This window comes from Hyla sarda, chromosome 3 (genome assembly GCF_029499605.1).
Source record: "Hyla sarda isolate aHylSar1 chromosome 3, aHylSar1.hap1, whole genome shotgun sequence".
In the NCBI taxonomy this organism is placed as follows: domain Eukaryota; kingdom Metazoa; phylum Chordata; class Amphibia; order Anura; family Hylidae; genus Hyla; species Hyla sarda.
The window spans coordinates 14,225,833-14,352,098 of record NC_079191.1 but is presented as its reverse complement, the minus strand read 5'-3'; the positions used below and the strand labels follow the sequence as shown (position 1 = coordinate 14,352,098).

At 46.4% G+C, this 126,266-nt stretch overlaps 1 protein-coding gene across 2 annotated transcripts; it reads right to left on the bottom strand.

Annotated features, from left to right (window-relative positions):
• Window positions 1–19,116: 19,116 nt before the first annotated feature.
• Window positions 19,117–64,396, bottom strand: DNAJC27 (DnaJ heat shock protein family (Hsp40) member C27). 2 transcript variants are annotated; one of them, XM_056563786.1, is made up of 8 exons: window positions 64,307–64,396; window positions 58,149–58,326; window positions 37,821–37,903; window positions 35,741–35,810; window positions 24,770–24,934; window positions 24,533–24,655; window positions 21,277–21,437; window positions 19,117–19,772 (listed from the first exon to the last, which is right to left on the bottom strand). In XM_056563786.1, the coding sequence occupies exons 2-8, from the start codon at window positions 58,233–58,235 to the stop codon at window positions 19,640–19,642; spliced, it is 822 nt and encodes a 273-aa protein (XP_056419761.1). In that variant the 5' UTR covers window positions 58,236–58,326; window positions 64,307–64,396; the 3' UTR covers window positions 19,117–19,639. The 2 variants fall into 2 exon arrangements, with proteins under 2 accessions (XP_056419761.1, XP_056419760.1); XM_056563785.1 differs by having other exon boundaries at window positions 19,118–19,772; window positions 64,103–64,380.
• Window positions 64,397–126,266: the final 61,870 nt, after the last annotated feature.

The window sequence follows — 126,266 nt, the reverse complement described above, 5'->3', positions numbered from 1 at the left end:
ACCGGGTGCGCTGCGGTCCCGCCTCCAGCCGGGATGCGATTCGCGATGCGGGTGGCGCCCGCTCGCGATGCGCACCCCGGTCCCCGTACCTGACTCGCTCTCCGTCGGTCCTGTCCCGGCGCGCGCGGCTCCGCTCCCTAGGGCGCGCGCGCGCCGGGTCTCTGCGATTTAAAGGGCCAGTGCACCAATGTTGGTGCCTGGCCCAATCTTCCCAATTACCAATTAGTGTGATCACCTGTGCACTTCCCTATATTACCTCACTTCCCCTGCACTCCCTTGCCGGATCTTGTTGCCTTAGTGCCTAGTGAAAGCGTTCCCTTGTCTGTTCCTAGCCCGTGTTCCTGACCTCCTGCCGTTGCCCCTGACTACGATCCTTGCTGCCTGCCTCGACCTTCTGCTACGTCCGACCTTGCTTCTGCCTACTCCCTTGTACCTCGCCTATCTTCAGCATCTTCAGCAGCCAGAGAGGTGAGCCGTTGCTAGTGGATACGACCTGGTCACTACCGCCGCAGCAAGACCATCCCGCTTTGCGGCGGGCTCTGGTGAAAACCTGTAGTGGCTTAGAACCGGTCCACTAGCGCGGTCCTCGCCAATCCCTCTCTGGCACAGAGGATCCACTACCTGCCAGCCGGCATCGTGACACAGCTGTTGCTAAACTCCCAGCATGCCTGGACAATCAGTGGCTGTCCGACAATACTAGGAGTTGTTGTTTTCCAACAGCTGGAGGCTCCGTTCTGGAAACAGTGCCGTACAAGACGTTTTATTTTTTATTTTTTTATTGTGGTGTAGTGTAGTGTTTTTAGGGTACATTCACACGGTTGGGTTTACAGTGAGTCTCTCGCTGGGAGCTGGAAAATTTGCCGCATCTCAAAATTGCAGCAGAAAACTTGCTGTAAACCCGCCCCCATGTACCCAGGGGGAGGGGGCAAAACTACAACAGCGGCAGGGACCGGAATTACCGGAATAACCCCTTGGTCCTTAAGGGGTTAAAGAAAGAATAACGGGTATGTGGGAGCTGGAATTCTTACCGGTTGGTAGGTGATCAAATACTTCATGTCATGCAATAAAATGCAAATTAATTTCTAAAAATCATACAATGTGATTTTCTGGATTTTTGTTTTAGATTCCGTTCCTCACAGTTGTAGAGAATCTACGATAAAAATGACAGAACTCTACATCATGCATTGTAAGTAGGAAAACCTACACAATCAGCAGTGTATCAAATACTTGTTCTCCCCTCTGTATATCATTATCTATCGATTTCATATCTATCTGTTTACTTTTTTAAATGTCTATGTATATCTCTTATATCTACCTATCTACCTATCTACAGTCATGGCCGTAAATGTTGGCGCCCCTGAAGTATTTCTCACAGGAAAGGATTGCAGTAACACATGTCTTGCTATACACACGTTTATTCCCTTTGGGGGGTATTTATCAAAGGATTTATGTGGGGGGTTTTTTTCACGTAACTTTGGCGCAGTGTCTTTTTGCGCCAAAGTTTGGCGCATCTTCTCCACTGTCATTTTTACAACTTTCTCAAAATCACACGGTCCTGTGTGAGATTTCAACTTTAGTCAGTAATTCATCATTTGCGCCAATTGATCTCTGGCGCAATTTTGGCGCAAATCCCGTTTTTTTTTTTTTTTTTGCCGCAAATCCCCGCCAAGAAATTTTGCACATGGAAAACACACTTACCAATGTCAGAAAATGTAAAGGCGTCAAAATACATAAAAAATGTTTTTTAGGTGAAAGCAGCGACGCCTCCGGGGCTGCGCAATACTATCCTGCGACATAGTTGTCTCTGAGGAACCTTCACCCTCCGTTGAGCCAGCATTGGACATGGCCGCACAGGTTCAGGAAAGGTAAGCACTAAAGCAGTGGTCTCCAACCTGCGGACCTCCAGATGTTGCAAAACTACAACTCCCAGCATGCCCGGACAGCCGTTGGCTGTCCGGGCATGCTGGGAATTGTAGTTTTGCAACATCTGGAGGTCCGCAGGTTGAAGACCACTGCACTAAAGTAACAAAAAAAAAAAAAAAACTACCCAAGTTGAAAATAAAATCCATTTCACATGGTCGCTATAAACCCCACAAAAGAAAATAACTCACGTCGCTTCCTGATATACTGTAGGAGGGGCTCCGAAATGGCTGCACAAGTGGTAAAATACACTGTCCTCTGTGGCGGTAAGTTCTGTGTAAAAGGCGCTGTGAACCAATGATTTCAACATTTGAGCCAAAATTACTAACAACTTGCACCAAATTATAAATTTGGTGCATGTCCACGAAAACCAAAGTGAAAAAAAAAAGGGTAAAAAAAAACTGTCAACATGCAAAATTGATAAATACCCCCCTTTGTGTGTATTGGAACTAAACCGAAAATGGGAAGAAAAAAAGCAAATTGGACATAATGGCCCTCATTTACTATTGCAACCCGACATGTTTTGTCAGGTTGTGCGCCAAAAATTCTGTCTGCGCCAGATTTCGCGCCAGAATTTGTGCCAGAATTGGAAAAAAACAGACTAACTCTCCATTTTGCTAAGAAAACCCGAAAAAGGGACGTGGTCTCCGAAAAGGGGCGTGTTCCCGACGTTTTCACAAAAACTCAACATATTTACTAAGGTTTCCACAGAAAAATGTGGTGGATTTGATCTGAGGAAAACCCGACAGATCAGAGAAGGTGTTAAAAAAAAAAAGCAAAATGTAGGGAAACCTTAGTAAATACCGTGGAAAATATATTGTAGGGAATTAAAACCCACAAAGAAACCTACACTCCAATGTCACCAAACTCCAAAAATAATCTGGACAAAATTATTGGCCCCTTAACTTAATATTTGGTTGCACACCCTTTGGAGAAAATAACTGAAATCAGTGTCTTCCTATAACCATCAATAAGCTTCTTACACCTCTCAGCCGGAATGTTGGACCACTCTTCCTATAACCATCAATAAGCTTCTTACACCTCTCAGCCGGAATGTTGGACCACTCTTCCTTTACAAACTGCTCCAGGTCTCTTATTGGAAGGCGCCTTTTCCCAACAGTAATTATAAGATCTCTCCACAGGTGATCAATGGGATTTAGATCTGGACTCATTGCTGACACTTCAGAACTCTCCAGCGCTTTGTTGTCATCCATTTCTGGGGCTTTTTGCCGTATGTTTGGGGTCATTGTCCTGCTGGAAGACCCAAGATCTCGGACACAAACCCAGCTTTCTGACACTGGGCTGTACAGTGCGACCCAAAATCCATTGGTAATCCTCAGATTTCATGATGTCTTGTACACATTCAAGGCCCCCAGTGCCAGAGGCAGCAAAACAACCCAAAACATCACTGACCTCCCCCATATTTCACTGTAGGTACGGTGTTCTTTTCTTTGTAGGCCTCATTCCGTTTTCGGTAAACCGTAGAATGATGGGCTTTACCAAAAAGCTCTATCTTGGCCTCATCTGTCCACAAGACGTTTTCCCAGAAGGATTTTGGTTACTCAAGTTCATTTTGGCAAAATGTAGTCTTCCTTTTTTATGTCTCTGTGTCAGCAGTGGGGTCCTCCTGGGTCTCCTCCTTAGTGGGGTCCTCCTGGGTCTCCTCCACAGTGGGGTCCTCCTGGGTCTCCTCCACAGTGGGGTCCTCCTGGGTCTCCTCCACAGTGGGGTCCTCCTGGTCTCCTCCACAGTGGGGTCCTCCTGGGTCTCCTCCACAGTGGGGTCCTCCTGGGTCTCCTCGACAGTGGGGTCCTCCTGGGTCTCCTCCACAGTGGGGTCCTCCTGGGTCTCCTCCACAGTGGGGTCCTCCTGGGTCTCCTCCACAGTGGGGTCCTCCTGGGTCTCCTCCACAGTGGGGTCCTCCTGGGTCTCCTCCACAGTGGGGTCCTCCTGGGTCTCCTCCATAGTGGGGTCCTCCTGGGTCTCCTCCATAGTGGGGTCCTCCTGGGTCTCCTCCATAGTGGGGTCCTCCTGGGTCTCCTCCATAGTGGGGTCCTCCTGGGTCTCCTCCATAGTGGGGTCCTCCTGGGTCTCCTCCATAGCGTTTCATTTCATTTAAATGTCGACGGATAGTTCACGCTGACACTGATGCTTCCTTTCAAACAGCTCCCCCAGCCAGTCAAGAGGCAGTATATGAATGATGCCACTATACAAGCATATACACATAGCTTTAGCAGACATTTTTAGAGATAGTAGGTGTTAGGTGAAGATATCTGTGAGGGACAGTGAGCAGTAATCAACAGAGATAGGAGCCACAAATATATTAATTGTTGAAAAGCAGCAAAAAGCATTTTGCATCTGTTCTGCCAGTGTATAATGTTTAATTGGAAGTTAAGTAAGACAGTTTTTTTTTTTTTGCACTAATTGTGAAAAAGGCACATAAAAGGGTTTTGTATCCCCCAAATATTAATCATTTTTTTATCACTCCGGGCATAATGGAAGTTGTAATTTTACAACAGCTGGAGGCACAGCTGGAGGTGTGTTTTTTTTTTTTCTACACCTTCCACTAGGGCAGTGGTCTTCAAACTGTGGCCCTCCAGATGTTGCAAAACTACAACTCCCAGCATGCCCGGACAGCCTTTGGCTGTCCGGGCATGCTGGGAATTGTAGTTTTGCAACATCTGGAGGGCCACAGTTTGAAGACCACTGCACTAGGGGGTCTTTAACTGTTAAAGGGGTATTCCAGGCCAAAACTTTTTTTTATTATTTATATATATATCAACTGGCTCCGGAAAGTTAAACAGATTTGTAAATTACTTCTATTAAAAAATCTTAATCCTTCCAATAGTTATTAGCTTCTGAAGTTGAGTTGCTGTTTTCTGTCTAACTGCTCTCTGATGACTCACGTCCCGGGAGCTGTGCAGTTCCTATGGGGATATTCTCCCATCATGCACAGCTCCCGGGACGTGACATCATCATTGAGCAGTTAGACAGAAAACTTCTGAAGCTAATAACTATTGGAAGGATTAAGATTTTTTAATAGAAGTAATTAACAAATCTGTTTCACTTTCCGGAGCCAGTTGATATATATATATATATATATATATATATATATATATATATATATAAAAAGGTTTTGCCTGGAATACCCCTTTAAGCCCTTGATAGCCAGCCTATTTTGGGCCTAGACGATCCAAAAAATGTTTTTAAGAGCCATAACTTTTTCTTTCCTAATAAAGGCATCATTATGGCTACACATCGCATATTATTTTCATGACTTTTTTTTATTTTTTACATCTTTTTGTGCATGACGGGTTAGTGTTTTGGCAAATCAAATATATTATATATATATATATTTTTTTTTTTATGATTTTTTTTTTTTTTGGGTGTAAAAAATGTAAAAATGTTCTTAAAATACATATTTTCTTCATGCAGCATAAATAACATGGTAAATTTTTATCCCGGGACAATCCATTTAGGGTCATACTAACTTTTAGAGATGAGCGAACTTACAGTAAATTCGATTCGTCACGAACTTCTCGGCTCGGCAGTTGATGACTTTTCCTGCGTAAATTAGTTCAGCTTTCCGGTGCTCCGGTGGGCTGGAAAAGGTGGATACAGTCCTAGGAAAGAGTCTCCTAGGAATGTATCCACCTTTTCCAGCCCACCGGAGCACCAGAAAGCTGAACTAATTTACGCAGTAAAAGTCATCAACTGCTGAGCCGAGAAGTTTGTGACGAATCGAATTTACTGTAAGTTCGCTCATCTCTACTAACTTTATATAGTTTTTTTCTTCTTCTTCTTTAATGTTTGCTAGTTTTGTATAGTAAAAAAAAAAAAAAAAATAATTATTTCCTAAACTCATGTGACAAAAAACATTATAGCCTCTTTGTATGAAATTGTGAAGACACCTGTTAGGGTGCACCTCAGGTATTGTTTCTACTTGTGGAGAGACCCAAATGACAGAGGGAATCTTACTGGCAGTGCACCCTGGGGGAAAAAAAAAAGTTATGCAAATGAGCTCTCCTGCAAAAGGAAAAAAAGCCGCCTCTCTACTGCCACCTATAGGTAGCTACCATGTAAGTCAATGTGCAATCGATAAAAGATCGTTAAAGGGGTGTTCCGGTGGAAAACTTTTTTTTATTTATTTATTTTTTTTTTTATCAACTGGTGCCAGAAGGTTAAACAGATTTGTTAATTACTTCTATTAAAAAATCTTAATCCTTCCAGTACTTATTAGCTGCTGAAGACTACAGAGGAAATGATTTTCTTTTTGGAACACAGTGCTCTCTGCCGACATCTCTGTCCATTTTAAGAACTGTCCAGAGTAGGAGAAAGTCCCCATAGCAAACATACGCTGCTCTGGACAGTTCCTAAAATGGACAGAGATGTCAGCAGAGAGCACTGTGGTCATGATGTCAGCAGAGAGCTCTGTGTTCCAAAAAGAAAAATAATTTCCTCTGCAGTATTCAGCAGCTAAGAAGTACTGGAAGGATTAAGATTTTTTTTTTAATTGAAGTAATTTACAAATCTGTTTAACTTTCTGGCACCAGTTGATTAAAAAAATAAAATAAAATAAAAAAATAAGTTTTCCACGGGAGTACCCCTTTAACCAATAAATATGTGCATTCAAAAAATGTTGTCCTTGATATTTCTATGTTTACATAGGGCAGTGCTTCCATACCAGGGTGCTTCCAGCTGTTGCAAAACTACCACTCCCAGCATGCCCGGACAGCCAAAGGCTGTCCGGGCATGCTGGGAGTGGTAGTTTTGCAACAGCTGGAGGCACCCTCTTTGCGAAACACTGCCTCATAGCCAACAGTCACAGGTTGGACCCCATTGTTCTTTGACATCAAGGTTACAGTTTCTTACCCCCCATGACAGTGAGGAAGGTTAATGACGCAGATGACTGACTCCAAGTGACTATTAATGAGTCTCCAGGGGAAGGGCAGATCCTGCGCGCTCCGTCTTCCTGCGGTTACATTATTAATGGCTGCACCCACAGGGATAGGAGGCGTGGAGTCACCCTGAGACGTACAAATGTAACTTAGTAGTAAGTTGCGGCCTAGTTTCATGGCGAGACCGCTCTTAGGCCATGTTCACCCATCCGGAATGTCCGTGCGGAATTTTGCATAGGAATTCCGCCAGAGATTCCGGAGCAGCAGAGTCCGGTTGAATTCAACGGGATTCCGCCGCGCTGTGCACGCAGCGGAATTTCCGTGTCAGGTGTTTCTGGCACGGAGATTCCGTTTTCCGTGTCCGCAGAACGAATGAACCATTTCATTCTTCCTGCAGACTCTGCATGGAACGCGTCTTCCCGTGCTTCCCAAAATGTCCGCACGTGTGAACATAACCTTACAGTAGAGAATCCCCGCTTTTCCAGCTGTGGCTCATGCTGCACTATATGGAGAGAAGTTATCGGGCCCCAACTCTAAGGTCTCGTTCACACAGGTGGATCCACAGCGTATTTTATGCTGCGGATCCGCCGACGATGGACCCCTACAATGTGACTCAGATGTGCCTCCTCGGAGAGGCAATCCGCCGCTACATGCAGACACACTGCGATGTGCGAGTCGCCGCGTGCATGTGCAGTAGCAGGGGGCGAGTACACCGCGCATGCACCAGACGACTTGCACATCCCAGCAGTGTGTTTGTTTGTAGCGGCGGATTGCTGCTCTGAGGAGGCACACCTTAGGGGTCAATCATCGGCGCATCCGCAGCGTAAAATACGCTGTGGATCCGCCCGTATGAACGTACCCTAAATCAATTAATTCAGGAGTTTCCTTCAGGTGCATAATATTCGGCCCCGACCAACGCAGTCACGTTTACAGACATTTGTGACATAATGGCCCTCATTTACTATTGCAAACCCGACGCGTTTTGTCAGGCTGTGCGCCAGAAATTCTGTCTGTGCCAGAATTGAGAAAAACCCAACTAAGGCTGGGTTCACACCACGTTTTACAAATACGGTTACCGTATACGGTTTTCCGCTAAAAAACGTATGGCAAAAACCGTATGCAACCGTATGACTCCAAATTAAAATGTATACGGTTTTTCCCCGTATACGGTTCCAAAACGTACGTACGGTTCTATCCGTTTGCATCAGTTTTTGCCAACGGTTTTGCTATTTTGTTGGACTTAGTTTTCCAGCAATTTAATAAAGTTACTATTGTTCTATTAAAATTCCAATCTGCGCATGTGTCAACTCCAAAAACGGATTAGAAAAACCGTGTGCAACCGTATTCTGAAATTCTGTGTACGGTTCTCATAGACAACAATGTTAAAAGAACCGCATACGGTTCGCATACGGTTTTCCAACCGGAGGCAAAAACGTGGTCGACAGCGTTTTTTGCCTACGGTTGAAAAATCGGCAAAACCGTAACCGAGGCAAAACGGATGCAACCGTACACAACATTTGGAATACGGTTTACAATGCATTCTCTAGGCATACGGTTTCGGATACGGTCATACACGTTTTTTTGCGGAAAACCGTAGACGGTTACTGTATTTGAAAAACGTGGTGTGAACCCAGCCTAACTCTCCATTCTACTGAGAAAACCCAAAAAAGCCGTAGCCGTCTGGGGAAGGGGGCGTGGCCACCAAAAAAGGGGCGTGTTCCCGACATTTTCACAAAAAAAACAACATATTTACTAAGGTTTCCACAGAAAATGTAGTGTCTTTGAGCCCAGGAAACCCCTACAGATCAGAACATGTGTAAAAAAAAAAAAAGCAAAATGTAGGGAAACCTTAGTAAATATTGTGGAAAAAAATTGTAGGGAATTAAAACCCACAAAGAAGCCTACACAACACTCTTAGTAAATCAGGGCCTATGTGTTACATAGAATGTGTCGGCAGATAAGAATCATTTGGCCCATCTAGTCTGCCCAATAATTTGAATCCTATAAATAGTCTTAGAATTTGCAGCGACCACTTCTGCAGGAAGGCTATTCCATGCATCCACTACTCTCTCAGTAAAGTAATACTTCCTGATATTACTGCAGAAACCTTTGCCCCTCGAATTTAAAACTATGTCCTCTTGTGGTAGTTTTTCTTCTTTTAAAGGGGTTCTCCACTGCCCCGTCTTCCGGAGCTCTGCTCACAGCGTCCGGATGTTTATTACTCCGGACGCTGTGTGCGGGCTTCCATGTTCGAGGCCGCCCCCTCGTGACGTCACGCCCGCCCCCTCAACGAAAGTCTATGGGAAGGGGGCGCGACCGCTGTCGCGCCCCCTTCCCATAGACTTTCGTTGAGGGGGGCAGGCATGACGTCACGAGGGGGCGGCCTCGAAAGAGTTTAAGAACCACAGCGCCACAAAGTGAAGACCACATAAAGTTAGAGTGGGGATCACCAGGTGTGATCAACTCTCTGATCACTCCATTGACCAAACCTCATCTGATATCAAGATCAGCACACAACCTGTGCCCACCAGGAGCTTCATGGCAGCTGTATGCCAGCCTTACATCACCAGGCACAATGCCAAGTGTCAGATGGAGGAGTGTAAAGTCACCTCCATTGGACTCTAGAACAGAGGAAACTTGTTCTGTGGAGTAACGGATCACACCTCTCTATCTGGTGCCTGATGGACCAGTCTGGGTTTGGTGAACGCTAGAACTTTACCTGCCTGCCTGTATTGTGCCAGCTTTAGTTTGGTGGAGGAGGGATAACTCTATTTGGGGGGGGGGGGGGGGGGGGAGTTGCTCCTCTTAGTTCCAGAAAAAGGTAATCTCAAATAATGATTTAGCACCAAGACACTGCGGACAATTGTACCTTCCAGCTTTGTAGTAACAGTTTGGGTTCAGACCTTTTCTACTTTTCCACCATGACTGCGCCCTAGTACACACAGCAAGGTCCATGAAGACATGGAGGGGGAGGTCTGGACTAAAAAGACATGGAGGGAGAAGTCCAGTCTACAAAGACATGGAGGGGGAAGTCCGGTCTATAAAGACATGGAGGGAGAAGTCCGGTCTATAAAGACATGGAGGGGGAAGTCTGGTCTATAAAGACATGGAGGGGGAAGTCTGGTCTATAAAGACATGGAGGTGGAAGTCCGGTCTATAAAGACAAGGAGGGGGAAGTCCGGTCTATAATGACATGGAGGGGGAAGTCCGGTCTATAAAGACATGGAGGAGGAAGTCTGGTCTATAAAGACATGGAGGGGGAAGTCTGGTCTATAAAAGACATGGAGGGGGAAGTCTGATCTATAAAAGACATGGAGGAGGAAGTCTGGTCTATAAAGACATGGAGGAGGAAGTCTGGTCTATAAAGACATGGAGGGGGAAGTCTGGTCTATAAAAGACATGGAGGGGAAGTCTGGTCTATAAAGACATGGAGGAGGAAGTCTGGTCTATAAAGACATGGAGGGGGAAGTCTGGTCTATAAAAGACATGGAGGGGAAGTCTGGTCTATAAAATACATGGAGGAGGAAGTCTGATCTATAAAAGACACGGAGGGGGAAGTCCGGTCTATAAAAGACATGGAGGAGGAAGTCTGGTCTATAAAGACATGGAGGAGGAAGTCTGGTCTATAAAGACATGGAGGAGGAAGTCTGGTCTATAAAGACATGGAGGAGGAAGTCTGATCTATAAAAGACACGGAAGGGGAAGTCTGATCTATAAAGACACGGAGGGGGAAGTCCGGTCTATAAAGACATGGAGGGAGAAGTCCGGTCTATAAAGACATGGAGGGGGAGGTCTGGACTAAAAAGACATGTAGGGGGAAGTCTGGTCTATAAAGACATGGAGGTGGAAGTCTGGTTTATAAAGACATGGAGGGGGAAGTCTGGTTTATAAAGACATGGAGGAGGAAGTCTAATCTATAAAGACATGGAGGAGGAAGTCTGATCTATAAAGACATGGAGGAGGAAGTCTGATCTATAAAAGACACGGAAGGGGAAGTCTGATCTATAAAGACATGGAGGGGGAAGTCTGGTCCATACAGACATGGAGGGGGAAGTCTGGTCCATACAGACATGGAGGGGGAAGTCTGGTCTATAAAGACATGGAGGGGGAAGTCTGGTCCATACAGACATGGAGGGGGAAGTCTGGTCTATAAAGACATGGAGGGGGAAGTCCAGTCTATAAAGACATGGAGGGAGAAGTCCGGTCTATAAAGACATGGAGGGGGAAGTCCGGTCTATAAAAGACATGGAGGAGGAAGTCTGGTCTATAAAAGACATGGAGGAGGAAGTCTGATCTATAAAAGACATGGAGGAGGAAGTCTGATCTATAAAGACACGGAGGGGGAAGTCTGATCTATAAAAGACACGGAAGGGGAAGTCTGATCTATAAAGACACGGAGGGGGAAGTCTGGTCCATACAGACACGGAGGGGGAAGTCTGATCTATAAAGACATTGATGGGGAAGTCTGATCTAGAAAGACATGGAGGGGGAAGTCTGATCTATAAAGACATGGAGGGGGAAGTCTGATCTATAAAGACATGGAGGGGGAAGTCTGGTCCATACAGACATGGAAGGTGAAATCTGGTCCATAAAGACATGGAGGGGGAAGTCTGGTCTATAAAGACATGGAGGGGGAAGTCCGGTCTATAAAGACATGGAGGGGGAAGTCTGGTCCATAAATCCAGCGGATCTCTCGCTACCCGTGGCCCATCTCAGGAATTGCTGTCACGATTCGCGGTTGTAAAACTCCCCCTTAGTGTTTCTGGAACTGGGTATGGGCCATCCCTCTGTATTGGTAACAACTGCTTCTCTTGGAGAGGTCGAGTACGCAGAACTGCCTGGTGACACATTCAGCTCTGCTACATCATGATTAGAAAAACATGGCTGCTTTCTTTCAAAAACTGCGCTACCTGTCCAAAAGTGATATGCGGTATTCCAGCTCAGTCTCAGAAATTTTAATGGAGCTGAAGCGCAGTACCAGACACAACCTGAAGACAGGTGTGGCGATGTAATGTTTTTCTAATACTGGACAACTCCCTTAAATTCAGACCCTAGTATCAAGGCTTCACTTACCTGTACAGGCTGCCAAAGGAGGGCAAACAGCTGCTGTGAGTACTGTGCTTGGTGTAACCACATTTACAATACATGCCAGCCGCCATTGCTACAAAAACAAAACATTAACTGGAGCTGCAGATCTGGTACCATACACGGGGTCATCCTGTGATGGGGGTCATCATGGGGTGATGTTATATAGACAACGCCTAAAAGTGCGTGATGAAGTGAGCTTGGACAACCCGAAACGCGTCAAGCTCAGTTTTAAAGGAGAACTCCAGAATATAAAAATTGTCCCCCCATACTGCCGGCAGTAAAAAAATAAAGATGTACATACCTTCCTCGGCTCCCCCAGGGCCTCCGGTAAACGGCTCCGGTCTCCGCCGCGATCCTCTTCCTGGTTGCCGGTGGTCGGCGAGTCATACTGCGCTCAGCCAACCAGCGGCCGCAGTGAATTCAATAGTCTTAAAGGCGTATTCCGGCCATAGACATCTTATACCCTATCCAAAGGATAAGGGATAAGGTGTCCGATCGCAGGGGACCTGCCGCCGGGACCCCCCCCCGATCTCCGTGCAGCACCCACATCCTATGCTGGGCTGCTGCTCCGGTCCCGGAAACCTCTGTGTTTCCGGGCCTGGAGATGTGACGTCACGCCACGCCCCCTCCATTCATGTCTATGGGAGAGGGCGTGACGGCAGTCACGCCCTCTCCCATAGACATGAATGGAGGGGGCATGGCGAGACGTCACGAGACCTGAATTGAGGGGGCGTGCGTGGCGTCACGTCTCTAGTCCCAGAAACACCGCGGTTTCCGAGACTGGAGCAGCAGCCCGGCATAGAACACGGATGCAGCACGAAGATTGCGGCGGTTTCCGCGGCACGCCCCCCCCCGTGACCAGACATCTTACCCCCCTATCCTTTGGATAGGGGATAAGATATCTATGGCCGGAATACCCCTTTAAGAAAGACATAAGACGACTAAATGTAAAACCCGAGTATTTAATGGAAGGTAAAAACACAACACAAGATAATACAAATGTAATAATAAAAAAACAAACATCCAGCACTCGGGGAGAGAATAAAAAGAAACGTCTATACGAAAAGGAAACAAAGACTCTCCGAAAAAAAGCTCCTCAGTCGGTGTCAGTGATCAGTGAATGGGAATCCCGAATTCTATTCTGTCTGTCACTGGCTCCAGATTCTCTCTGGTCATTTATCTTTATTGCCTTTTATTTCAAGTTCGTTCATAAAAGAAATATATTCTGTGGAAACTCTCAGCATGTAGGTCTGGAAGGTATTGGGGCGGAAATCGAACATTTCTGCTAAAAAAATTTAAAGGGATACTCCGGTGGAAAACTTTTTTTTTTTTTTTAGATCAACTGGTGCCAGAAAGTTAAAACAGATTTGTAAATGACTTCTATTAAAAAAAATCTTAATCCTTCCAGTACTTTTTAGGGGCTCTATACTACAGAGGAAATGCTTTTCTTTTTGGCTTTCTCTTATGTCACGACCACAGTGCTGACCTCTGCTGTCCATTTTAGGAACTGTCCAGAGCAGGACAAAAAATCCCCATAGAAAACATGTGCTGCTCTGGACAGTTCCTAAAATGGACAGAGATGTCAGCAGAGAGCACTGTGGTCGAGACAAAAGAGAAATCCAAAAAGAAAAGTATTTCCTCTGTAGTATACAGCCCCTAAAAAGTACTGGAAGGATTAAGATTATTTTTTTTTTTAATAGAAGTAATTTACAAATCTGTTTAAAGGGGTTATCCAGGAAATTTATAATAATCTCAACTGGCTCCAGAAAGTTAAACAGATTTGTAAATTACTTCTATTAAAAAATCTTAATCCTCTCAGTACTTATGTGCTTCTGAAGTTGAGTTGTTCTTTTCTGTCTAAGTGCTCTCTGCTGACATCTCTGCTTGTCTCGGGAACCGTCCAGTTTAGAAGAGGTTTGCTATGGGGATTTGCCTCTAAACTGGGCGGTTCCCGAGACACGTGTCATCAGGGAGCACTTAGACAGAAAAGAACAACCTTAACTTCAGAAGCTCATAAGTACTGAAAGGATTAAGATTTTTTAATAGAAGTAATTTACATATCTGTTTAACTTTCTGGAGCCGGTTGATATCTATATATAAAAAGTTTTTTCCTGGATAACCCCTTTAACTTTCTGGCACCAGTTGATTTAAAAAAAATAAAAGTTTTCTACAGGAGTGCCCCTTTAATAATCTCAGCCGCTCCGACATAATATAATGGTAAAAAAGTTATAAGATCCGTCAACAGCCGGTATCATGCTTCACGATGGTTTCCACATCGCAACAAACCATACAAAGTAAATGCTCATTATATTTCATTGTCAATAAATATAATAAGGGAAGTGGGTGTGATCAATATGATATATTGTATAATTATAACTTTACATCTAAAATGTGCTATATATATATATATACACACACACACACACACACATATACATATATCCAAAATAACATAACAAACATTATGGCCTATGATTTGCTATTGTAAACCAGACCCACAAATTGTGTCTGCACCAGAATATGTGTGAAAAAAAACCCGACCAACTCTTCATTTTACTCAGAAAACCCCAAAAAGGGGCATGGTCACCGGGGAAATGGGGCGTGGCTGACAAAAGGGGGCGTGTACCTGACATTTCCCAAAAAATTCCAACATATTTACTAAAGTTTTCACAGAAAATTTGGGGGATTTGAATGCGGGGAAAAGTGCAAATTGTAGAGAAACATTAGTAAATACTGTCGAAAAATATCTGTTGGGAGAAAAAAAAAAAACAAAGAAAAATACCCAACACTCTTAAAGGGGTACACTTCGGCCCTAAGACATATTATCCCCTAGCCAGAAGGATAGGGGATAAGAGGTTTGATGGCACTGGAGGCTCCAAGTGTGAAGCGTTACGACCACGGAGTATCCTGACGTCACGACTCCGCCCCTGTGTGATGTCACGCCCCGCCCTCTCAATGCAAGTCTATGGGAGGGGGCGTGCCCCCTCCCATAGACTTGCATTGAGGGGGCGGGGCGTAACATCACACGGGGGCGGAGTCGTGACGTCAGGATACTCCGTGGTCGTAACGCTTCACACTTGGAGCCTCCAACGTTGCGGAGAGCTCACAAAGGTGGGTGCGGAATGAGAGATTGTGGGGGGTCCCCAACGTCTATCAGACATCTTATCCCCTATCCTTTGGATAGGGGATAAGATGTCTTAGGGCCAGAGTACCCCTTTAAGTAAATCAGGGCCTATATATATATATATAACATAAACCTCCACTATAACAGAACATAAATATTATATATATCATAAATCTCCATTATTATAGAAAATAAATATATATAAAACTTTAAACTCCATTATAATAGAACATAAACTATATATATATATATATATATATATATATATATATATATATATATATATATATATACACACACACACACATATATATATACACACACACACACATATATATACACACACACACACACATATATATATTTGCTAAATAAACATAAACCTCCATTATAATAGATATAATAACAAATAAAGCTACATGCACACCACGTTTTCCCTACGTTTTGAACCGTATACGGCTGGGGAGAGGGGGCGGAGAGTCGGGGGCGGGGCAACCGCATGCAGTCCCCTATCTAACGTATTTCAATGAGCGACCGGAATGAAACGCTGCCTCCGGTCGGCTCCGTTTTGCCCCGTATACGGCTGTCGACAGCGTTTGTAGGTCTGGTCGGGAAACCGTATACGGGGCAAAACGGAGCCGACCGGAGGCAGCGTTTCACTCCGGTCGCTCATTGAAATACATTAGATAGGGGACCGCATACGGCAGCGTGCAGTTGCCCCGCCCCCGAGTCTCCGCCCCCCCCCTCTCCCCAGCCGTATACGGTTCAAAAAGTAGGGAAAACGTGGTGTGCATGTAGCCTAATAACAAAATGCTTACATGACCTCCTCCAAGGCCAAACCTATGACTGACATTTTCCATAGGACTAATTTACATATTAATAGAAAAGTGGGTGTGGTTTGGCATCCTAATTTCCATACACCATCTGCTAGAATTTAGAGACCCCCCCCCCTTCCCCACATATACTGCCGGTCAGGAACATTGTAATTAATATTGACCTTAGGTTATCACTTGTAATGATGTTGAGTATTATAATCCAGAGCTGAATTCACAGACCTCAGGGCTGAAATCTCCCAGAACCCCCTGCTTCATCAGGGACTGCACAGAGCTGGTCCTAGAGATCTGCATTCTTGGAAGTCAAGGGACTGACCTCTGTATTATAAAAGTGCGGCTGCTAGTGGGTGTCTGACCATAAGTGAGTGCAGAATAGTGAGTGCAGCTCTGGAGTATAATACAGGATATAACTCAGGATCAGTACAGGATAAGTAATGTAATGTATGTACACAGTGACCTCACCAGCAGAATAGTGAGTACAGCTCTGGAGTATAATACAGGATATAACTCAGGATCAGTACAGGATAAGTAATGTAATGTATGTACACAGTGACCTCACCAGCAGAATAGTGAGTACAGCTCTGGAGTATAATACAGGATATAACTCAGGATCAGTACAGGATAAGTAATGTAATGTATGTACACAGTGACCTCACCAGCAGAATAGTGAGTACAGCTCTGGAGTATAATACAGGATATAACTCAGGATCAGTACAGGATAAGTAATGTAATGTATGTACACAGTGACCTCACCAGCAGAATAGTGAGTGCAGCTCTGGAGTATAATACAGGATATAACTCAGGATCAGTACAGGATAAGTAATGTAATATATGTACACAGTGACTCCACCAGCAGAATAGTGAGTACAGGTCTGGAGTATAATACAGGATATAACTCAGGATCAGTACAGGATAAGTAATGTAATGTATGTACACAGTGACCTCACCAGCAGAATAGTGAGTGCAGCTCTGGAGTATAATACAGGATATAACTCAGGATCAGTACAGGATAAGTAATGTAATGTATGTACACAGTGACCTCACCAGCAGAATAGTGAGTACAGCTCTGGAGTATAATACAGGATATAACTCAGGATCAGTACAGGATAAGTAATGTAATGTATGTACACAGTGACCTCACCAGCAGAATAGTGAGTGCAGCTCTGGAGTATAATACAGGATATAACTCAGGATCAGTACAGGATAAGTAATGTAATATATGTACACAGTGACTCCACCAGCAGAATAGTGAGTACAGGTCTGGAGTATAATACAGGATATAACTCAGGATCAGTACAGGATAAGTAATGTAATGTATGTACACAGTGATCTCACCAGCAGAATAGTGAGTACAGCTCTGGAGTATAATACAGGATATAACTCAGGATCAGTACAGGATAAGTAATGTAATGTATGTACACAGTGACCTCACCAGCAGAATAGTGAGTACAGCTCTGGGGTATAATACAGGATATAACTCAGGATCAGTACAGGATAAGTAATGTAATGTATGTACACAGTGACCTCACCAGCAGAATAGTGAGTACAGCTCTGGAGTATAATACAGGATATAACTCAGGATCAGTACAGGATAAGTAATGTAATGTATGTACACAGTGACCTCACCAGCAGAATAGTGAGTACAGCTCTGGAGTATAATACAGGATATAACTCAGGATCAGTACAGGATAAGTAATGTAATGTATGTACACAGTGACCTCACCAGCAGAATAGTGAGTACAGCTCTGGAGTATAATACAGGATATAACTCAGGGATCAGTAAATCATAAGTAATGTAATGTATGTGCACAGTGACCTCACCAGCAGAATAGTGAGTGCAGCTCTGGAGTATAATACAGGATATAACTCAGGATCAGTACAGGATAAGTAATGTAATGTATGTACACCGTGACCTCACCAGCAGAATAGTGAGTACAGCTCTGGGGTATAATACAGGATATAACTCAGGATCAGTGCAGGATAAGTAATGTAATGTATGTACATAGTGACCCCACCAGCAGAATAGTGAGTACAGCTCTGGAGTATAATACAGGATATAACTCAGGATCAGTACAGGATAAGTAATGTAATGTATGTACACAGTGATCTCACCAGCAGAATAGTGAGTACAGCTCTGGAGTATAATACAGGATATAACTCAGGATCAGTATAGGATAAGTAATGTAATGTATGTACACAGTGACCTCACCAGCAGAATAGTGAGTACAGCTCAGGGGTATAATACAGAATATAACTCAGGATCAGTACAGGATAAGTAATGTATATACACAGTGACCTCACCAGCAGAATAATGAGTACAGCTCTGGTGTATAATACAGGATATAACTCAGGATCAGTACAGGATAAGTAATGTAATGTATGTGCACAGTGACCTCACCAGCAGAATAGTGAGTACAGCTCTGGAGTATAATACAGGATATAACTCAGGATCAGTACAGGATAAGTAATGTAATGTATGTACACAGTGACCTCACCAGCAGAATAGTGAGTACAGCTCTGCCAACCAGCCCCACAGCTTGTTCTAAACAGAGACACATATGGATAATATAATGACAGACCCAGCAGCTTGTTAATGGGCTCCGGTTACACCATAGCTGCCAATTTTAATGTTATAATTTAATATAATATTTCGGACAATCCATATTTCCAGATTCGGACACAGACTTGGCCCCATGTTCTTTGCATAGCGAGAAATAAATTTTTTGTAATGTGCTTTCAGATCTAGTTAAATGGTATTCAAAGACTTGGTCACATTTCATGGTAACATGGAAGCTAGGTGGCAGTGTTCTGCAACCTCTACAGCAGTGTTTCCCAACCAGGGTGCCTCCAGCTGTTGCAAAACTACAACTTCCAGCATGCCCGGACAGCCAAAGGCTGTCCGGGCATGCTGGGAGTTGTAGTTTTGCAACAGCTGGAGGCAAACTGGTAGGGAAACACTGCTCTACAGACCAGGTATGATACACTGCCCCCTATAGGTCAAGTCATATGACACATCTGAAACTATTCACCCCCTTGTGTAGCAGAAACCCAACACTCAACACTTAAAGGGGTTATCCAGGAAAAAACTTATATATATATATATATATATATATATATATATATATATATATATATATATATATATATATATATATATATATCTCAACTGGCTCCAGAAAGCTAAACAGATTTGTAAATTACTTCTATAAAAAAAATCTTAATCCTTTCAGTACTTATGAGCTTCTGAAGTTGAGTTGTTCTTTTCTGTCCAAGTTCTCTCTGATGACACCTGTCTCGGGAACCGCCCAGTTTAGAAGCAAATCCCCATAGCAAACCTCTTCTACTCTGTGTAGTTCCCGAGACAAGCAGAGATGTCAGCAGAGAGCACTTAGACAGAAAACAACAACTCAACTTCAGCAGCTGATAATTATTGAAAGGAGCCAGTTGATTTCTGGAGCCAGTTGATTTATATATAAAAAAACAAAAGTTTTTTTCCTGGATAACCCCTTTAACACCAACAACTAATACAACAGGGGCTGATAACAGAAAGAACCGGAACCACGCAACGCGGTTGTGCTTATACGGCTAGACCCGCCCCCGAGGAGCTAAGCCGGGCTCTGCCTGTGCATAGATACCAATGGAAAGTGTCCACATTGCGTCCGCATGCAGTGGGGTGACAGAGTCCCCGGTACAATCTTTTGGTGCTGGGCGCGTGGGGAAGGGGGTGGGGGGGGATTGGGTGTGGCCAGGGTGACCATAAGCCGTATCTACACTCGCTATTTTATGTTCTTCAGTAACGCCGTCCGGGCATTTACAACAGCCTTAAAGGCGTCTTCACTACCTGGGGCCACACACTTGTCCGGGTGAAGGAGCACGGCGAGTTTTCGATAGGCTTTGTTTACTTCTTCCCTACAAGGAGAAAAATAAATAAAACAATAAATAATAATTAAAAAAAATATATATATTTAATAAAAATAATAATAATAATTTACAGAATATAGTTAATCCACAATAAGGCATTGAGTGTACAAATAATACTGTCATAATACACCAAGATAGTACCGCCACATAGTGTCCGTATAACACTGGCGAATGCAGTGCGGAGGGGGCGTGACAGCACCCGGCAGTTTGTGAGCTGGCAGCGCGGCATGCAGCTCAAAGAGGTGGGTGCTGAATGCAAGATTGCGGGGGTCCCCAGCGGCGGGACCCCCGCGGTCAGACATCTTATCCCCTATGGATAGGGGATAAGATGTCTTAGGGACGGAGTACCCCTTTAAGTCCCTGGTGGTCTAAAGAAGTTAATGGTTTTATGGTTAGATCCCTGATGGCTTAGGGCAATAAATGGTTTTATAGTAATATCCCTGGTGGTCTAGAGTAGTAAATGGTTTTATAGTTAGATCCCTGGTGGTCTAGAGTAGTAAATGGTTTTATAGTTAGATCCCTGGTGGTCTAGAGTAGTAAATGGTTTTATAGTAATATCCCTGGTGGTCTAGAGTAGTAAATGGTTTTATAGTAATATCCCTGGTGGTCTAGAGCAGTAAATGGTTTTATAGTAATATCCCTGGTGGTCTAGAGCAGTAAATGGTTTTATAGTAATATCCCTGGTGGTCTAGAGTAGTAAATGGTTTTATAGTAATATCCCTGGTGGTCTAGAGTAGTAAATGGTTTTATAGTAATATCCCTGGTGGTCTAGAGCAGTAAATGGTTTTATAGTAATATCCCTGGTGGTCTAGAGTAGTAAATGGTTTTATAGTAATATCCCTGGTGGTCTAGAGCAGTAAATGGTTTTATAGTAATATCCCTGGTGGTCTAGAGTAGTAAATGGTTTTATTGTTAGATCCCTGGTGGTCTAGAGCAGTAAATGGTTTTATAGTAATATCCCTGGTGGTCTAGAGTAGTAAATGGTTTTATAGTAATATCCCTGGTGGTCTAGAGTAGTAAACGGTTTTATAGTAATATCCCTGGTGGTCTAGAGCAGTAAATGGTTTTATAGTAATATCCCTGGTGGTCTAGAGTAGTAAATGGTTTTATAGTAATATCCCTGGTGGTCTAGAGTAGTAAATGGTTTTCTTGTTAGGTCCCTGGTGGTCTAGAGCAGTAAATGGTTTTATAGTAATATCCCTGGTGGTCTAGAGCAGTAAATGGTTTTATAGTAATATCCCTGGTGGTCTAGAGTAGTAAATGGTTTTATAGTAATATCCCTGGTGGTCTAGAGTAGTAAATGGTTTTCTTGTTAGGTCCCTGGTGGTCTAGAGCAGTAAATGGTTTTATAGTTAGGTCATATCTTATAACCTACCTATACTCCCTGATGACATCACACTGTTTATCAGTGGTTTATTAGCTTATAACAGGACAGGAGTCCTTACATGTATTACTCTCACCCTGATCACCCTCAGGACAATCCGGTGTTTACCTGGTGGCCCCGGGCTTCACCCCTAACATGTCCCAGCTGTCCTTGCTGTTCCGAATCCGACGAATAGAATCTGCCTGCTCTTTGGTGAAGCCGATAGTAATGGAGGACATGGGCTTCTTCCCACCATTGTCACATAAGTCCACGATGGACGAGTAAAAAGCCTGAAGACATTACAGAGAACTGATCACATACAGGGGAAAGCTGGGTTATTACTGGACAGAAGCTTTAGCATATTTTATATAGTCAAGAGAAGGCAAATGGGTTTCCAGCAGTCCTATGTAACACCACAGATAACACAGTGATAACTCTCTGAGTACAGATAATGTATAGATGTGACCTGCAGTCCTATGTAACACCACAGATAACACAGTGATAACTCTCTGAGTACAGATAATGTATAGATGTGACCTGCAGTCCTATGTAACACCACAGATAACAGTGATAACTCTCTGAGTACAGATAATGTATAGATGTGACCTGCAGTCCTATGTAACACCACAGATAACAGTGATAACTCTCTGAGTACATATAATGTATAGATGTGACCTGCAGTCCTATGTAACACCACAGATAACAGTGATAACTCTCTGAGTACAGATAATGTATAGATGTGACCTGCAGTCCTATGTAACACCACAGATAACAGTGATAACTCTCTGAGTACAGATAATGTAGTAGATGTGACCTGCAGTCCTATGTAACACCACAGATAACAGTGATAACTCTCTGAGTACATATAATGTATAGATGTGACCTGCAGTCCTATGTAACACCACAGATAACAGTGATAACTCTCTGAGTACAGATAATGTATAGATGTGACCTGCAGTCCTATGTAACACCACAGATAACAGTGATAACTCTCTGAGCACAGATAATGTATAGATGTGACCTGCAGTCCTATGTAACACCACAGATAACACAGTGATAACTCTCTGAGTACAGATGATGTAGTAGATGTGACCTGCAGTCCTATGTAACACCACAGATAACACAGTGATAACTCTCTGAGTACAGATAATGTAGTAGATGTGACCTGCAGTCCTATGTAACACCACAGATAACAGTGATAACTTTCTGAGTACAGATAATGTATAGATGTGACCTGCAGTCCTATGTAACACCACAGATAACAGTGATAACTCTCTGAGTACAGATAATGTATAGATGTGACCTGCAGTCCTATGTAACACCACAGATAACACAGTGATAACTCTCTGAGTATAGATAATGTAGTAGATGTGACCTGCAGTCCTATGTAACACCACAGATAACACAATGATAACTCTCTGAGTACAGATAATGTATAGATGTGACCTGCAGTCCTATGTAACACCACAGATAACAGTGATAACTCTCTGAGTACAGATAATGTATAGATGTGACCTGCAGTCCTATGTAACACCACAGATAACACAGTGATAACTCTCTGAGTACAGATAATGTATAGATGTGACCTGCAGTCCTATGTAACACCACAGATAACAGTGATAACTCTCTGAGTACAGATAATGTATAGATGTGACCTGCAGTCCTATGTAACACCACATATAACACAGTGATAACTCTCTGAGTACAGATAATGTATAGATGTGACCTGCAGTCCTATGTAACACCACAGATAACAGTGATAACTCTCTGAGTACAGATAATGTATAGATGTGACCTGCAGTCCTATGTAACACCACAGATAACACAGTGATAACTCTCTGAGTACAGATAATGTATAGATGTGACCTGCAGTCCTATGTAACACCACAGATAACACAGTGATAACTCTGAGTACAGATAATGTATAGATGTGACCTGCAGTCCTATGTAACACCACAGATAACAGTGATAACTCTCTGAGTACAGATAATGTATAGATGTGACCTGCAGTCCTATGTAACACCACAGATAACAGTGATAAGTCTCTGAGTACAGATAATGTATAGATGTGACCTGCAGTCCTATGTAACACCACAGATAACAGTGATAAGTCTCTGAGTACAGATAATGTATAGATGTGACCTGCAGTCCTATGTAACACCACAGATAACACAGTGATAACTCTCTGAGTACAGATAATGTATAGATGTGACCTGCAGTCCTATGTAACACCACAGATAACACAGTGATAACTCTCTGAGTACAGATAATGTATAGATGTGACCTGCAGTCCTATGTAACACCACAGATAACACAGTGATAACTCTCTGAGTACAGATAATGTATAGATGTGACCTGCAGTCCTATGTAACACCACAGATAACAATGATAACTCTCTGAGTACAGATAATGTATAGATGTGACCTGCAGTCCTATGTAACACCACAGATAACAGTGATAACTCTCTGAGTACAGATAATGTATAGATGTGACCTGCAGTCCTATGTAACACCACAGATAACAGTGATAACTCTCTGAGTACAGATAATGTATAGATGTGACCTGCAGTCCTATGTAACACCACAGATAACAGCGATAACTCTCTGAGTACAGATAATGTATAGATGTGACCTGCAGTCCTATGTAACACCACAGATAACACAGTGATAACTCTCTGAGTACAGATAATGTATAGATGTGACCTGCAGTCCTATGTAACACCACAGATAACACAGTGATAACTCTGAGTACAGATAATGTATATATGTGACCTGCAGTCCTATGTAACACCACAGATAACACAGTGATAACTCTCTGAGTACAGATAATGTATAGATGTGACCTGCAGTCCTATGTAACACCACAGATAACAGTGATAACTCTCTGAGTACAGATAATGTATAGATGTGACCTGCAGTCCTATGTAACACCACAGATAACACAGTGATAACTCTCTGAGTACAGATAATGTATAGATGTGACCTGCAGTCCTATGTAACACCACAGATAACACAGTGATAACTCTCTGAGTACAGATAATGTATAGATGTGACCTGCAGTCCTATGTAACACCACAGATAACAGTGATAACTCTCTGAGTACAGATAATGTATAGATGTGACCTGCAGTCCTATGTAACACCACAGATAACAGTGATAACTCTCTGAGTACAGATAATGTATAGATGTGACCTGCAGTCCTATGTAACACTACAGATAACAGTGATAACTCTCTGAGTACAGATAATGTATAGATGTGACCTGCAGTCCTATGTAACACCACAGATAACAGTGATATCTCTCTGAGTACAGATGTTACCTGCAGTCCTATGTAACGCACTCAGTTCTGCAGCTCAGGACCTTTTACTATCTTAGTCGGTCGTTACCTGGAACATCTCGTTGATTCCTTCCCCGCTCTGCGCAGACGTCTCGTAGTACAGGAAGCCCCGGCTCTCGGCCCACAGTCGCCCCTCGCTCTCGTCCACGCAGCGATGCTTGGTGCAGTCAATCTGTAAGAGATGTTTAGTGACCACCAGGGGGCGCTGTATATAAGAGATACAATGATTACGGAATAATCCTTTTCCTGTGCTCCCCTAAGATCCGGGACGGTTCCGGGCGCTCACCTTGTTGGCGCAGACGGCGAAGACGATATTCTCGATGCTCCCCTGCGGGCCCAGCTCCTGCTTCATCTCCGATAACCAGGCGTCCAGGCTGTCGAACGATTCCTTCTGACAGACGTCATACACCAGGATCACCCCCTGCGTGTCCTTGTAGAACTCGTTCCGTACCTTGGAGGGGGGGGGGAGAAGAAACGCAGGAGGGGGTGTGAGGGTACAAAACATCCAAAAAGAGTTATGATGGCTTCAAGCCACAGATGCTGCAGAATCTCTTTGATCTTGCAACAATCCAAAACAAAAAAGAAAAGAGCAGCTTTGTAAATTGTCTTCTTTAAAGGGGTACTCCGGTGGAAAACTTTTTTTTTTTTTTTAAATCAACTGGTGCCAGAAAGTTAAACAGATTTGTAAATTACTTCTATTAAAAAAAAAAATCTCAATCCTTCCAGTACTTATTAGCTGCTGAATACTACAGAGGAAATTCTTTTCTTTTTAGATTTCTCTGATGTCATGACCACAGTGCTCTCTGCTGACCATTTTAGGAACTGTCTAGAGCAGCGTATGTTTGCTATGGGGATTTTCTCCTGCTCTGGACAGTTCCTAAAATGGACAGAGATGTCAGCAGAGAGCACTGTGCTCGTGACATCAGAGAAATCTAAAAAGTAAAGAATTTCCTCTGTAGTATTCAGCAGCTAATAAGTACTGGAAGGATTAAGAATTTTTAATAGATGTCATTTACAAATCTGTTTAACTTTCTGGCACCAGTTGATTTAAAAAAAAAAAAAAAAAAAAAAAAAAAAAAGGGGTACTCCGCCGGAAAACATCTTATCCCTTATACAAAGGATAGGGGAAAAGATGTCTGATCGTGGGGGTCCCACTGCGATCTCCGCTGCGGCACCCCGGTCATCAGGTGCACAGAGTGAACTCCGCTCCATGTCGGATGACTGGCGACTACAGCTGCCACGCCCCCTCCCATAGACATGAATGGAGGGGGCGTGGCATGATGTCACAAACACGGAAGCTCCAAACTTCCGTGTTCTGGACAACGCCACAGCGGAACCCCTCAATGATCAGACATCTTATCCCCTATCCTTTGGATAGGGGATGAGAAGTTTTCCAGTGGAGTACCCCTTTAAAAGGGATTGTCCAGGATCAGAAACACCCTGCCTCTCTCTTGCAAAAACAGCATCACTCTTGTCCGCAGGTTGTGTCTGGTATTGCAGCTCCTCTCCATTAAAGTGAATGGGACTGAGCTGCAGTACTACATACAACCTGTGGACAGAAGTGGTGCTGTTTTTGCAAAAAAAAAAAGAAGAAGCGGTGACAACCCCTTTAACCCCTTAAGGACTCAGCCCATTTTGGCCTTAAGGACTCAGACAATTTAATTTTTACGTTTTCATTTTTTCCTCCTCGCCTTCTAAAAATCATAACTCTTTTATATTTTCATCCACAGACTAGTATGAGGGCTTGTTTTTTGCGCGACCAGTTGTCCTTTGTAATGACATCACTCATTATATCATAAAATGTATGGCGCAACCAAAAAACACTATTTTTGTGGGGAAATTAAAACGAAAAACGCAATTTTGCTAATTTTGGAAGGTTTTGTTTTCACGCCGTACAATTTCTGGTAAAAATGACGTGCGTTCTTTATTCTGAGGGTCAATACGATTAAAATGATACCCATTATTATATACTTTTATATTATTGTTGCGCTTAAAAAAAATGACAAACTTTTTAACCAAATTAGTACGTTTATAATCCCTTTATTTTGATGACCTATAACTTTTTTATTTTTCCGTATAAGCGGCGGTATGGGGGCTCATTTTTTGCGCCATGATCTGTACTTTTTTTTGATACCACATTTGCCTATAAAAAACTTTTAATACATTTTTTATAATTTTTTTTTTAATAAAATGTATTAAAAAAGTAGGAATTTTGGACTTTTTAAATTTTTTTTCGTTCACGCCGTTCACCGTACGGGATCATTAACATTTTATTTTAATAGTTCGGACATTTACGCACGCGGCGATACCAAATATGTCTATAAAAAATGTTTTTTACGCTTTTTGGGGGTAAAATAGGAAAAAACGGACGTTTTACTTTTTTATTGGGGGAGGGGATTTTTCACTTTTTTTTTTACTTTTACTTTTACATTTTTTTTTACACTTGAATAGTCCCCATAGGGGACTATTCATAGCAATACCATGATTGCTAATACTGATCTGTTCTATGTATAGGACATAGAACAGATCAGTATTATCGGTCATCTCCTGCTCTGGTCTGCTCGATCACAGACCAGAGCAGGAGACGCCGGGAGCCGCACGGAGGCAGGAGAGGGGACCTCCGTGCGGCGTTATGAATGATCGGATCCCCGCAGCAGCGCTGCGGGCGATCCGATCGTTCATTTTAATCGCGAACTGCCGCAGATGCCGGGATCTGTATTGATCCCGGCACCTGAGGGGTTAATGGCGGACGCCCGCGAGATCGCGGGCGTCGGCCATTGCCGGCGGGTCCCTGGCTGCGATCAGCAGCCGGGATCAGCCGCGCATGACACAGGCATCGCTCCGATGCCCGCGGTTATGCTTAGGACGTAAATGTACGTCCTGGTGCGTTAAGTACCACCTCACCAGGACGTACATTTACGTCCTGCGTCCTTAAGGGGTTAAAGGAGTTATCCAGGAATTTTTTTATCAACTGGCTCCAGAAAGTTAAACAGATTTGTAAATGACTTCTATTAAAAAATCTTAATCTTTTCAGTACTTATGAGCTTCTGAAGTTAAGGTTGTTCTTTTCTGTCTAAGTCCTCTCTGATGACACCTGTCTCGGGAACCGCCCAGTTTAGAAGAGGTTTGCTATGGGGATTTGCTTCTAAACTGGGCGTTTCCCGAGACACGTGTCATCAGAGAGGATTTAGACAGAAAAGCACAACCTTAACTTCAGAATCTCGTAAGTACTGAAAGGATTAAGATTTTTTAATAGAAGTAATTTACAAATCTGTTTAACTTTCTGGAGCCAGTTGATATATGTATAAAAAAAAAAGTTTTTTCCTGGATAACCCCTTTAAAGAAGTACTCCACCACATTAAAACTTATTCCCTATTCAGTCTAGGACCCACCGTGATCTCCAAAAAGGGGCTCCTCTCCGTCTCTCTCTGCGCTGTGTGGGTACTCCGGTGGAAAACTATATATATATATATATATTTTTTTTTTTAATCAACTGGTGCCAGAACATTAAACAGATTTGTAAATTACTTCCATATAAAAATCTTAATCCTCCCAGTACTTATCAGCTGCTGTATGCTCCAGAGGAAGTTGTGTAGTTCTTTCCAATCTGACCACAGTGCTCTCTGCTGACACCTCTGTTCGTGTCAGGAACTGTGCAGAGCAGGAGAGGTTTGCTATAGGGATTTGCTCCTGCTCTGGACAGTTCCTGACATGGACAGAGGTGTCAGCAGAGAGCACTGTGGTCAGGCAGAAATGAAATTCAAAAACAAAAGAATTCATGTGGATCATAACAGCAGCTGATAAGTACTGGAAGGATTAAGATTTTTAAATATAAATCATTTACAAATCTGTTTAACTTTCTGGCACAATTTGTTTAAAAAAAAAAAAAAAAGTTTTCACTGGAGTACCCCTTTAACCTCCCTGGTGGTATGATTATGTGTGGAAATTTGTACCAAAAGCGGTACAATTTTTTGCATTGAAATTTCACATCTCCCCCCTTCACATTCCCCCCCCCTTGTCACATTCTCCTCCCCCTTGTCACATTCTCCCCCCCCCCTTGTCACATTCTCCTCCCCCTTGTCACATTCTCCCCCCCCTTGTCACATTCTCCCCCCCCTTGTCACACTCTCCCCCCCCCCCCCTTGTCACATTCTCCCCCCCTTGTCACATTCTCCTCCCCCTTGTCACATTCTCCCCCCCCCCTTGTCACATTCTCCTCCCCCTTGTCACATTCTCCTCCCCCTTGTCACATTCTCCCCCCCCTTGTCACATTCTCCCCCCCCTTGTCACACTCTCCCCCCCCCCTTGTCACATTCTCCTCCCCCTTGTCACATTCTCCCCCCCCCCCCTTGTCACATTCTCCCCCCGTCACATCCCCCCCCTTGTCACATTCCCCCCCTTGTCACATTCTCCTCCCCCCTTGTCACATTCTTCTCCCCCCTTGTCACATTCTCCTCCCCCCTTGTCACATTCTCCTCCCCCCTTGTCACATTCTCCTCCCCCCTTGTCACATTCTCCTCCCCCCTTGTCACATTCTCCTCCCCCCTTGTCACATTCTCCTCCCCCCTTGTCACATTCTCCTCCCCCCTTGTCACATTCTCCTCCCCCCTTGTCACATTCTCCCCCCTGTCACATTCCCCCCCCCTTGTCACATTCTCCCCCCTGTCACATTCTCCCCCCCCCTTGTCACATTCTCCCCCCCTTGTCACACTCTCCCCCCCCTTGTCACACTCTCCTCCCCCTTGTCACACTCTCCTCCCCCTTGTCACACTCTCCTCCCCCCTTGTCACACTCTCCTCCCCCTTGTCACATTCTCCTCCCCCCTTGTCACATTCTCCTCCCCCTTGTCACATTCTCCCCCCTGTCACATTCCCCCCCCCTTGTCACATTCTCCCCCCCCTTGTCACATTCTCCCCCCCTTGTCACATTCTCCTCCCCCATGTCACATTCTCCCCCCCCTTGTCACATTCTCCTCCCCCCTTGTCACACTCTCCTCCCCCTTGTCACATTCTCCTCCCCCCTTGTCACATTCTCCTCCCCCTTGTCACATTCTCCCCCCTGTCACATTCCCCCCCCCTTGTCACATTCCCCCCCCCTTGTCACATTCTCCCCCCCCTTGTCACATTCTCCCCCCCTTGTCACATTCTCCTCCCCCATGTCACATTCTCCCCCCCCTTGTCACATTCTCCTCCCCCTTGTCACATTCTCCTCCCCCCTTGTCACATTCTCCTCCCCCTTGTCACATTCTCCTCCCCCCTTGTCACATTCTCCTCCCCCCTTGTCACATTCTCCCCCCCGTCACATTCTCCTCCCCCCCTGTCACATTCTCCTCCCCCCCTTGTCACATTCTCCTCCCCCCCTTGTCACATTCTCCTCCCCCCCTTGTCACATTCTCCTCCCCCCCTTGTCACATTCTCCTCCCCCTTGTCACATTCTCCTCCCCCTTGTCACATTCTCCTCCCCCCTTGTCACATTCTCCTCCCCCTTGTCACATTCTCCCCCCCCTTGTCACATTCTCCCCCCCCTTGTCACATTCTCCCCCCCCTTGTCACATTCTCCTCCCCCTTGTCACATTCTCCTCCCCCTTGTCACATTCTCCTCCCCCTTGTCACATTCTCCTCCCCCTTGTCACTAGAAGATGAATAGTGAAGAGAGCAGGGACAGGAGCGCACTGAGGGGAGCGGCATCTGCAGGGACCGGGAGTAGGTGAGCAGAAGTTTTTTTTTCTTTTTCCTTTTACACTTAGCTCAGTGTTTTTCTACCAGGGTGCCTCCAGCTGTTGTGAAACTACTACTCCCAGCATGTCCAGACAGCCTTTGGGTGTTCGGGCATGCTGAGAGTTGTAGTTTTGCAACATCTGGAGGCCCCCTGGTTGAGAAACACTGACTTTTAGTATTTGTCTTTACCTGCTCTGGCCGGTCCCCCCCCAACCCCCCCCCCCCCCCCACCACGGAGCCGACCCGAGCAGATACTCGCATGTTTTCTCGGGGGCTAAATCGCAAAAAGCAGAAATCACAATTCCATTGCTTTTGCGATATATCGTGCAGCCCGGCCGGCAACTCTGCAATTCTACCCCGAGCGTGACTCAGCGTTACCGATCCTGGCAGGGAAAATTAACCCCGAATCACGCTCGGGATTACCGCTAAGGAGGTTAATGGAGACAATTTACAAAGTTGTTTCCCCCCCCCCCCCCCGTTGCATAGGACTGCCTGTTAGAACGGAAGTAAAACCGAAATGAGACCCATCACCCGCAGCAGCCGACCTGCTTGTTGATGGTTTCCAACATATTTTTCTATAAAAACAACGTCATGAAAATATTTGATAAAGATGCTGAATTATTTTATTTACAGACCGCAGAGCGATTCACACTAATGGGGGACAATAGGCCATGTAAGGCCTTGTTCACACAGTGGAATTCCCCTGCAGCAGAGTCCCATTGTTTTTTATGGGATTCTGCTGCTCTGTGCACACAACAGAATTTCTGAGTCGGAAAAATCTGGTGCTGAATTTCAAATTCCATCCTCCGCAGAAAGAAAAGGCTTGACAATACTTTTGGCGCAATCTGCTCAAACATGCATTTCCGAGTGGTCGTAGTGCTGGCATGTTCTGCTGGTGCCCGCTTTTTGCAAAATGTCCACCCATGTTTTCCGGGCCGACATTCCGCAAATATTCTGCTGTGTGAACTTGGGCCTAATACACTGCACAGCTGCTGAAAAAGCTCTCTTTTTTAAATTTTTTTAACCCATTAGGAAACATCCCCTTTTGGCCTTAAAGGGGTACTCCGCTGGAAAACATTTTTTTTTTAAATCAACTGGTGCCAGAAGTAATTTGCAAATCTGTATAACTTTCTATTAAAAAAAATCGTAACCCTTCCAGTACTTATCAGCTGCTGTATGCTCCACAAGAAGTTCTTTTCTTTTTGAATTTCCTTTCTGTCTGACCACAGTGCTCTCTGCTGACACCTCTGTCCATGTCAGGAACTGTCCGGAGTAGGAGCAAATCCCCCGTAGCAAACCTCTCCTGCTCTGGACAGTTCCTGATATGGACAGAGGTGTCAGCAGAGAGCACTGTGGTCAGACAGAAAATACATTAAAAAAAGAAAAGAACTTCCTGTGGAGAATAAAGCAGCTGATAAGTACTGGAAGGATTAAGATTTTTAAATAGAAGTCATTTACAAATCTGTTTAACTTTCTGGCACCAGTTGATTTAAAAAACATTGTTTTCCAGTGGAGTACCCCTTAAAGGGGTACTCCGCCCCTAGACATCTCATCCCTATTGAAAGGCCCCCCCCCCCCCCATAGACTTGCATTGAGAGGCGGGGCGTGACGTCACACGGGGGCGGAGTGGTGACGTCACGATCTCACGTCACCGTTTCCGGAAGCCGCAACAGGTGGGTCCCGCAACCGAGATCCCGGGGGTCCCCAGCGGCCGAACCCCCCGCGATCTGACATCTTATCCCCTATCTTTCGATAGGGGATAAGAAGTCTAGGGGCGGAGTACCCCTTTAAAGGGTAGTCCAATTTTTTTATTTTTTCTATTTTTTTCCTCTTCGCCTTCTAAAAATCATAACTCTTTTATATTTCCATCCACAGACCCATGTGAGGGCTTGTTTTTTGTGTGACCAATTGTATTTCGTAATGACAGGACTCATTTTACCATAAAATGTACGGCAACCCTAGAAAAATTATTATTTATGTGAGGAAATTGAAAAGAAAACAGAAATTTTGCATACTTTTGAGGGTTTCATTTAGAGAGGAGCGAACTTACAGTAAATTCGATTCGTCACGAACTTCTCGGCTCGGCAGTTGATGACTTATCCTGCGTAAATTAGTTCAGCCTTCAGGTGCTCCGGTGGGCTGGAAAAGGTGGATACAGTCCTAGGAAAGAGTCTCCTAGGACTGTATCCACCTTTTCCAGCCCACCGGAGCACCCGAAAACTGAACTAATTCATGCAGGAAACGTCATCAACTGCCGAGCCGAGAAGTTCGTGACGAATCGAATTTACTGTAAGTTCGCTCATCTCTAGTTTCTTTTTCACGCTGTACACTTTACAGTAAAAATGATTTTTTTTTTATTCTTTGCGCAATTCGATTAAAATGACATCCATAATTAAATATTATTGTGCTGCTTTTAAAAAAAAACCTCAAACTTCTTTTCACAAAATCAGTACGTTTAAAATTGCCCTATTTTGACCACCTACAGCAGTGGTCTCCAACCTGCGGACCTCCAGATGTTGCAAAGCTACAACTCCCAGCATGCCCGGACAGCCAACGGCTGTCCGGGCATGCTGGGAGTTGTAGTTTTGCAACATCTGGAGGTCGGCAGGTTGGAGACCACTGACCTACAGTATAACATTCTAATCTGTAATCTGTATTTTTTTTTGTGCCACTTTTGCGTATATGTGGGTAATTGATAGCATTTTATAATTTTTTGGGGAATGTGAGGTGACCAAAACATAGGAATTTTGGCCTTTTTTTTTTTTTTTTTGTAACGTTTACACCAGATCATTGACATTATATTTTGATAGTTCGGACATATATGCACGCAGTGATACCAAATAGGCTAACTCATTAATTCTTTTTAATGTTTTTTGGGAGTAAAATGGGAAAAAGGGGTGATTTTTCACTTTTTTTTTTTTTTACACTTTTTATTTATAGCAATCATTAGATTGCAGATATTACTCAATGCTATGCATAGGCATAGCATTGATCAGTATTATCGCAGATCTTCTTCTCTGGTCTGCTCGATGTCAGACCAGAGAAGGAGACCCCGGGAGAGCGGTGGAGGCAGGCGAGGGGAACTCTGGCCGCCGTGTTGGATGATCTGATCCCCATGGTCGATCATCTGTTTAAAGTGCCGCATATGCCGCGATCTGTATTGATCAGGGCTGCGGAGTCGGTAGATAAATGTTCCGACTCAGACTCTGCAGTTTTTTGTGCTTCCGAACTTCAACTCCCCGACTCCTCTGTATTAATATGTGAATGTATTTTATACATTCCTTGAAGGAAAGAAAGGCAACATACATGTCATTACCACAGGACTACTGGCTGGGAAGCCAACAGTCTACTGCAGGGGTCCTCAAACTTTTTAAACGGGGGGCCAGTTCACAGTCCCTCAGACCGTTGGAGGGCCGGACTATAGATATCAAAACATGAACAAATTCCTATGCACACATATATCTTATTAGTGGACTACCACTTTAAGTACGCAGCACAGTTCCCCCACATTAGGTTGTAGTTCCCACACATTAGGGTTGGCAGTACAGTTCCCCCACATTAGGTGCAGTACAATTCCCCCACATTAGGGTTGGCAGTACAGTTCCCCCAAATTAGGTGCAGTACAGATCCACAAATTAGGTGCAGTATAGATCCCCCAAATTAGGTGCAGTATGTTCCCCCACAGACATACAACCTCCAGCCATACAGTGATTGGCTGGAGGCTGTATGCCTGTGTTCTGCCCCCACTTCAGTGCTCCGACCACCGCTCCTCCCGTCCAGACATAGCAGTAAGTCCCGTGACCGAAGGAGTAGTGGTCGCAGCACCGAAGCTGAGGTGCCGCTGGTAACACTTACCTAGCTGGCCAGCGCACGTACTCATCGCTGCCCCGCTCCATTGCTATGGGCGCACGCACGGCGTCAATGAGGTCCCTGCATGCGCCACCTTCCCGGCGGCCCATGTTTTTAAAGTAAACGTGGGGTCTCCGAGAGCGCATCCCTTTCGGGACACAGGGATGTCCCAGGCAGCAGCGGGCCGGATAAATGTCTTCGGCGGGCCGCATGTGGCCCACGGGCCGTAGTTTGAGGACCCCTGGTCTACTGTATTGAACAGTTGAAGCCAACCAAGTTCTTCTAGGCTCTTCTAGCAGAAAGAGGTAGTTGGGCAGAAGCTGCTGCCTTCTCCTTTTTGTGTGCTGATCTGCTGCTGAAGATAGGGCAGTGGGAGGATCCAGGAAGGGGCATTTATTATAAAACATGATTTCCCTAGTAGAATCCCATAGTCATGTTTAAAGTTTAAGCTAACAATCGGAGTTTACAAGTTTTTATAGCCTTAGCTGAATGACAGCAGTTTTTCCAATGGTTTACAGCTTCAGTCTTGAACTATTGACCCTCCATTCCCTTCACTTATACAAGTGTCTCTAGTCCTGCAAGAAACATATTTCCTTAACCCCTTATTAGTGAGAGGCTAGGTTACCCATGGGTTCCCTGTAACAGCAGAACACAACACTATGGAAAGTATAAGTATTGCCGCTCCTAATTGTGCGTTGCGTGCCATATAGTGAAGCACATGAAAAGCTTCTTCACGGTCACTTAACGTGTTCCTTTTGCGGTTACGTGAGGCACTGCATGCATTGGTCTTTATTCTTACAGTAGAGAAGTCATTAATTATAACTTTTTGTGAATTGGGACCATCCAATCTAAATTTAGTAGGAGTCGGAGCATTGTTTGCCGACTCCGACTCCAGGTACCCAAAATTTCGTCCGACTCCACAGCCCTGGTATTGATCACGGCATCTGAGGGGTGAATGACGGACATCAGCGCGATCGATAATACATCCGCAAATACTGGCGGGTTCCTGGCTTCTGATAGCAGCCGGGACCTGCAGTGCATGATGCGGGCACTGTTCTGGTGCACGCGTCATGTACAGGACGTAAATGTACGTCCTGGTGCGCTGAGTCCCTGCTGATCAGGACGTACATTTACGCCCGGTGTCCTTACGGGGTTAAAGGAAGGGAGATCATCGTGGATTGTTGTTGGCTTGATGCCAACAGAACTCTTTTTGGATAATTGGTATATGATACCCTATACATTTTTTGTTCTTTTATTCTGTTTATTGCAAATAAAAATTTTTTATTTATTTATTTATTTTTTACGTAACAAAGCCCGGGGTGTTGGTCTTAACAAGTGTGTACAAAACAACACAAAATCAGGGGGATAAGTTTTAAAGTAGTGGAGTTCCCCTTTAAAGAACTTTCAATAGTTTGCATCTACAGCTCCTATACAGACCTGTGCGTTTCCATGGTAACAGACTACAAACAAACCTCTGTGTAGTCTGGTTTACATCCGTCTATTACTTTTTCCAAAACATGCAATTTTTTAAGTCGGTGACAGACAGAGGAAAGTATCAAGGTTTGTAGTCTGTTACCATGACGACACATAGGATTGTATTGGAGCTGTATACACAAAAAAACATACATACATTTTAAATTTAAATAATTTTTTATTTTTTTTTAAGTGCCTCACGCATTGTTATACTGCACCTCATAGAAGAAGGGGTGGCCGGCCATGTCGAATATATTAACCTTGATTTCTCTTTCTCGGATTTGCACCCTGGAAGAGAAAAAGCGAGACACAGATCAAGTTAAGGGTCGGAGGGGAGTTAGTTCAGGGGGATACAATACTATACAAAATGGCCGCTGCTCCGAAACGACTCTCTTGCACGTCTGAATTTGGATAGGGTTATCTAAAATATTGTAGTTATATAAGAGGCTGTGATTAGGTCATCGTTTTGCTTTTCCTTTAACTCCATAAGGACCAAGCGTTTTTCAGTTTTTTGCACTTTCGTTTTTTCCTCCTTACCTTTTAAAAAAATCATAACCCTTTCAATTTTGTACCTAAAAAAACCATATGATGGCTAATTTTTTTTTTACACCTTTGTAATGAAGTCAGTCATTTTACCCAAAAATCTACGTCGAAACAGAAAAAAAAATCATTGTACGACTAAATTTAAGAAAAAAAAAACACGATTTTGTAAATTTTGGGGGCTTCCGTTTCTACGCAGTAAATTTTCGGTAAAAATGACACCTTATCATTATTCTGTAGGTTCGGGTTAAAATGATCCCCTACTTATATAGGTTGGATTTTGTCGCACTTCAGGAAAAAAAAATCATAACTACATGCATGAAAATTTATACATTTAGAACTGTCATCTTCTGACCCCTATAACTTTTTTTTTTTTTTTTTGTGTAGGGGCGGTGTGAGGGCTCATTTTTTGCGCCATGATCTGAAGTTTTTATTGGTACCATTTTTATTTTGATTGGACTTTTTGATCGCTTTTTATTTATTTATTTTTTTATGGTATAAAGTGACCAAAAATGTACTATTTTGGACTTTGGATTTTTTTTGTGCGTACGCCATTGACCGTGCGGTTTAATTAATGATATATTTTTATAGTTCGGCCTTTTACGCACGCAGCGATACTACATATGTTTATTTTGTTTATATATTTTTTATATGGAATTTGGAAAATGGGGGTGATTTAAACTTTTAATAAGGAAGGGGTTAATGCGCGTGTTTTTAAACCTTTATTTTTTTTTACACTTTTAGTCCCTTAGGGGACTTTTAGGAGGACTTTTAGATTCCTCATACAGATCAATGTGGTTCCATAGAACCACTGGACCATCAGGGACAGGATAAAGAAACCTTTAGACGCCGCTGTTAACTTTGATCTAAAGGGTTAATTGCCGGCCGCATGTCAGCTATTAACCCCGGCCCCCAGCTCTAGGAATCAGCCCGCGCCATTCTTCGTTAAAGGGGTGATCCAGGAAAAAAAAAAATTTTTTATACATCAACTGGCTCCAGAAAGTTAAACAGATTTGTAAATTACTTCTATTAAATTTTTTTTAATCCTTTCAGTACTTATGAGCTTCTGAAGTGGAGTGGTTCTTTTCTGTCTAAGTGCTCTCTAATGACACATGTCTCGGGGACCGCCCAGTTTAGAAGAGGTTTGCTATGGGGATTTTCTTCTAAACTGGGCGGTTCCCAGAGAGCACTTAGACAGAAAAAAACAACTCAACTTCGGAAGCTCATAAGTACTGAAAGGATTAAGATTTTTTTAATAGAAGTAATTTACAAATCTTTCTTTCTTTTAACTTTCTGGAGCCAGTTGATATATAAAAAACTTTTTTTTCCTGGATAACCCCTTTAACGGCACATGGACGAGTACAGACAGGTTAAAGGAGATATAATTAATATTGCCAGCAGGTGGCAGCATCACACAAGAATATACAATAGAATCAGGAGATGAGGAGATTGGAGAGTTACTAGACGTCACTGTATATATGGGGCACTGGGATGTGGCACTTATGGGGGCAGGTAACTTTATATAGGCAGGATATGGCGGCACTCTGGGGCAAATGTGGCTTGCACTGTGTTTTGTGGTTGTTACTGTAAAGTAGTGTTTCCCAATTAATGTGCCTCCAGCTGTTGCAATACTACAACTCCCAGCATGCCCGGACAGCCTTCGGCTGTCCGGGCATGCTGGGAGTTGCAGTTTTGCAACAGCTGGAGGCACATTAATTGGGAAACATTGTAAAAGATCACTGAGGATTCGGTACTTACTTAGTGACACCATAATCAATCCCGATGGTCGTCTGATATTTGGGGACAAATCTCTTTTCACAGTAACGCTTTATAATGCAGCTCTAAGGAAAGAAAGCAAAATGCATTAATGTATGTACACAGTGACCTCACCAGCAGAATAGTGAGTGTAATAGAGATATGGAGTATAATACAGGATATAAATCGAGATTTTCCTAGCTTGTGACGGAAAATATTAGTTATATGAAGACAGGAGGCTCATATCTTATGCATTAATCTTTCTTTATTAATGTCCATAGCAGAACCTTTATAACTTCTTTTAATAAAGTTCAAACAAAGAATTTCAATCAAAAAACTACAACTCCCAGCAGTCCTAGTAATCCTGTAAGCCACACCCAGGCTGGTGGCCCCTATATAATGGACTGCCCCAGGATGATCCTCCTCTTTCTTGATGCGACAACCTCAGCAACACTGGAAGCACGATAGCCATCCGGAGAACCGCACCGCCACACGAGTCTTCGGCCAGCCGGCCCGCATACTCCGACTTCAGATCTGGAACATCACCAACGGATCCATCCCAACGGGGATGGTATCGGAGGAACGTCATCCCAACAGGGGATGAAGACAAACGTCAACTGCTCGACCAGGTCAATCACCAACACGGACACGTCTCCGTTTTTCAGTAACCTGGGAAGAGATAAAGACATCCATCACAGGGTTGGGTCGGGAGGGAAGATACTCGCCTCCTGTCTTCATATAACTAATATTTTCCGTCACAAGCTAGGAAAATCTAGATTTATATATCAGACAGGAGGCTCATATCTTATGCAAGTTCAAAGCTAACAGTTCATAATGATACATCAATACATAAGATACGTAAACTGTCATAAGACCGACATGGAAATATGTTCCTCCGGCCTGAAGTAGAAATGGCGAAAAGTGGTCTCAGAAGACCAATCTGCCGACATCAAAAGGTCGGAAAGGGAGCCCCCTGAAGAGACTACCTTAGTAGCCATTGCTCCCCTGGTGGAATGAGCACCAAATAGGGAAACGTCTATGCCTGCCAGTTTCATGGCGGAACGCACCCAACGTGCCAGCGTGGCTGACGAAACCGGGAGATGCGGTTTAACGTAAGAGACAAGAAGTTGGGGAGAATTCAAGGAACGCAAGGCGGCAGTCTGCGATTCGTAGGCCTGTAGGCAACGGACAACACAAAGCCGCGGATGATCCGGAAAAAACGGGTAGAAGACCGAATGAATACCGGTCTTGGTCCTACGGACCACCGAAAAACTAACTCCCTGAGGCGAAAATTGTCGCCTAGAAATGTCTAGGGCCTTCACGTCCGACACCCTTTTGACGGACACCAAGCACAAGAGCACCGTTAGTTTAAAGGACAACAATTTTAGGGAAAGATCGATGTTGTCTTCCCAGGTGGAAAACATGTCAAGAACCTTGGAAACATCCCAGGTGGTTTGGTACCTGGGCCGCGGAGGTCGTTGAAACTTTACGCCTCTCAAAAGTCTACACACCAGCGGGTGTTTACCAACCGGCAAGGAATCTACCGGGCAGTGGTAGGCTGAGATAGCCGACCGATAGACGTTAATGGAGCTATAGGACTTGCCGGATTCAAACGAATCAGCCAAGTAATTCACCACTACTGATACAGGTGCCTGTACGGGATCAACCTGTCGTTGATCACACCAACGCACCCAGAGTCTCCAGGCTGATCGATATGCCGATCTAGTCCCGGGGGCCCAGGCCAAGGCGAGGAGATCCCTAGCTGACTTTGAAACGTCGCTATCTGCATCTGGGATCCCGAAACCAACCACGCCAGGAGAGGCAGGTTGCCCTCCAGAACTAGGGGGTGAAGACCCTTGGTCGGATTGGTGAGTAGCTGTGGAAAGTGGGGAATCAATCTGGGATAATCCACCGACATCCCCAGAAGGAGGGGAAACCACGGTTGTGTCGGCCACCAGGGGGTGATCAGCACCACCGTCGTATTCGAGTTCGCTATTTGTAAGAGGACCCTGGAAATCAACCGGAAGGGGGGAAACGCATAATGCGTGCCTTTCGGCCAGATTTGGCGGAACGCGTCCACCGCGTACGCCTCCGGGTCCGGCCTCCAGCTGAAAAAGTGGGGTAGCTGGCGATTGAGGCGCGAGGCGAATAGATCCAAGTGGAACGGACCCCAAAGTAGCCTCAGCTGAAGAAAAATGGAACGATCCAGTCGCCAATCGCTGGAATCGAGCAGATAGCGGGAATTCCAGTCGGCAACCATATTGGAGACCCCGGGGATATACTCCGTGATCGGGATTATTTCGCGGGCTAGGCAGAAATGCCAGAAGTCCTTCGCGACGTTCGCCAGGACTCTCGATCTGGTGCCCCCTAAGCGGTTAACGTATTGCACCGCTGCCACATTGTCCATGCGCAGTAATACACAGCAATTGGACGCGTGTGGTATGAGACTCCTGACGGCGAAAAACGCCGCTAAGAGTTCCAATGCATTGATGTGAAGAGTGGCTTCGGATGCGGACCATGTCCCTCCTGTGGAGGAGCTTCCGTACCGGGCACCCCAACCCCGTCGACTCGCGTCCGACTCTATGATAACGTCCGGTATGGAATTGAAAATGGTCTTGCCGTTCCACTCTACGGCATGACGAAGCCACCATCGTAATTCTTCGGTGGTCTCCGGGCAGAGGGGAACCTCGTCCGCATATCTGAGACCCTGTCTCAGATGCATGATCTTGAGCCTCTGTAGGGCCCTGTAGTGAAGCGGGGCCGGGAAGATGGCCTGGATAGAAGCCGCTAGGAGACCCACCAGACGCGCTAGCGCACGTAAGGATAAACAACCCTTTCGTAGGACTGCCCTGATCTCTTTGCGGATTAGGGTAAGTTTTGACTTGGGAAGGCGGAGGACGGCCTGATTGGTGTCCACCAGAAATCCCAAGAACTCCATCTCTTGGGCTGGGAGTAGAATAGATTTCTCTAGGTTGATTATGAATCCCAGCCCTTGTAACAATGACATCGTCCATGTCATGTGGAGATATGCTTGAGGTTTGGAATAAGCCATGATGAGGAGATCGTCTAGATAAATGATCAGACGAACACCTCGGCTCCTTAAAGACGCCACCACGGGTTTCATGAGTTTTGTGAAACACCACGGGGCGGAGGATAGACCGAATGGAAGGCAAGTAAACTGCCACATTCGGTCCCTCCAGAGGAATCGAAGTAGGTGTTGTGATTCCCTGTGAATCGGAACGGTGAGGTAGGCGTCCTTCAAGTCTATTTTCACAAGCCAGTCTCCCGGCTGAAGAAGATCCCGAAGGAAGTGAATGCCCTCCATTTTGAAATGTCGATACTTGACATGTTGGTTCAAGTCCCGGAGGTTGATCACAGGACGATAACCACCCCCTTTCTTTTTTACTAAAAAGAGGTTGCTTACGAAGCCCGGAGAGGAGGGTTCCACCTCCATGACCGCCTGCTTGGCTAGGAGGTCTCGCAACTCCTTGTCTATGAGGGTAACGTTTTGGTTTGCAAATCGAATAGGGGGGGGGATAACATTTAGAACCGGTAGTGACTGGAGGTCTATGAGAAATCCCGCTACTGTCTGTAGAATCCACGCGTCTGCCGTAATCGCAGACCAAGCGTGGATAAAATACCTCAGGCGCCCCCCCACAGGAATATGAGCAAGAGGAGTGAAAGGAGTACTCACCGGTAGGAGGTCTGGATCGAGGGTAACCACGTCCGCCGCAGCCGCGCCAGGGTCTGCCCCGGGGTGGAAAGAAGGGCGCTGGTTGCGCCACAGGCATGGGATAGGATGGAGCCTGCGCGTATTGGAACTGAGAAGGGGCTCTGCCCTGTGGCCTATAGGATGGGGTGCGGCCGGCAGATCGGCCTCTACCTCTGCCGGCCTTAGGGAAAACCTTATTGGTCCCCGATTTTTTTAATGACGTCTGGGCTTTGTCTAAGCTTGTAAAAAGCCCTACAAATTTGTTAATGTCCTTAATTAAGGAATCCCCAAACAACATGCCTTCTGCTGAGGGGCCAGGCTCAGATTCTGCCAGGTGGGACAATTGAGGATCCAGGCGCATCAATATTGATCGGCGCCTCTCTATGGAGCAAGTAGTATTAGCGCTGCCAGCTAGGCAGACCGCTCTCTGTGCCCACCCTCGCAATTGTTGGAGGCCCACAGGCTGATCAGTTGCAGCTGCTTGCTCCGATAGGTTCAAAATCTTCGTGAGGGGACCCATTAGGTCTAGAATGCGGTCCTGTATTGACTTAAAGGACCTCTCAATCCCTTTCTTAGGGAATTTCCCAGATTTTAATAAATATTTAGTTAGAATTGGGTCTACCTCTGGGGTAGCTACTGCCTTTCTAGGAATGAAGGGCCTAGGGCACTCTGCTCTCAGTTTATTTCGGCTAGTCCTATCCAGGGACTTACGTGCCCATGATTCTACGTATTTAGATACGTGAGGCAAGGGGGTCCATTCACCAGAACGGGGATGAGAGATGCCGTCTGGGTGGAAGAATGGTTCGCCTAGAGCATCTAGGAGGACCTCGCCCTGCGTCGCAGGGTTGGCGTCTGTGGTGATCGCCGTGTCCCCAGCATCATCATGAAAAGATTCAGACTCGGAGTGGTCCGACTCGTTGGAATTATCCGACGAGTCCTCATCTGAGGTGTCGACAAATGAGTCGGGTTTAGCCCGTCTAGCGGATTTATGCCCCTTCACATGTATCTCCCTGGGGCCCAGGGGTCGAGTGGTGTCTGAGGGATGCTGGGGTTGGTAGCTCGTGGTTGGAGCTGCCTGGAGCATATTGTTGTCTTCCCCTGCCGGGGAGTCATGTGCCGCCATGGAATGTTTGCGTTTATGGGACGCTTTCCCTTTCTTAATTGGCGGTTCGCTACCCTGCGAAGGTAGCGGTAGAAAAGTCACTGGTTGTTGGGCTTTAGTGGTCACAGTGACTGAGGCCAGAGCTGCCTGGACCGACTGATTAATGAGGGCCTGAATCTGGCTTGCACTCATAAACTGTGCTGAGTCTGTAGAGAAGACCTCCCCTCTGAGGGGGGCATCTGTAGGTTCCTCAGCCATGAAGGGGTTAACTTAATATGAGTATATATAAATATACAGTATTTCTGAGGTAAATAGTTGAGACTCTTACAAGTAGGTATAAATATATCTATATATAACTATAAGGATATATAACTACAAAGGCTAACACTATTAGGAGAGTGGAATAAATTCCCTCTCTCCACTGCTTACAGGCTCCTTCCTCTACGCCGTCCGCGCTGTAACTGGCGCTGCGGTGTGAGGAGAAACCGATAAGTTCCAGTTCCCAGGGATGAAGTCTCGCGAGACTACCTCCCTGGAGCTGACAGGACGTCGCAGAAACGCCCGCTGCCTACGTCAGCAGGAGCGAAGACGTGCGAAGAAAGGAAGAAGGAGGACCCGCCCCCCCCTGCCCGCGCGCGCGAGAAGAGCGCGGGAAGAAGGAGGAGGAAGGAAGAAAAAAGGGCGCAGAGGTAAAATGGCGCCGAGCGGGTGAAGGGATGGGGGGGGGGGGGGGGTTGACAGGGAAAGAAGAGAAATATTCGGCGATATTAGAACCGGAGGGACGGCTTCGGTGCCTACATAACCCCAACACAGGAAGGGGAAAGAAACTATAGAGTAAGAAATAATGGAAAGTGAACCATATATATATATATATAAATATATCTATTACAATATATATATGTGTATAGGACAGAAGATACCTTAGGGTATCTGTACAAAATATCAAGTATACAACGTTACACAGTATATTATATGAGACTTATCTGTATGTATGCTGCCATGAGCAGAAAGAAAGAGGAGGATCATCCTGGGGCAGTCCATTATATAGGGGCCACCAGCCTGGGCGTGGCTTACAGGATTACTAGGACTGCTGGGAGTTGTAGTTTTTTGATTGAAATTCTTTGTTTGAACTTTATTAAAAGAAGTTATAAAGGTTCTGCTATGGGCATTAATAAAGAAAGATTAATGCATAAGATATGAGCCTCCTGTCTGATATATAACTCAGGATCAGTACAGGATAAGTAATGTAATGTATGTACACAGTGACCTCACCAGCAGAATAGTGAGTACAGCTCTGGAGTATAATACAGGATATAACTCCGGATCAGTACAGGATATGTAATGTAATGTATATACACACAGTGACCTCACCAGCAGAATAGTGAGTGTAATAGTGATATGGAGTATAATACAGGATATAACTCAGGATCAGTACAGGATAAGTAATGTAATGTATGTACACAGTGATCTCACCAGCAGAATAGTGAGTACAGCTCTGGGGTATAATACAGGATATAACTCAGGATCAGTACAGGATAAGAGATGTAATGTATGTACACAGTGACCTCACCAGCAGAATAGTGAGTACAGCTCTGGAGTATAATACAGGATATAACTCAGGATCAGTACAGGATAAGTAATGTAATGTATGTACACAGTGACCTCACCAGCAGAATAGTGAGTACAGCTCTGGAGTATAATACAGGATATAACTCAGGATCAGTACAGGATAAGAGATGTAATGTATGTACACAGTGACCTCACCAGCAGAATAGTGAGTACAGCTCTGGAGTATAATACAGGATATAACTCAGGATCAGTACAGGATAAGTAATGTAATGTGTGTACACAGTGACCTCACCAGCAGAATAGTGAGTACAGCTCTGGAGTATAATACAGGATATAACTCAGGATCAGTACAGGATAAGTAATGTAATGTATGTACACAGTGACCTCACCAGCAGAATAGTGAGTACAGCTCTGGAGAGAGGTTGGGTGTGTCTGAGCTCCTGTTACTTCCAGACTCTTCCAGTGAAGCAGTGATTTCCATCCGCCCCTCCCCAGGTGTGTGGCAGATACCTGGGTAGAGGGTTTTCCTGCTATGGAGCCCCAGGAGGCTTCATCTTGCACTCCCCGTACCCGGCCGGCGGGGGGTGCAAAGGAAAATGCGACGGCCAGCAGCCAGGATGGGGTGAGACGATCCACCAGGGCCCATCGCCATGTGGGGCCCCCTCCCCCATCCCCAGCTGGGAGCTGCAAGGCTTCCAGCAAAAGTTCCTCTGGGAAAAGAAGCGCATCCAGGCAGAGGAGTGGAGTGAAGGCTTCTACCTCAGGCTCCTCAGAACCCCAGCAATGGGGGGTAAAGGAGCCAAGGGAATCCCTGGAGACTTTCGGATCTAGAATCCAGGCAAAGATGGCCCAATATGAGCAGCTTGGGAAACAGCTTCGAAGTCTAAGAGAAGACATAAAGTTTGCAACTTACCAGGCGGATACAGCAGCCAAGGGCAAGAGAGCAGCGTTCACTGCAAAGGTGAGAGCACTAAAGAAAGAGGTGGAGGAGATTGTGCAGCTGAGAGCAGACATTGTGGCTGGAGCCGGCTTCTTCAGTGAGAAGATTCTTAATGAAGAGAGGTTCCCCAAAAAGGGGGTCTCCAGAGGTTCAGAAAAAGATTGTCACCAAGATGACTGCCAGAGCGAGGAGGAGGAGATGGAGGGAGGTGAGGAGGGGGATGTGAGTGAGGGGGATATGGACACGGGTTCTGTTTGTACCACCACCACTGTTACCCCAGACCCCCCACTTACCCTCAGTGAGGACTATGTAAACCCGGCTCAGGTGGCCTTACCTCCCTCCAGTGAGGACGATGAGGATGGCAGTGACTGTAGTGATTGCAGCGGCTCGGCAGATGGGGGTCTCCTGCGTGCGATTGTTATGCAGGAGTCCCCCACCCGTCTGGAGAACTTCACTTTTGGTGATGATTTGGGCCCAGAAGAGAAGGGGAAGAGGAAGAAAGTGAAGGGCAAGAAGAGGAAGAAGGCACAAGGAGTGAAATTTGTATTTTCTTCTTTCCAGCAGCCTGGGTTGGCTGAGAAGTCAGCTCAGGGTGCTGGGTCCCCCAATCTGCCAGACCCCGTTTCTGTAGTGGAGCGGGGCCAGCATGGGGGATACAGTAGTGCACCCAAAATGGCCGCGGGTGCTATAGAAAAAAAAGGGCACCCTCCTGTGAGGGGGGAGGGTGTCCAGGCACCAGAAAATGGCGGCAGTTTCTCCCGTTCAGGGGGCGGTCCCCGGGTTGAAGTGAGCGGTACAAGTCCTGGCGCTGCAGGGCACTCCCCTGTGAGGGGGGGGAGTGTCCGGGCACCAGACCTTGGTGGTTCAGGGGGCGGTCCCCTATGTGCGGTTGGTACCGTTTCTGGCGCTGCGGGGCACTCACCTGTAAAGGGGGAGGTTCCCTGCACGTCAGCTGCAGTAGGCGGGGCAGGAGTGCGTCCGGAGGGACAGCTCCTACCAAAATCCATGACTTCGTGTGAGGGGGCGGTGCCATCCATATCAGAGGCGGAGCCTGTGTCTGCACCCCAGAAGACTGGAAATGCAACCTTAGTCCTGAAACCGGCGACCCTTATACATAATGCAAAAGACCCAGCCAGCCCAGCCTGTAATATACAGAGTGTAAGCAAGAGTGAAAGTGAGAGCAAAAATGTGTGGAAAAATGGTAATGTCCAGAGTGTGAGTTATGGAAGTGCGCATGGGAGGAGTTGTAGTAGCAGTGTGGATGAGGGGTGTGCAAGTGGGGTGCAAGAGAGAGGTGCAAGGGGAGTGCAAGAGAGGGGTGCAAGGGGAGTGCAAGAGAGGGGTGCAAGTGGAGTGCAAGAGAGGGGTGCAAGTGGAGTGCAAGAGAGGGGTGCAAGTGGAGTGCAAGAGAGGGGTGCAAGTGGAGTGCAAGAGAGGGGTACAAGTGGAGTGCAAGAGAGGGGTACAAGTGGAGTGCAAGAGAGGGGTACAAGTGGAGTGCAAGAGAGGGGTGTAAGTGGAGTGCAAGAGAGGGGTGCAAGTGGAATGCAGGTGAGGAGTGGTAGTGGAATGCCAGAGAGAGGTTTGACTGACACCTCAGCTAAGAACAAGGGTCCTGGTTTGGGATCAGGGTCAGGTCCTGGTTCGACTGCCCCCCCGGTAGTGGCTGCTTCTCCCAGAAGCTATGCCAGAGTCACTGCCGGGGGATCAGGGGGATCCCCATCTCCATCTGGCTCTGGGGGTCACTTGCAACAGCGCCTCCTGGAGGCTCTACGTAGGGGAGACAGGTCAATCCATGTAGAGGGGAGGGGTGAGGTTGACCTGTCTTTTTGGATAGAAAGACACGGCTTAGGCGCCTTCCGAGAACAAAACGGGGAGGTGGTCTGGTCCCTCCCGACATCCGGGCAGGAAAGTGGCCGTAGGAATGTGGTCCGTTTAGTGTGGAGGGGCGAAGATGCGTGTCCGCCCCGGGGTAAGGTGGTTGAGCTCCTCCTCCGGATGGAATTCAGGGCAAGTGACATCTTTGCCCTGATCCACCCCTACGGTACTTCCGAATTTGACATCAGCTTCGTTCGGCCGGAGGGTTTGGAACTCTTCTGGTCGAACTATGAGGTGGTGAAGAGTGAGCCCGGCTGGCGGGATTTCGCCGTAAAGGCGATATCCCGTCAGAATCTGGCCAAGAAAGTGACCGTATTGACACGTAACGAGTCACTATCTTGCTATGACATCATGACCTGGCTCAGCCGATATGGGGATGTGACGGACATGCCAAAAAAGAACTATGACGAACATGGGATCTGGTCTGGGGCCTGGACGTTTTCCGTCAAACTGAAGCGTTCGGGGAGCACTGTTGCCCACATCCCATCAGCTGCTTTTCTTGGGAGAGACAGAATCCAAGTTTTCTACCAGGGGCAGCCCAAGGTCTGTCACAGATGTGGCAGCCCCACCCACTTTAGCGCAGCTTGTACCGTGCAGGTCTGTGCACTGTGCGGTGGGGTAGGTCATCTTGCCGCATCCTGTAGGCAGATCCGGTGTCATCTGTGTGGTGTCTTAGGACACCCTTTCAGCCGTTGTCCTAGCGCTTTTGCCCGGGCAACTGTCACCTTGGCTGGGGAGAGCAGTAATGTTGCCTCAGCTGGGGAGGGCACGAGTGCGGGTGAAGGTGCAACAGGGTCAGTGAAGAGGAAAAGTCCCGCCAAGCTGAGGCGGGAGGCTAATCGCAGAAGGAGCAGGGAACTGGAGAGTTCCCATGTGGCAGGGGTAGCTTCTGACCCTGCTCCAGAGGTTAGTCCTGAAACTGCTGAGGCCCTGGAGGAAAATGTGCTGGAGGAGGAAGCGAGGAGAATCTGTGGAGAAGAGGGCAGCAAGGCCGATCTTTCCGATTCCTCCCACTTTGAAAGTGTGGATGAGGAGGGTGAAGAGCGGCCAAAAAAGAAGGGCAATAAAAGGGGAAAGAAGAGGTCGGAGCCCTCTAGTCCCCGTGCTACGGACCAGGTCCCAAGCGGAAGCCTACCTGCCCCCCCTCTGATTGATCTGTCTAACCGGTTCTCTGTCCTTGATGACATCTCCTCCCCCTCTTTGGAGGGGGTGGTCGAGGATGGGGTACCTGAAGTGGGGGAGCCTCCGGGGGGAACTGGGCCCTGTCCTGATGGGGCAATTTCCTCAGGGGATGGGGCCAAACCAGAGCCAGACGGAGATGGGGATTCAAAAATGGACCAATCAGAGTCTAAAAAAAGGCTAAAAGAGAAAGAAGCCTCCTCGTCTGGGGATGAGGGGGTAAAGAAAAGACAGAAGTGAGGGGGTTAGGGCCGTCTAACTCAATCACCCATGATGGCGGCACTCACCCCATTGACGCTGGCATCTATTAACTGTGCCAGTATAAAGTCTGATACGGCTAGATTCGCAGCCTTTGATTTTCTCGGCCGTGTTGATGCCGACATTTTCTTTTTACAGGAGACCAGGTTGTTAGATCTAGCCTCCCTGGTAAAAGCCAGGAGAGAGTGGAGGCGCGGCCCCTCCCACTGGTCTCTTGCGGCTGAGCCGTATAGTGGGGTGGCGGTCCTTTTTACCGCTCCTGTTGAATGCAGACGGGTTATTGAGTTAGAAATGGGGAGGTGCCTGATCTTAGATGTCCTCATGAAGGGGCAAGAGCTTCGGCTTATTAACATCTACGCCCCACAAACCAAGTGGGGACGAAAAGATCTCTTTATGAGGATTAAGCCCTTTCTTTTTACAAGCCGACAGGTGATCTTTGGAGGGGATTTCAATACTGTCACGAGATCCCAAGATAGGAGAGGCTCCAATGATCGGTTGGCTTATGATAGCATAGCCCTCAATAGTATAGTTAGGGAAGCTCGCCTAGAGGATGCCCACATCCGGAGCCCCTCAGGCCACGCGGGTTTCACCTATCATCGAGGTAGCTGCAGGTCTAGAATAGACAGGTTTTATTTAAAGGAGGAAGCCGTCTCTTCCGCAGTGTCCGTGGTTGAGGTGGAGTTCTCCGATCACTGTATGATTTCTTTTTCCTTGAATGTTTCAGAGACCCCCCGGATGGGTAAAGGTTATTGGAAGCTGAATTCGTCCCTCCTGGAGGAAGCGGAGATAAGACAGTCCTTTGAGGATTTTCTTCAGAGTCAGGTACCTTTACTGGACCTATGTAGTAGTAAGTCAGAGTGGTGGGAGATATTCAAGAAGCGGGTTGCGGGGTTCTTCCGCCAGCTCTCGAGCCTCAGGTCCCTGAACAGGTATCGCCTGTATCAGGGTCTGAGGAGGAAACTCGAGCTCCTTGTCTCGACTGGAGGTAGCCGTGAGGATATCTCCAGAGTGAAGTCCTTGCTGATGAGGTGTCAGTACGATAGGCACGCATCTTTGGTTTTTGAGAGGGATTTCGGGAAGTACCGCTCGCCCGACCCTTACAGAAACTGTAAGATGTCAGTGAGTAGTAAAGTGGTCTCAGGACTGATTGATAGTATGGGATCTCTGAATCGGTCCAGATCAGGGATTTTGGAGGTCGTCAGATCCTTCTACTCACACCTCTTGGGAAGGAAGGATCTAGATCGAGACAGGATGTCGGCTTTCCTGGCTGAAACCATTCCTGAGCCAGGGGTAGACCCCTCTCTTGATGTTTTGGCAGAAGAAATCAGGGAAGAGGAAGTGAGACTGGCGATCGAGGGGCTCACCCCTAAGAAGTCGCCAGGTCCGGATGGCTTAACATCCGAGTGGTACAGGACCTTTAAGGAGTCTTTAGCTCCCCTCTTGACTGAGGTATTCAATGAGTGTCTCTCCTCGGGCACTCTGCCGAAGTCAATGAGGAGGTCAGCCCTGATTCTTCTCTCAAAGGGTAAAGATCCCAGCCGTATTGAGAATTGGAGACCCATAGCTCTTCTCAATGCGGACAGGAAACTTCTGGCCAAGATACTGTTTAATCGGCTGGTGAAGTTTGCACCCCGGCTCCTTTCGGGGGCCCAGCACTGCTCTGTTCCAGGCCGAAGCACCTTAAGTGCTGTCCTTAGTGTCAGGGAGGCAGTGGAGCGGAGTAGTGCAGGTCTCTGGAAGGGGTACTTGCTGTCCCTGGATCAGGCCAAAGCATTTGATCGGGTGAACCACGAGTACCTCTGGTCCGTCCTCCTGAGATATGGCTTACCGAGTACTTTCGTTAATTGGCTTAAGATCTTGTATGCAGGGGCAGAGAGTTTCCCACTGGTGAACGGTTGGTCTGGCCGCTCTTTTGAGGTGGGGTCCGGAGTCCGTCAGGGTTGTCCCTTGAGCCCGCTTTTATACGTGTTCGCAATCGATCCCTTCATCCGGAGGGTAGATTGTGGGCCGTTGGCGGGAGTCGGGATGAGTCTGGCGGAGCTGGATGTCGCCCAGAGAGTGGTGGCGTACGCTGATGATGTCACCATCTTCGTGTCCTCGAGAGAGGAGGTCGATGTGGTGATGTCGGAAGTGGACCGCTACTCGGAGGCATCCGGGTCTAAGATCAACCAGGATAAGTGTGAAAGTCTCTGGCTGGGAGGGGGAGATCCCACGTTTGATCTCCCGGACACCCTTCCAGGGCCCCAAGAGTCAGCAAAACTTCTGGGCATCACATTCGGCCAGGATGATTATCCCACCAAAAACTGGGATGGTAAGCTCCAGGATGCCACTCAGAAGGTGAACCAGTGGAAGGGTTGGTCTATGACCCTCAGGGAAAGGGTACACCTGATCAAATCGTACCTGCTCCCCTTGTTTATCTATCTGGGCAGTGTATGTATCTTACCAGAGGCTTACTATACTAGGATCTACAGCCTGTTTTTCCAACTGTTATGGGGGAACAGGATGAACCTAGTCAAGAGGGAGGTTACGTACCGCACGAGGAGACTAGGGGGTTTATCTATGGTAAACCCTGTGGTGTTCTTAACGAACACCTTCTTGAAAGCTAACATCTCGAACCTCTGGTCAGAGACGGCTCCTCCATGGGTACTCTCCTGCAGGGAGTGGTTTCGGCCTTTCTTCCAGGAATGGGAGACAGGAGGGCAAGTGAAGGACCTCCGTACGCCCCATGGATATCTTCCGGCTTACGCTACCCCGACTCTGAAGGCGATACGTCGGTGGGGTCTGGGAGTGTGGGAGATCAGGACCCAGTCAAGGCAGTTCCTTGACAAACGGGTTCTGTTGACCCACTTCCAGAAGCCTCTGGCGCTCAGGGACTGCCCAGGTCGGGATCTGAGGGTGGGGTTGTATCTTTTAAACATGAAAAGGATCCCCCAGAAGTTTTGGGACTTGGCCTGGCGCTGCTTTCAGGGGAAGCTATATGTGAGGGACAATTTGAAGTGTAGGAGATCTGATGACCGGGGGTGTCCCCGAGAAGAGTGCAGGGACATGCTGGAAAGCATGGACCATTTCCTGCTTCATTGTCCCTTTAATATAGGGGTCTACAACCGGGTGGGCGCTTCCATCGGCTGGAGTCAACTTGCCGGCCTTACCTATCCGGAATGGGCTTATGGGGCATTCAGGACCCTGGGTGGCCGTGATCGGGGCACTTTATTCTTAGTCAGTTTAGTGGTTAGGTACTACACGTGGAATGCACGGTGTTTAGTGTCTACACAGCGGAAAGTCCTCTCCGAGGTGGAGGTCTGTAGGAACATCACCGGTGACCTCGGGAAGATCAGGTCTTTGGAGTATGGCAGTCTTGGTACCAGTAGGGCTTCTCTCCTATGGAGAGGGTTTTGTTTTGAATGTGCCCTAGGTACTAGACCTTTTGGGTAGAGTACCCTTGATTTGGTTAGGGACAGTGATGTAGGGACAGGGTTAGGGTGATAGTAGGGTCAGTTTATTTTTAGGGATAATGGTAGGGTGAGAGGTAGGGTGCAGTTAGGGAAAGAATGTAAATATTTTGTATGTATCAGGATTGCCATCCTTCTTCCTGGTGGTGGGCTAATGCATGTGCACCATAGCTTTTTGTTTTGTTTTCAGACGCTAAAGTTATGTAGGGCTTACAGGCACCGAACTTGGGCCTAAAGTGGGTTGTATTGTTTGTTTTTGTATATTATAAAGCTGGTTATGGTAAAGTTGGTTGGGAGGAGTTCTAGGTTGGGAGGGTGTTTTTGTGGGTGGTGGTGGTTGTTTGTTTTGGTGGACCTGGCATGGGTCAGTTATGGACTGGACATTGAGGACTATGGACTCTATGGACTCTGACCCATGTACAGGAGGGTGGGTGGTGCGGGTGAAGGGACAGTTTAGAGTAGGTTGTTTTCTGTATATTTATAGGTGTATAAAGGTTATATGTATATAGTATGTATATAGTATATATAGTAAATATTATAATTTTGTTTGTTTTATATTTTGGTTTGTGTATTATATAGTGTTTATAGTAGTGATAGATGGCAGTCGAACCATTTTTTTTTTTTTTTTTTTTTTTTTTTTTTTTTGTTAAAGCTAAATATGCAATTTTATTTCTGGTTTTTGCACATTAGGTATGCATGCATGTGAGTGTGTTTGGTTATGTTTGGTGTAGTATTAGTTTTTTTTTTTTTTTTTTTTTTTTTAGGAAAAGCTGGGCTGGCCGTTTAGGCAGGATTTTTGTTCTTGAAAAGTATGGGTTTATGTTATTTCATTTTGTTGTTTTCCATTATGGCAAAGTTGTGCTGGTTCTGTGTTTGTTATGATTTATATTTTTCTAATAAAAGATTTACAGGATATAACTCAGGATCAGTACAGGATAAGTAATGTAATGTATGTACACAGTGACCTCACCAGCAGAAAAGTAAGTACAGCCCTGGCCACACCTGCTTACAATTTAAAGGGCCAGTACACCTAACGTTATAAAGGCAACGGCCGTAGTCATTCTCATATCTGATTGAACAATTTGTGACATATAATAGTGGTGAGGGGGGGGGGGGGGTTACTGGATCAGCTGATATGCGGCAGTCAGACATTACTTACTAAGGCTATATTCACACGGCAGATGCTACAGGTACGGAAATTCCTAATTTCCGTGTCCGCAGAAAGAATGAACCTGTTCATTCTTTCCGCGGACTCCGCAAGGAACGCTTTGCCGTCTATGAGATGGTGCGTTCCCATGCAGTCCTAACGGCGGCATATTGTGCCGATGCCCGCAGTCTCCAAAATGTCTGAACGGAGATTTTCCTCGCAGACATTCCGAGTTGTTAATGTAGCCTAAATTGTATACACAGATTATATGCAGAGCAACACCATGAAGGAGACTAAGGGGGAGATTTATCAAAATCCCATAGCAACCAATCAGATCACTTCTTTCATTTCTCACAGGTCTCTTTAAAAATGAAAGAAGCAATCTGATTGGTTGCTATGGGCAACTGCACCACTCTTCCTCTCCACAGGTTTTGATAAATCTCCCTCCATGTTCATAGGAGACTAAGGGGGAGATTTATCAAAACCTGTGGAGAGGAAAAGTTGTCCAGTTGCTCATAGCAACCAATCAGATCGCTTCTTTAATTTTTCAGAGGCCTTTTCAAAAATGAAAGTGAAACCGATCTGATTGGTTGCTATGGGCAACTGGACAACTTTTCCTCTGCACAGGTTTTGATAAATCTCCCCCTTAAAAAACGTATCCTAGGAGTCTAGTGATGGTGCGGGGAGGGGAATAAAGATTAAAGTATCACTCCGGAAAAATGTTTTCTTTTGCCTATATATTGCTGCATAGTCTATTATTAGAGAATAATGTAGAGCAGTGTTTCCCAACCAAGGTGCCTCCAGCTGTTGCAAAACTACAACCCCCAGCATGCCCGGACAGCCTTCGGCTGTCCGGGCATGCTGGGAGTTGTAGTTTTGCAACAGCTGGAGGTACCCTGGTTGGGAAACACTGATGTAGAGGTTCTTGTGTATGCCTTAAAGGGGCACTCCGGTGGAAAATATATATATATATTTTTTTAAATCAACTGGTGCCAGAAAGTTAAACAGATTTGTAAATGACTTCTATTAAAAAAAACTTTATCCTCCCAGTACTTTTTAGCAGCTGTATGCTACAGAGGAAATTCTTTTCCTTTTGAATTTTTCTTTTTTTTTTGTCTTGTCCACAGTGCTCTCTGCTGACACCTGATGCCCGTATCAGGAACTGTCCAGAGCAGGAGAAAATCCCTATAGCAAACCTTATGCTGCTCTGGACAGTTCCTGACACGGACAGAGGTGTCAGCAGAGAGCACTGTGGATAAGACTAAAAAGAAATTCAAAAAGAAAACAACTTCCTCTGTAGCATGCAACTGTTAAAAAGTACTGGAAGGGTAAAGATTTTTTTTTAATAGAAGTCATTTACAAGTCTGCTAAACTTTCTGGCACCATTTGATTCAAAAAAAAAATAATAATAATTTCCATCGGAGTACCCCTTTAAATCATTGATATGATTTCCTAATGTTGCCTACATTTCCCATGAATCCTCTTGCTTCTCAGAGAGAGGGTGTGGTGTCTGATCACCTGGTCATCTAATTAGGCTGCTGGTGCTGGAGGTTATATAAAACTCATATATATATAAAAATATTCTGATCCCATACAGAAAGCAGCAGCAGTATACAGATAGAGCTGGAGTGGAGGTGTATAACTACTATTCATCCAGATCCCATAGATATAGCAGCAGTATACAGATAGAGCTAGAGGGGAGGTGTATAATTACCATATATCCTGATCCCATAGAGACAGCAGCAGCAGTATACAGATAGAGCTGGATGGGAGGGGTTTGGAAGCCTCTATAAGGGTTATGCTGGTGATGATGTCATCCTGTAGTTCACAGGAAATCAGCTGATCAAGGGCAGACCACACCCTCTGATACATTAACCCTGTGATTTTTTTTGTGTGTTCAGGCTGGTGATTACATGACCCAGTTACAGTAATGAAACACATGCATGCGGCTGTGCTGGAATAACACAGATGGCGCTGTAGGACTAGTGATGGTCAGTGTGCATGATATGGGCAAAACAAAAACCCTGACGTGCTTCTTTAAAGGGGTTATCTGTCTGGGCTGCTGGTGGAATAGGTCTCCAGTTCAACAGCAATATGGGGCTGCGGGGGTCGCGACCATGCCCCCACAATGCAAGTCTATGGGAGGGGGCGTGGCAGCCGCCACGCCCCCTCCCATAGACTTGCATTGAGAGTCCATGACGCAACGTCACGACCCCTGCAGCCCGCACCCAGCGTTCGGAACAAAATGCTCCGAACGCTGGGACAGTGGAGTACCCCTTTAAGGTTTATTATTTTTATTCTGGATGCGCGGGCATGAAGGGAAAATATGAAAAGCTTTGTTGAATAACCCCTTTAAGTGCAGAGCAGAAAGTGTCACCCGTAATGGGGTCAGGTATCCGGGAATTTGCAGAACATTCCAGGGCCGGTCAGGACTCGTCACTGTCACCGCTAAAGTCATACGACTGAGCAGAAAACACTGCGCGAGTATAAAAGGGACCTCCGCCACTGATCATACAGATCTCTGGGTCCAGGGGGCACACGGTCATACCGGGGACCCCCTGAGTCTCCATTACAGCTAATGGTTAGAGCTGATTCCATCTCTCTGGAGGACCATGGGGCCCCCACTAGAGCGAACTGTAGGGGAAACTCTACTAACTGGGGAGTGCCCCCATAACAGTGCACATACACAATGTCCCCCATAACAGTGCACACACGCAATGTCCCCCATAACAGTGCACACACGCAATGTCCCCCATAACAGTGCACACACGCAATGTCCCCCATAACAGTGCACACACACAATGTCCCCATAACAGTGCATATACACAATGTCCTCCATAACAGTGCACATACACAATGTCCTCCATAACAGTGCACATACACAATGTCCCCCATAACAGTGCACATACACAATGTCCCCCATAACAGTGCACATACGCAATGTCCCCCATAACAGTGCACATACGCAATGTCCCCCATAACAGTGCACATACGCAATGTCCCCCATAACAGTGCACATACGCAATGTCCCCCATAACAGTGCGCATACGCAATGTCCCCCATAACAGTGCGCATACGCAATGTCCCCCATAACAGTGCGCATACACAATGTCCCCCATAACAGTGCGCATACACAATGTCCCCCATAACAGTGCGCATACACAATGTCCTCCATAACAGTGCGCATACACAATGTCCTCCATAACAGTGCACATACACAATGTCCTCCATAACAGTGCACATACACAATGTCCTCCATAACAGTGCACATACACAATGTCCTCCATAACAGTGCACATACACAATGTCCTCCATAACAGTGCACATACACAATGTCCTCCATAACAGTGCACATACACAATGTCCTCCATAACAGTGCACATACACAATGTCCCCCATAACAGTGCACATACACAATGTCCCCCATAACAGTGCATATACACAATGTCCCCCATAACAGTGCACATACACAATGTCCCCCATAACAGTGCACATACACAATGTCCCCCATAACAGTGCACATACACAATGTCCTCCATAACAGTGCACATACACAATGTCCTCCATAACAGTGCACATACACAATGTCCCCCATAACAGTGCACACACACAATGTCCCCCATAACAGTGCACACACACAATGTCCCCCATAACAGTGCACACACACAATGTCCCCCATAACAGTGCACATACACAATGTCCTCCATAACAGTGCACATACACAATGTCCTCCATAACAGTGCACATATACAATGTCCTCCATAACAGTGCACATACGCAATGTCCCCCATAACAGTGCACATACGCAATGTCCCCCATAACAGTGCACATACGCAATGTCCCCCATAACAGTGCGCATACGCAATGTCCCCCATAACAGTGCGCATACGCAATGTCCCCCATAACAGTGCGCATACGCAATGTCCCCCATAACAGTGCGCATACGCAATGTCCCCCATAACAGTGCGCATACGCAATGTCCCCCATAACAGTGCGCATACACAATGTCCCCCATAACAGTGCGCATACACAATGTCCCCCATAACAGTGCGCATACACAATGTCCTCCATAACAGTGCACATACACAATGCCCTCCATAACAGTGCACATACACAATGTCCTCCATAACAGTGCACATACACAATGTCCTCCATAACAGTGCACATACACAATGTTCTCCATAACAGTGCACATACACAATGTCCTCCATAACAGTGCACATACACAATGTCCTCCATAACAGTGCACATACACAATGTCCTCCATAACAGTGCACATACACAATGTCCCCCATAACAGTGCACATACACAATGTCCCCCATAACAGTGCATATACACAATGTCCCCCATAACAGTGCATATACACAATGTCCCCCATAACAGTGCACATACACAATGTCCCCCATAACAGTGCACATACACAATGTCCTCCATAACAGTGCACATACACAATGTCCTCCATAACAGTGCACATACACAATGTCCCCCATAACAGTGCACATACACAATGTCCCCCATAACAGTGCACACACACAATGTCCCCCATAACAGTGCACACACACAATGTCCCCCATAACAGTGCACATACACAATGTCCTCCATAACAGTGCACATACACAATGTCCTCCATAACAGTGCACATACACAATGTCCCCCATAACAGTGCATATACACAATGTCCCCATAACAGTGCATATACACAATGTCCCCCATAACAGTGCACATACACAATGTCCTCCATAACAGTGCACATACACAATGTCCCCCATAACAGTGCACATACACAATGTCCTCCATAAAAGTGCACATACGCAATGTCCCCCATAACAGTGCACATACGCAATGTCCCCCATAACAGTGCACATACACAATGTCCCCCATAACAGTGCACATACACAATGTCCTCCATAACAGTGCACATACACAATGTCCTCCATAACAGTGCACATACACAATGTCCTCCATAACAGTGCACATACACAATGTCCCCCATAACAGTGCACATACACAATGTCCCCCATAACAGTGCACATACGCAATGTCCCCCATAACAGTGCACATACACAATGTCCTCCATAACAGTGCACATATATTACCTTGCCCACTTCGGCATTGCCCATACTGATGACTTTGATGCGCAGCGCCTTGCGGTTCTCTTTCCTCTTCTGTATGTTGGTTTCCATAGCTGCACAATACACAGGACACTTATATACAGTGGGAGAAGATGGGAGCGGCGGTAAGTGGGTCTGCGGTATAGATCACATAGACACCAACCTGAAGAGACAGAAAACGGATGGAACTTATGTCAAATTATACTGAGCAATATATATCCTGTATATATAGAGGTGAGTCCTGTATATTACACTGTATATATAGAGGTGAGCGCTGTATATCCTGTATATTACACTGTATATATAGAGGTGAGTGCTGTATATCCTGTATATTACACTGTATATATAGAGGTGAGCGCTGTATATCCTGTATGTTACGCTGAATGCTGTATAACCTGTATATTACACTGAATGCTGTATAACCTGTATATTACGCTGAGCGCTGTATAACCTGTATATTACGCTGAGCGCTGTATAACCTGTATATTACGCTGAGCGCTGTATAACCTGTATATTACGCTGAGCGCTGTATAACCTGTATATTACGCTGAGCGCTGTATAACCTGTATATTACGCTGAGCGCTGTATAACCTGTATATTACGCTGAGCGCTGTATAACCTGTATATTACGCTGAGCGCTGTATAACCTGTATATTACGCTGAGCGCTCTATAACCTGTATATTACGCTGAGCGCTGCATGACCTGTATATTACGCTGAGCGCTGTATGACCTGTATATTACGCTGAATGCTGTATAACCTGTATATTACGCTGAGCGCTGTATAACCTGTATATTGCGCTGAATGCTGTATAACCTGTATATTACTCTGAGCGCTCTATAACCTGTATATTACGCTGAGCGCATGTATAACCTGTATATTACACTGAGCGCTCTATAACCTGTATATTACGCTGAGTGCTCTATAACCTGTATATTACGCTGAGTGCTCTATAACCTGTATATTACGCTGAATGCTGTATAACCTGTATATTACGCTGAATGCTGTATAACCTGTATATTACGCTGAATGCTGTATAACCTGTATATTACGCTGAATGCTGTATAACCTGTATATTACGCTGAGCGCTGTATAACCTGTATATTACGCTGAGCGCTGTATAACCTGTATATTACGCTGAGTGCTCTATAACCTGTATATTACGCTGAGCGCTGTATAACCTGTATATTACGCTGAGCGCTGAATGACCTGTATATTGCGCTGAGCGCTGTATAACCTGTATATTACGCTGAATGCTGTATGACCTGTATATTACGCTGAATGCTCTATAACCTGTATATTACTCTGAGCGCTCTATAACCTGTATATTACGCTGAGCGCTGTATAACCTGTATATTACACTGAGCGCTCTATAACCTGTATATTACGCTGAGCGCTCTATAACCTGTATATTACGCTGAGCGCTCTATAACCTGTATATTACGCTGAGCGCTCTATAACCTGTATATTACGCTGAGCGCTCTATAACCTGTATATTACGCTGAGCGCTGTATAACCTGTATATTACGCTGAGCGCTGTATAACCTGTATATTACGCTGAGCGCTCTATAACCTGTATATTACACTGAGCGCTGTATAACCTGTATATTACTCTGAGCGCTCTATAACCTGTATATTACGCTGAGCGCTGTATAACCTGTATATTACACTGAGCGCTCTATAACCTGTATATTACGCTGAGCGCTCTATAACCTGTATATTACGCTGAGCGCTCTATAACCTGTATATTACGCTGAGCGCTCTATAACCTGTATATTACGCTGAGCGCTGTATAACCTGTATATTACGCTGAGCGCTGTATAACCTGTATATTACGCTGAGCGCTCTATAACCTGTATATTACGCTGAGCGCTGTATAACCTGTATATTACACTGTATATATAGAGGTGAGCGCTGTATATCCTGTATATTACACTGTATATATAGAGGTGAGCGCTGTATATCCTGTATATTACACTGTATATATAGAGGTGAGTGCTGTATATCCTGTATATTACACTGTATATATAGAGGTGAGTGCTGTATATCCTGTATATTACACTGTATATATAGAGGTGAGCGCTGTATATCCTGTATATTACACTGTATATATAGAGGTGAGCGCTGTATATCCTGTATATTACACTGTATATATAGAGGTGAGTCCTGTATATTACACTGTATATATAGAGGTGAGCGCTGTATATCCTGTATATTACACTGTATATATAGAGGTGAGCGCTGTATATCCTGTATATTACACTGTATATATAGAGGTGAGCGCTCTATAACCTGTATATTACGCTGAGCGCTCTATAACCTGTATATTACGCTGAGCGCTGTATAACCTGTATATTACGCTGAGTGCTCTATAACCTGTATATTACGCTGAGCGCTGTATAACCTGTATATTACGCTGAGCGCTGAATGACCTGTATATTGCGCTGAGCGCTGTATAACCTGTATATTACGCTGAATGCTGTATGACCTGTATATTAAGCTGAATGCTGTATAACCTGTATATTACGCTGAGCGCTGTATAACCTGTATATTACGCTGAGCGCTGTATGACCTGTATATTACGCTGAATGCTGTATAACCTGTATATTACGCTGAGCGCTGTATAACCTGTATATTACGCTGAGCGCTCTATAACCTGCATATTACGCTGAGCGCTGTATAACCTGTATATTACGCTGAGCGCTGTATAACCTGTATATTACGCTGAGCGCTGTATAACCTGTATATTACGCTGAGCGCTGTATAACCTGTATATTACGCTGAGCGCTGTATAACCTGTATATTACGCTGAGCGCTCTATAACCTGTATATTACGCTGAATGCTGTATAACCTGTATATTACGCTGAGCGCTCTATAACCTGTATATTACACTGAGCGCTGTATAACCTGTATATTACACTGAGCGCTGTATAACCTGTATATTACGCTGAGCGCTCTATAACCTGTATATTACGCTGAGCGCTCTATAACCTGTATATTACACTGAGCGCTCTATAACCTGTATATTACACTGAGCGCTCTATAACCTGTATATTACGCTGAGCGCTCTATAACCTGTATATTACGCTGAGCGCTCTATAACCTGTATATTACGCTGAGCGCTCTATAACCTGTATATTACGCTGAGCGCTCTATAACCTGTATATTACGCTGAGCGCTCTATAACCTTTATATTACACTGAGCGCTCTATAACCTGTATATTACGCTGAGCGCTGTATAACCTGTATATTACACTGAGCGCTCTATAACCTGTATATTACGCTGAGCGCTGTATAACCTGTATATTACACTGAGCGCTGTATAACCTGTATATTACGCTGAGTGCTCTATAACCTGTATATTACGCTGAGCGCTGTATAACCTGTATATTACGCTGAGCGCTCTATAACCTGTATATTACGCTGAGTGCTCTATAACCTGTATATTACGCTGAGCGCTGTATAACCTGTATATTACACTGAGCGCTCTATAACCTGTATATTACGCTGAGCGCTGTATAACCTGTATATTACGCTGAGCGCTCTATAACCTGTATATTACGCTGAGCGCTCTATAACCTGTATATTACGCTGAGCGCTGTATAACCTGTATATTACGCTGAGCGCTGTATAACCTGTATATTACACTGAGCGCTGTATAACCTGTATATTACGCTGAGCGCTGTATAACCTGTATATTACGCTGAATGCTGTATAACCTGTATATTCCACTGAATGCTGTATAACCTGTATATTGCGCTGAATGCTGTATAACCTGTATATTACGCTGAATGCTGTATAACCTGTATATTACGCTGAATGCTGTATAACCTGTATATTACGCTGAGCGCTGTATAACCTGTATATTACGCTGAGCGCTGTATAACCTGTATATTACGCTGAGCGCTGTATAACCTGTATATTACGCTGAATGCTGTATAACCTGTATATTACGCTGAGCGCTCTATAACCTGTATATTACGCTGAGAGCTGTATAACCTGTATATTACGCTGAATGCTGTATAACCTGTATATTACGCTGAGCGCTGTATAACCTGTATATTACACTGAGCGCTCTATAACCTGTATATTACGCTGAGCGCTGTATAACCTGTATATTACACTGAGCACTGTATAACCTGTATATTACGCTGAGCGCTGAATGACCTGTATATTACGCTGAGCGCTGTATAACCTGTATATTACACTGAATGCTGTATAACCTGTATATTACGCTGAGCGCTGTATAACCTGTATATTACGCTGAGCGCTGTATAACCTGTATATTACGCTGAGCGCTGTATAACCTGTATATTACGCTGAGCGCTGTATAACCTGTATATTACACTGAGCGCTCTAACCTGTATATTACTCTGAGCGCTGTATAACCTGTATATTACGCTGAGCGCTGTATAACCTGTATATTACGCTGAATGCTGTATAACCTGTATATTACACTGAATGCTGTATAACCTGTATATTGCGCTGAGCGCTCTATAACCTGTATATTACGCTGAGCGCTGTATAACCTGTATATTACGCTGAGCGCTCTATAACCTGTATATTACGCTGAATGCTGTATAACCTGTATATTACGCTGAGCGCTGTATAACCTGTATATTACGCTGAGCGCTCTATAACCTGTATATTACGATGAATGCTGTATAACCTGTATATTACGCTGAGCGCTGTATAACCTGTATATTACGCTGAGCGCTCTATAACCTGTATATTACTCTGAGCGCTGTATAACCTGTATATTACGCTGAGCGCTCTATAACCTGTATATTACGCTGAGCGCTGTATAACCTGTATATTACGCTGAGTGCTCTATAACCTGTATATTACGCTGAGCGCTGTATAACCTGTATATTACGCTGAGTGCTCTATAACCTGTATATTACACTGAGCGCTCTATAACCTGTATATTACACTGAGCGCTCTATAACCTGTATATTACGCTGAGTGCTCTATAACCTGTATATTACACTGAGCGCTGTATAACCTGTATATTACACTGAGCGCTGTATAACCTGTATATTACGCTGAGCGCTGTATAACCTGTATATTACGCTGAATGCTGTATAACCTGTATATTACGCTGAGCGCTGTATAACCTGTATATTACACTGAGCGCTCTATAACCTGTATATTACGCTGAGCGCTGTATAACCTGTATATTACACTGAGCACTGTATAACCTGTATATTACGCTGAGCGCTGTATAACCTGTATATTACACTGAGCGCTCTATAACCTGTATATTACGCTGAGCGCTCTATAACCTGTATATTACACTGAGCGCTCTATAACCTGTATATTACACTGAGCGCTCTATAACCTGTATATTACACTGAGCGCTCTATAACCTGTATATTACACTGAGCGCTCTATAACCTGTATATTACGCTGAATGCTGTATAACCTGTATATTACGCTGAGCGCTGTATAACCTGTATATTACACTGAGCGCTGTATAACATGTATATTACGCTGAGCGCTCTATAACCTGTATATTAAACTGAGCGCTCTATAACCTGTATATTACACTGAGCGCTCTATAACCTGTATATTACGCTGAGCGCTGTATAACCTGTATATTACGCTGAATGCTGTATAACCTGTATATTACACTGAGCGCTCTATAACCTGTATATTACGCTGAGCGCTGTATAACCTGTATATTACACTGAGCGCTGTATAACCTGTATATTACGCTGAGCGCTGTATAACCTGTATATTACGCTGAGCGCTGTATAACCTGTATATTACGCTGAGCGCTCTATAACCTGTATATTACGCTGAGCGCTCTATAACCTGTATATTACGCTGAGCGCTCTATAACCTGTATATTACGCTGAGCGCTCTATAACCTGTATATTACGCTGAGCGCTCTATAACCTATACATGACATACACGATATAACGCAGAGTTCTCACCTCTCCAGCAGAGGGCAGCAGGTGTGTTCGGGTCACAGCATTTGCTCCCCTTTTCTGCGGGGGAGGGGGGGGGCGGCTCAGCCCCGGGTCACCCCCTGGTCTCCGTCACGTGACTGGAGCCCCTGCAGCAGCAGCAACACGAACGGGTAGAGTGGGCGGGGAGACATGACGTCACACCCTTAGCAGCAAAAAACAATACTGTACTGGTAACGATCAGGAGGCGGTTCCCTATTTGGCTTTTCCCCGCCCACCAGTAGGCCGCGCATGCCAGATACGCCCCTCGCGTCTTAGTCGGGACTACATTACCCGGCATGCTTCTGCGTCGGACGTCTGAACGTCCGTTGGTTACCTAGCAACGGAGCAGAAATGATGGGGGAAAGTGTGAGGAGACCGAGATAATGGACTCTGAGCTCATCTATGTATACAGCAGCTCCTGAGAGACAGCAGTGTATATATGGTAACCATTAACCCATTGTTTTTCCAAGCAGGGTGCCTCCAGCTGTTGCAAAACTACAACTCCCAGCATGCCCGGACAGCCAACTGCTGTCCGGGCATGCTGGGAGTTGTAGTTTTGCAACAGCTGGAGGCGCTCTGCTTGGGAAATGCTGCCTTAAGCCGTAAATGACTCTTCCTTCTTCGTCGCCTTCTAATTGCCATAATATTTTATTAATAATAATAATAATAATAATAATTTTATTAATTTATTATTTTCAATTTTCCAACTACAGACCCATACGAGATTATGTCTTTTTGCTGCCAATTATAAATTGTAATGACATCACTTATTTTCCCACAAAATCGAAGCAAAAAAAAATTAAAATTATTTGGGGCAAAATAAAAAATAAATAAAAAAAATGCTACTTAGGGGGGCTTCCGTTTCTATTCAGTGCACTTTACGGTAAAAATGTCCTTTCCCTCTATTCTGTGGGTCCATACGATTACAATGATACCCAGTTTACATAGGTACGTCATGGGTCCTTAAGGGGTTAATAGAAGTCATTTACAAATCTCTTTAACTTTCTGGCACCAGTTGAATAAAAAAAAAAATCAACTTTAACCCTTTTCCTAATAAAAGTTTGAATCACCTCCCATTCCTATTAAAAAATAAATATATATATATATATATATATATATATATATATATATGTAAACAAAATAAACATATGTGGTACCGCCCGCCGTATGTGTAAATGTCCACAAACTATAAAAAATATATAATGTTAATTAAACCGCACGGTAAATGGCGTATTTGTAAAAAAAATTACAAATTCCAAAATTGTGTATTTTTGGTCACTTTGTATACCCTAAAACAATTTAAGAAAAGTCCCATCAAAGCAAAAATGGTACCGATAAAAACTTCAGATCACGGCGCAAAAAATGAGCCCTCATAGCGCCCCGTAAGGAAAAATAAAAAAAAGTTATAGGGGTCAGAAGATGACAATTATACACATACACATTTTTGTGCATGTACCGTATTTTTCGGCACGTAAGACGCACCCAATTTTAAAGGAGGAGGAGGAAAATCGAGAAAAAAAAGATTCTGAACCAAATACAATGTAAAGTATAGGACAGTGATCTTCAACCTGCGGACCTCCAGATGTTGCAAAACTACAACTCCCAGCATGCCCGGACAGCCGTTGGCTGTCCGGGCATGCCGGGAGTTGTAGTTTTGCAACATCTGGAGGTCCACAGGTTGAAGACCACTGGTATAGGAGGTAATACTCACGTGTCCCCGCCACTCCGGATCCATCACCACTGCCCTGGATTTCGGTCTCCATCGCTGTCCCCGTCGCTCCGGAACGTCTCTGCTGCCCGGTATCCTCGTTCTCCGTCGCCGCCATCACATCGCTACGCACGCCGCTCCTATTGGATGACGGGACGACGTGATGACGACGGAGAGCGCCAGCCATGCAGGGGATCCCGGCACGGAGCAGACACCGAGGAGGCAGGTAAAGTCCCTCCCGGTGTCCTGTAAGCTGTTCTGGACGCAGCGATTTCACCGCGGTGGTCCCGAACAGCCCGGGTTAGTGTCACTTTCCCTTCAGAAGCGGCGGTCAGCTTTGATCGCCGCCTCTGAAGGGTTAATACAGGGGATCACCACGATCGGTGATGTCCTGTATTAGCCGTGGGTCCCGGCCGTTGATGGCCGCAGGGACCGCCGCGATAGGACAGGTTTTAATGTGTATTTGCCGTATAAGACGCACCAACTTTCCCTTCCCCCCCCCCCCCCCCCCCCAGTTTTGGAAAAGAAAAAGTGCGTCTTACACGGCGAAAAATACGGTAGCTAAAAGTTTTTTAAAAGTAGTAAAATAAAATAAAACCTATATTAAAGGGGTATTTCAGGAAAAAACTTTTTTATATATATCAACTGGCTCCAGAAAGTTAAACAGATTTGTAAATTACTTCTATTTAAAAATCTTAATCCTTTCAGTACTTATGAGCTTCTGAAGTTAAGATTGTTCTTTTCTGTCTAAGTAATCTCTGATGACACCTGTCTCGGGAAACGCCCAGTTTAGAAGCAAATCCCCATAGCAAACCTCTTCTAAACTGGGCGTTTCCCGAGACAGGTGTCATCAGAGAGCACTTAGACAGAAAAGAACAACCTTAACTTCAGAAGCTCATAAGTACTGAAAGGATTAAGATTTTTTAATAGAAGTAATTTACAAATCTGTTTAACTTTCTGGAGCCAGTTGATATATGAAAAAAAGTTTTTTCCTGGAATACCCCTTTAAGTATTCTTGTGACCGTATGGACCTACAGAATAAAGATATGGTGTCTTTGTTTTTACCAAAAAGTGCACTGCGAAGAATCGGAAGCCCCCAAAAGTTACAAAATGACCTTTTTTTTATTATTATTATTTTTTTTCAATTTTGCCCACAAATATCCTTTTTTCTGGTTTCGTCGTAGATTTTGTGGTGAAATGATTGATGGTATTACAAATTAAAATTGGTGGCGCAAAAAGCAAGCCCTCATATGGGTCTGTAGGTGGAACATTGAAAGTGTGGAGGAAAAAAACTAAAGTGCAAAAATGAGAAATCCTGTGGTCCTGAAGGGGTTAAAATCTTCCTCGTCCGCCCCCCTATAACTTTTAATATTTTCCGTATACGCGGCTATATATTACACCGTGGTCTGTAGTTTTTATCTGTACAATTTTTGTTTTTATGGGACTTTTTAACCCCTTAAGGACGCAGGGTTTTTCCGTTTTTTGCATTTTCATTTTTTCCTCATCACCTTCTAAAAATCATAACGCTTTCAATTTTGCACCTAAAATTCCATATTATGGCTTATTTTTTGCGTCACCAATTCTACTTTGCAGTGACATTAGTCATTTTACCCAAAAATCCACAGCGAAACGGAAAAAAAATTCATTGTGCGACAAAATTGAAGAAAAAATTTCATTTTATAACTTTTTGGGGGATTCCGATTCTATGCAGTAAATTTTTCGATAAAAATGACACCTTATCTTTATTCTGTAGGTCCATACGATTAAAATGATCCCCTACTTATATAGGTTTGATTTTGTCGTACTTCGGATAAAAAATCATAACTACATGCAGGAAAATGTATACGTTAAAAATACTCATCTTCTAACTTTTTTTATTTTTCCACGTACAGGGCGGTATGAGGACTCATTTTTTGCGCCGTTATCTGAAGTTTTTATCGGTACCATTTTTGTATTGATCTGACTTTTTGATCGCTTTTTATTCATTTTTTCATGATATAGAAAGTGACCAAAAATACGCTATTTTGGACTTTGGAATTCTTTTTGCGCGTACGCCATTGACCGTGCGATTTAATTAACAAAATATTTTTATAGTTCGGACATTTCCGCACACGGCGATGCCACATATGTTTTTTTTTACATATAGTTTTTTGTTTTTTTATGGGAAAAGGGGGGTGATTCATACTTTTATTAGGGAAGGGGTTAAATGACCTTTGTTAACTTTTTATTTCACTTTTTTTTTTTTTTGCAGTGTTATAGCTCCCACAGGAGACTATACACTGCACACACTGATTTCTTATACTGATCATTGTTATCCCATAGGGGGCTATAACACTGCACACACTGATCTCTTATACTGATCATTGTTATCCCATAGGGGGCTATAACACTGCACACACTGATCTCTTATACTGATCATTATTATCCCATAGGGACCTATAACACTGCACACACTAATCTCTTATACTGATCATTGTTATCCCATAGGGGGCTATAACACTGCACACACTGATCTCTTATACTGATCATTATTATCCCATAGGGACCTATAACACTGCACACACTAATCTCTTATACTGATCATTGTTATCCCATAGGGGGCTATAACACTGCACACACTGATCTCCTATACTGATCCCTGCAGAGCCATAGCTTGGCACGGATCAGTCAGATAGGGTCTTGATTGCTCAAGCCTGTAGCTCAGGCTTGGAGCAATCAATCGACGATCGGACGCCACGGAGACAGGTAAGGAGACCTCTTCCTGCGTCCCAGCTGATCGGAACATCGTGATCAGCCCGACTGAGCTGCCGGGAAGCGTTTACTTTCGCTTTCAGACGCGGCGGTCAACTTTGATCGCCGCGTCTGAAAGGTTAACAGCGCGCGGCACAACGATCGATGCCACGCGCTGTTAGCCCAGGGTCCCGGCTATGAATAGCAGCCGGGACTGACCCGATGTGATGCGGGGTCACGGCGTGACCCCGTTTTAAACACCGGGCGTAGGGCGTACAGGTACGCCCTACGTCCTTAAGAGTTTAATCACTTTTTATACATTTTTTTGGTATATGAAGTGACCAAAAATGCGCAATTTTTTTTTTTTTACTTGTACGCCATTGACCGCACTGTTTGACTCCTGCCCTTAAAAAAGTTTTCTGTGCTTTAAAAAGCTCTGTATCATACCTCTCTCCTTGCTCACATTATGTGAGCTCCTGGCAGGAGAAAGTGGGCGTTCCCCAGCACGTCACTGGATCCTGTGGGAGCTATGCCCCGCACGCACTTCCTGAGTTTGATCTCCTGCCTGGCTGGGAGGAGACTAAACTAATTGTTTGACTTGCGCAAGGATCAGAAGAGAGCCACCTAGTGGCCGTTTTTTCAAGCACATTAAAAACATATAAAGGTTTAGAATTTTAAAGAGGTACTCCACCCCTAGACATCTTATCCCGTATCCAAAGGATAGGGGATAAGATGTCTGATCACTGGGGACCCCCGCAATATAGCACGCAGCACCCACCTGCTACTGCTCCGGAAGCGCTGGAGGGTCTGGCTCCTGACCACGGGGACGGAAGATCGTGACGTCCTGACTCCGCCCTGTGTGACATCACGCCCCGCCCCCTCAATGCAAGTCTATGTGAGGGGGCATGACTTGCATTGAGGGGGCGGGGTGTGACATCGCACGGGGCGGGGTCGTGACATCACGATCTTCTGTCTCTGTGGTCAGGAGCCAGACCCTCCAGCGCTTCCGGAGCAGTAACAGGTGGGTGCTGCGTGCTATATTGCGGGGGTCCCCAGCGATCACACATCTTATCCCCTATTCTTTGGATAGAGGATAAGATGTCTAGGGGTGGAGTACCCCTTTAACATCTAGTAAATAGCAAAGTGTCTTATAATTACGTAAGGAACAATATATTCAAAGTTTAGTTTGGTGTAAGGTACTATTGAAAGCTCTTAGAGATAGTACCTCCCATACCATTATGTTACTCCCCATGCAATCTCATCACCCCCTTGTGCCATATCATCGCCCCCTTGTAGAATTTCATTACCCCCTGTACCATTTCATTACCCCCTGTACCATTTCATTACCCCCTGTACCATTTCATTACCCCCTGTATCATTTCATTACCCCCTGTACCATTTCATTACCCCCTGTGCCATTTCATTACCCCTTTGTGCTGTTTTATTACCCCCTGTACCATTTTATCACCCCCTGTACCATTTTATTACCCCTTTGTGCTATTTTATTACCCCCTGTACCATTTTATTACCCCTTGTGCCATTTTATTACCCCCTGTACCATTTTATCACCCCCTGTACCATTTTATCACCCCCTGTACCATTTTATCACCCCCTGTACCATTTCATTACCCCCTGTACCATTTTATCATCACCCCTTTGTGCCATTTCATCTCCCCTTTGTAGAATTTCATTACCCCCTGTACCATTTCATTACCCCCCTGTACCATTTCATTACCCCCCTGTACCATTTCATTACCCCCCTGTACCATTTCATTACCCCCTGTACCATTTCATTACCCCCTGTACCATTTAATTACCCCCCTGTACCAATTCATTACCCCCCTGTACCATTTCATTATCCCCTGTACCATTTCATTACCCCCTGTACCATTTCATTACCCCCTGTACCATTTAATTACCCCCCTGTACCAATTCATTACCCCCCTGTACCATTTCATTACCCCCTGTACCATTTCATTACCCCCTGTACCATTTCATTACCCCCCGTACCATTTCATTATCCCCTGTATCATTTCATTACCCCCTGTACCATTTCATTACCCCCTGTACCATTTCATTACCCCCTGTACCATTTCATTACCCCTGTACCATTTCATCTCCCCCTGGTGCTATTTCAGAGGTTTGGGGGCTGTGCAGGATTTATGGGAGCCGCTGTATGTTCTGTGACCGGCCGCCTCATTACAGCCCGCAAGTTTTTTTTATTGACTCGCGCGGGATCCCGATGCTGGGCTCTAACCTAAGGTGCAAACCCCATGGCATTATCCTTAAACCAATCTTTATATTTGGCACAATACAGTCCGGCAAAGTAAAGTTCTGGCAATGGCCAAACCCAGACTCGTCCATCATCCAACTGACACTTTTACCAACGGTGTTTATGTCTGTTCATTCTGCCAAATAGTGATCCTAACCTCCTTTTACAGTAGTGTTTCCCAACCAATGTGCCTCCAGCTTTTGGAAAACTACAGCTCCCAGCCAACGGCTATCCGGGAATGCTGGAAGTTGTAGTTTTGCAACTGCTGGAGGCACTCTGGGAAACACTGCTTTACAGTAGCAACCATTCACATTGCAAGCCATATTTGCTCCAGAGTGCTGCTATATCCTGCCTATATGAAGTTAAGTAACCTGTCCCCATGAGTGCCAACTCCGGGCATGCTGGGAGTTGTAGTTTTGGAACAAGTTAATAAAACTTAAGTTATTGTACTTAACTGGGAGCTGGAGTGTCCATTGGTTTCGTGTTCCATGTGCTGTGTTGCACAAAGATTGTCATTTTCTTTCTTCTGTGCTCCCAAACCTGATGTGGGTTTCGTCCTTGGACTGCAGTTTATTGTCTTTATGGTGGTGGACTGAAATCTCCTCTAGAGTAATTATAGCCTGGCTCCAGCCATTGCTAGGCCTAATCCTTCTAGGCTACATGTACCCTCAGTTGCTGTTCCTAATACCAACTCTGGTCGCCCTGTGAGAATACGTTTTACATTGTCTTAGCCTCCAAGAGGGAGAGTATTTTCAAGAAAGGACAAGTTGTACAAGAACCTTTCTGTCTTTTACTTATCTATGGTCGGGTCAGTGCCAACCTGTCTGCCAAGTCTGTACTTTCTAAGTGTCATGTCACAGGCCTCCTGCTCCGTGCCACCATCAATGGCCGCCATACTTCTGCTTCCTCCTGCAGTTCCTACATCTGCCTTTAGGGTGCACCTGCTGAATCCTGTTTTGATTTAAAGGGTAAGTGCTTAGCAGCATTTGTTTATGCCTGCTCTGCCCTGCCTGAGAGTTGTTGGGGTTCCTAGTGTCCAGATTCCCTGTGTTTTGACCCTTACCCTGGTTTCAATCTCAGTGTCCAGCTACCATTGCCCCCCTTATATGATCGTGATCCTAAGTCTTGCCGAGGCTTTCTAAACCAATGCCTGGTCCACTTTGAGTTGCATGGGCACAAGTTGCCGATCGAACAGTCAATAGTGGCATTTATTGTGTAGCCTTACCTTGGACAACCTCAATGAGAACGTGCCAGTCCAGAGAGAGAACTTACGGACCTTTCTGGCCACATTCTAAAGGGTCTTGTAGCAAAAAGGCCATAAATCTTCTACTGCCTCAGTTGTGCTTACCACAAGGCTCATACAGCAGCGCTAACCTGGAATGATGAGGTACAACTGGATCATATTCAACTATCCACCCTGGACACTCCTATTACCCTGACCACCAGAAACATTGTGTGTTTCAGGGAAAACTGCTCTGCCCTCTACTTGGTGGCTGATCCATTGTTGTGGTTCCCTGTGTCCATTAGCAATGTTGTTTTGTTCCTGATCCAGCTTCCCTGTATATTGACCTGATCCATCTCCTGGTTTTATGTCTCGGTTATTGACTCAGTCTGCTGACTATGCTTCCATGCCTGATCTCCCAGTGCCATGCATCGGTACCGTGCCAGCCACTACCCACACCAGGACCGCGCTTGTGGAGCAACCTGGTACCCTCTAGCAGCTGAAGTCCCTGGAGCAGGATAAAGGCTGAAGACCTAGGAGGTACTTAGATTCCACTCCCTGACATGACCCAAAGCCATATCGGTTTGGTAGCACAGCGTGCCCACTAGGGGTGTGAATCGCCAAGAATTTGGCGATTCGATTCGAATTGCGATACCAGAGTGGCGATTCGATATATCCCGATATATCGCGATACCGTCTAGGTGACGATACATCGCGATATATCCCGATTCTGTTTAAAAAACAATGTCTTTTACGCTTTTATTAAAACTTTATTTTTATTTTATTTATTTTTTTGTACACTTTATTAGTCTTTTAGGAATCATTAGATTCCTCAGACAGATGAATAGAGTTCTATTGAACTCCATTCATCTGCGATCCATTGATAGAGCCTGGTCCAGCCAGGATCTATCAATGACAGAGCCACGGAGAGCATACACATCTCCCTTTAGGCGCCGCTGTCAGCTTTGACAGCGGCAATCTAAAGGGTTAATAGCCAGCCGCGGCGATCGCCGCATGCTGGCTATTAGCGGCCGCCCCCGGCTACTGAGAACAGCCGGGGGCTGCAGAGTATGGAGCGGGCACGAGTCGGGAGCCCGCTCCATACATCCAGAGCACCGCCGCCGTGTCAGATCCGGCTGACAAAATGTGGAACTTGTATCTCCTGATGCCCGGGACATGCTTTCTGTGCATCAGGAGATACAAATTCCACATCACTAAAGCGATTTTTCACTTGCCGATACTGAATCGATTCAAAATATTTTTGAATCGATTCAGTATCGGCAAGTGAAAAATCGCGATAATCGCGGGAATCGATTTTTTCTTACATCCCTAGCGTCCACACCCATTGCCCATTAAAAAATTACCTATCCTAAATATATAAAGGTTTCGGAAAACCTCTTTTATGACCCCAGAAATCTATACTCTTTCAGACTCTAAATGAAACTCCTAAAATGACTATGACCCCAGGAAAACACTCCTAAAATTAATTCAGACCAGACATCTTTTGGGTCCTTTTCCCTTTTAGGCATTGTTGTATTCAGATGCTGTATGCATCACCGCTCACATTTTACATTTTTGAGCCATGTGCTCTGTAATGCATACAATGTATGCCTGGCTGCGCAGTTTGTACACGAACAGAGGTCCCTGTACATAGCCAATCGTTGATGCATAGCTTTTCCACATACAATGCATGCGGAAGGTGTTCAAACCCTTTCACTTCTGCTAAAGTTAAAAAATGTCCCCAACAATCTGCCCCAACACTCCGTTTCAACAATATATAAACAGAATTTTAGATTTTTGGGAGAATTTATTAAAAAAAGGAAAAACTGAAATTTCACATGGGCATAAGTATTCAGACCCTTTGCTGTGACACTTGGTAATAGGGCCTACTGTTTGTCTCGATCATCTCTAAAATGTTTCTTCACCTTGATCTGAGTCAACTGTGGTAAATTCAGCTGCTTTGACATGACACAGTCCTGTCCATATAAGGTCTCACAGCTGACAATGTATATCAGAGCAAAAGCCAAGCTATGAGGGGAAAGGAACTGCCTGTAGAGCTCAAAGACAGGATTGTGTGGAGCTCAGTAACCTCCATAATACTTACATGGGAGAAGGAACAACTAGGACCCTTCCTATAGGTGCCCCCCCCCCACCACCACCACCACCAGCAGCATCATGTCTGGAGGAAACCAGGCACTGCCAATCACCTGCCCAATACCATCCCTACAGTGATCATGGTGGGGGCAGCATCATGTCTGGAGGAAGCCAGGTACTGCCCATCACCTGCCCAATACCATCCCTACAGTGAATATGGTGGGGGCAACATCATGTCTGGGGGAAACCAGGCACTGCCCATCACCTGCCCAATACCATCCCTACAGTGATCATGGTGGGGACAGCATCATGTATGGAGGAGACCAGGCACTGCCCATCACCTGCCCAATACCATCCCTACAGTGATCATGGTGAGGGCAGCATCATGTCTGGGGGAAACCAGGCACTGCCCATCACCTGCCCAATACCATCCCTACAGTGATCATGGTGGGGGCAGCATCATGTCTGGGGGAAACCAGGCACTGCCCATTACCTGCCCAATACCATCCCTACAGTGATCATGGTGGGGGCAGCATCATGTCTGGGGGAAACCAGGCACTGCCCATTACCTGCCCAATACCATCCCTACAGTGATCATGGTGGGGGCAGCATCATGTCTGGGGGAAACCAGGTACTGCCCATTACCTGCCCAATACCATCCCTACAGTGATCATGGTGGGGGCAGCATCATATCTGCGGGAAACCAGGCACTGCCCATCACCTGCCCAATACCATCCCTACAGTGATCATGGTGGGGGCAGCATCATGTCTGGAGGAAACCAGCCACTGCCCATCACCTGCCCAATATCATCCCTACAGTGAGCATGGTGGGGGCAGCATCATGTCTGAAGGAAACCAGGTACTGCCCATCACCTGCCCAATACTATCCCTACAGTGATCATGGTGGGGGCAACATCATGTCTGGAGGAAACCAGGCACTGCCCATCACCTGCCCAATACCATCCCTACAGTGATCATGGTGGGGGCAGCATCATGTCTGGAGGAAACCAGGCACTGCCCATCACCTGCCCAATACCATCCCTACAGTGATCATGGTGGGGGCAGCATCATGTCTGCGGGAAACCAGGCACTGCCCATCACCTGCCCAATACCATCCCTACAGTGATCATGGTGGGGGCAGCATCATGTCTGGGGGAAACCAGGCACTGCCCATCACCTGCCCAATACCATCCCTACAGTGATCATGGTGGGGGCAGCATCATGTCTGGAGGAAACCAGGCACTGCCCATCACCTGCCCAATACCATCCCTACAGTGATCATGGTGGGGGCAGCATCATGTCTGGAGGAAACCAGGCACTGCCCATCACCTGCCCAGTACCATCCCTACAGTGATCATGGTGGGGGCAGCATCATGTCTGGGGGAAACCAGGCACTGCCCATCACCCTCCCAATACCATCCCTACAGTGATCATGGTGGGGGCAGCATCATGTCTGGGGGAGACCAGGTACTGTCCATCACCTGCCCAATACCATCCCTACAGTGATCATGGTGGGGGCAGCATCATGTCTGGAGGAAACCAGGCACTGCCCATCACCTGCCCAATACCATCCCTACAGTGATCATGGTGGGGGCAGCATTATGTCTGGGGGAAACCAGGCACTGCCCATCACCTGCCCAATACCATCCCTACAGTGATCATGGTGGGGGCAGCATCATGTCTGGAGGAAACCAGGCACTGCCCATCACCTGCCCAATACCATCCCTACAGTGATCATGGTGGGGGCAGCATCATGTATGGAGGAAACCAGGCACTGCCCATCACCTGCCCAATACCATCCCTACAGTGATCATGGTGGGGGCAGCATCATGTCTGGAGGAAACCTGGTACTGCCCATCACCTGCCCAATACCATCCCTACAGTGATCATGGTGGGGGCAGCATCATGTCTGGAGGAAACCAGGCACCCATCACCTGCCCAATACCATCCCTACAGTGATCATGGTGGGGGCAGCATCATGTCTGGAGGAAACCAGGCACTGCCCATCACCTGCCCAATACCATCCCTACAGTGATCATGGTGGGGGCAGCATCATGTCTGGAGGAAACCAGCCACTGCCCATCACCTGCCCAATATCATCCCTACAGTGAGCATGGTGGGGGCAGCATCATGTCTGGAGGAAACCAGGTACTGCCCATCACCTGCCCAATACTATCCCTACAGTGATCATGGTGGGGGCAGCATCATATCTGCGGGAAACCAGGCACTGCCCATCACCTGCCCAATACCATCCCTACAGTGATCATGGTGGGGGCAGCATCATGTCTGGAGGAAACCAGCCACTGCCCATCACCTGCCCAATACCATCCCTACAGTGATCATGGTGGGGGCAGCATCATGTCTGGGGGAAACCAGGCACTGCCCATCACCTGCCCAATACCATCCCAACAGTGATCATGGTGGGGGCAGCATCATGTCTGGAGGAAACCAGGTACTGCCCATCACCTGCCCAATACTATCCCTACAGTGATCATGGTGGGGGCAGCATCATGTCTGGAGGAAACCAGGCACTGCCCATCACCTGCCCAATACCATCCCTACAGTGATCATGGTGGGGGCAGCATCATGTCTGGAGGAAACCAGGCACTGCCCATCACCCGCCCAATACCATCCCTACAGTGATCATGGTGGGGACAGCATCATGTATGGAGGAGACCAGGCACTGCCCATCACCTGCCCAATACCATCCCTACAGTGATCATGGTGGGGGCAGCATCATGTCTGGAGGAAACCAGGCACTGCCCATCACCTGCCCAATACCATCCCTACAGTGATCATGGTGGGGGCAGCATCATGTCTGCGGGAAACCAGGTACTGCCCATCACCTGCCCAATATCATCCCTACAGTGTTCATGGTGGGGGGCAGCATCATGTCTGGGGGAAACCAGGCACTGCCCATCACCTGCCCAATACCATCCCTACAGTGATCATGGTGGGGGCAGCATCATGTCTGGAGGAAACCAGGCACTGCCCATCACCTGCCCAATACCATCCCTACAGTGATCATGGTGGGGGCAGCATCATGTCTGGAGGAAACCAGGCACTGCCCATCACCTGCCCAATACCATCCCTACAGTGATCATGGTGGGGGCAGCATCATGATGTGCTGAATCATCTAAATTGGATGTCAATCAGAGGGCCAATTTGTAGCAAATCCTCCCAAAACAAATTTTGGGAGGTTCTCTCATCACTAGACAGGTGTGTTAGGCCTGATAGTAATTGTGCTAGGTATAGAATAGTGTGAAGACAAAATAAGAAGACATTTGGTGCCTCCTATGTCATTCAGTCATCAGCGCACTGTAGCGGGCTCCTGAAATAGAGGCTTAAATCCGACATAAAACCCTCAATAAAGATGTTATGTCTCGAGTGCATGAACATGTCCTCAGCTTCTTGGGCTGTAAATAATTCACTGGATTGCTCATAGTTCTGCACTTGGTTATTGTATTATTTATTGCCGCTCTTAGTGGGCACATCTCCAGCTCCGCTCTTCCTTCCGCTGCACTTTAATCATCGCAATAAGTGAACTCCACAGAGTCTATTAAGATGGAAAAAATTCCTGACTGCACCCGACAGGACGAGCTGGAACCTTTGTATGAGAAGATTAGAAACTCCCAGGAAGATTCCTACTAAAAATAGATGTAGCAGAGCTGAACAGTTTCTGCATTTCATCATTGTTGTAGGTATTATATAAAGTCCTATTTAAATCCACAGATTATTCTTGTATTGTGCTCAATGATAATAGTTGAATTGGGCCGGGCAGTGTCCTCTCTCCTGTAGAGTGTAAGCTCTTATGGACAGGGTCCTCTCTCCTGTAGAGTGTAAGCTCTTATGGGCCGGGTCCTCTCTCCTGTACAGTGTAAGCTCTTATGGGCAGGGTCCTCTCTCCTGTATAGTGTAATCTATTATGGGCAGGGTCCTCTCTCCTGTAGAGTGTAAGCTCTTATGGTCAGGGTCCTCTCTCCTGTACAGTGTAAGCTCTTATGGGCAGGGTCCTCTCTCCTGTAGAGTGTAAGCTCTTATGGGCAGGGTCCTCTCTCCTCTAGAGTGTAAGCTCTTATGGGTAGGGACCTCTCTCCTGTAGAGTGTAAGCTCTTATGTACAGAGTCCTCTCTCCTGTATAGTGTAAGCTCTTATGGGCAGGGTCCTCTCTCCTGTATAGTGTAAGCTCTTATGGGCAGGGTCCTCTCTCCTGTAGAGTGTAAGCTCTTATGTACAGAGTCCTCTCTCCTGTAGAGTGTAAGCTCTTATGGGCAGGGTCCTCTCTCCTGTAGAGTGTAAGCTCTTATGTACAGGGTCCTCTCTCCTGTAGAGTGTAAGCTCTTATGGGCAGGGTCCTCTCTCCTGTAGAGTGTAAGCTCTTATGTACAGGGTCCTCTCTCCTGTAGAGTGTAAGCTCTTATGGGCAGGGTCCTCTCTCCTGTATAGTGTAAGCTCTTATGGGCAGGGTCCTCTCTCCTGTAGAGTGTAAGCTCTTATGGGCAGGGTCCTCTCTCCTGTAGAGTGTAAGCTCTTATGGGCAGGGTCCTCTCTCCTGTAGAGTGTAAGCTCTTATGGGCAGGGTCTTCTCTCCTGTAGAGTGTAATCTCTTATGGGCAGTGTCCTCTCTCCTGTACAGTGCAAGTTCTTATGTACAGGGTCTTATCTCCTGTAGAGTGTAAGCTCTTATGTACAGGGTCCTCTCTCCTGTAGAGTGTAAGCTCTTATGGTCAGGGTCCTCTCTCCTGTAGAGTGTAAGCTCTTATGGACAGGGTCCTCTCTCCTGTACAGTGCAAGTTCTTATGTACAGGGTCCTCTCTCCTGTAGAGTGTAAGCTCTTTTGTACAGGGTCCTCTCTCCTGTAGAGTGTAAGCTCTTATGGTCAGGGTCCTCTCTCCTGTAGAGTGTAAGCTCTTATGGACAGGGTCCTCTCTCCTGTAGAGTGTAAGTTCTTATGTACAGGGTCCTCTCTCCTGTACAGTGTAATCTCTTATGGGCAGGGTCCTCTCTCCTGTAGAGTGTAAGCTCTTATGTACAGGGCCCTCTCTCCTGTAGAGTGTAAGCTCTTATGTACTGGGTCCTCTCTCCTGTAGAGTGTAAGCTCTTATGTACAGGGTCCTCTCTCCTGTAGAGTGTAAGCTCTTATGGACAGGGTCCTCTCTCCTGTAGAGTGTAAGCTCTTATGGACAGGGTCTTCTCTCCTGTAGAGTGTAAGCTCTTATGGGCAGGGTCCTCTCTCCTGTAGAGTGTAAGCTCTTATGGGCAGGGTCCTCTCTCCTGTAGAGTGTAAGCTCTTACGGGCAGTGTCCTCTCTCCTGTGGAGTGTAAGCTGTTACGGGCAGGGTCCTCTCTCCTGTAGAGTGTAAGCTCTTATGGGCAGGGTCCTCTCTCCTGTAGAGTGTAAGCTCTTATGTACAGGGTCCTCTCTCCTGTAGAGTGTAAGCTCTTATGGTCAGGGTCCTCTCTCCTGTAGAGTGTAAGCTCTTATGGGCAGGGTCCTCTCTCCTGTAGAGTGTAAGCTCTTATGGGCAGGGTCCTCTCTCCTCTAGAGTGTAAGCTCTTATGGGTAGGGACCTCTCTCCTGTAGAGTGTAAGCTCTTATGTACAGAGTCCTCTCTCCTGTATAGTGTAAGCTCTTATGGGCAGGGTCCTCTCTCCTGTATAGTGTAAGCTCTTATGGGCAGGGTCCTCTCTCCTGTAGAGTGTAAGCTCTTATGTACAGAGTCCTCTCTCCTGTAGAGTGTAAGCTCTTATGGGCAGGGTCCTCTCTCCTGTAGAGTGTAAGCTCTTATGGGCAGGGTCCTCTCTCCTGTATAGTGTAAGCTCTTATGGGCAGGGTCCTCTCTCCTGTAGAGTGTAAGCTCTTATGGGCAGGGTCCTCTCTCCTGTAGAGTGTAAGCTCTTATGGGCAGGGTCCTCTCTCCTGTAGAGTGTAAGCTCTTATGGGCAGGGTCTTCTCTCCTGTAGAGTGTAATCTCTTATGGGCAGTGTCCTCTTTCCTGTACAGTGCAAGTTCTTATGTACAGGGTCTTATCTCCTGTAGAGTGTAAGCTCTTATGTACAGGGTCCTCTCTCCTGTAGAGTGTAAGCTCTTATGGTCAGGGTCCTCTCTCCTGTAGAGTGTAAGCTCTTATGGACAGGGTCCTCTCTCCTGTACAGTGCAAGTTCTTATGTACAGGGTCCTCTCTCCTGTAGAGTGTAAGCTCTTTTGTACAGGGTCCTCTCTCCTGTAGAGTGTAAGCTCTTATGGTCAGGGTCCTCTCTCCTGTAGAGTGTAAGCTCTTATGGACAGGGTCCTCTCTCCTGTAGAGTGTAAGTTCTTATGTACAGGGTCCTCTCTCCTGTACAGTGAAATCTCTTATGGGCAGGGTCCTCTCTCCTGTAGAGTGTAAGCTCTTATGTACAGGGCCCTCTCTCCTGTAGAGTGTAAGCTCTTATGTACTGGGTCCTCTCTCCTGTAGAGTGTAAGCTCTTATGCACAGGGTCCTCTCTCCTGTAGAGTGTAAGCTCTTATGGACAGGGTCCTCTCTCCTGTAGAGTGTAAGCTCTTATGGACAGGGTCTTCTCTCCTGTAGAGTGTAAGCTCTTATGGGCAGGGTCCTCTCTCCTGTAGAGTGTAAGCTCTTATGGGCAGGGTCCTCTCTCCTGTAGAGTGTAAGCTCTTACGGGCAGTGTCCTCTCTCCTGTGGAGTGTAAGCTGTTACGGGCAGGGTCCTCTCTCCTGTAGAGTGTAAGCTCTTATGGGCAGGGTCCTCTCTCCTGTAGAGTGTAAGCTCTTATGTACAGGGTCCTCTCTCCTGTAGAGTGTAAGCTCTTATGGTCAGGGTCCTCTCTCCTGTAGAGTGTAAGCTCTTATGGGCAGGGTCCTCTCTCCTGTAGAGTGTAAGCTCTTGAGTACAGGGTCCTCTCTCCTGTAGAGTGTAAGCTCTTATGTACAGGGTCCTCTCCCCTGTAGAGTGTAATCTCTTATGTACAGGGTCCTCTCTTCTGTAGAGTGTAAGCTCTTATTGGCAGGGTCCTCTCTCCTGTAGAGTGTAAGCTCTTATGGGCAGGGTCCTCTCTCCTGTAGAGTGTAAGCTCTTATGTACAGGGTCCTCTCTCCTGTAGAGTGTAAGCTCTTATGGACAGGGTCCTCTCTCCTGTAGATTGTAATCTCTTATGGGCCGGGTCCTCTCTCCTGTAGAGTGTAAGCTCTTATGTACAGGGTCTTCTCTCCTGTAGAGTGTAAGCTCTTATGGGCAGGGTCTTCTCTCCTGTAGAGTGTAAGCTCTTATGGGCAGGGTCCTATCTCCTGTAGAGTGTAATCTCTTATGTACAGGGTCTTCTCTCCTGTAGAGTGTAAGCTCTTATGGGCAGGGTCCTCTCTCCTGTAGAGTGTAAGCTCTTATGGGCAGGGTCCTCTCTCCTGTAGAGTGTAAGCTCTTGAGTACAGGGTCCTCTCTCCTGTAGAGTGTAAGCTCTTATGTACAGGGTCCTCTCCCCTGTAGAGTGTAATCTCTTATGTACAGGGTCCTCTCTTCTGTAGAGTGTAAGCTCTTATGGGCAGGGTCCTCTCTCCTGTAGAGTGTAAGCTCTTATGGGCAGGGTCCTCTCTCCTGTAGAGTGTAAGCTCTTATGTACAGGGTCCTCTCTCCTGTAGAGTGTAAGCTCTTATGGTCAGGGTCCTCTCTCCTGTAGAGTGTAAGCTCTTATGGGCAGGGTCCTCTCTCCTATATAGTGTGAGCTCTTATGGGCAGGGTCCTCTCTCCTGTAGAGTGTAAGCTCTTACGGGCAGTGTCCTCTCTCCTGTGGAGTGTAAGCTGTTACGGGCAGGGTCCTCTCTCCCGTAGAGTGTAATCTCTTATGTACAGGGTCCTCTCTCCTGTAGAGTGTAAGCTCTTATGGTCAGGGTCCTCTCTCCTGTAGAGTGTAAGCTCTTATGGGCAGGGTCCTCTCTCCTGTAGAGTGTAAGCTCTTGAGTACAGGGTCCTCTCTCCTGTAGAATGTAAGCTCTTATGTACAGGGTCCTCTCCCCTGTAGAGTGTAATCTCTTATGTACAGGGTCCTCTCTTCTGTAGAGTGTAAGCTCTTATGGGCAGGGTCCTCTCTCCTGTAGAGTGTAAGCTCTTATGGGCAGGGTCCTCTCTCCTGTAGAGTGTAAGCTCTTATGGACAGGGTCCTCTCTCCTGTAGAGTGTAAGCTCTTATGTACAGGGTCCTCTCTCCTGTAGAGTGTAAGCTCTTATGTACAGGGTCCTCTCTCCTGTAGAGTGTAAGCTCTTATGGACAGGGTCCTCTCTCCTGTAGATTGTAATCTCTTATGGGCCGGGTCCTCTCTCCTGTAGAGTGTAAGCTCTTATGTACAGGGTCTTCTCTCCTGTAGAGTGTAAGCTCTTATGGGCAGGGTCTTCTCTCCTGTAGAGTGTAAGCTCTTATGGGCAGGGTCCTATCTCCTGTAGAGTGTAATCTCTTATGTACAGGGTCCTCTCTCCTGTAGAGTGTAATCTCTTATGGACAGGGTCCTCTCTCCTGTAGAGTGTAAGATCTTATGGGCAGGGTTCTCTCTCCTGTAGATTGTAAGCTCTTATGTACAGAGTCCTCTCTCCTGTAGAGTGTAAGGTCTTATCGACAGTGTCCTCTCTCCTGTATAGTGTAAGCTCTTATGGGCAGGGTCCTCTCTCCTATATAGTGTGAGCTCTTATGGGCAGGGTCCTCTCTCCTGTAGAGTGTAAGCTCTTATGGTCAGGGTCCTCTCTCCTGTAGAGTGTAAGATCTTATGGGCAGGGTTCTCTCTCCTGTAGATTGTAATCTCTTTTGGGCAGGGTCCTCTCTCCTGTAGAGTGTAAGCTCTTATGGACAGGGTCCTCTCTCCTGTAGAGTGTAATCTCTTATGTACAGGGTCTTCTCTCCTGTAGAGTGTAAGCTCTTATGGGCAGGGTCCTCTCTCCTGTAGAGTGAATCTCTTATGTACAGGGACCTCTCTCCTGTAGAGTGTAAGCTCTTATGTACAGGGTCCTCTCTCCTGTAGAGTGTAAGCTCTTATGTACAGGGTCCTCTCTCCTGTAGAGTGTAAGCTCTTATGGGCAGGGTCCTCTCTCCTGTAGAGTGTAAGCTCTTATGGGCAGGGTCCTCACTCCTGTAGAGTTTAAGCTCTTATGGGCAGGGTCCTCTCTCCTGTAGAGTGTAAGCTCTTATGTACAGGGTCCTCTCTCCTGTAGAGTGTAAGCCCTTATGGGCAGGGCCTTCTCTCCTGTAGAGTGTAAGCTCTTATGTACAGGGTCCTCTCTCCTGTAGAGTGTAAGCTCTTATAGGCAGGGTCCTCTCTCCTGTAGAGTGTAAGCTCTTATGTACAGAGTCCTCTCTCCTGTAGAGTGTAAGCTCTTATGGGCAGGGTCTTCTCTCCTCTAGAGTGTAAGCTCTTATGGGCAGGGTCCTTTCTCCTGTATAGTGTAATCTCTTATGGGCAGGGTCCTCTCTCCTGTAGAGTGTAAGCTCTTATGTACAGGGTCCTCTCTCCTGTAGAGTGTAAGCTCTTATGTACAGGGTCCTCTCTCCTGTAGAGTGTGAGCTCTTATGTACAGGGTCCTCTCTCCTGTAGAGTGTGAGCTCTTATGGGCAGGGTCCTCTCTCCTGTAGAGTGTGAGCTCTTAAGGGCAGGGTCATCTCTCCTGTCGAGTGTAAGCTCTTATGGGCTGTGTCCTCTCTCCTGTAGAGTGTAAGCTCTTATGGGCAGGGTCCTCTCTCCTGTAGAGTGTAAGCTCTTATGTACAGGGTCCTCTCTCCTGTAGAGTGTGAGCTCTTATGTACAGGGTCCTCTCTCCTGTAGAGTGTGAGCTCTTATGGGCAGGGTCCTCTCTCCTGTAGAGTGTAAGCTCTTATGTACAGGGTCCTCTCTCCTGTAGAGTGTGAGCTCTTATGGGCAGGGTCCTCTCTCCTGTAGAGTGTAAGCTCTTAAGGGCAGGGTCATCTCTCCTCTAGAGTGTAAGCTCTTAAGGGCAGGGTCCTCTCTCCTGTATAGTGTAATCTCTTATGGACAGGGTCCTCTCTCCTGTAGAGTGTGAGCTCTTATGTACAGGGTCCTCTCTCCTGTAGAGTGTGAGCTCTTATGGGCAGGGTCCTCTCTCCTGTAGAGTGTGAGCTCTTAAGGGCAGGGTCCTCTCTCCTCTAGAGTGTAAGCTCTTATGGGCAGGGTCCTCTCTCCTGTATAGTGTAATCTCTTATGGACAGGGTCCTCTCTCCTGTAGAGTGTAAGCTCTTATGTACAGGGTCCTCTCTCCTGTAGAGTGTAAGCTCTTATGTACAGAGTCCTCTCTCCTGTAGAATGTAAGCTCTTATGGGCAGGGTCCTCTCTCCTGTAACGTGTAAGGTGTTATGTACAGGGTCCTCTCTCCTGTAGAGTGTAAGCTCTTATGGACAGGGTCCTCTCTCCTGTAGAGTGTAAGCTCTTATGGACAGGGTCCTCTCTCCTGTAGAGTGTAAGCTCTTATGTACAGGGTCCTCTCTCCTGTAGAGTGTAAGCTCTTATGGGCAGGGTCCTCTCTCCTGTAGAGTGTAAGCTCTTATGGGCAGGGTCCTCTCTCCAGTAGAGTGTAAGCTCTTATGGGCAGGGCCCTCTCTCCTGTAGAGTGTAAGCTCTTATGTACAGGGTCCTCTCTCCTGTAGAGTGTAAGCTTCTATGGGCAGGGTCCTCTCTCCTGTAGAGTGTAAGCTCTTATGGGCAGGGTCCTCTCTGCTGTAGAGTGTAAGCTCTTATGTACAGGGTCCTCTCTCCTGTAGAGTGTAAGCTCTTATGGGCAGGGTCCTCTCTCCTGTAGAGTGTAAGCTCTTATGGGCAGGGTCCTCTCTGCTGTAGAGTGTAAGCTCTTATGGGCAGGGTCCTCTCTGCTGTAGAGTGTAAGCTTCTATGGGCAGTGTCCTCTCTCCTGTAGAAAGTAAGCTCTTATGGGCAGGGTCCTCTCTCCTGTAGAGTGTAAGGTGTTATGTACAGGGCCCTCTCTCCTGTAGAGTGTAAGCTTCTATGGGCAGGGTCCTCTCTCCTGTAGAGTGTAATCTCTTATGGGCAGTGTCCTCTCTCCTGTAGAGTGTAATCTCTTATGGGCAGGGTCCTCTCTCCTGTAGAGTGTAAGCTCTTATGTACAGGGTCCTCTCTCCTGTAGAGTGTAAGCTCTTATGGGCAGGGTCCTCTCTCCTGTAGAGTGTAATCTCTTATGGGCAGATTCCTCTCTCCTGTAGAGTGTAAGCTCTTATGGGCAGGGTCCTCTCTCCTGTAGAGCGTAAGCTCTTATGGACAGGGTCTTCTCTCCTGTAGAGTGCAAGCTCTTATGTACAGGGTCCTCTCTCCTGTAGAGTGTAAGCTCTTATGTACAGGGTCCTCTCTCCTGTAGAGTGTAAGCTCTTATGTACAGGGTCCTTTCTCCTGTAGAGTGTAAGCTCTTATGAGCAGGGCCCTCTCTCCTGTAGAGTGTAAGCTCTTATGGGCAGTGTCCTCTCTCCTGTAGAGTGTAAGCTCTTATGGGCAGGGTCCTCTCTCCTGTAGAGTGTAAGCTCTTATGGGCAGGGTCCTCTCTCCTGTAGAGTGTAAGCTCTTATGGGCAGGGTCCTCTCTTCTGTAGACTGTAAGCTCTTATGGGCAGGGTCCTCTCTCCTGTAGAGTGTAAGCTCTTATGTACAGGGTCCTCTCTCCTGTAGAGCGTAAGCTCTTATGGACAGGGTCTTCTCTCCTGTAGAGTGCAAGCTCTTATGTACAGGGTCCTCTCTCCTGTAGAGTGTAAGCTCTTATGTACAGGGTCCTCTCTCCTGTAGAGTGTAAGCTCTTATGTACAGGGTCCTTTCTCCTGTAGAGTGTAAGCTCTTATGAGCAGGGCCCTCTCTCCTGTAGAGTGTAAGCTCTTATGGGCAGTGTCCTCTCTCCTGTAGAGTGTAAGCTCTTATGGGCAGGGTCCTCTCTCCTGTAGAGTGTAAGCTCTTATGGGCAGGGTCCTCTCTCCTGTAGAGTGTAAGCTCTTATGGGCAGGGTCCTCTCTTCTGTAGACTGTAAGCTCTTATGGGCAGGGTCCTCTCTCCTGTAGAGTGTAAGCTCTTATGTACAGGGTCCTCTCTCCTGTAGAGTGTGAGCTCTTATGGGCAGGGTCCTCTCTTCTGTAGACTGTAAGCTCTTATGGGCAGGGTCCTCTCTCCTGTAGAGTGTAAGCTCTTATGTACAGGGTCCTCTCTCCTGTAGAGTGTAAGCCCTTATGGGCAGGGCCCTCTCTCCTGTAGAGTGTAAGCTCTTATGTACAGGGTCCTCTCTCCTGTAGAGTGTAAGCTCTTATGGGCAGGGTCCTCTCTCCTGTAGAGTGTAAGATCTTATGTACAGGGTCCTCTATCCTGTAGAGTGTAAGCTCTTATGGGCAGGGTCCTCTCTCCTGTAGAGTGTAATCTCTTATGTACAGGGTCCTTTCTCCTGTAGAGTGTAATATCTTATGTACAGGGTCTTCTCTCCTGTAGAGTGTAAGCTCTTTTGGGCAGGGTCCTCTCTCCTCTAGAGTGTAAGCTCTTATAGAAAGGGTCCTCTCTCCTGTAGAGTGTAAGCTCTTATGTACAGGGTCCTCTCTTCTGTAGAGTGTAAGCTCTTTTGGGCAGGGTCCTCTCTCCTGTATAGTGTAATCTCTTATGGGCAGGGTCCTCTCTCCTCTAGAGTGTAAGCTCTTATAGAAAGGGTCCTCTCTCCTGTAGAGTGTAAGCTCTTATGTACAGGGTCCTCTCTCCTGTAGAGTGTGAGCTCTTATGTACAGGGTCCTCTCTCCTGTAGAGTGTGAGCTCTTATGGGCAGGGTCCTCTCTCCTGTATAGTGTAATCTCTTATGGACAGGGTCCTCTCTCCTGTAGAGTGTGAGCTCTTATGTACAGGGTCCTCTCTCCTGTAGAGTGTAAGCTCTTATGGGCAGGGTCCTCTCTCCTGTAGAGTGTGAGCTCTTAAGGGCAGGGTCCTCTCTCCTCTAGAGTGTAAGCTCTTATGGGCAGGGTCCTCTCTCCTGTATAGTGTAATCTCTTATGGACAGGGTCCTCTCTCCTGTAGAGTGTAAGCTCTTATGTACTGGGTCCTCTCTCCTGTAGAGTGTAATCTCTTATGGGCAGGGTCCTCTCTCCTGTAGAGTGTAATCTCTTATGGACAGGGTCCTCTCTCCTGTAGAGTGTAAGCTCTTATGTACAGGGTCCTCTCTCCTGTAGAGTGTAAGCTTCTATGGGCAGGGTCCTCTCTCCTGTAGAGTGTAAGCTCTTATGGGCAGGGTCCTCTCTGCTGTAGAGTGTAAGCTCTTATGGGCAGGGTCCTCTCTCCTGTAGAGTGTAAGCTTCTATGGGCAGGGTCCTCTCTCCTGTAGAGTGTAAGCTCTTATGGGCAGGGTCCTCTCTCCTGTAGAGTGTAAGCTCTTATGGGCAGGGTCCTCTCTCCTGTACAGTGTAAGCTCTTATGGGCAGGGTCCTCTCTCCTGTAAAGTGTAAGGTGTTATGTACAGGGTCCTCTCTCCTGTAGAGTGTAAGCTCTTATGGGCAGTGTCCTCTCTCCTGTAGAGTGTAAGCTCTTATGTACAGGGTCCTCTCTCCTGTAGAGTGTAAGCTCTTATGGGCAGGGTCCTCTCTCCTGTAGGGTGTAAGCTCTTATGGGCAGTGTCCTCTCTCCTGTAGAGTGTAATCTCTTTTGGACAGGGTCCTCTCTCCTGTAGAGTGTAAGCTCTTATGTACAGGGTCCTCTCTCCTGTAGAGTGTAAGCTCTTATGGGCAGGGTCCTCTCTCCAGTAGAGTGTAAGCTCTTATGGGCAGGGTCCTATCTCCAGTAGAGTGTAAGCTCTTATGGGCAGGGCCCTCTCTCCTGTAGAGTGTAAGCTCTTATGTACAGGGTCTTCTCTCCTGTAGAGTGTAAGCTCTTATGTACAGGGTCCTCTCTCCTGTAGAGTGTAAGCTTCTATGGGCAGGGTCCTCTCTCCTGTAGAGTGTAAGCTCTTATGGGCAGGGTCCTCTCTCCTGTAGAGTGTAAGCTCTTATGGGCAGGGTCCTCTCTGCTGTAGAATGTAATCTCTTATGGGAAGGGTCCTCTCTCCTGTAGAGTGTAAGCTCTTATGGGCAGGGTCCTCTCTCCTGTAGAATGTAAGCTCTTATGGGCAGGGTCCTCTCTCCTGTAGAGTGTAAGGTGTTATGTACAGGGTCCTCTCTCCTGTAGAGTGTAATCTCTTATGGGCAGTGTCCTCTCTCTTGTAGAGTGTAATCTCTTATGGGCAGGGTCCTCTCTCCTGTAGAGTGTAATCTCTTATGGGCAGGTTCCTCTCTCCTGTAGAGTGTAAGCTCTTATGGACAGGGTCTTCTCTCCTGTAGAGTGCAAGCTCTTATGTACAGGGTCCTCTCTCCTGTAGAGTGTAATCTCTTATGGGCAGGGTCCTCTCTCCTGTAGAGTGTAATCTCTTATGGGCAGGTTCCTCTCTCCTGTAGAGTGTAAGCTCTTATGGATAGGGTCATCTCTCCTGTAGAGTGTAAGCTCTTATGTACAGGGTCCTCTCTCCTGTAGAGTGTAAGCTCTTATGGATAGGGTCCTCTCTCCTGTAGAGTGTAAGCTCTTATGGGCTGTGTCCTCTCTCCTGTAGAATGTAAGTTCTTATGGGCAAGGTCTTCTCTCCTGTAGAGTGTAAGCTCTTATGGGCAGGGTCCTCTCTCCTGTAGAGTGTAAGCTCTTATGTACAGGGTCCTCTCTCCTGTAGAGTGTGAGCTCTTATGGGCAGGGTCCTCTCTCCTGTAGAGTGTAAGCTCTTATGTACAGGGTCCTCTCTCCTGTAGAGTGTAAGCTCTTATGTACAGGGTCCTCTCTCCCTGTAGAGTGTAAGCTCTTATGTACAGGGTCCTCTCTCCTGTAGAGTGTAAGCTCTTATGTACAGGGTCCTCTCTCCTGTAGAGTGTAAGCTTCTATGGGCAGGGTCCTCTCTCCTGTAGAGTGTAAGCTTCTATGGGCAGGGTCCTCTTTCCTGGGTGTAATAAAGTACAGTTATTCGTATTATTATGATCTCTTCTTAATACTTCTCTTGTTTAGCCCTGTTACCTGGAGCTGGAGATTTCTGAACTGTTGATGTCCTTGTATAAGTTGCTCTTTTCCACCAGAGGGAGCTAATGCACTTTTTACCAGCTGCCATATGCGAAATATCCAGTGTATTCTTCCATGTAGGTGAGGCAGAGCTGAATTTGTAAATTACTTGTTTCTATTATGCATAAATTATGGATACAATTTTATTTGCATACATTCGGACATACCTGCTCCATCCCACTTTACCTTTCATCCTTTGCACCAGAATGTTCTAGCATTAAAGGGTATTTCTAATGTCCTGTCATTTTTTTAATTTCAACATTTATTTTAGATTTGGCACCAGAATGAGTTGCTGTTCTCCCCGCTACCCACCCAGCATAACGCTATTTCACAGTGATGGGTATAGTTCAAACCCCACGAGTGGTGTATAGGTGGGGGTAGGCTTTGCTAGACAGTACAGTAGCAGGACAGGTAACCCAACTTGGTTGGACTTTTGGCAGTGGTATGGTCAATGAGCCCAAATGTTGTGCCACAAGAAAAACAATTAAACCAAATCTGCCTAATTTAGATATAAGCCCCCCTTATATTGATATGCTGGAGCTGTGAAGCCCCACCCCCTGCTTCCTGACCCAACTACTCTTCCTATGTAATGTCACTTTTTTGCTGCTGTCTTAAAAAGACAGACCCTAGACCAGACCCCTAAAACTGAATAGATCCCTGACTAGATTCCTAGAATTAATCAACCCCCAAACAGGACCCCCTAAAACAAATCAGATCCCCCGGACCAGACCCCTTAAATTAATTAAACCCCAGACCAGACCTATAAAATTATTCAGGCCACTTGAATTACCCAGACCAGACCCCTAAAACTAATTAGACCACATACCAGACCGCTTAGGCATATCAGACCTAATACCAGACCCATTTACTTCAGACCCTAAACCAGAAACCTACATTTTATGAGACCCTTAACCAGACATCTAAAATGTATCAGAACAAGAAACTTAATGAATGAGTTCCATAACCAGACTCCTAAAATTAATCCAACCTTAGCCCCTTAAGATACTGTAGACCTCAGACCATACGCCCCCTAAAAAAAATCAGACCCCCAAACCATATGTATAGAAAAAAATAATCAAAGACCCGTAAAATAATTACCCCCCCCCCTTAAAATTAAAATATTTCAGACCATACTCTAAACTAGTCAAACTCCCAAACCAGACACCTAAAATTTATCAGACCAGACACTTTAACATTAATCAGACCAAACACCCTTAAAATTAATTAGAACCCTAAAATTTATCAGACCCCAGACCCTTATAATTAATCAGACTCCAGAACCTTAAAATTGATCAGACCCCTAAAATTTATCAGACCCCAGACCAGGCAACTAAAAGTGATTGTTGTCATTTCCGGGAGCTCCCGCTCACAACAATGTATGCGACTATGTATGAGAAGTATTACTACCTCTTTAGCTCTTGGCTGCAGCCTCAGTTTTTGGCAATAAACGTTAATCTTCCTGCTGAAAGATGAACTTTTTGCAAACTGCATCAGCCTTTCCTGATCGGTTACCCTGTAACTGAAGAGAAGCCTCCCCCCAACATTATGATGCTCCCACCACCATGTGTCACTAAGGATGCTGTGCTCAGGGTGATGGGCAGTGCTGGGGCGATGGTGTGCTCAGGGTGATGGGCAGTGCTGGGGCGATGGTGTGCTCAGGGTGATGGGCAGTGCTGGGGCGATGCTGTGCTCAGGGTGATGGGCAGTGCTGGGGCGATGGTGTGCTCAGGGTGATGGGCAGTGCTGGGGCGATGGTGTGCTCAGGGTGATGGGCCGGTTGGGTTTTCACCACATATAGCATTCTAGTCTAAGACAAAAAGTAAACTTTTAGGGGGATATTTATCAAAGTTGTCTATGTCCCGCATCAATATAGACCAAACTACAGAGGGTTAGTTCAGTCTATTGTGCCCTAATTTATTAAGTCGCACGGCTCATGATAAATTCTGTGCACAGACTTCGGGATCTATGCTTTAGTCTATATTTAAACCTGCTCCAGCACGGTCTGACATTCCGGAGTACTTTCGACCGATGCGACTTGTCGCTGAAAAGTCGTTTTTGATAAATGCAGCACCAACGCATTTTTCAATGCATTTCAGTCTAAAATAGACTAGAATGCATCACGTTCTAAAAATCCTCTAGAACTAAAGTCGCAGAAAAGTCGCACGTATTTAGACTGTGACTTTCTGTGCGACAAATTTAGACGGAAAAACCAGTCTAAATCCTTTGATAAATCTCCCCTTAGTCTCCACGACCAGATCACCTTCTTCCACATGTTTACTGTCTCTTTGCTTGTGGCAGACTCCAAATAGTTTCTTGTGGCTCACTTCACTTCCAACAATAACTTTCTACTAGCCACTCTTCTTTTTATAAAGGCCAGATTTGTGGAGTACATGACTAAGGGGGAGATTTATCAAAGGATTTAGACTGGTTTTTCCTGTAGAGACTTTTGCTCTAGAGGATTTTTAGAACATGATGCATTCTAGTCTATTTTAGACTGAAATGCATTGAAAAAATGCATTGGCGCTGAATTTATCAAAAGCGACTTTTCAGCGACAAGTCGCATCGGCCGAAAGTACGCCGAAATGTCAGACCATGTTGGAGCAGGTTTAAATACAGTCTAAAGCATAGAACATGAAGTCTGTGCACAGAATTCATCAAGAGCCGTGCGACTTATGATAAATTAGGCCACAATAGACCGGACTAACCCTCTGTAGTTTGGTCTATATTGACGCGGGACATAGACAGCTCCGATAAATCTCCCCCTAATAGTTGTCTTGTGGACACATTCTCCCACCTCAGCTGTTGATCTTTGCAGTTCCTTCAGAGTTACCTTTGGTTGATTCTCTGATTCATTTTATCCTTGCCGGTGCAGTGCCGTAGATTGTGATTTACCATAGATTGTGATGGAGTGACTCAGCAGTTTTTCCTGCTCGAGCGCTTCGCCTCCATCACATTCTATAGGCTGACACTCGCACACTACCCCCCAACCATTGGTTACTGCGGGGGCTGGGGGGGGGGGGTGTGTGCGAGTGTCACGTGACATATTTAATACTCGCGCATCGCAGCTCACAGCAGTCTCACTTGGGCTATCACAGGGAGAGGATTAATAGTGAAAGGGGGTTAGGCACCACAACTCCCAGCATGGGAGTTGTAGTTTAGGACAACAACTCCCAGCATGCCCAGACAGCTAAAGGCTGCCCAGGCATGCTGGGAGTTGTAGTTTAGGACTACAACTCCCAGCATGCCCAGATAGCTAAAGGCTGCCCAGGCATGCTGGGAGTTGTAGTTTAGCTTACATTAGACAGCAAAGGGACCACAACTCCCAGCATGCCCAGACAGCAGAAGGCTTCCCGGGCATGCTGGGAGTTGTAGTGCAGTGAAGGGACCAGAACTCCCAGCATGCCCAGACAGCTGAAGGCTGCCCGGGCATGCTAGGAGTTGTAGTGCAGTGAAGTCACCACAACTCCCAGCATGCCTAGACAACTAAAGGCTGCCCAGGCATGCTGGGAGTTGTAGTTTTATACAGGTATAAAGTAGTTAGCGTAGCGTTAGCTCACTACACTACAGCTACACTACACCCGTGTACAACTACGCCAACTATGCTAGAACTGGACTAACACTACGCTGCGCTCACTACTCTAAGACTATGCTAACAATACACTACGCTAAATACGCTAAAACTGTGCTAACACAAAGCTACGCTAAATACATTAAAACTGCACTAAAACTAAGCTACGCTAAATACTCTAAAACTGCGTTTACACTACGCTAAATACGCTAAAACTGCGCTAACACTACACTACACTAAATACATTAAAACTGTGCTAAAACTAAGCTACGCTAAATACACTAAAACTGTGCTAACACTACACTACACTAAAAGTGCACTAACACTACACTACGCTAAATACGCTAAAAGTACGCTAGCACTAAGCTACGCTACAAGTGCGCTAACACTACGCTATGCTAAATAAGCTACAACTGCGCTAACACTATGCTACGCTAAAAACTGTAAAACTGCGCTAACACTAAACTAAAGCTACGCAAAAATTGAGCTAACACTGCGCTAACTACGCTAAAATCACGCTAACACTACGCTAACTACTTTATACCTGTGTAAAACTACAACTCCCAGCATGCCTGGGCAGCCTTTAGCTGTCTAGGCATGCTGGGAGTTGTGGTGACTTCACTGCACTACAACTCCTAGCATGCCCGGGCAGCCTTCAGCTGTCTGGGCATGCTGGGAGTTCTGGTCCCTTCACTGCACTACAACTCCCAGCATGCCCGGGCAGCCTTCAGCTGTCTGGGCATGCTGGGAGTTGTGGTCCCTTTGCTGTCTAATCTAAGCTAAACTACAACTCCCAGCATGTCTGGGCAGCCTTTAGCTGTCTGGGCATGCTGGGAGTTGTGGTCCCTTTGCTGTCTAATCTAAGCTAAACTACAACTCCCAGCATGCATGGGCAGCCTTTAGTTGTCTGGGCATGCTGGGAGTTGTAGTCCTAAACTACAACTCCCAGCATGTCTGGGCAGCCTTTAGCTGTCTGGGCATGCTGGGAGTTGTGGTCCCTTTGCTGTCTAATCTAAGCTAAACTACAACTCCCAGCATGCCTGGGCAGCCTTTAGCTGTCTGGGCATGCTGGGAGTTGTGGTCCCTTTGCTGTCTAATCTAAGCTAAACTACAACTCCCAGCATGCCTGGGCAGCCTTTAGCTGTCTGGGCATGCCGGGAGTTGTAGTCCTAAACTACAACTCCCAGCATGCCTGGGCAGCCTTTAGTTGTCTGGGCATGCTGGGAGTTGTAGTCCTAAACTACAACTCCCATGCTGGGAGTTGTGGTGCCTAACCCCCTTGCACTATTAATACTAAACTATGCTAAATTACAACCTACACTAATGTACGGCTATGCTACCTACCTACGCTATTTGCGTAGTGCTGCGCATGCGCAGTACTACTTTAGCGGCTCCCGCTGCTCTACTTTCTGTTCCCTGTTTCCTGAGAGTTAACGGGACGGGGAGTAGAGCAGCGGGCGGGGAGGCAAGCGGTTGACTGTGCATAGGTATCCCGATAGCGGTGGCGAACGAGCGCGCTGGCGGGTGACAATAAAACAGTAAAAGTATTAGCTTCTGATGCCCAATACCGCTCTCGGAATCGGGCCACAGACGCCATGAGAGCTCCGTGCAGCTTCGGGCTATCACAGGGAGAGATCCTCTCCCTGTGATAGCCCAAGTGAGACTGCTGTGAGCTGCGATGCCTGAGTATTAAATATGTCACGTGACACTCGCACACCCCCCCCCCAGCCCCCGCAGTAACCAATGGTTGGGGGGTGGTGTGCGAGTGTCAGCCTATAGATTGTGATGGAGGCGAAGCGCTCGAGCAGGGAAAACTGCTGAGTCACTCCATCACAATCTATGGCAAATCACAATCTACGGCACTGCACCGGCTAATCAGTTTGGGTTGACAGCCTTGTCTCGGTAGGTTTGCGGTTGTGCCATATTCTTTCCATTTTCTGATGATGGATTTTATGGTGCTCAGTGGGATGTTCAAAATTTGGGTTATTTTTTTTTTTATAACCTAAAGTGGTATGCCTCGGGGGGTGTAGGGTAGTTGGGGTGTTGCTGTAGTATATGAGGGGTTAATTTAACCCTTGTCACTTGTGATGCCAGGGTGAGGGTTAAAACTCTGAGGTAATGTTGGGCCTACCGCCACCCTTCCCAAGAGCGATAGGTGAGTGTAGAATAATGGATTGTCCACAACCGGTGCTGAAAAACTTGCAGGAACTTTACTGAAGATTTTCTGTACATGCAGTAACGGTAACAGTCCAGATAACAGGGTCTATATACAGCACAGCAATTACTGACAATTGGTCGGGACCGGTAAGTTCTCTTTGGAGTAGGAGAATTGGATTGCATAGATCCGCTGGATTTAGAGGTTGGTTTAGGTCCAGTGATCTTGCGAAGATTTCGGGGAATTGTAATAACTCACAATTTGGATTATGGCCGAGACCGCAGGGCTTTGGCCTAGTGGTTGCCGATGACAACTGCGCAGATCCTACCTCATCAGCAGCCCACGAGGAAAGAGAGAGAGTAATGGCCGCAGCTCCCTTATATGGGCAGGGGCTGAATCATTTTAGATTGGTCCATGTCAGCTGTCACTCACCGTTACATAGGATTGTGGGTGATCACCTGACTAGAACCACCAAAAGTCCTTTAGCAAACCATAGAGTTCTGTGAACCAAGTCACATGACCTGCAGGTCCTGCGACGCTAACAAGGTAGGCATCTTAACTATACATATTTACACTTTTATTTACACAAATTTTAGCTAACTGAGGGGTGACGAGGGGTTAACTAAAGAAGAGAACCCCCACTGTTTCTAGGGACTCTGACTTTGGGGACCTCACCACAAGGTACGGTATGAAATACGGTACCGGGACACCACACTAATATTGCTTTGTACTTCTCCACAACTTCCCTGACCTGTTTGGTTAGCTTCTTTCTCTTTATGCTGCTGTTTGTTCACTAATGCTCTCTAACAAACTCTGAGGCCTTCACAGAACAGGTATATTTGTGCTGAGATTAAATTGCAGAGAGGTGGAGCCTATTTACTAATCATGTGACTTGTGAAGACAGTTGGTGCTACCAGTCCTCTTGGGAACTTTCAGTGCAACAGAAATGTTTTTCCCCTTCTGCAGATCTGTGGCTTCACACAATCCTGTCTCTGAGCTCTACTGGCAGGTCTTTTCCTCCTCATGACTTGGTGTTTGCTATGAAATGCATCCTCATTTATCTATATTAGTATGTGAATAAATTGAAGATTCTTGCTGAGGGATGAGACTAGATGCTCTGAGCAGATGGAGGTGGTCGGCTCTGGTTGCCCACACTCTTTTGCTGTATACGCCACCTGTTCCCTCACTGTTCGGCTCCGATATGTATTTCCGTCTGTCCACTTTCTCAGCAATGACTGTACAAATATTGATTTTCTATCCCACGTTGCATAAGTGTTCTGCTCCATCTGCTAGGAGACGGCTATGCTGAGGATTTTTCTGAGATATCTTATACATGACTGCAGGCCCCCGGATTATGTCCAGTTATCAGTACATAAGTGTATTGGTGGATCCAGCCTGATTCTCACCAAACTCACACACCACTTTAAAGGGGTACTCCGGTGGGGAAAAAAAAATTCTTATCAACTGGTCCCAGAAAGTTATAAATATTTGTAAATAACTTCTATTAAAAAAAATCTTAACCCTTCCAGTATTTATCAGCTGCTGTGTGCTCCACAGGAAGTTGTGTAGTTGTTTTCAGTCTGACCACAGTAGCAAATACCCATAGCAAACCTATACTGCTCTGGACAGTTCCTGACATGGACAGAGGTGTCAGCAGAGAGCACAAATTTGTTTAACTTTCTGGAGCCAGTTGATTTGAAAAAAATTGTTCTCCATCGAAGTACCCCTTTAACGGGGTTGTCCCACTTTGTTACTCCTTCTTGGTTTTCTGGCCAGATCCTGCCTGTTTGCAGCGGCCGGAGTTGGTCGGAAAAGCCGAAAGCACCCAAAGAAGAAAAGTTACAAAATTTGCATAACACCCATTGACTTTAATGGAAGTGACGTTAACAGCATAGCCCTGCAAGCTACACCGAGTTACGTAAGCAGAGTAGCTCACAGACCTAATTAAACTTCAATTAATGTCAATGGGAGTTATGCGCCTCTGGCTGCTGCAAACAGGTAGGAGCTGGCTGGAAAAACTGGAAGTAGTAGGATGGGAAAACCCCTTGAAAAACAACCCCTGGCAACCTGGGTAACTAGTCACTGGGGCAGGTCTCGGAGGCTGCTCTCTGCCCCCCAGTTCAAACAGGGGGAGCCACTTCACTCAGCCAGTGGAGCGGGAAGCATCTATGGGGACCACTTACCACTATCACTGGGTCTTTAAACTTCACCCACGCGTTTCAGACAAAATCATAATGTGTTGGGATTGCCTTTCCTGCACCTGTTCCCTGGCACTGGGCCTAGCAGTATGACCACTGACTAGATATACACACTTCTCTGGTCCCTGGGCCAGACTAAACCTGGTAAGCGGTACACTGCTGGGTTGTTGTCAATAAAATAATAATTCTTTATTTATATAGCGCAGACAGATTCCACAACACTGTACACTCAAATCAGACTCTGTCCCCATTGGGGTTAGCCTATCAGTATGTTTTGAAGCGTGGTAGGAAACCCGAGCACCGAGGGAAACCCAAGAAAACACAGGGAGAACATACAAACTCATTGCAGATGTAATACTTGGTGGGATATGAACCTAGGACCCCAGTGCTGCAAGGCAACAATGCTACTTACTGAGCCACTGTGGTGCCAATAGGGTCTCTCGCTAGAATACCCTTTGATCTTTCAGAGTCCTGCTCCTGTAGGTGGGCAGCTCAAGTCCCTTAAAGGAGTACCCTGGTATATAAAATCATATCCCCCTATCCTAAGGATAGGGAATAAGTTCCAGATGGCAGAGGGTCTGACGTCCCGTGCGTGCGCCCGTAAAGCAGAGCGGAGCATCGGGGAGGACCGAGGATGATGCGCGCCTGGTAAGTGACCAGCGGGACATCATCTTCAGTGTTCCGACACAGACATACAGCCTCCAGCCATACACTGTATATGGCTGGAGGCTGTATGTCTGTGGTGGAACACTGCCTGTCTAATGTGGGGTAACACTGCCTGTCTTATGTGGGGTAACACTGCCTACCTAATGTAGGGGAACTCTGTCTGCCTAATGTGGGGTAACACTGCCTGTCTAATGTGGGGGAACTCTGTCTGCCTAATGTGGGGTAACACTGCCTACCTAATGTGGGGTAACACTGCCTACCTAATGTGGGGGAACACTGCCTGCCTAATGTGGGGGAACTCTGTCTGCCTAATGTGGGGGAACACTGCCTGCCTAATGTGGGGGAACACTGCCTGCCTAATGTGGGGGGAACACTGCCTGCCTAATGTGGGGGAACACTGCCTGTCTAATGTGGGGTGCCAACCTTGTTGGGGGAACTATACTGCCAACCTTGTGGGGGGAACTATACTGCCAACCTTGTGGGGGGGGGACTATACTGCCAACCCTAATGTGAGGGGGAACTATACTGCCAACCCTAATGTGGGGGGGAACTATACTGCCAACCCTAATGTGGGGGGAACTATACTGCCAACCCTAATGTGGGGTGAACTATACTGCCAACCCTAATGTGGGGGAACTATATTGCCAACCCTAATGTGGGGGGGAACTATACTGCCAACCCTAATGTGGGGGAACTATACTGCCAACCCTAATGTGTATTCTGATTTAATTGCTGTGCTGGCACTTTGAGGGAAAAAAAGTTGGCGTGCATTACGGTTCGAGCACTCGGGCTCAAAAAGGTTCGCCCTCACTGGCCTAGGTGTTCTTGTTCCTAGTAGTAACGGGTGAGGAGATGCTGCTGTGGCAAAAGCCAGGCCTAGACTGTCTTGTCTAGTCTGCCCAGCAGGAACATAGCTGAGATACAGGTGGCACTAGCAAGAGCCAGCCATTAACTGGGACTAGGCCCAACCCTTCTGAGAGAGGACTAGCATTAGGTTGGACTAGGGACAACCATCGGTTAGGAGGATCATGCGACCAAGGCATCATTCATCTGTTATACAGTAATTCCCAAATGTTAACCCATTAAATAATGTGCAGTGCACATAAATACCTTCACACATTTACCAACATTCATGAATGAATATTAACGAAACAGACGCGGATATGTAAAGGCATCCCTAATGCGAGGACCGGACCGAAATGAGGGTTCACAAAACGCACGAGGCTGCATCCAACCTATGCTGCGTCTGGAAATCATTTCACACTCACTAAGCAGATTAGCATCTTCATGTTACGTGAACAAACTACATTTCGTGGTGCGATCAGAACGCCGACCCTTCCCCCTTCTCAACCCAACGCGCTTTCGACAACTACCTCTGCTTGTGCAGCATGTAAGTCCTTATGTCATCTCTGGGAACCCCCTTCTGATTTCTACAATCCTACTAAACTCTTTATATAGTACATATAAGCCCTTATGGTGTCCTGGCTGATATAAAATAGTTTTGGTTGTTTCTAGTATGTCCGTTATTATAGCCCTACAGTAGTACACAAGGGGCTCGATGATTGTAGTGATGGTGGGGCACCCGCCTTGTTCAGACATGATAGATAAAGGGGAACAGATGCTTCTATGGTGACTCCAGATGTAGATGTTTCCTCTGACCGCGCGCTCCTTTGTGCGCTTTATCCTGATGTTCTGCCTTGGTCATTCAGGCGTAAGGATGGATGCCCTCAGGAGATGGGGCTGTGAATCACGGAAGAGACATAACTGCCTGAGCATATAACTAATGGCAGAGCTATCAAACCCTCTGCTGCTCTACACCACCCGAAAATACACAAAGCCAATTCAACTGGATACAAAATAATACACATGTAGCAGAGCTGAGGTTGTCATGTGACACTGGTCATCACAATTCCAGAATTATAAGAATCCAATTAACATGAATGGGCCTGGTAAAAAGTGTAATAAAGGACATAGAAGACAAAAGGAGAGGGGGGGGGGGAGGAGAGTGAGGTACTGTATTATAAGTATGCTGCCCTCACTCTCATACTGGAAAATTCCGGATATATCTCTGCCCTTCTACACAGTCTATATCTCTTCAAATATTTTGTCTTCCAAGTTTCAGCCTCTTATCTCACTTCTTCAGGCCTCGTTCCAAGGTCTTCATCTTCTTGGTCAGCAAGTTAGCAAGCTGGAATGTCTCATAAGGAAAATAATGTTTTTTTGCAGCATATTAGCATATATCTATTTTTAATATATATATCAGTAATCAAAATCATAATGGTCATCCTTATCAACATGAGCCCCCCAACCAGTGGTTGCAGGAGAAGTCCTTAGTTCAACCTCCCTATCCCAGGACAAGGGGTGAACACAAACCTGTTAGAGCCAATCTAGGCCAGGCCTTTGCCAGAGAAACATCTTTGCTATTGCTAGGCATGGCTACACCTAGGCCACATTTCAATTCTGTCTACAATTAAAGAGGTACTCTGCCCCTAGACATCTTATCCCCTATCCAAAGGATAGGGGATAAGATGTCTGATCACTGGGTCTCACCGCTGGGGCCCTGCAATCTCCGTGCAGCACCCAGCATTCTAAACAGTATGTTTAGAATGCTGTGTTCCCGCAGTGAGAGATATGACAGCATTCCCCCTCCTGACTTTACGCCACACCACCTCGTGACTTTACGCCACTCCCCCTCGTGACTTTACGCCACACCCCCTCGTGACTTTACGCCACACCCCCTCGTGACTTTACGCCACTCCCCCTCGTGACTTTACGCCACACCCCCTCGTGACTTTACGCCACACCCCCTCGTGACTTTACGCCACACCCCCTCGTGACTTTACGCCACACCCCCTCGTGACTTTACGCCACACCCCCTCGTGACTTTACGCCACACCCCCTCGTGACTTTACGCCACACCACCTCGTGACTTTACGCCACACCACCTCGTGACTTTACGCCACACCACCTCGTGACTTTACGCCACACCACCTCGTGACTTTACGTCACACCACCTCGTGACTTTACGCCACACCACCTCGTGACTTTACGCCGTTCCCCCTCGTGACTTTACGCCACACCACCTCGTGACTTTACGCCACACCACCTCGTGACTTTACGCCGTTCCCCCTCGTGACTTTACGTCACACCACCTCGTGACTTTACGCCACACCACCTCGTGACTTTACGCCACACCACCTCGTGACTTTACGCCACACCACCTCGTGACTTTACGCCACACCACCTCGTGACTTTACGCCACACCACCTCGTGACTTTACGCCACACCACCTCGTGACTTTACGCCACACCACCTCGTGACTTTACGCCACACCACCTCGTGACTTTACGCCGTTCCCCCTCGTGACTTTACGCCACACCACCTCGTGACTTTACGCCGTTCCCCCTCGTGACTTTACGCCACACCACCTCCTGACTTTACGCCACACCACCTCGTGACTTTACGCCGTTCCCCCTCGTGACTTTACGCCACACCACCTCGTGACTTTACTCCACACCACCTCGTGACTTAATACCATTCCCCCTCGTGACGGGTGCAGCAGGGAGATTTTGGGGGTCTCAGTGGCGGGACCCGATCAGACATCTTATCCCCTATCCTTTGGATAGGGGATAAGATGTCTACGGGCGGAGTACCCCTTTAAGTCACTGTTCCTGCTCCTGTTCCCATTCACACTGTGAGGATAAAAGTCCTACACGTTTTTTCCTCTCTGAGAAGGAAAATACCGTCTGCATGACCTAGTGAGTAACATATAGACGCTTTAAAAATCTGCATCAGAACAAGTGCCCCAGACAGATGCTGTTTGATGGAAATCCTTTGGATAGGGGATAGGATTTCTAGTGGCAGAGTGCCCCTTTAAATGGCCCAGTCACAGCCCAGACCTGCATCCAATGGAGAATCTATGGTATTGATGCTGAGATGTCTCCATTCAATCTGACTAAGAAGGGAGGGGGGGGGGGGGTGAATACTTGAATTGTTACAGAAGCAACATGGGCAAAACATCCAAGGGTGTGAATACTTATGAATAACATCCATGATGAGCTTTTCCCCAGGATTTCCTAGGAAGTGAGCAGGCGCTGTGACACTTTATTATGCTTTAATTGAGAAAATATTGCCGTGCAGCCTACAAAGATCCGCAGTGCCTTGTGGGGGAGTCCAGATGGGCGCTGGGCCTCAGGGGGGCACTCCGCATTAATAACACAGATGATCCAGTGCCAGCGACGGGTACGGGGGGGATTAGATCGGTGGCTTGAAAAACAATATTCATCTGTTCACTTGTTGCTTCCAGGCCTCCTAATGGAAATCAGCAATCCTTCCTGGGGATATGGATACACAACTTCCTGCCAAGATTATTAATGGGTGAGGAGAAGCAGAGTTATAGAGACCCCAACAACACGATATATGATTAATAATTCACTAAATATGTTCAAGCTAAATTACCACATTGTCAGTCAGTATATCCCTATAACCAGTGTCAGCCAGCATTCCTTATAAATAGTGCCAGACAGCATCCCCCTTTATATATATATTGTCAGTCAGTATATCCCTATAACCAGTGTCAGCCAGCATTCCATATAAATAGTGCCAGACAGCATCCCCCTTTATATATTGTCAGATAGCATCCCCCTTTATATATTGTCAGACAGCATCCCCCTTTATATATTGTCAGTCAGCATCCCCCTTTATATATTGTCAGTCAGCATCCCCCTTTATATATTGTCAGACAGCATCCCCCTTTATATATTGTCAGACAGCATCCCCCTTTATATATTGTCAGACAGCATCCCCCTTTATATATTGTTAGTCAGCATCCCCCTTTATATATTGTCAGTCAGCATCCCCCTATAAACATTGTCAGTCAGCATCCCCCTTTATATATTGTCAGTCAGCATCCCCCTATAAACATTGTCAGTCAGCACCGCCCTATACACAGTCTTATCCACCATTTCCTTATAAACAGTGTCATTCAGCATTCTCCTATAAACAGTGTCAGTCAGCATTCACCTATAAACGCTCAGTCAGTGTTCCCCTATAAACAGTGTCAGTCAGCATCCCCCTATACACAGTCTTATCCACCATTTCCTTATAAACAGTGTCAGTCAGCATTCTCCTATAAACAGTGTCAGTCAGCATTCACCTATAAACGCTCAGTCAGTGTTCCCCTATAAACAGTGTCAGTCAGCATCCCCCTATACACAGTCTTATCCACCATTTCCTTATAAACAGTGTCAGTCAGCATTCTCCTATACACAGTGTCAGTCAGCATTCTCCTATAAACGCTGTCAGTCAGTGTTCCAATATAAACAGTGTCAGTCAGCATCCCCCTATACACAGTCTTATCCACCATTTCCTTATAAACAGTGTCAGTCAGCATTCTCCTATAGACAGTGTCGGTCACCATTCCCCTATAAACAGTATCAGTCGGCATTCCCCTATAAACAGTGTCAGTCGGCATTCCCCTATAAACAGTGTCAGTCGGCATTCCCCTATAAACAGTGTCGGTCACCATTCCCCTATAAACAGTGTCGGTCACCATTCCCCTATAAACAGTATCAGTCGGCATTCCCCTATAAACAGTGTCAGTCGGCATTCCCCTATAAACAGTGTCAGTCGGCATTCCCCTATACACAGTGTCGGTCACCATTCCCCTATAAACAGTGTCGGTCACCATTCCCCTATACACAGTGTCGGTCAGCATTCCCCTATACACAGTGTCGGTCAGCATTCCCCTATACACAGTGTCAGTCAGCATTCCCCTATACACAGTGTCAGTCAGCATTCCCCTATACACAGTGTCAGTCGGCATTCCCCTATAAACATTGTCAGTCAGCATTCTCCTATAAACAGTGTCAGTCAGCATTCCTCTAGAAACAGTGTCAGTCAGCATTCCCCTATACACAGTGTCAGTCAACATTCCCCTATAAACAGTGTAAGTCAGCATTCCCCTATAAACAGTATCAGTCGGCATTCCCCTATAAACAGTGTCAGTCAGCATTCCCCTATAAACAGTGTCAGTCAGCATTCCCCTATAAACAGTGTCAGTCGGCATTCCCCTATACACAGTGTCAGTCATCATTCCCCTATACACAGTGTCAGTCAGCATTCCCCTATAAACAGTGTCAGTCAGAATTCCCCTATAAACAGTGTCAGTCAGCATTCCCCTATAAACAGTGTCAGTCAGAATTCTCCTATAAACAGTGTCAGTCGGCATTCCCCTATACACAGTGTCAGTCAGAATTCCCCTATAAACAGTGTCAGTCAGAATTCCCTTATAAACAGTGTCAGTCAGCATTCCCCTATAAACAGTGTCAGTCAGCATTCCCCTATACACAGTGTCAGCCAGCATTCCCCTATAAACAGTGTCAGTCATCATTCCCCTATAAACAGTGTCAGTCAGCATTCTCCTATAAACAGTGTCAGTCAGCATTCCCCTATACACAGTGTCAGTCAGCATTCCCCTATAAACAGTGTCAGTCAGCATTCCCCTATAAACAGTGTCAGTCAGCATTCCCCTATACACAGTGTTAGTCAGCATTCCCCTATACGCAGTGTCAGTCAGCATTCCCCTATAAACAGTGTCAGTCAGCATTCCCCTATAAACAGTGTCAGTCAGCATTCCCCTATAAACAGTGTCAGTCAGCATTCCCCTATACACAGTGTCAGTCAGCATTCCCCTATACACAGTGTCAGTCAGCATTCCCCTATAAACAGTGTCAGTCAGCATTCCCCTATAAACAGTGTCAGTCATCATTCCCCTATACACAGTGTCAGTCAGCATTCTCCTATAAACAGTGTCAGTCAGCATTCCCCTATACACAGTGTCAGCCAGCATTCCCCTATACACAGTGTCAGTCGGCATTCCCCTATAAACAGTGTCGGTCACCATTCCCCTATAAACAGTATCAGTCGGCATTCCCCTATATACCGTGTCAGTCGGCATTCCCCTATAAACAGTGTCAGTCAGCATTCCCCTATACACAGTGTCAGTCAGCATTCCCCTATAAACAGTGTCAGTCAGCATTCCCCTATAAACAGTGTCAGTCATCATTCCCCTATACACAGTGTCAGTCAGCATTCTCCTATAAACAGTGTCAGTCAGCATTCCCCTATACACAGTGTCAGCCAGCATTCCCCTATACACAGTGTCAGTCGGCATTCCCCTATAAACAGTGTCGGTCACCATTCCCCTATAAACAGTATCAGTCGGCATTCCCCTATATACCGTGTCAGTCGGCATTCCCCTATAAACAGTGTCGGTCTTAAAAGAGATGTTTTAATGAGACACTTTTTTGACAAGGTCACATTTGGGGCCTCTTCCTTTCTGCCCGGCGTAGATTCTTTCATATAGATGCGATACTGAGACACATTCTATGATTTCCTTTATATTTGGTTGATCTGATAAGTGATCGGCACAATAAACGCAAAGTAAAGGGTCTTACAAATAATAAAGATATTAATATTAGGTTCTATTGTTGTATCACTTATGTATTACTGTAATTGATGTCTTCATTATTCCGCGACACAGATGTGTATATATATATATATATATATATATATATATATATACACACAACTCCCTAACACACGGGTGTGCAGCGCTCGCGGTGGGAGACCGGAGAAGGGAGGAGACTAGGGGTCCGAGGAAGCACATCAAGAGGTCTGGATAAAAAAGGTAAACGGTAAATTTGTGTTATTCTTTACTTATATTCTACAATCTGTGCCACAGAATCTATCATAGAAGATTAATAGTAAAACCATAATGTACACACAGCGGTAGCACTGGGATTCTATGCAGTACGCTCAATTCCCACAAGCTTTCTGAGCTTTTCTTTAAACAGTTTTACTAATGTTTTATGTCACTCAATACTTGTTTGCCACATACTACACCTTTATACTGTATGTACTTAATGTTACTATGTTTAAAACCCAATAAAAAAAAAATTTGAACTATAAATAATGTCAGTCAAAACCCCCCTATAAACAGTGTCAGTCAGTATTCCCCTATAAACAGTGTCAGTCAGAATTCCCCTATAAACAGTGTCAGTCAGAATTCCCCTATAAACCGTGTCAGTCAGAATTCCCCTATAAACAGTGTCAGTCAGCATTCCCCTATAAACAGTGTCAGTCAGAATTCCCCTATAAAGAGTGTCAGTCAGAATTCCCCTATAAACAGTGTCAGTCAGTATTCCCCTATACACAGTGTCAGTCAGCATTCTACTATGAGGAGTTTCAGTCAGCATTCCCCTATATATATTTTGTCAGTCAGCATCCCCCCCGTAAAGTGTCATTAAGCACCCCCCCCCTTAAACAGTGTCAGTCAGCAAGGGGTACAGGACACCAGTGACATTGTCCTGTATGGGTACAGGACACCAGTGACATTGTCATGTATGGGTACAGGGCATCAGTGACATTGTCATGTATGGGTACAAGGCACCAGTGACATTGTCCTGTATGGGTACAGGGCACCAGTGACATTGTCCTGTATGGGTACAGGACACCAGTGACATTGTCCTGTATGGGTACAGGGCACCAGTGACATTGTCCTGTATGGGTACAGGGCACCAGTGACATTGTCCTGTATGGGTACAGGGCACCAGTGACATTGTCCTGTATGGGTACAGGGCACCAGTGACATTGTCCTGTATGGGTACAGGGCACCAGTGACATTGTCCTGTATGGGTACAGGGCACCAGTGACATTGTCATGTATAGGTACAGGGCACCAGTGACATTGTCCTGTATGGGTACAGGACACCAGTGACATTGTCCTGTATGGGTACAGGGCACCAGTGACATTGTCATGTATGGGTACAGGACACCAGTGACATTGTCATGTATGGGTACAGGGCATCAGTGACATTGTCATGTATGGGTACAAGGCACCAGTGACATTGTCCTGTATGGGTACAGGGCACCAGTGACATTGTCCTGTATGGGTACAGGGCACCAGTGACATTGTCATGTATAGGTACAGGGCACCAGTGACATTGTCCTGTATGGGTACAGGACACCAGTGACATTGTCCTGTATGGGTACAGGGCACCAGTGACATTGTCCTGTATGGGTACAGGGCACCAGTGACATTGTCCTGTATGGGTACAATCACCAGTGACATTGTCCTGTATGGGTACAGGGCACCAGTGACATTGTCCTGTATGGGTACAGGACACCAGTGACATTGTCCTGTATGGGTACAGGGCACCAGTGACATTGTCCTGTATGGGTACAGGGCACCAGTGACATTGTCCTGTATGGGTACAGGGCACCAGTGACATTGTCCTGTATGGGTACAGGGCACCAGTGACATTGTCCTGTATGGGTACAGGGCACCAGTGACATTGTCCTGTATGGGTACAGGGCACAAGTGACATTGCCATGTATGGATACAGGGCACCAGTGACATTGTCCTGTATGGGTACAAGGCACCAGTGACATTGTCATGTATGGGTACAAGGCACCAGTGACATTGTCATGTATGGGTACAGGGCACCAGTGACATTGCCATGTATGGGTACAAGGCACCAGTGACATTGTCATGTATGGGTACAGGGCACCAGTGACATTGCCATGTATGGATACAGGGCACCAGTGACATTGTCATGTATGGGTACAAGGCACCAGTGACATTGTCATGTATGGGTACAGGGCACCAGTGACATTGCCATGTATGGATACAGGGCACCAGTGACATTGCCGCATAACACTGTAATAATGTGTAACTCTGTCCTGGAGAGCCATGGGGCAGCTTGTGGCCATGAGTGATGTACTGTCTGCTAATGTCCCCTGACACATGGTGGCTGCTGTCACTGCCCGACATGGCACAGTCTGGTGCCTGGCACACAGAGCGCTGCCCGCAGCAAGGATCTTACAGCTTCCTTCAGAGTTACTACAGTCTCTGGAATATTCCACTCATGCACACAACGCCTCTACTTGGAGTGTCTAGACTGCATATAGCCTGACAATAATATTAACCCCCGCACAACTCTGCCCAAATTCTCTACTATGTAGCCAAACAATGTTTAATTTCCCTGCAATATATATTTGCCAATTGTCTGGACAGCAATAGCTTTTATTGCTAAATGGTAATATGGAAACTCTATCTGACCATTTATATAGGGGAATGCTGACTGACACTGTTTATAGGGGAATGCTGACTAACACTGTGTATAGGGGAATGCTGACTGACCCTATTTATAGGTGAATGCTGACTGACACTGTTTATAGGGGAATGCTGACTAACACTGTGTATAGGGGAATGCTGACTGACCCTATTTATAGACGAATGCTGACTGACACTGTTTATAGGGGAATGCTGACTGACCCTATTTATAGGTGAATGCTGACTGACACTGTTTATAGGGGAATGCTGACTAACACTGTTTATAGGTTAATGCTGACTAACGCTGTTTATAGGGGAATGCTGACTGACCCTATTTATAGGTGAATGCTGACTAACGCTGTTTATAGGTTAATGCTGACTGACACTGTTTATAGGGGAATGCTGACTGACACTGTTCATAGAGGAATGCTGACTGACACTATAGGTGAATGCTGACTCACACTATAGGTGAATGCTGACTAACCCTGTTTATAGGTGAATGCTGACTGACACTGTTTATAGGGGAATGCTGACTGAAACTGTGTATAGAGGAATGCTGACTGACACTGTGTATAGAGGAATGCTGACTGACACTGTTTATAGAGGAATGCTGACTGACACTGTGTATAGAGGAATGCTGACTGACACTGTGTATAGGGGAATGCTGACTAACACTGTGTATAGGGGAATGCTGACTGACACTGTGTATAGGGGAATGCTGACTAACACTGTGTATAGGTGAATGCTGACTAACACTGTGTATAGGGGAATGCTGACTGACACTGTGTATAGAGGAATGCTGACTGACACTGTGTATAGGGGAATGCTGACTAACATTGTTTATAGGTGAATGCTCACTGACTCTGTGTATAGAAGAATGCTGACTGACACTATTTGTAGGGGAATGCTGACTGACACTGTGTATAGGAGAATGCTAACTGACACTATTTATAGGGGAATGTGGACTGACAATGTTTATAGGAGAATTCTCACCGACACTGTTTATAGGAGAATGCTGTCTGACACTGTTTATAAAGGAATGCTGACTGACACTGTTTATAGGAGAATGCTTTTGGGGCATACCCTGTAATGGATAATTGAAAAAAAGGGTAGGTTGGGAGGGGACTGCAAAACGTCACGTATACCCCACTTGTAGGAGCAGGGGGCGTTTATATACCCCCGCCCCTACCCAAAACTTCCTAACACCCCACCTAGAAGTGCTGGGGGGTGGGGAGATACTTCCGCCCCTCACACAAATACAGCCATAAAAGGCTTAACACTTGTGTTCAGGGCTTCACACTCGTGCTCGTAATTACAACGGTACATACCTAGCTGTCATGGAAGACATTTAGACTGAAAGGGGTACTCCGGTGCTTACACATCTTATCCCCTATCCAAAGGATAGGGGATAAGATGCCTGATCCCGGGAGTCCCGCAGCTGGGGACGCCCTGGATCATGCACGGGGCACCCCGTTTGTAATCAGTCCCCGGAGCGTGTTCTCTCCGGGACTGATTACCGGCGACCGCAGTGCCGGCAGCGTGTGACGTCATGCCTCCGCCCCCGTGTGACTTCACGCTCCGCCCCTCAATGCAAGCCTATGGGAGGGGGCGTGATCGCTCCGGGGACTGATTACAAACGGGGTGCCCCGTGCATGATCCCGGGCGTCCCCAGCTGCGGGACACCCGCGATCAGGCATCTTATCCCCTATCCTTTGGATAGGGGATAAGATGTGTAAGCACCGGAGTACCCCTTTAACAAAGCGATCAGATTTGTGCCCATAACTGTGACGCCTTTAGTGGGCAAAAAGTCAAACCGGTAGGAAATAATAGAATATATAACCATGAACCAGTACCCCAACCCTAACACAAACCCAAGTTAGACTCTATCTTGAGACAGAAATGGAAACTGTCTGTCTGACCTAGAAATTGATGCCAAGGATTGAAGATCTGTGGTGGTCAATCCCACTCTATCATAAATGGGCCGGCACTTCAACATAATCAGGCTGATGTACTAGCTGACAGGTGCATCGTTAGCACACCTGCCTATGACATCATGGCAAGAGCGGAAACAATAGAAACCCGTCAGGCATTATAAGAAGCTAACCAAGTCTCTGCTATTAAGTGGCAAAATTAAACTGTTAGCAAAATGACACACAACAACCACTACCCGAGAGACCTCTCTTACGGACATGGCAGGCATAACAGATAAACAACCCCTATGTATTGTAAGTTTAGCTCAGGAGACGTGTCAGTGGCAATAACCTGCATGGTGCTTCCCCCTGCAGATGTGGCAGGCATAACGGGTAAACAACCACCTGTGTGTCGTAATGTTATTGCTCTGAAGACATGTCAGTAACAATAACCTGCGTGGTGCCTTCTCTTGCAGATGTGGCAGGCATAATAGGTAAACAAGCACCTATGCATAATAAAGTTATTACTCCGAAGACGTGACAGTAATAATAACCTGCGTGGTGCCTCCCCCTGCAGACGTGGCAGGCATAACAGATAAACAACCACCTATGTGTCGTAATGTTATTGCTCTGAAGACGTGTCAGTACCAAAAACCTGCGTGGTGCCTCCCCTTGCAGACATGACAAGCATAATAGGTAAACAAGCACCTATGTATAATAATGTTATTGCTCTGAAGACGTGACAGTAACAATAACCTGCGTTGTGCCTGCCCCTGCAGACGTGGCAAGCATAACGGGTAAACAACCACCTATGTGTCGTAATGTTATTGCTCTGAAGATGTGTCAGTAACAATAACCTGCGTGGTGCCTCCCCTTACAGATGTGGCAGGCATAATAGGTAAACAAGCACCTATGTATAATAATGTTATTGCTCTTAAGACATGACAGTAACAATAACCTGCGTGGAGCCTCCCCTGCAGACGTGGCAGGCATAACGGATAAACAACCACCTATGTGTTGTAATGTTATTGCTCTGAATGTGTGTCAATAAGAATAACCAGAAGTATGTTGGGAACATTGTGGAAAGGTAACAAGAACACCTGCCCCATATTGAACGCTGTAATGTACATGTAGTGAACTAGACCCTACGCCCCAGATAAATACAAACATGCACAAGGCATCAAATACATACCATGCACAACTAACCTCCTGCAAGCATGAGAACGTAACAAGCACCAGCCGAACATGCGGAAAAGCTATAACATAAGCCCAAAGCATGAGCTGAGTGTAACTCTAAGCGTATGAGTCGTATAGATAGTATGAGTGTGTGTATGATATGCATGCACCGCATTGAAGCAATCACTATGTACAGTAACCACTGTGAGCATATGCACCGTACAAACACCACAAGCTCACCAATGCCCTGCACCTTCTTATGCACTAACGCCATGAGCATCCGAGTAGCACAAATGCCAGGGGCGCATGGAACACCAAGAAACAAAACACCACCTAACAGCAATGGATGTATGAACCCTAGAGCGGAAGATCAGCAAAAGCCGTGCGTACCAACAGTATAACTGCAACTAGCTTATGGACAATAGAACCATGAGCGTATGAAAACAGTAAGAGGTAAGAACGTATGAACAGAGCAGTATGAATACAATGAGCGTATGAACATTACGAATGTCATAGACGTAATGTAAATGCCATGAGCGTCTGGCCCGTGTAAATGCCATGAGCGTATGAACAGTGAAAGCGCCATTAGCGTATGATCAGTATAACGGTAATGAGTGTATGAACCGTATGCACGCCATAAGCGGATGACTAATAGCGTATGAACAGTATGCCTAATAAACGTAGTGATAATGCCATGCACTTATATAACTGTCATGAGCGTATAACCACTATAAATACCATGAGCTTATGCCCAGTATGACGGGCCATGGGCGTAGGTAACAGTATGAACTGTGAACGTATGACCAGTATGCATGTTTTGATCGTATGAATAGTGAAAAAAAGCGTCATGGGCATATATATAGTAAAAACCCGTGGGCTTGAACAGTGTGAATATTATGAGCATGATCAGTGTGGATTCCATGCGTGTATGATCAGTATGACTGCCATGAACGTATGCAGAGCGTGCCATATGTACTGTATATGATACTGTGAGTGTATTCCCTGTATCTGACACTGTGGACCCTTTGTGAGTCCTGTACAATACTATGCCCATATGTACTGTGTAAAACACTATGACCGTATACCCTGAAGACGCTACAACCGTAAGCACTATAGATACTGTGACTGAATGTATACTAAGACCGTATGCACGTATGTGCACTGAACCTATCATGATACTATGACTGTGTATAAAATACTAAGACTGTATGTACTGCATATAACTACTATAACCATGTATAGTATACACACTATGACCGCATGGACTATAATGATTACTATGACCGTATGTACTGTGACTAGTATATAATTGCTACACCCGTACATGAATGGCCGTGTGTACCATGACCGTGAATACTGTATACTGCCATGCACGACCTACAAAGAACAAACTGCACAACATGCTGCTTAAAACAGTATCAAGTTGACACTGTGTATGAAGTTTTTTCTTTTTTTTACTGTTAACGCACTCAACCACTAATTGACATTGGGTTCAGGTTGTGCATCTAACAGAGCCAGCTGAACTCCGCACTGAAAATTAACCCCTGCAGTACCTAGAAGTAAGAGCTCAATACCTGAGTCGCCTTGTGCAGCAGGACATTGGCGAAAGCCTCTCAACGCACAAGCCGAAATAGTATACTACGGTTTTTGATCCGGTCAGGAAACCGCATACGGGTCAAAACTGAGCCGACTGGAGTCACAGTTTGGCTCCGGTTGGATCATTAAAGTAAATGGAGTCACGGGCTGATCCGGCCGGGGTACAATAGCGCCCGGTTTTCCCCTCCCCCCGCCGGATCCGGCACCCGTATTTACAAAACGAGATGTGAATGCAGCCTTATAGAAGAAAAATACAGAAGCCAGCACTCACCATTCAGTAGTCACTTTGATTCATAGGATACGGTACCCCGCCCGCTGATGTACCAACGATGCACTGTATCCTATGAATAAAAGTGACTACTGAATGGTGAGTGCTGGCTTCTGTATTTTTCTTCTAGAAGTCCAATTTATGAAAGTCATGAGGTACTACCACTCCCTTATATGCTCCTCATCTATAGCTGGGTTCCTAATGATTACTAACAGTAAGTGTTCCAGGCGCTAAAATTGTTTCATACTTGCTGACCGCCAGTGCGCATGGGGATAGGCGCAGGTGCGTGGATGACGGGGAAAATGAAAGGGAGAAGCGATCACAGCAAGTAACATGGAGCTGATGGAATGAACCCTGGCTGTGGGGATGAGGAAGTAGAGCACCACAAAATTAAGGGGGACCGGTGAAGGGAGAAGGGTCTGATTAAGGGGTGAAGGGGAGGAGATGGTCTGATAATGAGTGACATGGGACTGGTGAAGGGGGGGGGTCTGAGTTTGCTTAAGGGGGACTGGTAAAGGGGGAGGGCCTGATTAAGGGGGTCTGCATCTGATTAAGGGGGACATGGGACTGATTAAGGGGGCAGGGGACTGATTAAGGGGGACAGGGGACTGATTAAAGGGACAGGGGACTGATTAAGTGGGACAGGGGACTGGTGAAGGGGGGCAGGGGACTGGTGAAGGGGGACATGCGACTGATTAAGGGGGACATGGGACTGATTAAGGGGAGGCAAGGTTTTTATTGAACGGGTGGCCAAGGGTTTTGGTGATGGGAATGAATATTTGTTACAAAGATGTTTTTCCTCTTTGTGTATGTTTATGGGGGGGGGGGGGGGGGTGCGCCACAAGGTTGGCTCGCACAGGGCGCCTGAACACCTAAGGCCGGCCCTGCATCCAACCCCTGGGTACTGGCTACAACCTCCTTACCAGAGACACTATTGACCGCATCTGCACCGGTGGCTGGCAAGGTGGCCTCCCACCCTGAAGCGGCTGTCGGTTCTGCGCGAGACGCCGAGGCCGCGCCACCTCCAGCAATAGGTTTACTCGCACTTTACCACCGCCGCTGTATGCTCCCCATGAGTTACTATGCAGGCCGTGGGGGATGCCGCATCCCACTGTGGCAGCCAGCTGACCTACCAGGGATGCTGCGCCTGAATCCCCTAGATAGGCCCGTAATCAGCAAGTCACCGGCATGGTTAGCAACCGCTCCGAAGATTTTTGGCGGGAGATTCAAACACCAGATGATGCCGGCGAAAACAGGCGTCCGCAAAACGTCACGTACACCCCACCCGTAGGAGCAGGGGGCGTTTATGTACCCCCTACCCTGGGCCAGCCTTAGGGGTGGGCGAACAGTGCGGCCGCACAAGGCGCCATAGCAACAGGGGCGCCGGGCGGCCGACACAGCTCGCAGTGTAACAGGCCGGCCGAAGATGGGGAGAAGCCATAGGCGTGCGCACGGGGTGTGCCGGGTGTGCCTGGGCACACCCTAATCAAGCCGGGGGGGGGGGGGGGGGGATCCGCGGCCACCACTAAGCAGCCTGCAGGGGCCCCCGTCACATTCTGGACATCCCTGTGTCCCCCGCGTTAACTTAAAAAACGCACGTCCAGTGCGTGCGCCCATAGCAACAGCAGAGCGGAGCAGCAAGGAAGAGGATGCACGCGCATGGTAAGTTACTTGTATGTTGTACGTCATCTTCAGTGTTCCAACCACCACTCCTCCCGTCCCAGGACCTACTGCTATGGTCTATAGGCCATAGCAGTAGATCGTGACCCTGGAGCGGTGGTCGGAACACTGAAGTGGGGCAGTAAACAGGCATACAGCCTCCAGCCTTACACTGAATATGGCTGGAGGCTGTATGTCTGTGGGGGAACATATTGTACCTAATGTGGGGGACTATACTGCACCTAATGTGGAGAGTTATACTGTACCTAATGTGGGGGACTATGTACTGCACCTAATGTGGAGAGCTATACTGCACCTAATGTGGAAAACTATACTGCACCTAATGTGGAAAACTATACTGCACCTAATGTGGGGGAACTATACTGCACCTAATGTGGGGGACTATGTACTGCACCTAATGTGGGGAGCTATACTGCACCTAATGTGGGGGAACTATACTGCACCTAATGTGGGGAACTATATGGCAACTTATGTGGGGGAACTATACTGCACCTAATGTGAGGGAGCTATACTGCACCTAATGTGAGGGAGCTATACTGCACCTAATGTGGGGGAACTATACTGCACCTAATGGGGAGAACTATACTGCACCTAATGTGTAGAACAATACTGCACCTAATGTGGGGGAACTATACTGCACCTAATGTGAGGGAGCTATACTGCACCTAATGTGAGGGAGCTATACTGCACCTAATGTGGGGGAACTATACTGCACCTAATGTGGAGAACTATACTGCACCTAATGTGGAGAACAATACTGCACCTAATGTGGGGGAACTATACTGCACCTAATGTGAGGGAGCTATACTGCACCTAATGTAAGGGAGCTATACTGCACCTAATGTGGGGGAACTATACTGCACCTAATGTGGGGGAACTATACTGCACCTAATATGGAGAACTATACTGCACCTAATGTGGGGAACTATACTGCACCTAATGTGGGGGAACTATACTGCACCTAATGTGGGGGAACTATACTGCACCTAATGTGGAGAGCTATACTGCAAGGGGAATGCTGACTGACACTGTGTATAGGGGAATGCCGACTGACACTGTTTATAGGGGAATGCCGACTGACACTGTGTATAGGGGAATGCTGACTGACACTATTTATAGGGGAATGCTGACTGACACTGTTTATAGGGGAATGCTGACTGACGCTGTTTATAGGGGAATGCTGACTGACACTGTTTATAGGGGAATGCTGACTGACACTGTCTATAGGGGAATGCTGACTGACACTGTTTATAGGGGAATGCTGACTGACACTGTTTATAGGGGAATGCTGACTGACAATGTTTATAGGGGAATACTGACTGACACTGTTTATAGGGGAATGCTGACTGACAATGTGTATAGGGGAATGCTGACTGACACTGTTTATAGGGGAATACTGACTAACACTGTGTATAGGGGAATGCTGACTGACACTGTTTATAGGGGAATGCTGACTGAAACTAATTATAGGGGAGATTTATCAAAACCTGTATAGAGGAAAAGTGGTGCAGTTGCCCATAGCAACCAGATCGCTTCTTTTATTTTTTTAACGACCTATGAAAAAATAAAAGAAGCGATCTGATTGGTTGCTATGGGCAACTGCACCACTCTTCCTATTCAGGTTTTGATAAATCTTTCCCTTTGTTATTACTATTATTCTTACTACTAATTTTTGCTGCTTTTTAGGCCTGGGCCGACACTATTTATACATTGAGGTGTAGGAGGAACATTAATCGGATACATGGCGCAAGGTTCACACGGCTGTAATTGCCGTCATTGCTCGCCTGGTATTATATTTCATCCTAACTAGGAAATTACAATGTGATTGTTTTTGGATTATGGCCGCCCCAGGACAGTAATTACTCCTTACAAAGTGCCGGAGGCCCCGCTGACACGCTCAATACAGGTAACTAAGTAAACGTGTAGGCGAGAGGGGGAGGGGGATACAATGAAGACGACTGCTGGATTATTGTCAAGTGTCATTTTATTATTATTGACGATTATATATAACTAATTATTGTTATTGGATTAGATATGGCAGCTGTAAGGACTTTACATAATTTATCCTGTAATATACTCAGAGCTGTACTCACTATTCTGCTGGTGAGATCACTGTGTACATACATTACATTACTTATCCTGTACTGATCCTGAGTTATATCCTGTATTATACTCCAGAGCTGCACTCACTATTCTGCTGGTGAGATCACTGTGTACATACATTACATTACTTATCCTGTACTGATCCTGAGTTATATCCTGTGTTATACTCCAGAGCTGTACTCACTATTCTGCTGGTGAGGTCACTGTGTACATACATTACATTACTTATCCTATACTGATCCTGAGTTATATCCTGTATTATACTCCACAGCTGCACTCACTATTCTGCTGGTGAGATCACTATGTACATACATTACATTACTTATCCTATACTGATCCTGAGTTATATCCTGTATTATACTCCAGAGCTGTACTCACTATTCTGCTGGTGAGGTCACTGTGTACATACATTACATTACTTATCCTGTACTGATCCTGAGTTATATCCTGTATTATACTCCAGAGCTGCACTCACTATTCTGCTGGTGAGGTCACTGTGTACATACATTACATTACTTATCCTGTACTGATCATGAGTTATATCCTGTATTATACTCCAGAGCTGTACTCACTATTCTGCTGGTGGAGTCACTGTGTACATACATTACATTACTTATCCTATACTGATCCTGAATTATATCCTGTATTATATTCCAGAGCTGTACTCACTATTCTGCTGGTGAGGTCACTGTGTACATACATTACATTACTTATCCTGTACTGATCCTGAGTTATATCCAGTATTATACTCCAGAGCTGTACTCACTATTCTGCTGGTGAGGTCACTGTGTACATACATTACATTACTTATCCTGTACTGATCCTGAGTTATATCCTGTATTATACCCCAGAGCTGTACTCACTATTCTGCTGGTGTGGTCACTGTGTACATACATTACATTACTTATCCTGTACTGATCCTGAGTTATATCCTGTTTTATACCCCAGAGCTGTACTCACTATTCTGCTGGTGAGGTCACTGTGTACATACATTACATTACTTATCCTGTACTGATCCTGAGTTATATCCTATATTATACTCCAGAGCTGTACTCACTATTCTGCTGGTGAGGTCACTGTGTACATACATTACATTACTTATCCTGTACTGATCCTGAGTTATATCCTGTATTATACCCCAGAGCTGTACTCACTATTCTGCTGGTGAGGTCACTGTGTACATACATTACTGTCACGATTCGGCTGGCAGGAGGTGGATCCTCTGTGCCAGAGAGGGATTGGCGTGGACCGTGCTAGTGGACCGGTTCTAAGCTGCTACTGGTTTTCACCAGAGCCCGCCGCAAAGCGGGATGGTCTTGCAGCGGCGGTAGCAACCAGGTCGTATCCACTAGCAACGGCTCAACCTCTCTGACTGCTGAAGATAGGCGCGGTACAATGGAGAAGACAAGAGCAAGGTCGGACGTAGCAGAAGGTCGGGGCAGGCAGCAAGGATCGTAGTCAGGGGCAACGGCAGGAGGTCTGGAACACAGGCTAGGAACACACTGGGAAATGCTTTCACTGGCACGATGGCAACAAGATCCGGCAAGGAAGGGAAGGGGAAGTGAGGTTATATAGGGAAGTGCACAGGTGAATACACTAATTAAGCCAACTGCGCCAATCAGCGGCGCAGTGGCCCTTTAAATCGTAGAGACCCGGCGCGCACGCGCCCTAAGGAGCGGGGCCGCGCGCGCCGGGACAGGACCGACGGAGAGCGAGTCAGGTACGGGAGCCGGGGTGCGCATCGCGAGCGGGCGCCACCCGCATCGCGAATCGCATCCCGGCTGGAAGAGGTATCGCAGCGCACCCGGTCAGCAGGTCTGACCGGGGCGCTGCGATTGCGAGGATGTTGCGAGCGCTCCGGGGAGGAGCGGGGACCCGGAGCGCTCGGCGTAACAGTACCCCCCCCCCTTGGGTCTCCCCCTCTTCTTGGAGCCTGAGAACCTGAGGACCAGACTTTTGTCTAGGATGTTGTCCTCAGGTTCCCAGGATCTCTCTTCAGGGCCACAGCCCTCCCAATCTACCAAAAAAAATCTTTTTCCTCTGACCGTCTTGGAGGCCAGTATCTCCTTTACGGAGAAGATGTCAGAAGAACCGGAAACAGGAGTGGGAGAAACAAGTTTGGGAGAGAAACGGTTGATGATGAGTGGTTTAAGGAGAGAGACATGGAAGGCATTGGGAATACGAAGAGAAGGAGGAAGAAGGAGTTTGTAAGAGACAGGATTAATCTGGCACAAGACTTTGAAAGGACCAAGATAGCGTGGTCCCAGTTTGTAACTGGGGACACGAAAGCGGACATATTTAGCGGAGAGCCATACCTTGTCTCCGGGAGCAAAAATGGGGGGGGTTCTTCTTTTCTTATCAGCAAACCTTTTCATGCGGGATGAAGCCTGTAAAAGAGAATTTTGGGTCTCTTTCCATATGGTGGAAAGATCACGAGTTACTTCATCCACAGCGGGCAAACCGGAGGGCAAGGGAGTAGGGAAGGGGGGAAGAGGGTGACGGCCGTACACCACGAAAAATGGGGACTTAGCAGAAGATTCAGAGACTCTGAAGTTGTATGAGAATTCGGCCCATGGTAGAAGATCTGCCCAGTCATCCTGGCGGGAGGAAACAAAATGCCGTAAATAGTCACCCAGGACCTGGTTAATTCTTTCTACTTGCCCATTGGATTGGGGATGATAAGAAGAAGAGAAGTTTAATTTAATCTTGAGCTGTTTACAGAGGGCCCTCCAGAATTTAGACACGAATTGGACGCCTCTATCCGAGACGATCTGCGTGGGCAAACCGTGAAGACGAAAAATGTGTACAAAAATTTTTTTGCCAACTGAGGCGCTGAAGGAAGACCAGGAAGAGGAATAAAATGTGCCATCTTGGAAAATCGATCAACAACCACCCAAACAACAGTGTTGCCACGGGATGGGGGTAGGTCAGTAATAAAGTCCATACCAATCAGTGACCAAGGCTGTTCGGGGACAGGCAGAGGATGAAGGAGACCAGCAGGCTTCTGGCGAGGAGTCTTATCCCGGGCACAGACAGTACAGGCCCGCACAAAATCAACAACATCCGTCTCCAGAGTCGGCCACCAATAGAAACGAGAGATGAGTTGCAGGGACTTTTTGATGCCCCCATGGCCTGCGAGGTGGGAGGAGTGACCCCATCTGAGAATCCCGAGACGTTGGCGTGGAGAAACGAAGGTCTTCCCTGGAGGAGTTTGCCTGATGGAGGCTGGAGAAGTGGAGATCAGACAGTCAGGAGGAATGATGTGTTGCGGAGAGACCTCTGCTTCCGAGGCATCCGAGGAACGAGAGAGGGCATCGGCCCTAATGTTCTTGTCGGCAGGGCGAAAATGAATTTCAAAGTTAAAACGGGCAAAGAACAACGACCACCTGGCCTGGCGAGGGTTCAGCCGTTGGGCAGACTGGAGATAGGAGAGATTCTTGTGATCGGTGTAAATGATAACTGGAAATTTTGATCCCTCCAGCAGATGTCTCCATTCCTCAAGTGCCAATTTAATGGCCAGTAGTTCTCGATCCCCGATGGAGTAGTTTCTCTCCGCCGGAGAGAAGGTCCTAGAAAAAAACCCACAAGTAACAGCATGCCCGGAAGAATTTTTTTGTAGAAGGACCGCTCCAGCTCCCACTACCTCCAATAGGAAGGGTTTAGATGGGTCAGGTCTGGAGAGCACGGGAGCAGAAGAAAAGGCAGACTTGAGCCGTTTAAATGCGTCTTCCGCTTGGGGAGACCAGGACTTGGGATTGGCATTTTTCTTGGTTAAAGCCACGATAGGAGCTACAATGGTGGAAAAGTGTGGAATAAATTGTCTGTAATAATTGGCGAACCCCAAAAAACGTTGGATAGCACGGAGTCCGGAGGGGCGTGGCCAATCCAAGACGGCAGAGAGTTTATCCGGGTCCATTTGTAATCCCTGGCCAGAGACCAAGTATCCTAGGAAAGGAAGAGATTGACATTCAAACAGACATTTCTCCATTTTGGCATAAAGTTGATTGTCTCGAAGTCTCTGAAGAACCATGCGGACATGCCGGCGGTGTTCTTCTAAGTTGGCAGAAAAAATCAGAATATCGTCCAGATACACAACAACACAGGAATATAAGAGATCACGAAAAATTTCATTAACAAAGTCTTGGAAGACGGCAGGGGCGTTGCACAGGCCAAAGGGCATGACCAGATACTCAAAGTGTCCATCTCTGGTGTTAAATGCCGTTTTCCATTCATCCCCCTCCCTGATGCGGATGAGATTATAAGCACCTCTTAAGTCCAGTTTGGTAAAGATGTGGGCACCTTGAAGGCGATCAAAGAGTTCTGAGATAAGAGGTAGGGGGTAGCGGTTCTTTACCGTGATTTTATTAAGTCCGCGGTAATCAATGCAAGGACGTAGGGAGCCATCTTTTTTGGACACAAAAAAAAATCCAGCTCCGGCAGGAGAGGAGGATTTGCGGATAAACCCCTTTTTTAAATTCTCCTGGATGTATTCAGACATAGCAAGAGTCTCTGGAGCGGACAGAGGATAAATTCTGCCCCGGGGTGGAGTAGTGCCCGGGAGGAGGTCAATAAGACAGTCATAAGGCCTGTGAGGAGGTAAAGTCTCAGCTTGCTTTTTGCAAAATACGTCAGCATAGTCCATATAAGCCTTAGGGAGACCGGTTACAGGGGGAACCACAGGGTCACGGCAGGGAGTACTGGGAACCGGTTTAAGACAGTCCTTGAAACAAGAAGTACCCCAGCTCTTGATCTCTCCTGTGGACCAATCAAGGGTTGGGGAATGGCGTTGAAGCCACGGTAATCCAAGGAGAATTTCGGAAGTGCAATTGGAGAGGACCACAAACTCAATTTTTTCGTGATGAGGTCCGATGCACATTAGGAGGGGCTCCGTGCGGTAACGTATGGTACAGTCCAATCTTTGATTGTTAACACAATTGATGTAGAGGGGTCTGGCGAGACTGGTCACCGGGATGTTGAACCTGTTGATGAGAGAGGCCAAAATAAAATTTCCTGCAGATCCGGAGTCCAAGAAGGCCATAGTAGAGAAGGAGAAGATGGAGGAAGATATCCGCACAGGCACAGTAAGGCGTGGAGAAGTAGAGTAGACATCAAGAACTGTCTCACCTTTGTGCGGAGTCAGCGTACGTCTTTCCAGGCGGGGAGGACGGATAGGACAATCCTTCAGGAAGTGTTCGGTACCGGCACAGTACAGGCACAGATTCTCCATGCGGCGTCGTGTCCTCTCTTGAGGTGTCAAGCGAGACCGGTCAACTTGCATAGTCTCCACGGCGGGAGGCACAGGAACGGATTGCAGAGGACCAGAGGAGAGAGGAGTCGGGGAGAAAAAACGCCTCGTGCGAACAAAGTCCATATCCTGGCGGAGCTCCTGACGCCTTTCGGAAAAACGCATGTCAATGCGAGTGGCTAGATGAATGAGTTCATGTAGGTTAGCAGGAATTTCTCGTGCGGCCAGAACATCTTTAATGTTGCTGGATAGGCCTTTTTTAAAGGTCGCGCAGAGGGCCTCATTATTCCAAGATAATTCGGAAGCAAGAGTACGGAATTGGATGGCGTACTCGCCAACGGAAGAATTACCCTGGACCAGGTTCAGCAGGGCAGTCTCAGCAGAAGAGGCTCGGGCAGGTTCCTCAAAGACACTTCGGATCTGCGTGAAGAAGGAGTGTACAGAGGCAGTGATGGGGTCATTGCGGTCCCAGAGCGGTGTGGCCCATGACAGAGCTTTTCCGGACAGAAGGCTGACTACGAAAGCCACCTTAGACCTTTCAGTAGGAAACTGGTCCGACATCATCTCCAAGTGCAGGGAACATTGTGAAAGAAAGCCACGGCAAAACTTAGAGTCCCCATCAAATTTATCCGGCAAGGATAGTCGTAGGCCGGAAGCGGCCACTCGCTGCGGAGGAGGTGCAGGAGCTGGCGGAGGAGATGATTGCTGGAGCTGGGGTAGTAGCTGCTGTAGCATCACGGTCAGTTGAGACAGCTGGTGGCCTTGTTGCGCTATCTGTTGCGACTGCTGGGCGACCACCGTGGTGAGGTCGGCGACAACTGGCAGTGGAACTTCAGCGGGATCCATGGCCGGATCTACTGTCACGATTCGGCTGGCAGGAGGTGGATCCTCTGTGCCAGAGAGGGATTGGCGTGGACCGTGCTAGTGGACCGGTTCTAGGCTGCTACTGGTTTTCACCAGAGCCCGCCGCAAAGCGGGATGGTCTTGCAGCGGCGGTAGCAACCAGGTCGTATCCACTAGCAATGGCTCAACCTCTCTGACTGCTGAAGATAGGCGCGGTACAATGGAGAAGACAAGAGCAAGGTCGGACGTAGCAGAAGGTCGGGGCAGGCAGCAAGGATCGTAGTCAGGGGCAACGGCAGGAGGTCTGGAACACAGGCTAGGAACACACTGGGAAACGCTTTCACTGGCACGATGGCAACAAGATCCGGCAAGGAAGGGAAGGGGAAGTGAGGTTATATAGGGAAGTGCACAGGTGAATACACTAATTAAGCCAACTGCGCCAATCAGCGGCGCAGTGGCCCTTTAAATCGTAGAGACCCGGCGCGCGCCCTAAGGAGCGGGGCCGCGCGCGCCGGGACAGGACCGACGGAGAGCGAGTCAGGTACGGGAGCCGGGGTGCGCATCGCAAGTGGGCGCCACCCGCATCGCGAATCGCATCCCGGCTGGAAGAGGTATCGCAGCGCACCCGGTCAGCAGGTCTGACCGGGGCGCTGCGATTGCGAGGATGTTGCGAGCGCTCCGGGGAGGAGCGGGGACCCGGAGCGCTCGGCGTAACAATTACATTACTTATCCTGTACTGATCATGAGTTATATCCTGTATTATACTCCAGAGCTGAACTCACTATTCTGCTGGTGAGGTCACTATGTACATGTGGTGAGCTTGGGGGATGAAGGGCGAACAGGGGTGTTGCAGAGTAGTGTTGCAGGGTGTAGCATTAACCCTTCATTGTCGTGACACCAGGGTGCAGGCTTCCTCTAGATATATAAATGTCCTACCGCCACCCGTCCCAAGAACGATAGGGAGGAATAAAAGGATTGTCCACAGCAGAAGTAGTAATAAACTGGAAATAACTTTACTGCAGATTTTATGCAGATGATGATAACAAACAGTCTTTTATAAGAGGACCGGGACTTAGGCTCCTCACAGGTTGGCTGGGACTTTGAGGTAAAATAAGCTTTGATTTTTGCTGTACGCCGTTCCACGTAATTTAGGGGTATGTTTAGGTTCAGTAGTCACGTGGGATTGGTGAGATTTGAGTCGGATTAACTCACGGTTTAGAATGCGGCTGAAGTGGAAGGCTTCAGGCCTAGCTTGTCTTGTAGCTGTGATCACAGATCTGCTTTCTCTGAGATCCCAAGGGAAAGAGCAAAGATTATTGGATACAGCGCCCTTATATACAGAAGGGGCAGGATCAAAGCTTATTGGTTCCCAGACCTGTCAATCCTAAACCAAGGCATTATGGTTACCTAATCACATGACCTAAAGGTCCTTGAACCTTAGCATAACACAATTCTCCATACAACACTTGACCAAAGGTCCTGTACATAAATTACATTATAATAAAATATATTAAATATATACACTTTTAAATAGCACTATGAGGCGACTAGGGGTTTACCCATCAGGAAAGCTCTACCAGCATGGAGGAACTCTGACTGTGGGGACTTACGACAAAGGTACGGGACAGAGTCCAGTACCGGGACACCACAGACCCCCTTACTTAACATGAGTCGTCCTCGACGATGGTCCCCAAAGACAGAGGGACGAAATGCTGAGAGTCCATGAACAGTCCTGGGCATAATTATAATGTCCTTTATCAGGCTGTAGAAAACACACAGTAGCAAAGAGTCCTTGCGCATCATAAAATGTCCTTGCAAGCTCCATAATTTTCTTTCTATATATATATATATATATATATATATATATATATATATATATATAATATATATATATATATATATATATATATATATATCAACAGGATTATATTACATTAATTCACAGGATTGGAAGTACTAGTGAACTCACGAGTAGGGTTGTAGTACCCATGAATTCACAAACAGGATTCCATGAACAGGATTGTAGAGAGTGATGAATATTCAAACAAGATAGTGTATGACCATGAATTCATGACCAGGATAATATGAGACTATGAATTCTTGAATAGGATAACCAGGATAATGATGAATTTTCAATTCCCGACTGGATTTTCCTAGCAGGATCACTCTAGACTGTTTTTAGAAATCCCTTTACTTTTACTATCACTATTTATCTTATTATGCATCTATTATCTATGCATGAGTTTGAGTTCTGACTAACACTGAATTGTTTATTCATTATAATTTTTTCTTACTGACAATTGACTATCACCAGAAGTATGTATAATGAATTGAAGGCTTCTACATACAAGAACAACAATAATCTCACCTTTATTTTATTCTTACCACATTTGATTACCTGTTTTATACACTAGTTGTCAGGACCCGGACCGGTATGCGGGTAGGATACGGGTAGTGGATCCCCCGTGTCAGTGAGGCGATGGCGCGGGCCGTACCAGGGGACCGGTTCTAAGAAGTTACTGGTTTTCACCAGGCGGGATGGACTTGCTGCGGCGGTAACTCCCAGGTCGTATCCCCTGATAGCGATTCGACCTCACTGACAGCTGAGATAAGCGTGGTACACAAGGACAAGGCGACGGCAAGGTCGGACGTAGCAAGAGGTCAAGGCAGGTGGCAAAGGTTCGTAGTCAGGGGCAACGGCAAAGGGTCTGGATACACAGGCTAGGGAACACACAAAACGCTTTCTCAGGGCACTAGGGCAACAAGATCTGTCAAGGACAGGAAGGGGGAGTGGGTTTTCATGTGTAGGGAGTGTTTACACTTAATTGGGCAAGGCACCAATTAATGGTGCACTGGCCCTTAAAATTTTAGAGAGCCGGCGCGCGCGCGCCCTAAAGAGCGAGGCTGCGTGCGCCGGGACGGGGCAGGTGAGGAGATTCGGATGCAACACGCGGGCGCCACGATGATCGCATCCCCGCCGGTGATGCTAGAGCAGCGCTCCCGGTCAGCGGGTCTGACCGGGGTGCTGCAAGCATGAGAACGCCACGAGCGCTCCGGGGAGGAACAGGGACCCGGAGCGCTCGGCGTAACAGTACCCCCCCCCTTGGGTCTCCCCCTCCTTTTGGAGCCTAAGAATCTGCGAATGAGCTCTTTGTCAAGGATGTTGGCCTCAGGTTCCCAGGACCTCTCTTCTGGGCCACAATTCTCCCAATCAATTAAAAAAAATCTTTTACCTCGGACGAGCTTGGAGGCGAGGATCTCTTTGACACAGAAGACATCAGAGGAGCCGGAAACAGGAGCAGGAACAGTGACCTTGGGAGAATAACGGTTAAGTATGAGAGGTTCGAGAAGAGAAACATGGAAAGAATTGGGAATACGAAGAGAAGAAGGAAGATGGAGCTTGTAGGAGACAGAATTGATTTGATTTTTGGTTTTAAATGGCCCGAGGTACCGAGGACCAAGCTTGTAGCTAGGAACACGGAAACGGATGTATTTGACAGAGAGCCACACTTTGTCACT

Coding starts and splice junctions, on each gene's coding strand:
- DNAJC27 (XM_056563786.1), bottom strand. CDS start 58,235: ATGGAAACCAACATACAGAAGAGGAAAGAGAACCGCAAGGCGCTGCGC. Junction 24,935..35,740: donor GCCACCCCTTCTTCTATGAG/GTGCAGTATAAC, acceptor CCCCCCTCCAAG/GTACGGAACGAGTTCTACAA. Junction 19,773..21,276: donor GTGAAGCCCGGGGCCACCAG/GTAAACACCGGA, acceptor TTCTCCTTGTAG/GGAAGAAGTAAACAAAGCCT.